We start from the raw sequence: 144,179 nt of genomic DNA, 5'->3' as shown, positions 1-144,179 counted from the left end.
TAATCATTCTCAGGATGAAAGCATCACTGGCGAGGCTAACGTTTATTTCCTATGCCTGGCAGCTCTAAGAATATGATGTTAGACTTTCCTTTTCAACCACTGTTACTTCTTTGTGGTGGTTTGATACAGCTGACTGGGTTGTTAGACAGCTTCAGAGTGCACTAAAGAGTCACCAATATCGAGAATAGACATTAGGTGTTGGAGGAGGCCATTTGGCTCTTCGAGCCAGCGCAGCCATTCACTGTGATCATGACTGATCATCCACAATCAGTACACCGTTCCTGTCTTCTCCCCAAATCCCTTGACTCCGCTATCTTTCAGAATCAGAATAATCTTTATTGTCATCCAAAAAAACATGTCTTTTGGACGAAATTCCGTTACACACAGTCCAACAATAAGAGCAATAAAAATAAACAATAACACACACAATCACAAACCAACACAAAACAAAAAAAAAGAAACATCCATCACAGCGAGTCTCCTCCAGTCACCTCCTCACGGTGATGGAAGGCCAGAATGTCTTTTCTCTTTCCCTGCCATCTTCTCCCGCGGTCAGGCTGTGGAACTTGCCACCTCGCGGCGGTCGGGACTCCCAACATTAAAGCCCCCACCGGGCGGAGAAATTCCCGTGGCCTGTTCCAGGCCACGTCAGACGGTGAAAGGTTCAGAGCGGGCGGACCCAAGCCCCGCGATTCGGGGCGGGCGAAGACGCTGCCGCTGCCAGAGCCCCAGGTGGTCCCAGCAAGAGACCGCCAGCTCCAGGTGTTTAGCCGATGGTAGGCCGCAGCGGGAACGGAGACACGACCCAGAAAAAAAGGTCGGGTCTCCGTTCAGAAGAGACAATTTTACAGTCCCCCCTGCCCCCCACACATAGTACACAACCACAAAAAACACATCACATCTAAACACTACAATTAAGACCAAAAAAAACACAAAAAACAAACGGACTGCAGGTGAGCCGCAGCTGCTTGTGCAGCACCGCCACTTCCGCCACTACGAGCTCTATCTAACTCTCTCTTGAAAGCATCCAGAGAATCGGTCTCCGCTGCCTTCTGAGGCAGAGAATTCCACAGATTCACAACTCTCTGGGTGAAAATGTTTTTGGAACCATAAATAATTGGAACCATAAATAGGCAGAACAGGCGAATACAGCTGTCTTTTTTTCCCTAAATGGATCAGTTGGGTATGACTGTGCAAACTAGGAACTTTTGGCTGTTTTTAACAGGTGCTTTTTTTAAACTATTTAAACGTGGTTAAAAACTGAATTCAAATTTTACATTGTTGTGAATGTCCCAGATTTTAATTTTGGCCTCTGAATGATTAGTCCAGTAACATTAACATTACATCACAGTATCCTTTTATAATGACATGGAATCTATTTTTGCTGGTAAATGGATATTGTAAGCACCATTCCCAACAAGTGGTGGCGCAGCAGTAGAGTTGCAGTCTTACAGCCCTGGACTCTGGTTCGATCCCGACTAAAAGTGCTGTCTGTACGGAGTTTGTACGTTTTCCACGTGACCTGCGTGGGTTTTCTCCGGGTGCTTTGGTTTCCTCCCACACTGCAAAGGCATAAAGGTTTGTAGGCTAATTGGCATGGTAAAATTGTAAATTGTCCCTAATGTGTAAGATCATGTTAGTGTACGGGGTGATTGCTGGTCGGTGTGGACTCGGTGGGCCGAAGGGCCTGTTTCCACAGTGTATCTCTAAACTAAGCTAAATATAGTGGGTATGTTGATGTTAACCCAATGTTTTTAAGGTAACGTGTGAGAGTTAACAGTGAAACGGAGTAACGGAGATGACCCATGGAATCCAGCTGAGCCTCTGAGGGATTGTTAGCGCAATGAGTTTCAAAGCATGGGGAAGCCATAATAAAGGCAGGGAGTCCTGAAAGAAACAAGCTTGTGCCTTGAAAGAACCCTATTATTAGAAAGTATTGTTTATAATTTGTATGAACAGTTGGTACCCAAAACAGGTTCTGTAAATGCGCCTGTGGTCATTAGCTAGCAACCTTAACATTGCTCCTTCCATCCTACTTTGATCCAGGTGCCTAATTTTACTGTAAATCCATAAGCCATTTAAAAAAACCTCTGATTGCCAATGTCTTTTGAAATCTATGTTAATAACTAACCATCACTGTAGTTACCATGATTAACTTAGAAGTAAGATGATCAATTTGGGATACTAAGAAAATAAATTAATTGCATAAAATCTAGTCATTTTATGATTATGGTTACAAAAGGATTAAAGATTAAAACATTATCAGTTTAACAATATCATATCCATCTGCTGCTTTAAACTATGTTTAAACTATACCACAGTGCATATTATGGTCAAGTTCCAGATCCACTTTCATAAAATGTCACAAGTGTTAAATGTTAACATGTCACCTCATCGAGAAAATTATAAAATTAATAACTGTATTAATTAGCTTGTGTGTGTCATAGCTTTTTGTTGCATTAAAGGTATTTTTACAGACAACATTTGGGACAAATATATGGTATCAGTTTCAATCAATAAAAGCCCGTGTTTCCATGGCAAGAGTCTATCTTTGTGTAATGCATTCTTACACAGGCCCATAAAAAGAGCAGATCCAGGAATGTAGTTTAAACAAGCTTTTATATATCAGTCGTGGATTCAGGAAAACCTACTATTAAGAAAAAAATTGTTATTGCTGATTTCTTTAAAGCAATGGAGCCAGAGAGATTTTTTTCCTAAAGGACTTAGACAAAGTATTACAAAGATTTGCAACAGTAGTAGATACATCAGTTCCATTTCAGCAGAAATATTCTTACTGACATCTGTCATGTACTGAATTCCTACTTGGGTTCACGTTCACTAACAATAACTACACTCCCTATGATTGAAACTAATTGCAGCCATAATATTTTTCTGGGACAGGCTTGTCTTAAAAACCAAGAGTTGACCAGTCTAACAATTGATCATTCTCCGATCTACTTATACCCAGGAGATCACAAGTGCGATCTCCTGGGTAAATGCAGGTTTTAATCCTTCAGAGTCCGAAGTGAGCAACTTGACCTAGAGACAGACCTTGCCACCTATGGTCCCCACATACAGCGACCTACCTGGGGCGGATGCAGAGGATCAATTGAGCTCATGTGTCCAGGGGCTTCAGCGGTGAGTAGCCCTGAGGTGGCAAAATATAGGGCCTCAGGAACTCTTGCAGCTTTTAACAGGAAGCAAGGCTGGGAGTGGAGCATGATCGCAAAGCTTTTTAGGTTTTTAAATGTTTCTGATATTCAAAGCCAATTAAAACCTATAACAATGGCTTTAGGTAATTTAAAATGTTTTATGCTCTTAAATAAAAATGTTAACTCACGTTCTTCCTCTACGGTTGCTGCCTGGCCTATTGAGTATGTCCAGCATTTTCTGTTATGAGTTCAAATTTCCAGTGTCTGATATATTTTTCTATTTTATTTCTGATATCAGACATTAAGCAAGCTAGTTCTTAAGACATCTATTAGGCAAAAATGCACAGGTGAACTTTGTCACACATTCATATTCGTCTCTCCGGTAAAGTTCTGTGTTTACCATTCTCTCGATTATCACAATTAATGTCAAGATGCGTGTGATCCAAAGGACTAAAATATGCTAAATGGCATTAAGAGTCAAAAGCTTAATTATCATTTGCACCAGGGTGGGAACAATGAAATTCTTACTTTCTGCAGCTTTACGGGCACATTAACCCAACAACACAATTAAATATACAATAAATAATAATATAATAAATTATCAGTTAACCAGTTCATTACAGTGCAAGCCAAGTATGCTGTGCCATCTTTACAAAGTGCTGAGGTAGGGCTGTGGTTCAGGTTTTGCAATATCGTTCATGAGCTTGATAGATGATAGGAAGAAGATGTCTTGAACCTGGAGGTAATAGTTCTCAAGCTCCTTCATCTCCTTCCTGAGGGTAACAGTGATTTGAGAGCATGGACAGGGTGGTATGGGTCTTTGATAGTATAAGCTGCCTTCTTGAAACAATGCTTCCTCTAGATCCCTTTAGACAATAGACAATAGACAATAGGTGCAGGAGTAGGCCATTCAGCCCTTCGAGCCAGCACCGCCATTCAATGCGATCATGGCTGATCACTCTCAATCAGTACCCCGTTCCTGCCTTCTCCCCTCACTCCGCTATCCTTAACAGCTCTATCCAGCTCTCTCTTGAAAGCATCCAACAAACTGGCCTCCACTGCCTTCTGAGGCAGAGAATTCCACACCTTCACCACTCTCTGACTGAAAAAGTTCTTCCTCATCTCCGTTCTAAATGGCCTACCCCTTATTCTTAAACTGTGGCAGGCAGGTCAATATCCATGATGGACCGGGCATTGTCCACAACTTTCTGCAGCCTTCTTCGCTCTTGGGCAGTTGCGTGACCGAACCAGGCTGTGACGCAACCAGTCAGTATACTCTCCAAAGTACACCTGCGGAGGTTCCGAAGAGTATTCGCCGACTATCTTTCTAGGAAGTAGAAGCGTTGGTGAGTTTTCTTTGTGCTGGGACAAAGATATTAATTAGCCAAATATCTTATATTTTAAAATAATTTTATTAATTTGGCCATTTCAACCTTAAGAAACACTGTTCTATGACTCTATGACTGTTCAATTTAACGAGTTTTATAACACAGCCTCTCTTAAGTTATCCATGTGACGTGGGCATAACAGGGAAAGACAGCTTTTATTATCCATCCCTAATTGCCTGAGGTAGAAGTGAACCACTTGACCCAGTGCAGTCAATGTGGTTAAAGTACTGCACAGTGACCTGGCTGGGAATGTACCTGGCCCCTTAAAATAGACATAAGGAAGCTATTTTTGTCACCCCTTTTAAAGTAGCTTTGCTGGAATTTTTATTATTTCAGCCAAAGTTGTGAAGATGTGCTTCTTATTGCAAAACCTCTATAAAAGATTTTTTTTGAGGCAGAAGTAAAGAATGAACAGGGTGCCTATGGCATCATTTAAGTCCACTATTATTAGAGTGTTGTTGATCGTGGGAGCGTGGGCAACTTCTGTCAATGGTAGTCTTGCAGTGTAACACTGCCTTTTTACTCTAGAGTACAAGATTCAAGACTAACACTAACCTCAAGTTCACATAAAATGACATGCAGCAGTTGTCAGTCACCTAGCAACAAGTTTCCTATCCCCTGCCGCGCTCTTTAATTTAACAATTCTGTTCAGGACATGGGGTTATTCTCCTGACAAAACACATTATGTAGTGGGCCAAAGGATACCAAACTTCACTGTTTACACCACTCTGGTCCGCATTGACCACTGGTCTTTTCTAGCAATGAACAAAAGGTTGTAATACAATGCTCTGAAAGAAGGGTAGACTGAACAGAGAAAACATTTGCTTCTAATTGTGATTGACTAAATAATGAAAATTATGTTCTTTTAAAATTTTTTGCTTGTTAAGTCCATACTTTTTGTCACCTGGTAATCAGAAAGAATTCCTGCTGGGATAAGGGCAAACATTGAATGCACTTAAACCTTTGTTTCTCCTTGTTCCGATAACTAAATTGACAGCTCTGAATACAGAAGTCTTCAGGAGAAGGGACTCATAGTAATCTTCAGTTGTTTCATTTGTCCAGACTATCCGTAAAGAATGTATTTGCTATCTTTGTGGCTCTTCATTGATTTCAGTTGTAATTCTGAGGAGGGGGGAAGAAGAGGAGGGGGGGGAGAAGAGGAAGGGGGAGGAGGAAGGGGAAGGAGGAGGGGGGAGGGAGGGAGGGAAGGAGGAGGGGGAGGGGGAGGGGGGAGAAGGAGGGGGAGAAGGAAGAGGGGGAGAAGGAGGAGGGGAAGGAGGAGGAGGGGAAGGAGGAGTGGAAGGAGGAGGAGAGGAAGGAGGAGGAGGGGAAGGAGGAGGGGGAGGGGGAGGAGGAGGGGGGAGGGGGAGGGGTAGGAGGAGGAGGAGGGGGGAGGGGGAGGGGGAGGAGGGGAAGGAGGAGGGGGGAGGGGGAGGAGTGGAAGGAGGAGGAGGGAGGGGGAGGGGGAGGAGGGGAAGGAGGAGGAGGGGAGGGGGAGGAGGAGGAGGAGGAGGGGGAGGAGGGGTAGAAGGAGGAGGGGGAGGAGTAGGAGGGGAGGGGGAGGAGGAGGAGGGGGAGAAGGGGGGGAGGGTGGGAGGGGGAGAGGGGGGAGGGAGGAGGAGGCAGAGACAGAGCACCTACAATTGCTTCTCCAGTTTCCCCACAGTGTCCTCTGATATATCTGATCAGGCTTGGGAGATTTATCTACCTTCATACTCCTTAGGAAGTCCAGCACCTCCTTAACCGCAATACAGACTTATCTTCGAATTATCTCCATTATCTGTCCCAAGTTCTCTAGCCTTCATGTTTTTCTCCACATTAAAAACTGAGGAACAATACTCTTTGAGGACCTTGCCCATCTCCTGGAGCCCACACATAGATGATCCATTTGGCATCTGAGGGGCCCTATTTTCTCTCCACTTACTATCTTTCACTTAAGGTACACAAAATGTCTTTGGATTCTCCTTAATTTTATCTGCCAGTGCTATTTCCTGCCCCCTTTTTGCCCCCCTGATTTACCTTCTTAAGTAAGCTTCTTAGTCCCAAAGCTCTTCCAGGGATCCACCTGAACAGGTGCCTCAGGAGCATAATTTGTTCTGTAATGTATGTTGAGCAAGGCACAAATAAGGTGGGAAAGAGAGAGCAAGTTGTAAGGAAACATTGGGCAATAGCTCCTCCCGCATTACCAGGCTGTCCCCTGCCTGAGATGGCTGGCACATTTTCTTCTTCAGCAGCAGGTAAGTGCTATGTTATTTAATCCTTTCACACATGCAGAGATACTCATTAGATAGTTTGTACGTAAGAACACACCAAAAAACAAGTCCAGAATGCATCATGGGTTCCTGCTGGATATCATCGGCCTACCCAAGATATTTCATTTCGATATCCTAAACATTTTTCAAGATTTGTAATGACCCTCCAATTATCCACAAAATTTGACAAGGCCCAGATCATAGGTTAGTCCAGAAGGTCAAGACACAAGGAATCCAAGGCATATTGGTGAACTGGGTCCAGAATTGGCTTGGTGACAGGAGGATGAGGATAGTGACAGATAAATGTTTCCCTGACAGGAAATCTGCAAGGATTGGTCCAGGGAGCTATAGCGGGAAATGGGCCTGAAGCAGGCAAATGGTAGTGTAGATTGGCATCATTGCAATATGGCTAAGGTGGGCTGTGGGGGCCCATTTCTCAGCTGTACATTTCTATGATCCTATGATACAAGCTCTGGCCTCTCATATCTAATTTTAATAACTTAACCCTTCCCTTCAGTTGCCTTTGCCCTAGGCTCTGCAAACATCTTCACAAACATCACTGACTCTTTCCTCCTTAAAGATGGTTCTTAAAGCCCATCTATTTTACCAAGGTTTCAGTTATTTGCACTAATATTTCCTTGCCTGGCTCTGTGTAAAACTTTACTTGATTGAGCTCCATGGTGTGTTTTACTGCACCAGGAGTGCCACTGTTACTATGTGAAATAAATGTCAGAATCGATAATTACCCACAATAAGCCTTCTCCCTTTGGCCAAGTCAGAGGGATTTACTGATTAGTGTTTTGCATCATCTGACCAAATGGAGATGATTAATAGTATTATATAGAACATAACATGTGAAAACATGCCATTCGACCTAACTAATTAGCATCAGTTTAACATCTTTAGACTTCAGACTTTAGAGATACAGCACAGAAACAGGCTCTTTGACCCATTGAGTCCATGCCGACCAGTGATCACCCCGTACAAAAAAAGCAAACTGGAAAACCCGGAGAACACACACATGGTCATCTAAACTCCATATAGACAGCATGCATAGTCAGGATCAAATCCAGGTCTTTGGCGCTGTAAGGCAGCAAGTCTACTGCTGTGCCATTGTGCCACCCCATATCTTTCTGTTCCATTCACTTTGAGCATGCTTATTAGGGGTGCTGCTGGAAGTGGAATGATATTTCTTTAGGCAGGTTACTAAGATGGCAGGTCAACGACATTTTGTAAGACGGGGATTGAGGGGAAAGTCAGTGTGTAGTGCAGCTGATAAAATCCAGTTGCAGAGGGGGAGAAGGGTTAGGCATCATTAACTGCACATTTACTCTGGCCAACCTACCCAGAAGTTTAAAGGCCTCCATCAAGCTATGAATAGCAGCCTTTTTAAAGGAAAAACAGATGTGCGGCTTTCATAACAGGACACTTAATGTGCTTTAAAGCCAATTAAGAACAGTCAGAAAAGAAATGGACAGCCAATTTACACACGGCATGTACCACAAAATATTAATGTCCTAATACTTTGCCTCAATCGTGACAAATATCATCATGTCATAATCGTGTCTTTTAGTGCAGTTGGTTGTGAGATAATTATCAGATGGGATAACTGGGAAAACTCCATCGGGTATTTATGAGAATTCAGAAGAGCCCACGCTTGAATGGATATACTGTAGGATTACCAACTCACTACTGAAACAGAGTGCCAACCTTGATTTTTGTGCCAAGTTGCTGAAATGGGATTTGAACCTAACTCCTAACTTAGATCCACCGATACCAACTGAATTACTGTTGCCACTAAGACAAATAAAAAATTACTCTGTGAAAATGTTGGATTTGTCATGAGTATAACTAAAAGATGTTTGGAAATGATCATAAATATTTTTACAATGTAAAAATAATGGAATGTTGGATTCAATTTCAGCCAAAGTGTACATTTCCAAAGCCGAATTGCTAGTTCAGTATAAAATAGACATATCAACATCACTTTTCGGTGCTCATTTGTCCAACATTTAATATTCAACAGTTCTCTCAAAGCCTTGAGGTTCACAGGCCACGGTTTCAGTGCAAACAGGTTTGCTAATCCCCAATACTCATGCTTTCAACTGCAAGTGCTTTGTGCTGACAGCCCAGGAGTTGCAAGGAGGCTCTGGCACATTGTTAAAGCCTGCATCGTTGTTGCAAGAGTGGAGGGAGTGAAATTGCTGTCTATAGGTGTTTTTTTCCCAGTACTCTTTCAGAAGTAGATCTCCTAACTGACATCAATTAAAGAGATTATGTCATCAACTGAAAAGAAGGCTATTGCTACATATGTAAAATTTCCAATTGTTTGTGACAAGGTCAATAGACTCTTTACAGCACAGCGTGACCCCACTAAAATTAACTTCTCTCCTCAAACACTAATTAGAATAATGTTTTGTTGCTTTTAAAAAAAGACACACACACACACATTGAACTCCCAATTAACCAGTATTTGAAAGAATTTGTTATTTCAGATTTAATATCATTCAAGATCTAATTAATTGCGGTCAATGTATCATCAGAACTTATTTTCACAGAAAGTATCCGTTTTATTGTGTTTAACAAAGCAATATTTATAAAAGTATAGCAAGCATTTTAAACACTATTCAGTTTACAAATATTAAATTGTTGCATGTCATAATTAAAACACCAAACATATCTTTTCATATTTTAACACACACTACATGACCATTAGAACTATCCTACAAGAAATTTGAAATTCTACTTTCAGTGTGTGTAACAGGCTAAGGATTGACTGGAAACAGTCTTTTGACCAATCTCCTGTCCTTAATATTTGTTTATTAATTTAAAAAAAAATCAGCTTACAGATGCTTCAGCTGAAAATAGATTAACTGAATTATTTTTATGAAATGTAACTATTGTGTATTTCTGTAATTATAATTGGACTTAACTTGAATTATGAAGGAGGATGTATTTAATGAAAGATATGGGGAAAACTTAAAGTCTGAGTAATCTTGCACATTAATCGGAAAAAGTGAAGAATATTTCATGTTTTACAATATTTAATAGGCAGTGCAAACAATGCCTATATATATATATATATATATATATATATATATATATATATATATATATATATATATATATATATATATATATATATATATAAACTATTGTTGTAAACATTTAACGAGGCACAACCACAGGGAGATTAAAAAAAACATACTGTAGTTACTCATAACAACCATAATCATTGCCAACATTTCACGTCTGTTCCAGCCAGATACAGCTTCAGAGGCTCGCAATTTCTCAACAGAGGTCTCTGTGGAAAACAGAAAGGTGCAGGAATGGGAAGGTGTGACAGGTGGTGGGATCATGTTGAAGGTGTTGGAAATATAGGAGAATGATGTGTTGGATGTGGAAGCTGGTGGGGTGACAGGTGAGAACCAGGGAACACTATTCTTGTTCCGTCTGAGAGGGGGTACAAGAGCGGAAGCCCCGCACCAGCCTCTGCATCCAACATATCATTCTCCTACATTTTCTCCACCATCAAAGTGATCCCTCTACCAGTCACCTTCCCATCCTGTTCCGCAGAGATCGCTCACCCTCGCATCTCCTTGGTTCTCTCATCCCTTCCAAAGTATCCCCTCTCAAGGTACCTTCCCCCACAACTACGAGATGTAACACCCATCCCTACACCTCCTACCTCGCCTCCATCCGGGGAGCCCAACAACCCTTTCACAGATGCTGCCTGACCAGCTGTTATTCCAGTATGTGCATTTTACTTTTTTATTCATTGACTACAAGACAGACAATGTAGAAAGCAATTTAACAGTAACTGTAGAGACGTATTTATTTATTGCTAAAGCATAACAAAGTCATTAAACAAGTCTTATGCTGTACAATTCTTCAGGAAATGACCATAAGACAGAGGAACAGAGTTAGACCATTCAGCCCATCAAGTCTACTCAGCCATTCAATTTATTTTTCTCTCCCAACACCATTCTCCTGCCTTCTCCCTGTAACTTTTAACAACCTTCCTAATCAAGAACGTATGAATCTCCTCCTTAAAATAACCAATGTCTTGGCCTCCATAGCTGTCTGTGGCAATGAATTCCACAGATTCACCACCCTCTGACTAAAGTAATTCCTCCTCATCTCCATTTTGAAGGTATGCCTTTAGGCTGAGGCTGTGCCCTCTGGTTGTAGAGTCCCCCATTGCTGAAAACATCCTTTCCACTTTATCTCGGCCTATCATTATCTGATCAATGAGATTTCACCTTATCCTTTTAAACTCTAGCAAGTACAAGCTTAGAGCCTTCAAAAGCTCTTCATACATTAACCCAATTATCCTCGGGATCATCGTGGTAAACCTCCTCTGCACCCTCACCAATGCCAACACATCCTTCCTCAGATATGGACCCCCAAACTGCTCACAATATTCCAAATGTGGCCTCACCAGTGCCTGAAAACGTTGTAGAATTGCATCCTTGCTTTTATATTCTAATCCTCTCAAAAGTTACAGAGAAGATTTACGAGGCTGTGGTCAGAACTGGTGCAGAGAGGATTTACGAGGGTGTTGTCAGGACTAGAGGGCCTGAGCTATAAGGAGAGGTTGAGCAGGTTGGGACTCTATTCCCCGGAGCTCAGTAGGATGAGGGGTAATCTTATGGAGGTGCATAAAATCATGAGAGGAATAGATAGGGTAGACATGCAGAGTCTCTTGCCCAGAGTAGGAGAATCGAGAACCAGAGGACAGGGGTTTAAGGTGAGGAGGGAAAGATTTAAAATAGGAATCTGAGGGGTAACTTTTTCACACAAAGGGTGGTAGGTGTATGAAATGAGCTGCCACAGGAGGTGGTGCAGGCAGGTACAATTGGAACGTTTAAGAAACATTTAGACAGGTACATGGAAAGGACAGGTTTAGAGGGATATGGGCCAAATGCAGGCAGGTGGGACTAGTATAGATGGGGTGTTGGCAGGATGTGGGCAAATTGGGTCAAAGGGCCTGTTTCCATGCTGTAAGACTCTATGACTCTAAATAAATCCTAGAATTACATTTGCCTTCCTTCCCACCAACACATCTTGCAAACTGAAAAAAAAATAGACACAAAAAGCTGGAGGAACTCAGCAGGTCAGACAGCATCTCTGGAGAAAAGGAATAGGTGATGTTTCGGGTCGAGACCCTTCTTCAGACCTTGGGAATCCTCCACCGGTACTCCCAAGTCCCTTTGCACCTCCAACTTCTGTATCCTCTCCGCATTTAGAAAGTAGTCTACACCTTTATTCCTTCTACCAAATGATTTATTCCATTTGCCACTTCTTTGCCCACATTCTCAACCTATCCAAGTCCTTCTGCAGCCTCCCTGCTTCCTCAACACTACCAGCCCCTCTACCTATTTTTGCCTCATCTGCAAAGCCATCAATTCTCTCACCCAGATAATTAACATATAATGTGAAAAGTAGCGGACCCAACTCAACCCCGTGGAACACCACTTGCCACCAGCAGCTAACCAGAAAAGGTTCCCTTTATTCCCACTCTTTGCCTTCTCCAGTCAGCCCATCGTCTATCCATGCTAGTACCTTGCCTCTAATACCATGGGCTGCTATCTTGTTTAGCAGCCTCACGTGTGGCACTTAGTCAAAGGCTTTCTGAAAATCCATGTAAACATCAACTGGTTCTCCTTTGTCTATCTTGCTTGTTACCTCCTCAAAAAATCTCCTACAGATTTGTCAGGCAAGGTCTCTTCTCAACAAAACCATGCTGATTTAATCATGTGCTTCCAAGTACCCCCAAAACCTCATCCTTAATGGCTTAAATTTTACCAACCATTGAATTCAGACAAACTGGCCTATCAGTTCCCTTTTTTGCCTTGCTCCCTCGTTAAACAGTGGAGTTACATTTGCAATTTTCCAGCCCGCTGGAACCATTCTTGATTCTAGTTATCCTTGAAAGATCGCAATTAATGCCTCCACAATCTCCACTGCTGCCTTTTTCAGAACCCTGGGGTGTAGTCCATCTGGTGCAGGGTGACCTAACCACCTTCAGACCTTTCGGTGTCTCTAGCACCTCCTAATAGGACTGAATAGTTTTAACATTCTGCATATTGCATACAATTGCAAGAATTCCGAAACTATAAAATGAACAAATAATAAATAAAAGTTAAATCCAATTAAAATCAGCAAATAAAAAACTGAAAAAGTAAATCACACAATTTAGATAAACTACAGACTGAGGAATCCTCAGTTATTATTGACTTTAAGAAGCTTAGAAATATTAATTAGACCTGAAATAAAAAATAAAAATGCGGGAAATATTCGGATGGTTGGACCACAACTGTGGAGTTGTAAATAAAGTTAACATTTCAGGTGAAATTTGAAACATAAAGTGTTCTTATCTCTGTTGATGCTGATTGTCCATTTTCAGATTTGATTTCTGTCTTTCAGCATTGGCAGCTTTTTACCCTTGCTGATTGAATTTTACTCAAAATCTATATTCTGGAATGCAATAAATTGTGTTCTAACATAGTATAAGAACCAACAATGTTTTTAAACATCTGTAAGCACTTGTAAAGAATGCTTAATATTTTACCAAGAATGTGCAGAATAATTAAACAATAAAAACACTTTTCGTCATTAAAATTAGAAAATATACTTTAAATAAATTTTAAAAGCATTTATATTGCTTATAACCTTCAAACAATATAAAATTCCTGAACTTAAGCTAACAGCCAGTTAACCTGGTAACCCCACTCAATTCCATTCTTTGTTGGTTAGTAATGTTACTGAAAGCTCTTTTCATTATATGTTAAAAGCTTGCAGACTGTCATCCCAAACTTGCACTTAGCTTGTAGCCTCCTTTAGAGTCGACAGCACATGCTGTGTTTTATGTTGCAGATTTTTTGCCCCGAAAGAAAATGACTACCAGTCTACTACTATCAGTAAATGCATCGTATTATTTAGCATAGACAGTAATACAGAGTGCCACCTGCTGGTACAGAAACTCAATTTGAAAAAAGAAATTGAATCTTGTTCTGAAAGAATGCTATTATTGTCCATAGCACATTCATGGATTATTCAAGAATACAAAATATTTCTTGCATCAGAGAAGGAAAAGCAATGAGAAATTCTGCTCTATTCTGCATATTTCTACAATTTTAATTTAAAACATGGAAAGTTCAATTGCAGAAAAGAAAGACTCCCTCACGAAAGAGAGTGAACAAGTAAGTCAATTTTCATAATATGAAATAATAATTTAGTTGAACGTTTTGTGATTAATGTTAGATAGGTGTAGATAGATTTGATGGCAAAGAAGCAGGTCATTAAGCCAACATTTTTTTAACTTGAGTGTTCCTCCACTTCCGCCTTGCCTGTCTCTCAATTAAATTAACTTTTAGGTAACAGTCTAATTCTCTTTAAATGCACGTGAGCAGCTTCTACCCCTCCATGCGGTAATATTTCAGATTCTTGCGTTTGGAAAAAAAATCTCCTAAATTCATTACTTGAGAGGATTTACTTGACATAAATTTGATTCCATATTGTAAAAGAACACTTAAAAAAACAATTAATCTTACTTTTTTTAAAAAACTTAGATCTTGGGATTTGCAAGTGCCTAGGTAAGTTTTTTTGGTAAATGTTTAATCATTAGTATTCAATGTGAAGAACAAATGTTTTGAACAGCTTTCCTCCCCAAACTGCTTAATTTGTGTCAAAAACACCTTATTCTAGTTTGTTAATTCTATAGATATTAAGCAATAGAAAGTCATAACAGAATGTTAAATACTGAGTTTAGAAGATTTCACATGTATGTAGATTTTTAGTTTAAATTAAAATACCAATTCTTTTTCTCATCTTTTATCTTTTAAATAAAAACAAACATTGCTGTTGGTTTAGATTGATCAGATGCAGCCTGTAATTTGGATTTTAAGTTCAGCAAAGAATCTTCACCTAAAACCTCATTATTCTGGTCTTGTTATAGTATACTAAGATTTACTGCATCAAAGTTTGTTTTAAAAATGATTTTCACAACTATTTTTAATTTGGTGATTTAGCAGTTTTCCAAAGTTATACAATTCAATTGTGAAAGCAGAAAATTATGATCTATTTACCAACCAGATATGTTCAATGATTTCTTTAGTGCCTCCTCAGTCTAAAAGCCGTACGTTTGGACCACCCAAGTAACTCTTTGTCTCTTCCAGTTGCTGCTTGAAAACATTTCTGAAAAGAAACTCCATCCTGCCTTTGTCTTTTGCAATGGTGAGTTTGCATTTGCAGCAATCAAGTTTTGTCAAATTACAGTAGACCGTAGAAAATAACTTAAAATCACTATGTGGAATTTGATTTGCACCATATTACACATATTAACCTGCAAATGTTATCAAAATAAGAACCTTTCTTATTCCTTATCCTGAGGTGGAATATTTGAAGTTTGTTTGTTTATATTTTATTTCAAACATGTAAAACAAAAAGAGATAAAAATAAAACAAAATAACAATAGAATGAAATGAATGATAAACCTATAAACAACTCAATTAATAAATTCTCATAAACAACTCAATTAATAAATTCTCATAAACAACACAAAATAAATCTTACATGTTCGTAAAGGAGTAGGAGGAAGTATACACTTATTTATTCCTACCCCTTCTCTGCTACTCTTCAATTAATTTTACAAACATAATCTCATATACATGTACACACATACACAAACAGACAAACATGCATATATCCATATATATGCCACAAACATATATGTACAAATATGCACACATGCAAACATGAGATCCCACACTCCAAAGACATGCAAGTTTGTTGGTTAATTGGCTTGTATTTGTATACTTGGTATAAGTGTAAATTGTCCCTAGTATGTATAGGATAGTGTTAATGTGTGGGGATCGCTGGTCAATAGACAATAGACAATAGGTGCAGGATTAGGCCATTCAGCCCTTGGACCAGCACCACCATTCACTGTGATCATGGCTGATTATCCACAATCAGTACCCCATTCCTGCCTTCTCCCCATATCCCTTGACTCCACTTTCTTTAAGAGCTCTATCTAACTCTCTCGTGAAAGCATCCAGAGAATTAGGGAGGGGGGAGGGGGGGAGGCAGAGGAGGCGGGGGAGGAGAAGGTGCTGCTCCAATGCAGGAGAGGTTTGGGCTCAACGGGTCCACTTGGTCTAGTACTTTCTATTCCTCTAAATCAGGATAACTTATCATCTCAATATCCCACCATTGGCAGCTGCGAAATGGAATCCCCTATTAAGATCTTGCCATTGAAAAAAAACCACTACATTTTGTAACACTTTTGATGACCCCAGAATACAAAGAGTGGCCTAGGCCTAAAACGTCATCTGAAAGATGCCAACTCTGAAAATGTAACACGTCCTCAGTATTTTAATGGAGCACCATCCTGGAATGTGCTCACATACCACATGTTGGAATGGCTTTCAAAATGAAGTTAGTTTGATGACTAACTGGAAACTCGAGCAAAAGAAAGAATTACAGTCATACAGCATTTTTTGTACCACACTCAGCTGAGCAAGAAGGGTGTAGATGCACTGTGAACAACATGGATGCATTGAACAGTCTGAACAAACATAAGAGGGAAAACATATCAAGTTATATTGGTAGATATGGAAGAGAAAAAGATGAGTGGAGCGTAACAGCAGCATGGACTGGTTGGGTCAAATGGTCTAGAACTCTGCTGTTAATGCGTTGGATATAGAACACTTGACTGCAATTTTAAGGGAACACTCTATTGATTGAAATGTAATTTTCGTTTGATAGTATACTGAGCTCCCAGTCTTAAGACCATAAGACATAGGAGCAGGAGCAGGTCATCGAGCCCTTTGAGTCTGCTGTCATTCAATCATGGGTGATCTATTTTTCCCTCTCAACCCTTTTTTCCTGCCTTCTCCCCATGACGTTTGACACCCTTACGAACCAAGAACCTATCAATCTCTGCTTTTAAAATACCCAATGACTTGGCCCCCACAGCCGTCTGTGGTAATTAATTCCACAGATTCACCACCTATCATGTGAAAACATAATGTTATAGCTCCCAATACCCAGCCAGCATTTACACATCAACTACACCACTATTTTGTTACACAACAAAACACAGTATATTTTCCACCTTGATACCTGTGATATTCTAAATTTGCAGTTGTTTATAAACTCTGTCAATTGGGAATGTTTTACAACTACATTTTAATCTGTGAGGCACGCGATGCTGTAAGCCATCGCCTGCATGTAAAATATAGAACAGTACAGCACAGGAACAGGTGATTTGGCCCACAATGTCTGTACTGAACATGATGCCAAGACCAACTATTATTGCCTGCACATAATCCATGTTGCTCCACTGCCTATCGAAAAGTATCTTAAATGCCATTGTCATATCTGCCTCCACCACCATCCTTGGCAATGCATTTCATGCAATTGCTACCCTCCGGGTAAAAAACTTGTCCAGCACAAATCCTTTAAACGTTGGCCTCTCATTTAAAGCTATGCCTTGTAGCATTGTTACTTCCATCCTGGAAAAAAGGTTCTAGCTGTAAGCCCCTATCTATGCCTCTCTTAACTTTATATACTTCAATCAGGTCTCCCCTCAACCTCCAGTGTTCCACAGAAAACAGTCCAGTCCATGTCTGTTCAACCTCTCCCCGTATCTAATACTCCATGCATTATTCTGGTAAACCACCGGAATGAAAAGCCACCACATCCATTCTGCAATGGGACAACTAGAACTGTACGCAATACTCCAAATGCTTACTCCTAAAACTGCATCATGACTTACTGACTGTTATACTGAATGCCACAGCAAGCATTTCATATTCCTTCTTTACCACACTATCAACTTGTGTTGCCAATTTCAGGGATTTATGAACTTGAACCCCAAGATTCCTCTTTATTTCAATGCTGTTAAGGATCTTGCCATTAATTGTATATTTTCCCCTTACATTCGACCTCCCAAAGTGTGACACCTTTGGGTGGTTGAATGCAAGGGAAAAATGTACTAATAATGTATATCTGTATATTTAAACCTCACACTTCCTCTGATTAAACTCCATCTGCCAATTTGCCATCCAATTTTGTAGCTAATCTGTATCCCGCTGAATACTTTGACAGCCTTCCTCCCAGTCTGCAACCCCAGCAATCTTGGTATCATCTGCAAACTTACCAACCAATCCATGTACATTTAAGTCTGTCATTTATATATATCACAAACTGCAGAGATCCCAGCATAGATCCCTGCAGTACTGCATTAGTCACAGTCATCCCAACTGAATATTCTTCTTCTATCATAACCCTTTGTCTTCTATCAGTAAGCCCATTCTGAACCCATATGACTAAGTCACTGTTCGCCCTGTGCATCTTAATCTTCTGGATCACTGTACCATGGGGCACTTTATTAAATGCCTTACAAAGATCCATGTAGACAACATTCACTGGCCCACCCTCATTAATCCCTTTGTCACCTCCTCAGAAAACTTGTTCAAGAGTTTGAAATAAGATTGAAATCATACACAGAAGGCTGTTACTTTCGCTAGTTACCATTTCTCTTTGAATAGTTCAATGGGATCCTTCGTGTTCATCGGAGATGATAGCAGTGGTCCTATTTGAAGTCTTTCACTCCTTTAATGTGAGCTTTTTTAAGGTACTCAAACATATGATTTTTCTTGATTCAGATTTGTTTATTGTAATAAACATAGCACAAAAAGTAAGGAAATTTGTGTTTGGTAGATTATTTCTTTGTTGTAACAATGCTTCTTGGCAATAAATCTTATACAGTTGGAAAGCCTGTTTATTTCCCTTTTAAATGGTGCCACATTTGTAAGGAACATGCATTTGTGGGATGAGCAGCAGAGCTGAGTATATGGGTTGCGCCCATGAAAAATTTGCCAAATCTTCTCTGCCAATGCCAAACAGCTTATTCTGCTGTTGCTATTGACTCTTGTTTTGAGCTTCTGGTACCTCCAGGTGCTGACAATCAGGTGCCTGATTGGCACCTGATTGGCAGCATCTGTGAGCATGGGCCCTGCTACAGTGGTCAGTAGGTGTCTGCTCCAAGAATCGGCATGCCACGTTTGACTGATCTGGATAGGGCCCGTGCGATAGGGCAACTTCAAGCTGGTGTTCCGCAAAACCAAGTTGCGGCATTATTTGGAGTGAGCCCTAGTACTATCTCCAAAGTTAAGGCCAAGTTCCATATAACGGGGGATGTCAGAGACAGGTCGCGAAGTGGGCGTCCCAAGAAGACGACACCCGAAGAAGACCGTTTCCTCACCCTGTCAGCACTTAGGAACCGTAGGCTGTCTTCTACAGATTTGCAGTCAAGGTTTGCAGGACGATATGGCCGACGGCTCTCTGCCCAGACAATTCGGAACAGACTGCACGCAGCCGATCTCCGGTCTCATAGGGCTGCCAGGAGGCCTGCCATGACTGCCCTTCACCGTCAGGCCCGTTTGCGCTGGTGTCGGCAACACGTGCACTGGAACCTGAACATGTGGAGGAACGTTATGTTCAGCGATGAGTCCAGATTCTGCCTACGGCAGTTGGATCATAGGGTCAAAGTGTGGAGAAGACGCGGGGAACGCTATGCTGATTGCTGCACCGATAGAGTAACATCTTTTGGTGGAGGCAGTGTGATGGTGTGGGGCGGCATCTCCCTCACTGGAAAAACGAAGCTTGTCATCATTGGAGGCAATCTCAATGCAGAGAGATATCGAGATGAGATTCTGCAACCAGTGGCAATCCCATATCTCCACAGTCTGGGACCGAACTCTATCCTCCAAGATGACAATGCTCGCCTCCACAGAGCAGGGTTTCTCAGAGACTACCTCCAGAATTTGGGAGTAGAGAGGATGGAATGGCCTGCCAGCAGTCCTGACCTCAACCCCATTGAACACTTGTGGGATCAGCTTGGGCGTGCTGTTCGTGCCAGAGTGACCAACACAACCACGTTGGCTGACTTGCGACAAATGCTGGTTGAAGCATGGGATGCCATCCCACAACAGTGTGTGACCAGGCTGGTGACCAGCATGAGGAGGAGGTGCCAGGCTGTTGTGGCTGTGTATGGTTCTTCCACACGCTACTGAGGCTCCTGTTTATTAAATGAATAAATTGTTAAATTGCCAATATGTCTTGTTTCTTCAGACTTCAATCATCCAATCCACCAAACAACACCGAACAAGAGTCAATGGCAGAATAAGCTGTTTGGCATTGGCAGAGAAGATTTGGCAGATTTTTCATGGGCGCAACCCACATACTCAGCTCTGCTGCTCATCCCACAAATGCATGTTCCTTACAAATGTGGCACCATTTAAAAGGGAAATAAACAGGCTTTCCAACGGTATAAGATTTATTGCCAAGAAGCATTGTTACAACAAAGAAATAATCTACCAAACACAAATTTCCTTACTTTTTGTGCTATGTTTATATACGAGAGTGCAATGAAATTCCCAGTTCACATGAAGCAGACAGAGTAAATAGCATGCAGACAGACGTGATAAATATAATACAGTGATAGTGTAAAACAGAAGAATGGTGAAAGATTGTAGTGCAATCTGAAGTAGTGCAAAAAAAAATCAAAGTACTATTGAAATAACCTAATTAGATAGTGTAATGGTAAGAGTGTGTGGAAGCTCCTCTGGGAATGAGGAGGATTGGTTCGGGGATATGATAGCAGTGGGGAAGAAGTTGTTTTTAAGTCTGGATGTCTGAGCTTTAAAGCTCATGTACCTTCTCTCAGAAGGCAGAAGAGAGAAAAAGGAATGGCCAGGTTGGTTCAATGGTGCTTTTATTGTCACATGTGCGAAGAGCAAACACCTTTCCTTTCTTACAAACTGTCCAATAGTTTGCCATACCCAAGCACATCCCTGATTAGCAAGTGTACAGAAATAGTCCACTGGTCCTGCATGCAAGAGCCGCCATATTTTGGCGTCATTTTCCCCAGTCTGCGCTCTAGTTGTTATGAGCGTTGCCCGTTCCAGAAAGCCCGAGGCTGCTGTAGGGCTCCTGCCATCACCTCCCTTGGACACCTGGATCCAACCAGCGAACCAACGTCCCTCTCCTCGCCCGTCCACCTTTGTTCCCCAGGAGATCCTCCCGCAGCCAACCTCAAGGGGGCAGTAGGCAAGATCCCAGTTCCCTATCTTTTCCTACCGGCCATGCTCCATGCCTGCCGCATCTGTCATCATCGCTAGCTCCATCCTCCCTGCTCTCTGCACTTCAGAGAACGAGCAGCAGCCGGCTCAGTGCGCTCCCCCTTCAAGGCCGCGGTCTCACGAGCAGGGGCGGCTTGGCGGGCTCTTCTCATCAGGCCATGGTTCGCTGGGTCCTATGTGCAGAGGACCTCCTCGGCCGCTACCCCCTGCAGACCACAGTCCGCAGCATCTAGCATTCCGCCGTGGGGGTCCTTGACGATACTTCCTGCTTTCCCAATGCAACATAGCATGAAGATGGACTGAGAAGGGGTGAAGAAGAAACTGACAAGCCTGTGATGGATTGGGCTGTGTTCATCACTCCCTGCAGGTTCAGGTGGTCAAGAGCAGAGCAGGTGCCCCATCTACCTGAATCCTTACCGTAGCACAGGTAGAGAAGTCTGCAAGAATTGTTGTGAACATGCTGAATCTTCTCAGATGCCAAAGAAAGTAAATACGTATCAGTGTGAAAGGACCAGGTTAGGTTGCTGGTGATATGATGCTGAGAACCATGAAGCCAATGAGCATCTCTACAGCAGCTCTGTTGATGAAGGTAGAGTTGTGTTCATGCCCTTGCTGTTCTTAGGTCAACAATCAACTCTTTTATCTTGTTGACATTAAGGGTTAGGTTAAACAAAGCTACAAAGTGCTGGAGTAACTCAGCAGGTCAGGCAGCATCTGTGGAGAACATGGATAGGTGGCCTTTCGGGTCAAGACCCTTCTTCAGAGCCTTATACCCACATTAAGGGTTCAGTTGTAATCCTGATATCATGACACATAGTTCTCGATTTGTTTCCTGTACTTTGTCGTATCATTGTTGTTGATCAGGCTGACAACAGTGGTGTCACTTGCAAACCTAAAGATCAAGTAAAACATTGAAACAGAAAATAGGTGCAAGAGGAGGCCATTTGGCCCTTCGAGCCAGCACCGCCATTCATTGTGATCATGGCTGATCATCTACAATCAGTAACCTGTGCCTGCCTTCTCCCCATATCCCTTGATTCCACTAGCCCCTGGAGCTCTATCTAACTCTCTTTTAAATTCATCCAGTGAATTGGCCCCCACTGCCTACTGTGGCAGAGAATTCCACAAATTCACAACTCTCTGGCTGAAAAAGTTTCTTCTCACCAGTTTTAAATGGCCTCCCCTTTATTCTTAGACTGTGCCCCCTGGTACTGGACTCCCCAAACATTGGAAACATTTTTCCTGCATCTAGCTTTAGTCCTTTTATGATTGTATACATCTCTATAAGAGCCCCTCTCATCCTTCTAAACTCCAGTGAATATCAGCCTAGTCTTTCCAATCTTTCCTCATATGACAGTCCCTCCACCCCAGGGATTAACCTCGTGAACCTACACTGCACTGCCTCAATAGCAAGGACGTCCTTCCTCAAATTAGGATACCAAAACTGCACACAATACTCCAGATGTGGTCTCACCAAGGCCCTATACAACTGCAGAAGGACTTCTTTGCTCCTGAACTCAAATCCTCTCGTTATGAAGGCCAATATGCCATTAGTTTTCTTCACTGTCTGCTGTACCTGCACGCTTACTTTCAGTGACTGGTGTACAAGGACACCAAGGTCTCATTGTCCTTCCCCTTTACCTAATCAGAAACCATTGAGATAATAATCTGCCTCCTTATTTTTGCCGCCAAAGTGGATAATCTCACATTTATCTACATTACACTGCATCTGCCCACTCACTCAACGTGTCCAAGTCACCCTGCAACCTCCTAACATCCTCTTCGCAGTTCACACTGCCACCCAGCTTTGTGTCATCTGCAAACTTGCTAGTGTTCCTGCTAATTCCATCATCCAAATCATTAATATATATTGTAAATAGTTACGGCCCCAGCACCGAGCCTTGCGGCACTCCACTCTCCACTGCCTGCCATTCTGAAAAGGATCCGTTTATTCCTACACTTTGCTACCTGTCTGCAAATCAATCCTCTAACCATGTCAATACCTTACCCCCAATACCATGTGCTCTAATTTTGCTCACCAACCTCCCGTGTGGTACCTTATCAAAGGCTTTCTGAAAGTCTAGATATACTACATCCACTGGCTCTCCTTCATCCATTTTACTTGTCACGTCCTCAAAAAATTCCAGATTAGTAAAGCAGGATTTCTCCTTCATAAATCCATGCTGACTTGGACCAATCCTTTTACCGCTATCCAAATGCGCCGTTATTACCTCTTTAATAATTGACTCCAGCATCTTCCCCACCACCGATGTCAGGCTAACCGGTCTATAATTCCCCATTTTCTCTCGTTCCTTTCTTGAAAAGTGGGATAACATTAGCTACCCTCCAATGCACAGGAACTGATCCTGAATCTATTGAACATTGGAAAATGATCACCAGTGCGTCCACGATTTCTTGAGCCACCTCCTTGAATACCCTGGGATACTGACCATCAGGCCCTGGGGATTTATCAGCCTTCAGTTCCATCAGTCTACCCAATACTCCCTTGATCCTCTGTCCACAAGTACATCTGGGAGATTGGTTGTGTCTTTCTTAGTGAAGACAGATCCGAAGTACCTGTTCAACTCTTCTGCCATTTCCTTGTTACCCATAATAATTTCACCTGTTTTTGCCTTCAAGGCACCCACATTTGTCTTTACTAATCTTTTTCTCTTAACATACCTAAAGAAGCTTTTACTGTCCTTCTTTATATTCTTGGCCAGCTTCGTTTCGTATCTCATCTTTTCAGCCCGTATTCCCTTTTTTGCTATCTTCTGTTGTCCTTTGAAAGTTTCCCACTCCTCTGGCTTCCCGCTACTCTTTGCTATCTTATACATCTTTTCTTTTAGTTTTATTCCATCTCTACCTTCCCTTGTCAGCCACGGTTGCCTCTTACTTCCCTTAGAATCTTTCTTCCTCTTTGAAATTAAATGATCCTGCATCTTCTGGATTATGACCAGAAATTCTTGCCATTGCTGTTCCACTGTCATTCCTGCTAGGATCCTTTTCCATTCGACCTTGGCCAGCTCCATGCCTTCATAGTCCCCTTTGTTCAACTGCAACACTGACATTCCTGGTTTAACCTTCTCCCTCTCAAATTGCAGATTAAAACTAATCATTTTATGGTTACTACCTCCAAGCGGTTCCTTTACCTCGAGTTCCCTTATTAAATCTGGTTCATTGGACATTAAATCCAGAATTGCCTTCTCTCTGGTAGGCTCTAGAACAAGCTGCTCTAAGAATCCATCTCGGAGGCACTCTACAAACTCCCTTTCTTGGGGTCCAGAACCAACCTGATTTTTCTCAGTCTATCTGCATATTGAAATCCCCATAACCCCATAACCGTGGCATTACAAAGACGTACAGGTATGTAGGTTAATTGACTGGGTGAATGTAAAAATTGTAACAAAAACAATGTAAAAATTGTCCCTAGTGGGTGTGGGATAGTGTTAATGTGCGGGGATCGCTGGGCGGCGCGGACTTGGTGGGCCGAAAAGGCCTGTTTCCGCGCTGTATATATATGATATGATTACCTTTGTTACATGCCAATATTAACTCCTGCTGCAACTTACACCCTATATCCAGGCTACTCTTTGGGGGTCTGTACATAACTCCCATTAGTGTCTTCTTACCTTTACAATTCCTTAACTCTATCCACAGTGACTCTACATCGTCAGTCCCAATGTCACCCCTCGCGAGGGATTGAATTCCAGCCCTCACCAACAAAGCCACCCCACCTCCTCTGCCCACCTGCCTGTCCTTTCTGTAGGAAATATAACCCTGAATATTCAGTTCCAAGTCCTGATCCTTCTGTAGCCACATCTCTGTAATCCCCACGTCATACCTACCAATCTCTAACTGAGCCTCAAGCTCATCCACTTTACTTCTTATACTTCGTGCATTCATATATAGTACTTTTAATCCTTTGCTCATCTCAGCTTCCACATCGATTCCTATTACACTTGGCCATTCTTTCCTATTGTGTCGTGAGCTCTGTCCCATTAATTCTGGAGTGTTTCCTAATTATTCCTATACTCTCTTTCCCTTTAACTCCATCCTTGCCTACCCCATTTGAACCCCATCTCCTGCCTATTTCGTTTGAAAACCTCCAATGTAGCAGGGTGTAGTAGGCAATGTACAGTTATGGGTGGACAGGGGGCAGAGCAAGGTAATGAGCATTTAACACTCTGGGGCACCAATGTTGAGGGTGGAAATGTTATAGGTAATTCTAACTGAATGAGGTCTGCCAGTCAGGAAATCCAGAACCTAGTGCAGATTGAGGCCCCAAGGCAAAAGTCCAGATATTTAGGGCCAAATTATTCAGTATTACAGTGTTGAAGGCGAAGCTGAGCTGGATCAAAAACCTTCCAACTGAAAAGACAAAAAGTTGTCAATAAAATAAATGCCATAGACACAATAGTGTCCACTTGGCCAAGAGATTGGATATCATCTGAATCAATTCGCTCTTAATTCATATCCGGGACTCAAGCGTAAGACTGGACTGACATTTCAGGGGGGTATGCACAAGTGTCAAAGATGCCATGCTTCAGTTGAAACATCAACTGGAGTTCCACCAGCCATTTTGTGAACCATCCCTGGCAAGCATCATCTCTTGGCCATCAACACCAATTAACTGTTCATTTATCTCACTGTTGCATGTGATGTACTATGCTGTGCACAAACGTGCTTCCACATTTGACCATACAGATATAATCTTATTTTACCTGCAGGTTGTGGACATAGTTAGCAAGATGAGGGTTTAATATCCATCCCTTAAGTACTCCTGAATTGCGCAGCTTGCAGGGCCGCTTAATGAGTAGCTCAGAACAATGCATTCTAATATTCAATTTTAATTTGCTGTAACCTTGTACCTTAGTCATGAACTGCAATATCCCAGTCTTCCACCTCTTCAAAGTACATATGACAGCAACTTTTAATGATGCACATATTGGGTCTGCCTGATACACGTTTATCAAATCTATCTGCAATAAATGCTATTCCCTATCCACTAGACTTGATTGCAATCTATTGTCTCATTAAGATCCTAACGCCGTTCTCCCAAGACGAGACACTGACACTCGAGCAAGGATTTTGTGATGGAGCAGGTTAAGTTTAATAATGTCCGATGTTCCACAACAGTCACAGGAGAAAAACGGTAGAGATGTGATTTATGATGTCATTGCTTTAAGGAAATACATACATCATGATTGGATTTCTAATATTGCTTTTTTTTTTGTTGGGAATGGGTGAGCAAAGGTACTGAAAGAAAGGAGAATGTTTTTGTGAGCAACCAGCATTTATTCCCATCCCTTGTTTTAAGAGTCAACTGAAGTCACAAAAGATCCATATATACTTAGGATAGTCAATTTGAAGGGCAGTAATGAACCAGATACATTTTACAACAATGCAGTTGTGAATTATTTGTTTGTTGATTCCAACAAATAACTGAATTTAAGTTCTACCAAGATCTACCCAAATTCAAACCAGATCTCTGGATGGTAAATCGTGCCTGTGGCTCACTAGTCGTGTAACTGAGGCACTGAATCAATGGCACACTTAAATTAACATGAGGCAGAATACTCAAACCAAATATTACAATGCTTAGCACATGGACACACTAGTGTCCACATGCACACATTAGTGTCCGCTTGCATACATTAGTGTCCGCATGCATACATTAGTGTCTACATGCACACACTAGTGTTGACATAGATACGAAAAGAGGATGGCAGAAAGTGGCAAGAATTTACAAGTCTGCAAGAAAAATCAAATATAATTGAAAATTTTCATCTGGAATCAGAATCTAAATAAATTATAAAAATGTAAAGCTATTGTTTGAATTGCCAGTTTATTGATTTTTATATGTTGCAAATGGAATTGAGAACTCAAAAGTTAAATTGTTAATCAGAATATCAATTAAAACAGCAAGTAATCATGTCTACTTAATATGATCATCAGAATATACACAGACAGACATTTTTGCCGTTGTCATATATGATGTGATATACATGTACATTTTCTGACAACAATTTACCTTCAGGTTTAATACCAAATTAAAATTACAATTTAACTAATCCAAGTAGCAAAATAAAGGAAAATATGCCATTCAGGTTGAGAGATGGGGAGGTGTTTCATCTGTGATAATGGGTACTGGAAACAGAACAATGCCTACAGCAACTGGACAACTATTTTAGCCATTAACATCGCCTCAGTGCAGGATAAAAATAATTTTACACACACAACAGTCTGATGGTAACTCCAGCTTGATCTTGTTTGGTTAAATCATTTCATTACACAACTGCAAACCAGTGATAAATTCTGATGGTCTCCGTGACATGACATAACACCAGCTAATACACACAAAAAAACATTCATGCTTAATTTTTTTTAAGGTCATATTTCGATACAGATCAATTTTAAGTTAAAAAAAAATCAGTCGTTTGACCTTGGAGGTTCAGCAATTTATTTTGTATCAATGAGCACATGAAATTGCTTTTATGAGCTAAAATGCTTTCAGAGCATTTGATGGCAGATGATCGGCCTTGCCTGATACGACCTGCAGTAAAAAGATTTAATGTATCCAGCTCAGAGTGAATTGGATCGTAGCCCACTGACATTATATCCTCAGCCCCAGGGAAGTAAGGGCTAACTGCTGTACGGCTGCATTAGTCGGATTAAATGGCTTTACTAAAGGAAACAGACCATGACATGGCTAAACAAAATTGGCAGAAAGATTGCACTAATCGAACCGATCTCAAACTCATCAGCAGCAGATTGTGTCCCTTTTGCAAACAATTAGTCTGCCATTTGGTGTTCCATGCCACATATACCTTTTCTTTCCGGCCTATAATTATTTACACCAGGTGCATTTCTTTCGCACTTTCTTCTGACTTTTAGCATTGACAGAAACTGGAGGAGTAATTTGCCAACCTCTTTGTATGCATTTTGCCCTCAGGTATAAAGTTACATCAATAAGCACTGGAATACAATGGAAGGAAATAGAATTTACCCAGTTAACAAAATGTATTAGCACCCCTCGAGCACTGCCTCAGGTGAGTGAAAAGCATTGATTTCATGGTCTCAAGTGTCTAAGGTTTCGTCATACTGAAAGATGAAAGGTCTATCAACTGCAGAAGATAAAAATAATTCCAATAATGATAGGGTTAGCTGAAATCAGAAAAGACTGAATCATCAGTTATCAAAATGGAAAAATAATCATATTTCTGGATTTACAATTTTCAACCAAAAGCAATACTCCAGAACATATTACTTACAGTCAAACCTCTGGAGCACTACAGCACCATCTGGTGTCAATAGCTATATGCTGTTTCAATTAAGAATGTCACACTGGGTGGCAGTGTGAGCTGCGAGGAGGATGCTATGAGGCTGCAGGGTGACTTGGATAGGTTGGGTGAGTGGGCAGATGCAGTATAATGTGGATAAATGTGAAGTTATCCACTTTGGTGGGAAGAACAAGGCGGCAGATTATTATCTGAATAGTGTCAGGTTAGGAAAATGGGAGGTGCAATGAGACCTGGGTGTCCTTGAAGTAGAGTTTCAAAGTCTAGAGAGACTTGGGCCTTTTGGAAGGGTGGGCTGAAAGATGGCAGATGGAGTTTAATGCTGATAAGTGTGAGGTGCTGCATTTTGGTAGGACAAATCAAAATAGGACGTACAGGGTAAATGGTAGGGAATTGAGGAATGCAGTGGGACAGAGGGATCTGGGAATAACTGTGCATTGTTCCCTGAAGGTGGAATCTCATGTGGATAGGGTGGTGAAGAAGGCGTTTGGTATGCTTGCCTTTATAAATCAGAGCATCGAGTATAGAAGTTGGGATGTAATGTTAAAATTGTACAGGGCATTGGTGAGGCCGAATCTGGAGTATGGTGTGCAGTTCTGGTCGCCAAATTATAGGAAGGATGTCGACAAAATGGAGAGGGTACAGAGGAGATTTACTAGAATGTTGCCTGGGTTTCAGCACTTAAGCTACAGAGAGAGGTTGAACAGGTTGGGTCTTTATTCTTTGGAGCGTAGAAGGTTGAGGGGGGACTTGATAGAGGTTTTTTAAATTTTGAGAGGGACAGAGTTGACGTGGGTAGGCTTTTCCCTTTGAGAGTGGGGAAGATTCCAACAAGGGGACATAGCTTCAGAATTGAGGGACAAAAGTTTAGGGGTAACATGAGGGGTAACTTCTTTACTCAGAGGGTGGTGGCTGTATGGAATGGGCTTCCGGTGGAAGTGGTGGAGGCTGGCTCGATTTTATTATTTAAGAGTAAATTGGATAGGTATATGGATAAGAGGGGATTAGAGGGTTATGGTCTGAGTGCAGGTAGATGAGACTAGGTCAGGGAGAGTGGTCGGCGTGGACTGGTAGGGCCGGACAGGCCTGTTTCCATGCTGTAGTTGTTATATGTTATATAAGTAAGCATGCAGATACAGCAGGCAGTGAAGAAAGCAACTGGCATGTTGGCCTTCATAGCGAGAGGATTTGAATATACTGTAGGAGCAAGGAGGTCCTACTGCAGTTGTACAGGGCCCTGGTGTGATCACACCTGGAGCATTGTGTGCAGTTTTGGCCTCCTAATTTCAGGACATTCTTGCAATTGAAGGAGTGCAGCGTAGTAGGTTCACCAGGTTAATTCCCGGGATGGCGATGACATATGATGAAAAAATGGATCGACTGGGATATTTACTGGAATTTAGAAGGATGAGAGAAGATCTTATAGAAACAGAAAATTCTTAAGGGATTGGACAGGCTAGATGCAGGAAAATTGTCCCAATGTTGGAGGAGTCCAGAAAAAGTGGTCACAGTTTAAGAATAAGGGGTAGGCCATTTAGGACTGAGATGAGAAAAAACCGTTTCACCCAGAGTTGTGAATCTGTGGAATTCTCTCCCACAGAAGGCAGTGGAGCCAATTCACTGGATGCTTTCAAGAGTTAGATATACTGTAGCTCTTAGGGCTAACGGGATATGGGGAGAAAGCAGGAACGGGGTATTGATCTTGGATGATCAGCCATGATGATATTGAATGGCGGTGCTGGCTCGAAGGGCTGAATGACCTACTCCTGCACCTATTTGCTATGTTTCTACTAATGTGCATCTGCTAAATCATTGGATGATTCAGTAGATGTGCATTATCTACATTGATGTGGCTGACCTCAGCTATGTCATCGTTTGTCCCCAGAATTTGTTGAAGTATCATTGGATTCAGAGTTTGGCAAGACAAAGTAAGCACATTTTCAGCATTCTATTAGCTACTTATTCATCTTGAAAATACATGCACATTGGAATGGGTTCATCTGCAAACATCAAGCGTCCTCTCCAATCGGAACAGTCCAATAAATAGCAAATTGACAGTCATTCAAAGAAGAACATAGTAAGTAGGAACAGATTACGCCATGTGGTCCTTTATCCTGTCCAACCTTTCATCTTGGATCTAGCTCGACATTTTATCTCAATTTTAATGTAGCATCAGAAACCCAGATTTCAATCAGGATTCTTTCTACAGTGCATATTCCTGAATGGAATCTGGTTTTGCAGATGTACCATAGAAAGTATCCTGAGTGGTTGCATCATGGTACATCCCAATACATATGAATGCAAGAAGCTGTAGACTGGTGGACTCAGGTCAGTCCATTTAGAACGGAGATGAGGAAAAACTTTTTCAGTCAGAGAGTTGTGAATCTGTGGAATTCTCTGCCTCAGAAGGCAGTGGACGCCAATTCTCTGAATGCATTCAAGAGAGAGCTAGATAGAGCTCTTAAGGATAGCAGAGTCAGGGGGTATGGGGAGAGAGCAGCCACCGGGTACTGATTGAGAATGATCAGCCATGATCACATTGAATGGCGGTGCTGGCTCGAAGGGCCGAATGGCCTACTCCTGCACCTATTGTCTATCACTGTCCACTCCTCCAGCAAAACCATCTACATGAGGTGCTGCCACAAGGAGGAGGCATCTACTATCATCAAGGATCCCCACTATTTGGGTCATGCTACCATCAGGCAGGAGATACAGAATCCTGATATCTTACACCACCAGGTTCAGGAATATTTTCATACAACTATCAGATTCCTAATCCAACAGAACCTTAATTTTACCTTGCCAACAGAAATCTACGGTCCACCTCTTGTATTACCCTAGACCATTTTTTCCCTATGTGTTTTGCACCAATGTCGGTTTTTTTAGCAGTCTTCTATCATTTAGAAAGTTTGTCATTTATATACAATTGCTGCATAATTTATTTTTGTGTGTTTGTCTGTGTCCATGTGCTATGATCCTGTGATGTTGCTGCAAACAAGATCTGCATTGCACTTATACTTCACTACGTATGCATATTGCCATAAACTCGACTTGATGGTTCACTTAAATGCAAAAATGAGATCATATTAGCTTTGAAGAAAACTCAATGACCGAGTGTCCATCGCTTTTAGGTAGAAAATTCACAAGGTTCATCATCCTTTAAGGTCAATTTTCACACTTCAGTCCCAAATGAGCAAATACTCGCCATACAATTATAAATCATAAGTCTTTACTTCCCAAATTTCCAGTCAGAGTTAACGGTCTCACTGATTACCTATTATTCTTAAACTCCAGAATGAACAACACATTCAGCCCAGCAATCTGCTCACTGATGTGCTCAAATATAATAAACTATCCAAAGCCAATCTGGACTGGCTGAGAACTTCTATTATTTTTAATATTAGGCATGTATATAAATGCTATTGCCTGGAGAATTCTATTGTGGAAACACAACATACACTCTACCCAGCACTATAAGCAGACATCAATTTCTTCCCTATCCAAGTACCTTTTAAATGCTGTATTCCGCTTCCGTAATGTCCTCTGGCAGCTTGTTCCAGTTATTCACCACCCTGCGTGAAAAGCTTCTCTCAGATTTTCTTTAAAATTCTCCGACTTTGGGAATCTGACTCTATTTTATCTATGCCCCTATCTATGACTCTTGTGCACTGCCTCGGTAATCTACTATTCTTACACTTTGTACTTAAGTATGCTTACTACATTACTATACTACACTATACATAATGCAAAAAAATGTCACTGTACCTTGGTACATATAACAAAACAGAACCACTGAATATTGAACCATTGGTCACCTCTTATATTCCTGTTCTAGAAAGAATAAATCCAGCCTTTCCAATCTCTTTATATAACTACAGCTGTCCATTCTCAACAACATCCTGATGAATCTCCTTTGCATTCTCCATGGGTACCACATCTTTCCTGTAGTGTGATGACCAGAACTTTGCACAATAACCTTAAGTGCAGTATAACCAATGTTTGGTACAACTGTATAAGAAAATAACTGCAGATGGTACAACTGTACCATGTTTGGTACAACTGTAACATGACATTCCAACTCTTATATTCAATGCCTTAGTCTATGAAGGCAAGCATACCAAATATTTTTTTCATAATTCTGGATGCCATATGGCCTTAAGGATTTATCCAGCTTAATGTGTTCCAATATTTCTAGCACCTCCTTCCTGATACAGATGTACTCCAGAACAGCATTCCACTCCCTTATCTCGCCAGTCCCCACATTTTTCTGAAGGGTCTCGATCCAAAACGTCACCAATTCCTTCTCTCCAGAGAGGCTGCCCTTCCCGCAGAGTTACTCCAGCAGTTTGTATCTATCTTCGAGAACTATAAACTACCTAGCTGAAAGATGAAATTATAGTTTTCACGCTCCCATTAGGGTTCATTAGATCAGGATGAGGCTCGAGGAGGGGAAAATCACCTCTTGGATCCTGCATCAGGTTAGGAGTTGTAGGATTGCAGATTAGGAGAACCAAGGTCCTATTTCATTTCAAAGATACACACAAAATGTTGGAGCAACTCAGCGGGTCAGGCAGCTTCTCTGGAGAAAATGGATAACTATTTTTGCTTTAACAAAATATATAGCAAAATATATATTGCTGGGCAAACAATTCTATTTTTTAAACAGTAAATGCCAAGAAAAATATAACATTTAAGTCTACTGCTTCCTTAGTAGTATCCTTTTAGGTTCTGGATTAGTTTACACAACCATTGCTCATATAGTTTCAAGTCAGTAAATTGTGGTTTGTCATCCTCTTCAAACACTTACCATGTAGTGTTTATGTAGTGCTACTTACCATGTAAGTCGTACTTCATTGTCAAATATTCAGTCTTTAGTAATACATTAAATCATCTGCCAGCCTCCTTAGAGAGATTTAATAGTCCTTTTAGTACCATATTCAACATATATTCCACAAGAAATTATGTTTGTGCATAAACTGGCTGTCAAATTCTTCATAATTGTGACTACTGTTGAAAACTCATTAATTGGCTGTGAAACTTCGGATATTAAAAGACGCCATATAAACATAATTTATCGCCTTTCCGGACTGGAAATACCAGGCTACGCATGTGCAGAGAGAAGCAGAGTAACATTTCAGATCAATGATCAGAACTAGAAGTTAGAAAGTTAGAAAACAAGCATGTTTTAATATGATGAAAAAGAAAAAGAGTGGAGCAAGCAAAGAAAGTGATGTGGTGATGATGCGGCCTGAGAGGGAGCGACAAAGATTTATTAATTGCACACAATGCGTCTGGAGAAAATGTAAATAGTAAGATATAGGGCAGAAGAAAAACGAAAAACAATGCTGCAGCTGTGAGATGCGGAAGGCTGCATTGCTGAAAACATCCGATGGGTTTATTAGTTGTGCAGAGAATAAATGAGCTGACATTACTGTTCAATGAATTTTCATTGGAACTATCCAACCTAAAGAGGCAAAGGTCAAGAGTGGGAGTGCGATGCAAAGGTGAAGATCAAGAACCTATTGCGGACAGAATAGGTGTTTTGCAAAGTGGTCATCCCAACCACATTCAATTTTTCCAATGTAGAGATGATCATATTGTAAGCAAGGAATGCAATACAACGAGTTGGAGGTAACATAACCAAATTACTGCTTCAGCTTGAAAATAAAAATTGGGGAAAAGATGCAAAAAAGGTATTGTGAGAAGGGGAGTTGGTGCTGGTGGAGACATAAGCATTTATCATGGCAATACAGCAGGTATAGTATCTTCAAAATACTGAATGGAGAAGGGAGGGTATGTATCTTCTGGTGATATAATTGAAAATTGCAGAAATTGGGAAAGGAGATCTGTTGCATGGAAGGGGTCAGTTGTGCGAGTTATAGCTACACAGCATGGAAACAGGCCCTTAGCCCAATTTGTCCTTGTTGATTAAGTTCTTCAAGTGTTAATTCAATGTGCCTGCATTTGGCCCTGACCCTTCTAACCGTTCTTTACCATATCTGTCCAAATGTGGCTTTTGAAAGACATAATTGTATCTGGCAGCTCATTCCAGACCTGAACAACCTTCTGAATGAAAAAGTTGCCCAAGATTCCTCTCAAATCTCTTCCCTCTCACCTGAAACATATGCCCTCTAGTTTTAGATTCCTCCACTCTGGGAAATAATGGGAGCATTCACTTTATGTATGCCTCTCATGATTTTGTATACTTCAATAAGGTCACCTCTCAGGCTCCTATTCTCCAAATAAAAAAGTCCCAGCCTATCCCTTTAACTCAAGCCCACAAGTCCAGTGGGAATGATGAATCTCTTCTGAACACTTTCCAACTTAATGACATTCTTCCAAAAACTGGGTGACACAGTGCTCTATGTGTGATCTAACCAATAAGTTGTCTAGTTGTATCATAATATTTCAACTTTTGAACTATTCTCTTCCCAATGACGGACCTGATCTTGTGCTGTACTGTTCTATGTTCTATGAGATGGACCATGTTAAAGCGGGAGTGAAGTGAAGTTATCATAAATGTGACAAAGCATTGATTTTCACACGACCAGGAAGCAGACACAATATAGTAACACAATATAGTCCTCAATTTACAGGAAAATGTGATGAGTACATCTTTTAAGTTCAAATTATTCTCGAGGAACAACATATCTTTCGTCTATATACCATACACCTTCAGGGTTCAATACTGCATTCAACAATTTTGATAACCAGCACGTTCATTGTGTATGAACGGTAGGCAGTCTGTAACAAGTCTACTTCTCTTTTTCTGCAGACGCAGCCTAATCTGCATTTGTTTCAGATTTCCAGCAATTGCAGAGCGCAGAAAGTAAATTTTTGAATATTATTTTAAATATCTACATTCATCTCCTTGCGTTTACACACCACTGTTTTCTGCAATAATAATATTTTATCGCCTTCACTCAGTTAGCACCATCAGCATTTGCATAATTCAGTCTCTTTAAGCCTCCACCATATCGCAGACAATTCCATTAAGGTCTTAATTTCTGAACATTCAATTTCAATAGACAATAGGTGCAGGAGTAGGCCATTCAGCCCTTCGAGCCAGCACCGCCATTCAATGCGATCATGGCTGATCACTCTCAATCAGTACCCCGTTCCTGCCTTCTCCCCATACCCCCTCACTCCGCTATCCTTAAGAGCTCTATCCAGCTCTCTCTTGAAAGCATCCAACGAACTGGCCTCCACTGCCTTCTGAGGCAGAGAATTCCACACCCTCACCACTCTCTGACTGAAAAAGTTCTTCCTCATCTCCGTTCTAAATGGCCTGCCCCTTATTCTTAAACTGTGGCCCCTTGTTCTGGACTCCCCCAACATTGGGAACATGTTTCCTGCCTCTAATGTGTCCAATCCCCTAATTATCTTATATGTTTCAATAAGATCCCCCCTCATCCTTCTAAATTCCAGTGTATATAAGCCTAATTGCTCCAGCCTTTCAACATACGACAGTCCCGCCATTCCGGGAATCAACCTAGTGAACCTACGCTGCACGCCCTCAATAGCAAGAATATCCTTCCTCAAATTTGGAGACCAAAACTGCACACAGTACTCCAGGTGCGGTCTCACCAGGGCCCGGTACAACTGTAGAAGGACCTCTTTGCTCCTATACTCAACTCCTCTTGTTACGAAGGCCAACATTCCATTGGCTTTCTTCACTGCCTGCTGTACCTGCATGCTTCCTTTCAGTGACTGATGCACTAGGACACCCAGATCTCGTTGAACATCCCCTCTTCCTAACTTGACACCATTCAGATAATAATCTGCCTTTCGGCACGGTAGCGCAGCGGTAGAGTTGCTGCTTTACAGCGAATGCAGCGTCGAAGACTCAGGTTCGATCCTGACTACGGGTGCTGCACTATCATATATATATACAGCCGGAAACAGGCCTTTTCGGCCCTCCAAGTCCGTGCCGCCCAGCGATCCCCGTACATTAACACTATCCTACACCCACTAGGGACAATTTTTACATTTACCCACTGTAAGGAGTTTGTACGTTCTCCCCGTGACTTGCGTGGGTTTTCTCCGAGATCTTCGGTTTCCTCCCACACTCCAAAGACGTACAGGTATGTAGGTTAATTGGCTGGGTAAATGTAAAAATTGTCCCTAGTGGGTGTAGGATAGTGTTAATGTACGGGGATCGCTGGGCGGCACGGACTTGGAGGGCCGAAAAGGCCTGTTTCCGGCTGTATATATATGATATGATATGATATAATATTCTTACTTCCAAAGTGAATAACCTCACACTTATCTACATTAAACTGCATCTGCCATGTATCCGCCCACTCACACAACCTGTCCAAGTCACCCTGCAGCCTTATTGCATCTTCCTCACAATTCACACTACCCCCCAGCTTAGTATCATCTGCAAATTTGCTAATGTATCATCTGCAAATTTCCTCAGAAGGCCAAAGACTTTGCTGGTGCCATGGAGGCAGGGTCAAATCTTATCATTGACTTCCCTCAACTGACAATTGTTTTTCAAATGTGGAAAGAGGTCCACATTGCCCAGTGTCTTATCAAGAACTTGTATTAACAGTGGACAGTAGAGCAGCAGAGGAAGGATAGTAGTAGCCCCTTGCTTTTCAGATCCCAAATCCTTATCTGTTCCAAGGTGACCATTGACTTTGGATCTTCTGTACAGAATTTTGATTGACAAAAGTGTCAACAAAATAACTTCAGATTGTTGTTGTGTTTGCATTCTTTTTATAGTTCACCAGTAGTATCCCCATGGTGTTACACTCCTGATAAATTACAAACAACAAAATCCATTCCTGTTTTTTGTTCAATTATTAGACGATATTAAATTGTGATCCATAATTACAATTTTGCTTTCTCTTGGATACTTTCAAATGATACATTCAAAAACAAGAGTTAAGAATAGGGGAGAAAAAACCCAAACTATTATCCTAAGGTGCAGCATATTGGGAAATCAAGAAATTGTAATCAGCACCACACCAGAAGAAAACTATTAATGCCTTTCCATTGTTTTGTATGTTCAATAAAAATACAAATTGTTCATAATAATCAAGACATAAGAGATTGCAGATGCTGAAATCTCGAGCAAAAACAAAGTGCTGGAGGAACTTAGCGGGTTGGGCATCATCTCTGGAAGGAAGTAATGGACTGGCCATGTTTGGATTTGAACTCTTCTTCAGATGAAGCAGTGTGAAAAAGGGTCCTGACCCCTAAAAGGTTTTTGTCCATTCTCTCCACAGATGCTGCCTGACACGCTGAGTTCCACCAGCATTTTATTTTTTGCTAATAATATTGTTTTGTGGGGAGAAATGAAGTTAACATGCAAGACCAATTACCCTTCATCAGAACCAATGATTAAAGACCATGGACCCAAAATGCTTCTGCTTTTCTCTCCATAGATGCTGACTGCCGAGTGCTTTTCACAATTTTCAATTTTTAAATCTCATATTGATACCATCCACTAATTTTGGTTTTTGACTATTGTGTATCAGATTCAGATAAAGAGCATACAAGTTTCTGATAACCTAATACAAGTATCGGAGGTGTGGAAACTGAACGATAAATATTTCATGTGATAATGTTCACCAATCCATTCATGCAAGCTCCATAATTTAAAGAGACAAAAATCTGATATAGTTGCCTGACACTTTAATTAATTAATGACACTATTATTCAGCCACAATTGTATTCCAATCTTTCACAATCTACAAACAAACATAGGCAATTTGTTCAATTGACTCCAGCACATAGTACAACCTCACAATTAAAAATTAAATTCACACGATATTTGCTTTGGAGTTGGGATCAGTATATTATACAAAATATACAATTAACAAGCACATTGTAAACACAAAATGATTCCTCAGGTTAATAGCTGTGAACAATATCTAGTTACACATTCTACATACCAACATGTTCAATTGAATAAAAATTAAATTACATCTTACTGAAATTATAATAGTTTTCTTTGCTAAAGTACAAATTTTCCATTGTAGCTATTTTATGATTTTTAAAAATGAATGTGCATGTGAAGAAATGTCCAGCTGTATATAGATATTACCCGATAACTAATATTAGTCAAGTCAAATCATTATAAACATAACATATATTTACTGGTGTTCTTGGGGATGAAATTGTTGGAAATAAGCACAAATTTCAGTTTTAAATGAACAGATTATAGCATAATCCTTTCTTTTGCAATGTGCCAGGACAGTGTTTTCCAAGAGCGTAGTAAGGCAAACTGGTGTGATTACAGTTATATTATCTGACATCACAATATAAGGAACAGTAAGAGAAGAAAGTTAGATATTTATTGCATAAGACAGCAAAAACAATTTGCAGAAAATACGGCAAGCGGTCAGCAAATCAAGCAGAATAAGTGAAGCAATCCATGTTTCACACCAAGGACAAACTATCAGAACTGGAAAAATTCGAGATTATTTAATTTGTAGAGCGCAGGAGATGTATAATTTGGTGCTTACGATGTGGCCTCCTGATTACTTTGCAAAAAACCTTTGAGGTTGCTTCTAATCGCTTAAAAAAAATTCTGCCCCACTCATTCACATTGCCCCAACTATGTGCAGTATAAACTTAAGGAACAACAACTAATCTCCTAACTCGGGATGTTACAACCCTTAAGATCTAATATTTAGTTTAACAATTTCAGGCATACACAAAGTTTTCCCTCTCAATTTCATTTCTTTTCCAATTGTCAGTTTTCAAAGTAACTGCTATCTGGCAGCTTTGGTCTGCTGTACCTGACTATCTCTGCAACTTAAACATACATATTTTCCCACAACCTTGGCATTAACCTTGTTTTGTTCCCACAGATACTTCCCGATCTGCTGAGAGCTTCCAGTATTTTCATTTATATTTCCAGCATCTGCAGCTTTTTGTTTCAAAAGCTATACACACTTGGTTTTGTACTAATGACGTCTCAGATCAAAACTTCAGTTATTTTGAAACTTTGAAGCAAAGCTGAGCAAAGATTAGAAATGGTTTGCCTTCCTAAATCAACAACCTTCAATTTTTAAAGTTCTTCCAAATATTCACAACAATTTCGGTCCTAGTTGAACACAGTTGAAACAATGGGAACAGTTACATTTAAATGAAAATAGTGATTCTAATCAATTTATCAAAATAAATTTAAAGTATTTTAACTAAAGCATAGCAGCAATACGAGTAAAACAGGCTAAAACAGTCAAATGATCTACTGAACAGCTGTAATAGTGAAGGGCCAGAATATCCAGGATTTATCACAATAAAGCTCACTTGGAGAAATTCTCCCAGCTCACTTGGAGAAATTTATTCAAAGATATTGTCTTCCAATTTAAAATTTTAGCTGTAAAAATGTAAATTCATAAAAACTGTAACCAGGGCTGGATTTTTTTTTAGTTTAAACACTGAAAACAAACATCAGCCAAAGCCCCACTGTGAGTATTCCCCCAAATGGCAGACTCCACTCCGGCAAAGGTAACCTCTCAAGAGGACTGTGCTTGGCTTTCAATACACACACACGTAGCCTATTCAATATGTCCTTGGGACATGATGGTCAGAAGTCTTGCAATGGAAAATAGAGTAAAAATATACTTAAATGGGGTAAAAAAAAGATTGATCTTAATTATGTCAAAGAAAAATGCCAAAATGTTGAGTGATTTCTCTCCAGAAGTTATATTACCTTGTACAAACTTCATGAATGGTCTGCAGTATTTAAATCAAACAGCAAAAACCTTTTGCACAAAACAAAATGCACCGAGACATTGTTAAAGATAGCATAACTTTCCATACTAATCTAATTTCCTGGCATGTTAATAAGTAGCACTTTAGTTTCCTGAACATTTGAATAAAATACCAAGATTGACAAAATCCACTTCTTATAAAAGAATAAAGACAGTCTTCATCACTATGTCCTGCAAGTGCATTCCTTTAAACTTAGTGCAATCAACTTTCAAATCATGGTACATTGCACTTTCAGTTTACAGATATATGTCAGCCATGACTATTTAAAAAAAACTGAATTCTATCGGTTTTGTTAAGCATGGCAACAAAAGCAAAAGGCAATGTTTTACTGAATCAATACTAAACAAAAAATTCCAGCCCTAGTTATAACCAATTTTCTAAGATACATATATCACCAAGTCATTCAAATTAATAGATCTGTTTACGCAATATTATTGAGTTCATTTGAAAAGTTTTCTATCACTGCTATTAATGTCAAAATCTTCCTTGCCTTAAAAATTATGCTCCACCTAAGGGAGCGTTTCACTTAGGGGTTATTAATGCTTTTTTTAAAAGTAAAAATAATTTAGGTATTACTTTAAGAGCTGTGTTTATTATGCCATTTAATGCGTACAACTACGAATTCCACAAATCTCAGAATTCAATAATGTCCCCTCTTAAACCATAATATTGTAAAAGGGCATTTTGTTTGTTAAATAGTGCAGTTACTCTAACTAGATAGTGATGGACTCAATTTAATCAGAGTTCAATACCCTGTAAAAATTTACCTCAGTAAGAGAAAGAAAGAGTCAGGTCCACACTACACATGATATTACTGGGTTTCAATGAATATTTAATAGGTTACAATATTTTGCAATATCTTAGAAGAAATGTGCACTTACAATACAAGGAAAAATGAGAGAGGAATTAAAAAGTCGCTTCTAAAGCAATTTCAGATTTTTAATTTGACTGTCTACAAGGGATTGGACACGCTTGATGCAGGAAACATGTTCCTAATGTTGGGGGAGTCCATAACCAGGGGCCACAGTTTAAGAATAACGGGTAGGCCATTTAGAACTGAGATGAGGAAAAACCTTTTCACACAGAGTTGTGAATTTGTGGAATTCTCTGCCTCAGAAGGCAGTTGAGGCCGATTCACTGGATGCATTCAAGAGTTAGATAGAGCTCTTAGGGCTACCGGAATCGAGGGATATGGGGTAGAAGGAAGGAACGGGGTACTGATTGTGGATGATTAGCCATGATCACATTGAATAGCAGTGCTGGCTCAAAGGGCCGAATGGCCTACTCCTGCACCTATTGTCTATGTATCTATGTAACTCTGAAACAGCAATATTTAATTGAAAATATTGATGCTTCTTTATTTATATGGAAAAATTAGGCATTTTAGTACATTTTCCTTTGCAATTATTTAGGGAATTATAGTCACCATGATAAAAATGTTATGATGAACATCCTCAAGAACTGACTACTGAATCTTTCAATAACATGATATTTCGACTCCAAAGCCACAAAAAATAAACGCTCTATTTTGTCATCAGGGGAATTCCATTCTCAAATTCTATTCAATGCAAATTTTTAAAACTGTTAAAATAAATTTACTTTGATAAGATCAACAAAACCCAATTCACAATCTGCAATTTTAGTTCATAAAATTGGAAGCTCATTTGATTGTCATTAAATTGTCTATTTAATTGTTTGGAATCCAACTGAATATAATGAATCCCTTTTCATGTACTCAAATTCATTGAAGATAGATTTACACATGGCCCCAGGATAACACATTTAAATAAAACCTTCCCCCTTCAATTAAAAAATCTTTGTTTAATTCTCTACTTTTGGAAAATATTTCAAGAATGGTTTAGTACAATGAGAAAGTAATTCTGCATTCAATTTTGTTATAATAAAACATTAAATACAAATAAGCATGCGCAGCGATATTGAAAAATCTGCTATTCTGAATTACTTGGAAGGTAAAGGTTAATCCTGAAATGTTATTTGCCCTTTGTGGATATATTTAAAGACTAATATACTATGCCATGGATTGTTAACTATCATTAAAGAAGTTATTTAATAGTGTGGAGAATGAATCTATTTCTCATTCCTGCTGATTTTATAAAGGCACTTCATTGTATATTCAATGGGAAATGTAAGATAATAGATTTGGAAATCAGACCAAAGCCTACTCAGTACTTTGAATTTCTAAAATAAACCATTTCATTTCATGTGTTTATAAAGTGAAAATTCAAGCTATTGGGCAATAACAGTGTAAGAATTATCATTCTTGATAAATGGGTCAAGAAGTTATATTATCAAAGATCATTACTTATTGAAAGGAAGAAAAGTTTACCAAACAACTTCTATTACTACAACCAGCATATCTCATTGGCCAGTACAGTGATACTAGCTTGGTAACTTGGCTGATACACAGATGATTAAACCTATGAAGAAACGTTAACCATTTAATAATTTATGGAGATGGCAAGGTGTTAAAGGAGCACTAAAATATAAAATAACACAACTAAACGTTGGTACAATCTTGTGTAAGTTTTGCATGTAATAGATTTCCCACAGGTCACTCTGCCACTTAAAAACATTCACACCTTTGCTAAATGCTACAAAATTAGAAACATGGCATTGTATGTGCCAATAAATCACTTTGCACAACAGTGTAAAAGTCAGCTTTTATAAAGTCCACAGTAATGTTATGATACAAGTGTGATCTATAAGATAATCAATAAGTGAGCATTTATTTTACATGTTCAGTCTGCCAAACCTGAAATTTAAATTTTAGACCATTCAAATACTCTGGCATTGGGAAATAAATTGAAAAGTTAGATGCGAGATTCTTGTTTTGATAATCTGGATGCTCAACTGTTACATCTGTACCAGCTATGGACATCAAGTTTCAATACGCTTTGAAAGGTCATATTCCATTAAATAGACGCTTTTTAAAAAAGACAAAATTGCACTTTCAAGTTAACAGGATTAAATCAAAAATGCCCAATTTGTAGTAAAAATAATTCAATCGTGTATTTCCAGCCACTAAACAAATCACATCCCTACTGAATCATTGCTGATTGCAGAATTTCGATATTGTATTCGCATCCTCTGAAATCTTTTCGTAAAATTAAACAATCTTGTGAAGACTTGTGTGATTCATGGATACTTGATGGCCTTGTTTGTGGATGTATGCAATCATCCTGGTTGGCAGCTACCATGTGTCATCTGTGAATGATGGTTCCTTGATAAAGAGAAGAAGTATAACTCTTCAAAGTCTGGAGTGCCCACACATGCAGAAATCTCTAGACAACCCAGACTTCAAAGAGTTAGCAACCATAATAATTTGGACTGAATTGATAGCTTATAGTAAATACAAACAATATTTTAATTCAGCAGTTGCACATATTGAGTAAAAATTCCCAGTGGTTGTCAAAACTCTGTCAGTGGCTTTGGGACTTTAACAACCTTAACCCAAGTGAACCCATAGGTTCTATTTCTGCTGTTATAATAATTTATTTCGTGATACTGTTTTGAAGTTAAGACCATGAGAATTGGAAGTAGCAATTCAAAATTTTGATATAATAGGAGTTATTAGTATTCCTTGATATCTTTAAATTTACATACAATTTCTCAGACAAGAAAACTGAACATTGCAAAATCATTTGAAATTCATGAGATATTATCTACTCTAATTAATGTGCCAGTTAAGAGGATTAATTACACAACAGCATAACATTTTCTGGAAATGGTAGACAAAGTTTGTGTATCAAGCAAAGGAAGTACAAAAGGATTAAAAATTAACATTGAAAGAGATTTGGGAGTTGTAACAGCCATTTCAAACTAACCCCTTCACCTTGAAAAGAGCACCAGAAAAAACCAAAGTTTAAAAAAAACCAAAGTTAATTATTCAATAGCTAATTCAAAAATTATTTGGTTAACAACATCTATTTAAACCTTTTCCAATGCTTGCGAAAACAGCAAATGAACATAACCAACTTCCCCATCCCATGAAAGAATAAGTACACAACACCCAGAGCCAATATTGTTTTCTGCAAGCCTTCCCTGCAAAGTACATGATACAAAGGATTACTTCATATAATTCAATCCTTTATTTTGTGCAGTTTAGACATGATTTGAAATTGGCTTGCTCGGAGAAAGCCAGCATAAACCTGTTAAAGCCAAATTACAATTAACAAAGTTTTTGATGAAGTAAAGGACCTGTCCCACTTAGGCGATTTTAAGGCAAATGCCGGCGACTAGGCTGTCGCCGAACATTCGCCAGGGTGTCGCGCGCATGATCATGAGGAGTCTTCAATGAATCGTAGCGGATCTCGGCGCGTCGCGGAAAAAAATTCCAGATAGAAATTTCTTGGTGACAGCTGGCTTGTCGCCAGGTATCGTAGCTTATTGCGGGCGCTGTCGCATGCTGTCCCCAGGTTTGCTAGGTTGTCGCAGATGCATTTAGAAGCAATTAATATTAAATTAAGAAAAGGCATTTGAAGATACCAGAAGATAGTTTTGTTTAACCAATTTATTTACCGTCAGGACATTTGACACGTAGATTGGAGGCGACAGTTTGACGGTCAGGTAAGCGTGGGAATTTCGCGATGTTTCCGAAGACAGTGTAATCTCTTAGCCAGGTGATAGTTTCACAAAAAAAGTAGCTTGTAGCGACCTGACTCGGCATTGTCTTGGTCATTGTCATTGGGTAAAAGAAAATGTTGGCAATCTGCTACGACTTTGACAGTCGCCGGCAGTCGCCTTAAAAATCACGTAACTGGGATAGGCCCTTAACAGAGAAGATTGAAACGGGAAACATGCTTCAAAAGGCGCCACACAGTAAATTGACATCATGGAATTAAATGGACAATAATTGCAGGTGCAAAAAATTGATTAATTAGCAAAACAAAACACAGGAGTGAAAGGCTGTTTTTGCAACTGTGGGCCAGTGTAGGGTAAGAGACATTCAGGGTCAGTATTAAAACCATTCCTTTTCTGATCTATATATATTATTTAGGATTTATGAGTAAAGGGCATAAATTCCAAATTTACAGATTAAACAAAATTTGGAGGCATTGTCTGCCGTGAGAAGGATAATAAAGAAAGATAGTGGACATGGGCAGACAGGTGGCAGATGAAATTTAAAGCTGAGAAGTATGAATGTTTACATTTTGTTACTAAGAATGGCAAGAGGTAAGAAAGTAGAAGACTCAATTTTAAGGGTACAAGAAGAGAGAGATCTGGAGTTATATGTGCAGAGATTGCTGAAAGAGGCAGGACAGGTTGAGGAGCTAGTTGGTAAAGAAACAAGTGTCTGAAAGGAAGGAAACTGCAAGGTTTTGGATTGCTCTTGCTCAAAGTTGGCATGGAAACAAGCCAATGGCAATTGCAATAATTTTGATATTGTGATATCATTCCATTTAATTTGGTTAGCATGACACTTCTGATGCAGTATTTGAAATGTTCCAGCACAGAAAAATATGCTTAACAAATGTTCAAAGTTTTTAATAGCTAATGATAATTGTTATTATAATGCAAGGTTCTTTGAAGTTTTTTGTCAGGATGCTTAAAACCTGTGAAGACCAAGCTCAATCTGATCAGTGGTATCACAGTATAGATATTCACGTTTCAAGGGTCATTTTTATTTGAAGAAATCGTGCAGAAATTGATATTTGCTTTTATATTTTAAAGAAAATGGTGCAATCTAAGGGGATATTTACTTTAATATAGAATGGGTGAATCTATGTAATTTGACTTTTCTCTTTATTTAGTAAGATCGCTTTAAATTAATTTGCATAAATTTGACAATTTTAAGTCCACCTTACTCACCGTCGTCCCTTTGGTGCTAATGGAAGGTTTAATTGAAATTGGTGTTATATTTTAAAAGTTATTCACATTTTAAAGTTTAAATCTGTCTCCTAGGGAGGGAGGGAGGGGGGGGGGAGATAAGGGGGGGGGGTTGAGGGGGATGGTGGGGGGAGGGAAAGGGGGGAGAGATGGGGAGAGAGGTGAGGGGGGAGGAGGTGAGGAGGAGGTGAGGGGGGAGGAGGTGAGGAGGAGGTGGCGGGGGAGGAGGTGACGGGGAGGGGGTGAGGGGGGAGAGGCGAGGAGGGAGGAGGCGAGGGGGGAGGAGGCGAGAAGGGGAGGAGATGAGGGGGAGGAAGTGAGGGTGAGGAGGTGAGGGGGGAGGGGGAGAAGAGAGGGTGCTGCACCAATGCAGGAGAGGTTTGGGCCCAACAGATCCACTTGGTCTAGTCTCCTTTAAATTTTGTCCCTCTCACATTGAGCCTATGCCCTCGAATACTTGCTTTTTCCATCCTGGGAAAAAAGTTCAGACGGTCTTGTGTACCTCTCACAATTTTATATAATTCTATCAGGTCACATTGCAACCTCCAGCGTTCCAGTGAAAATAATCCAAATCTGTCCAACCACTCCCTGTAGCTAATACACCCTAATCCAAGTACACTGCTGGTAAACCTCCTCTGCACCCTTTCCAAAGCCTCCTTCATTCTTCTGGTAATGGGGCAACCAGAACTGCATGCAATACTCCAAATGCAGCTATCCAAAATCCTTTAAAGCTGCAACATGACTTCTTGACTCTTATATTCAATGCCCCAACCTATGAAAGCAATCATACACGTGGTACTTCTGTACCCCGCCATCTACTTATTGCCACCTTCAGGGAGTTATGGACCTAAACCCCAAGATCCCTCTGTACATCAATGTTGTTAAGGGTCATGCCAATAATTGAATATTTTCCCTACATTTGACCCCCCAAAGTGCAAAAGTGAACCAATATCCTAGCAGGCACGTTCACTCCTGCTACACTAATGGATTTAAACTAGATTGGCAGGGGGGGTGGTATCCAATGTAGGCGAGAGGCTGGTAGTCATTATAGAAGGTGATGAAAGCGCGTTTAGTGGACAGAATAGGCAGGAGCACTACAGGGAATGCAGAAGGACTGTTGGATTAAATTGAACCTATTTTATGCAAGATGGGTAAGGTGGGTGAACTTAGGAAATGGCTAGGTTCATGCGACTGGATGTTGTAGTTGTTACAGTAACCTGGAAGTGTTGTAACCATTATGGCAACCCAAGAGCGAGAAAGAACTGGCAGTTTAATGTTCCAAGGTACAGGTGCTGTACGAGAGATAGAGGTCAGGGTAAAAGAGGAGAGGATTTTGCTTTAGTGGTTAAAGAGAATGTCACAACAGTAGTCCGAGATTACATAACTGATATCTCCAGTGAGACTACATGGGTGGAGAAAAGAAATAAAAAGGGAATAATCACCTTGTTGGGAGTGTACTCTTGTCCGCCAAATAGTCAACTTGAATTAGAAGAATAAACATGCCAGGAGAATGGAGGCAGCTGCAAGACTAATAGTGTTGTCATAGATGGGGATTTTAACTTTCCTAATTGGAGTAGGACTGTCATAGCTCAAAAGACTTAGACAATGTGGAATTTGTTAAATATGTCCAGGAAAGTTTCCTCAGGCAATATATAGAGGGACTTACAGGGGAGAGGGCAGGCAAGTGTCTGAATTGTTCATGGAAGAGCCTTTTTGTACCAGTGATCACTGGTCTATTAACTTTAAAACAGCTATTGATAAAGACAGAGCAGGCCCATGAGTTAAATTTCTGAACTGGGGAAAGGCCAAATTTGAGGCCATAACCAGGAACTTGGTTAAGTTGATTGGAGAAGGTTTTTGCGGGCAAAGGAACAACCGGAAAGTGGGATGCTTTTAAAAGTGTGATGACGAGTTCAGGGCATTGCATCCTACTGTTAGATGAAGGTTAAGGCAAGTGGGAGTAAGGAAGCTTGGATGACGAGAGAAATTGAGGCTCTGGTCAGAAAAATGGAGGCATGGGACAGGTATAGACAACAGGGATCAAGTGCATTCCTGAAGGAGTTTTACTAACTGAGGAGCATACTTAAAAAGGAAATAAGAAGGGGGGAAAAAAGGGTCTTTGATGTTGGATGACCGGAAACATACTTATGATGAAAATATTCTTGTACATGCTTCAAAAACTAATAAATTCCTTTGATTACTACAGTAGTCTATAGTAGGATAGTCAAATTAATCAATATTTCACACTATAAATAAAAAAGGAAAAAGTTGTCACTGCATTAAAAGAATGAGAACAACGAGGCATAACTAGTTTGAATTGAGTTGCTGAAAAGACTATCATCATTCTTGCTGCAATTTGGCATAGGCAGCTTCACTTTCTGTGGAATGGTGAATTGAACTTAACATTGTGAATTCAACATGAATGAATATCCACACTCAAATTTACGATCAGAAGGAAAGTAATTGAACCATCAGCTGAAGATGGTTGGGTCCACGATAGCATCCTCAATAGTGTCTGCAATGATGTCATGGAGTTTGGGTGACTTTTTTCTCCCTTTGATTCCTACTGAAATCAGTTTTACACAGGCTAATGGATCACATTTGGTCAAAGGCTTTCTTGAAGTCAACGGTATGCACTATCATTCCCATTCAGCTCTTTTGTCACAGGCGGCCAAAATAAACAACAAATATCCTCACATCACAAACATCCTCACATCCCTCACTGCGACACAGAGTTTTAGTAATATATCGATTTATATAAAACCATGATTTTTGGCATTCTAGAATTGCTACTAATGGTGGACCTTTAGTACACAAACTGCACAATTATAACAAATGTTCAGAATTTTTGGCCTGGCATGTTACCAGCTTCTACCGATTCTGCAAACATAATAATGGAGTTCACACTATAATTAATTAATTACTTTAAACTATTTATGTTAAAAGTACAGATACTCACACCATCAGCTCTACATGGATTCAGTCTGTGGTAAACTGCTTCAATAACACTCCGCCTAAAGTAAATAAAAACAGGTATTAAAACATAAATATTTCATGCATGCATTTGGGTTAATGGCACCAAAATAGTTATCAGTAAAATGAAATGTGTTTGCTATTAAATGATTGGCAATTTATTTCTTAAAATTAATTAAGCATTAAAGAATCATTAGAACTTCCTAAACATTAGAACTTTTAATCTGACCATTCAAATAGTAAATTTTAAAATGCTATTAAGTTAAAGAATGGAAGAATTCCATGTAATGATATGCTCAACTCAAAATTAAATACTCCCATCAAAATGTGTTTTCAATTCCATAACTTTAAAATGATCCCATTCCAGAAGTGTTCAAAATGACAAATTGTATATCATCTTTATTAGAATAAACTGTGTCATGGCATCTACAAATATTGGGGCTATAGGTAAGGTAGATAGCCACTGTCAGTTTCCCATGCTAGGGGTGTCTAAAACTATAGGGCATTGGTTTAAGATGAGAGGGATGGGGTTTAAAGATTTAAAGGGTAAATGTTTCACAAAGAATAGTTGATATCTGGTATGAGATGCCAGAGGTAGTGGAGGCAGGAACATTGATAACATTTAAAATGCATCTTGACAGGTACTCCAATAAGCTGGGCATAGAGGGATGATGGAATTAATGCAGGCAAGTGGGTTTAATATAGATCGGCATGATGGACGTTTAGATGCGATAGGCTATATGGCCTATTTCTATGCTGTATAACTCTAGGACTTATTGGCTCTATAATCATAAAATATTTATGTTATTTACCAAAATACAGAAGAGAACTGGGGAACTACCAAATGTTTACATAAAAGTTAAAATTGCAATAGTAACTAAAAACACTACTTACTTTTGATCATCTCAGGGGAACCTGTAAGTACAGCTTCATTTTTTTTGTTGTCTTGGTATGACAAACCATTTCGATTTCACCATTTTATTCCGTTTTTTTAAGCCTTCATGAATTGCAACAATAATTTATTTATTATTGTTGTGACTCATGAATAATGTTCCATATAAATTGACATAAAATGTCACTAGCAACTACTGTTGTTGATGGTCACATCCAGAATTTTACTTTATTATGATGGAGAAGGAGCTCATTCAGTTCGAGTCTTTGCTGATTCAAGAGCAATCAAGAGAATGTGGTTAATTTTCACCACATTCCTATTCACTCCTCCTGGATTCTATGACCCATTTGTACCACACACAATTTACAGTGGCCAATTATCATATCTAACTATATGTCTTTTGGATTAGGAGGAAGCTGGAGCAGTCAAAGAAAATTTATGCGTGTTGCACCACCCTGTTGCTATATGGATACAATATAGGCATGTTTCTTTTCCAGTTTACAAACACACCCAAATTTAAGCTACAGTTTAAGTAAACATTAGTCATACTGAGTTTATCCATCTGAGCAAGACAACATTCTTCTATCTAATCATCATTGCCAGAGTACACCTGAAATGTTTTTTTTCTCTTCATATTCCCACTGGAATTTCCCAACAATGAATCATTTTACTCTCCCCTGTATCGTCCCCTCCTCTTTCCTGTCCATATCTGGCATCATCATTCTTGCAGCATCACTCAAATCGTTAGATTTAGCATGCATGCTCAGGAGACCCAGTTTTCTCACCAATATCCTTTTGAACTTTTATATTGCCACCAAGTTATCAAAGCCTCTGGTTCAACATCCTGCTCTGGATTTACCAAATTATTTTCAAAATGTGCCAATATCATGGTTTTGGAATAACAAAAAAATTCAAACTTCCTTTTGGAAATTGTCTAAAGCTGAACCAATCTATTTACAACCTTAATGTTCTACCAATCCCAGGGTAAGCTACTCCTTACATAATCAATACATCAACTAGTCTGCCTACTTTCATTCCTGCGGTGCTGCTAAAGCTCTTGCTCATGATTTTGATACCTGATACTTGCATGATCTTTTGCAATCATGTGTTCAGAAACCCAGATTCTCTGCATCTTTCTGCTCTGCAATCTCTCACCATTTAGGCAATATGCTTCTTTCTCTTATTTTTCCAATCAAACAGACAATTTTATATTTTCCACTATTTGCTCATTTACCTGACCTTTCTATATCACTTTGTAGCTTCCTTATGTCCTCTTCACATACTATGCTACCAATCTCATCTGCAGTAAATTTATTAACCATACCTTGAGTGTCTGCATCTAAATCAATTATCTACAATCTTTTTTTAAAGTAGGGGCCCCAGCATTGATGTTAGTGGTACACTACTTATTACATCTTGCCAAACTGAAAAGGATGCATTTAAGCTAACTGTTTCCTTTTAGCCAGCCATCTTCTATCTATACTCATATTACTTCTTACACCATAAAAGTTTATTTTTTTGTAAGAATCTTTGTGCATCCATGTTTTTTCCTTATCCACAGCATGTTACTTCTTCAAAAGAAATTTAATGTATTTCTTTCTTTCCAATGACTGTGCTAAGTTTTCCTGAAGCACAAAATGTTTCTAATTTTCCTACAAAAACTTTTTAATAATAGCTTTTAAAAATGTTTAATGACAGATGTTAAATTAGTTGGCCTGTTGATTCCTGCTTTTTGTCTTGCATCGTTTTTGAAGAAGTGAATTACATTTACTATTTTTCAATCTAATGGAGTCTTCTCCGAACTAGGGAATTTTAGAAAATTACAATCATTGCATCAACTATTTCACTCCCCCTTCCATTAAAATATTGTGATGAATCTGTCAGGACCTGGAGACTGGTCAGCTGACATTTCCAATAATTTATCAGGACACTTTCCTGGTGACTTAAATTTTCTCTGAGTTCCCACTCCTATCTAATTCCCTCTTTACAATTATTTTTACACTGTCCATGAAAAGGCTGATGCATGATACTCATTTAATTCATGTTCCTTTCCCTTGTTTTCCATTTTTAGTTATTTCCCCCTCTCCCCTCCCTAGCAAACCCCCATCAATTCCAAATTCCAAAACCAATGATTAACTGCTGCTGCATCCTTCAAGGCAGTCAAAATTACCTCAATGTTCATTTGTAACATTTCAACAAAACTGTAACAAGATCGAGAGCTGTGAGATTCTGATAGAATCCAAATGGAATCTGATTTTTTTTTTGCCAATTTGCTGATGATTGAGAGCCAGATACTGGCTTTGGAAAGATGTTTTTGTCCTCCTCTCTGCAGCCACAATATACTTGGGCAACTTTCAGTTTTGTTGGGTTTATGCCCACATTGCAACTGGCTCGGGGTGCTGCTAACTCTGGTCAACGTTTCCAGAACTACTGCCAGGATCTTGCTGGGACCTTGCTGCAATATTTGCTCAACCGTGCTGACGTTGGCCTAATTTATCATGTACTTTCCAGTGCCATCAGACATTTCCTTTCATCAGATGCAGTATTTCAAATTGCCATGATTAATAAGTCAGGTGAAGATTAAGATGGAGAATCAACTATTGAAGATGATCACAATGCTTCAGCCTTGTCTTTGTACTTATGTGCCAAGTGCCATCTTCATTTGGGGAGATTTTAGGGAGCCTCCTCCTCTCTTTAGTTGTTTAACTAAAATCACTATTCACAAATGGATGTGGCAGAATGAATTAGGCCATTCAGCCCATTGAGTCTACTCCACCATTCAATCATGGCTGTTCCCTCTGGTTCCAGTGTCCCCCATTACTGAAAACATCCTTTCCACTTCCACTCTATTTAGGACTTTCATCATCCAATAGGTCCCAATGAGACCCCCCCCCCCCCCCCATATCTTTCTAAACTCCAACGAGTACAGTCTCAGGGCCTTCAAATGCTCATTTTACGTTGATGCAATCATCCCTGGGATCATTCTCATAAACCTCCTCTAGACCCCCTCCAATGCCAGTACATCGTTCCTCAGATATGGGGCCCAAAATTGTTCACAATACTCCAAATGTGGCTGCACCAGTGCTTTATAAAGCCTCAGCATTCCATCCTTGTTTTTATATTCTCGTCCCCTCAAAATGAATGCTCGCATTGCATTTGCCTTCCTTACCGCCAACTGAACCAACAAATTTAGGAATCCTGCACCAGCACCCAATTCTCTGATTTCTGAAGCCTCTCCCCATTTGGGAAAGTAGTCCATGCCTTTATTCCTTCTATCAAAGTGCATGACACTTTGCTACACTGCATTCCATTTGCCAATTTTGTATGACTCTATTCCTACCAAATGCCTTAATCTATTTGCCACTGCTTTGCTAACTCTCCCAACCTGTCCAAGTCCTTCTGCAGACTCCCTGCTTCTTCAACACTACTTGGCCCTCCACCAATCTTCACATCATCCGCAAATCTGACTACAAACCATCAATTCCATCAGCCAGTATCCAAAAGTAGCAGACCATACACCAACCCCTGTGGATCACTAGTAACCGGCAGGCAACCAGGATAGGCTCCCTTTATTCCCACTCATTGCCTTCTGCCAGTCAGCTAATCTATCCATGCTAATACCTTGCCTCCAATACCATGGGCTCCTATCTTGTTTAGCAGCCTCATGTGAGGCACCTTATCTGACTTTCTGAAAATCCAAGTAAACAACATCCACTGTCACTCCTTTGTCGATCCTGCTTGTTACCTCCTCAAAAAACTCCAACAGATTTGTCAGGCAAGATCGCCCCTTAACAAAACCATGCTGACGTTGGCCAAATGTATCATGTGCTCCCAGGTTTGCCAAAACCTCACCTTTAATAATCGACTATAAAATTTTACCAACCACAGAAGTCAGACAAACCCCTGGGCTTGATAGTATTAAATGACTCCTAGTCAACACAAATTAAAAAATGTGAATCCTCATTTATAAATCTATTCATGGCCCCTGCAACCTCCACCATTCTGGATCCCATGGATTCTTGATCTGTTTCCCATACATCCCCTTTACTAATTATTCCATCATTAGATTCAGCTCTATAGGAAATAGATTTTATCTTATTCTATGACATTCCACATTTCTGTTTTCCTTTATGTTTCTCCTTTCTCAGCAATCACGATCCTACTGTATGTTTCATTTTTTCCCCCTTCGTACCTAATCAGATGTACAGCACTTTGGTCAACGTGGGTTGTTTTTAAATGTGCTATACAAATAAAATTGACTTGACTTGACTTACCGATCATAAAGGTTCATACAGTTTGATTTCAAATTTTTTTGTTAATTTTCCTGTGACGCATTTTGGAATATTTCACAACAGGTACAATGAAAATGTAATTTATTTTTGTATCTTAATTCTCAACCCCATTCTCCTGCCTTCATCCTTTACTAATCAAGAACCTATCAATCCCCACTTAAAAAATAACCAATGACTAGGCCTCCACAGCTGTCTGTGGCAATGAATTCCACAGATTCACCATCCTCTGGCTAAAGAACCTCCTCCTCATACAAAGAAAGCTTAAAGTTTGCCGAACCATTTCATTTCCTGCAAATGGACACAAGGAGGAATTTTGGTATTCAGTTGTAAGAATAGTGTATTAACATCCACAAGAACATAAATATTATTTATGAGTAATTTAGTGCTTTCCATATATAGATTAATCTGGAATAATAATTGGAAATATTACTACATAAAGATTTTTGATAAAGGGAAGAAATTAAAAAGCTATTTCTTAAGTCGTGATTCACAGTGCTGTTTGATGAAATATTAATTTCCAGCTGCTCCCCCACACATTCACTCCCGTTCCTCATAACACTATTGTGTGAACTAGACCATTAGTATCTATAACATTAATTTGGGTGCACCCAATTTGGGCAAATTTGAAAATAAAACCTACATTCTCATCCCCCAAACATTATTAGACTAGAATTCATAAATTTATACAGCACAGAAATAGGCCCATCGGCCCAACTTGCCCGTGCCCAACCCATATATATTATCCTATTTTCGAGACTGCACTGAGTACCAATTTAAATTATTCACGTGAGATATATCCATCAAGTTTCTGATTGTAATAAAAGCATTAAGTTTTCAGAAAATGTTTTAAATATATATATTCAACATACTGATGTAACTATATGCATTATTATTTAGAATAAACAAAAAAGCTTAGCACACCTTACTGTATGTTGGCAAATGAATGCACTGGAGTCAACATGTAGATGTTCTTCATTTACCCATATTAAAGTTATGCTGTTTCAATGCTACATTTGCAAAAGCCATTCATTTTCCAAATAAAGATGCAATAATGGCAGTGGCGTCCTAACTATATTTGAAATAAATATTTGAAATTATACTCCACTGAAATATATGCAAGTTAGAATAAATACATGAATGGTCCAACACTGACTTAGCTCAATTAGCTTTAAAATGTATTTGTAGAATTCTACGAATGAAATGTGGCAATTTCAAGCATACTTTAATCAAATGAGCATGCAAATTTTTCAAATTCAAATTCCCTTGCAGAATCCTTTTCATTGGACTTTACATTGCATTTACACAGTCGTGCTATTGACAAGGATGTGCATAGAAGTTCAGTTCAAAAAAGTCATGAGCTTGTGAATTAAAGTCTTTAAATGTTGCTTTTAAACAACGCAAGAAGCCTAACGTAAAAAGGATACCGCAGTTTTAATTTATAATAATCACAAAAATAAAAAAAGTTGTAAGTCTAATAAGTCACTCATTTGGCCATAAATTATCGATGAGAATTGTACATATTTAAGTGGATGCAAGATTCTCTCCCATAATGGATATTACATCTAGAAATCACTTAATTAGTATATCTGTAATTTACAGTTTTTAATGTCAAGATTAAATAAGCATAAATTGATTTTGCACTGCAAAGGGGTTAAATTTGGACTGTTAATCACTGTAAAGAAACAATCCAATACACACACACACAATGTTTTTAGATAATCCATTCATTACCACTATTATCAAAAATGCAGATATAATAATAATAATAATAATGCATTACATTTATATAGCGCTTTTCAAACACTCAAAGACGCTTTACAGGGATTTCTAGAACATAGAGAATTGAATAAATAGATAAATAAGTAAACGTACAGAAAAAGGAGACAGAAGGTGAGGTGACCTTCAGTGGTTGAAGGCAGTGCTGAACAGGTGAGACTTCAGTGATGATCATAATTCCCTCTCTATACTCAATAGGATTCACTCTTACCGTTATGAAATGCCAAAAGTGGTAGTGAGTTTGTACTCGTACATTATACAAGTGATTAGCAGCCCCCTTTAAGTTCCTTTCAACAGTGCATATTGATCTTTAAATATAGATTATGAATCCACACATTGTACACTCACTTGCTGGCCAGTTCACCTCCCGGTGGGAGGTTTGGGATGCTCTCCGACGACAAAGCATGCATCATGTGGACTACATCTGGCACCCCCTCAGCACCCTGCTTCTCAAAGATTTCTGGGGAATCAGAAGGACTTGTGGGTCAGTGGAATATGCATTTAAAAACTATTTGAATATCAGAAAATCAAAACTGGAAATACTACGACACAAACAACACAGCAGAAACTATGAAAGATCAGTGAACCTTCCAGAAAGAATCTGATGTAGTAGCCAAGGTATATTGTATTGGCAATATTCATCTTATACAATTACCCGATTAAAATTTTGAGTACTCAATTAAAGTGCAAAAGTAGAACATTAACAATGGGAGAAAAAAGAATGAAATCTGACCGGATAATGTTCTGAGCACATGCAGCATTTCACTTAATGTAATGAGTGAATCGAAGCTGCTGGGTTCTGGATTGGAAGGCATAATTTACCACAAGTATTAGTTCTACTTTTAATTAACAAAAATCAATCATGACTCGGAGAAATCTTACTAGCAGGGACTGAGACGGATGTTAAATTCATTTCATTAAATATTCTATAAATGCTTTCTAAAACTTGGTCAAATAAAAAAAATCCAAAGATCTCAGAATTGATTCAGTAAAATTCTTTATTAGAGTAACTTTTTAACATAACTATAACTATGACTAACATTATTAGCATACTGTATTTAATCCTAAGTGTATAATTTACTATACAAAAATAAAAGATTTATAGCTACTTAATAGCCATATATTTTAAACCACTAAACTGCTTGATTTGTGTATATATGATAATTATGCTGTTTTTGTGTGCAAACATTAAGCAAGTGACTACATTACATTAATCACTTTTTTGTCACAGTATACGTTTGTAAATACTTTCTTAAATTCTTAGAAGTCTTATTTGACTGAAGATGTTGAGACAAAATGAGAGCAATGACAGTTCAACATCTCATCTTTTTTTCTACAAAAAGTCAAATAAACTGCTCGTTACCAGACACAGAGGCTAGGCAAACTGATGCTGCCACAGAACAAAACTCAAATACACATGTATTAATTTTAGCAAAATTGTATAATGTTATTTCTTCATCTGTATATGCCTATTGTATTCTATCTATCCGCAGGATGCCAACATATTATATATTTCAATGTTACCTGAAGTGTCACTTCGGAAAATATACCATTAAATGTCCTGTTGTTCAGCACATTATACAATGCCTTTTTTATTTTGGTTAAAAATCAATCTAATTATTAAAATAGATTATGTCTCCATGCACACACAATCTTTTTTTCCTATAAAGACCCCAGGAAAAGGAAAACAGAATATAAAACATATATAAAACTAAGAGAGAATTTTAAATTATCGCCTGCAGGCACCAAAAACATGAACCTCTATCATCAATTGTACACGTGTCAGTATGATTCTAGTTGGCTTAAACACACAACAATTACACTGTGTTCATGAAAGTAAAAGCTTTTGGTGGAAACTCTCAAAATATCAAACTTCCAATCTTAGCTGTATCCAAGATAAAGTGAAGGAACTAATTAATCAAACATAGTTGACTGATCAAATGGCTCCATAATTTTGTTGTTCTTTTTAAAAAAAGGATCTCACATGAAATTCAGTCAAGTTAAAATTTTTAGTTAATGTCAAGGCATTATATAATAGCAATAATCAATTCAGAGATATGCATTACTGATGCACAATGCAATTACTGCCACGTAATGTAACTTTTGTTAGCAAACATTTCACATCAATTTATATCATGCAACTGCATTTTGCATCATTCTAAAATTGCACACCTCCACTCATCATTTGCTGATAATGTTCACATTGTACACGACAATTCTCAGCAATTCCCATACCATCTTCATGCAGTTAAACTGGTTTTATATTCTGTTCCATTGATACATTTAAGTAAATTAAATATAAAAGAAAGAAAAGGATAACTAACAAATGGATCCTGTACTAAAAAAAATTCTTGCTGAAGCTAAGAAATACATCACCAGCAACAGTTCCATAATTTTACCAAACTAAAATCACTAATAAAACTATTTATGTTTAAAGCCAACGTATTTAAAAATTAGAATATAGCTTGTATGTATGTACATGGTTCACTGACCTCTCACTAAACTAGAACAAATAGAAACATATTCACATATACACAGTTATTTAATTTTTCTGTTCACAGAAAGACAAGACTATACAGGACTTTCTAATCAAGTTAGAAGGTACATTTCAAAGTTGGACCCAAATGGTTAACATGATCTTTGAACACTTTGTTTAATTCATGCATTAGAATTTATGCCAATTTAGTCCTAATTCTTATCAGGCAGTTGCTTCATAGAAGCAACAACTATAAACCACCTCCATGTCCAATGCTGCATCAAATCATAGTGTTCCTCACTCAAATTTGATTAATATACCAAAACCCAATAATCAACATATTTTAGATTTTGGTGGCACGAGACCAGCAGATTTTCCAGACTATGAGATGTTATTCCTATCAATACCTTAAAACACTTTTAACTTCCATTTTTAGATGTTACATAACTGTATAATACATTTTCCAGTGAGCTAGGTGAGATTTAAGGCAGCACAGGAACCGGGGCCCCAGTGAGATTTAAGAGAGCATGGAAATCGGAGTCCCAGCAAGTCAAGGGAGCATGGCAAACAGAACCATGTAAGCCAGGTGACAAAACAAGCATTTCAAAAAATCTGATAGTCAGAGTTCAGTTTCCCTCTATAAATCTGCTGTATTTACAATAATGGACAGCTCCACAACATAACCAGTGCTTATTGAATATTTAACCATATAAATGTTATAGGTCTACTGCAAAACATTTTATGAACTGCAGATCTGCTTTTTTCATAAAAAAATTGCATTTCTTTTCCATTACTCCAGGCATTATAAAATAAGCTACATTATTAACTTGATTTATTTTGAAGGGATTTTCTAGCAGAAGACAAAAATTGTGCTGTTAATTCCAATGAAAGAATGATTTTAAAAAACATTTGCACCAATGTACATTTAACTTTATTTTAAATTCAGTAATTTTGGCTAATTATGTTTGTTTTTTCATTTTCCAGGTCTGCAGTCAAATGACTAACAGAAAATATGTATGCATAAAAATCAATCTCAAAAACACATAACATTCAGTAACTAAACTGCTTAATCTTAATTCATTTCTCATTTCGTTAAATGTAAATTGAACATTACATGTCACAATCACTACTTGTATTTTATTCTATAATACATAAAATTACTTTAAAATGTAATAAAAAATAATAGAAACTATTAAATCCAGTTAATAAGAAGGGATTATATGCATAAAAAAGCTTTAGAGTGGAGCCTTTCCCCCACATAAGCGCATGTAATGGCTCAATGATATGCTTGTACAAACTTAATCTGAATGTGAGTATTGCCTGTGTTTGTTTTAAACACTGCATTTTCACACTGCAGTGACTGACAATCTTACAAATAGGTTCATCTAACCAAGGTAAGGCAACATTGTATATCTAATACTGGAATGGTCAAGAAGTTCACTTAAATTTTGATGAGCGCACATTATTTGCTGTTCCAATATATGCATATCAGTCATATTTGGTTCCTATTTATAAACAAGCTGTTACCTCTATAATATCAGATGTTATCCTTGAATGGAATTTACCTTTTCCTGGAATGGTGGTAATTTTATCTTTCCCTCAACAGTATATTGTTCAAGCTGATATATTTAGAGCTGTAGCAAACACAGACGTTTACTATTTTAAATGTTAACTGCCATCTTCATTTTCAACTTGTAATGCAAAGTGAAATGACAAATTATTCACAACAAATATATTAAAAGGAAATAGGCCAAAACAATGATCCTGTTACCAATTTTCCCATTCAATGGAACAAAAGTCAGAAATTATCAAAAATCTGAAAGTCTTGAAAATTTGGAACAAGGGTCTTAATTTTTTTCAAAAATCCAGATATTTGCCCAGGGTCCCTAACTTAGTGTTTAACATTCTATGACAAACAGAACGGTCTGTTGTGACCTTGTGCAACATTTTGATAAAGCATTATACAATTAAATACACAAACAGTGATAGTCTAATTTTTCGAGTCGGCAGAACCAAAGCAGCAACACTTCCAGTGCACAGCTACATTGTAATAATGACAGCCTCGTCACCTGAGCAAACTACAGTAAATAATCACTCTAGCAGCTTTCATTATTTAGATGAACAAAAATTATAACAACCAGAGATCCTTAGAAAATACAAGAACTAATGAAATTAGTTAAGGGAAATGGTCTCCACAACAAAACTAGTTGTGCTAGTATAAGGTAATAACTACATGATATGTAACTGAAAATTTCAACTTGTGTATTAAATGAAAGTTATCCCTCTAAGCTCAAGTGTGTATTTATGATAACACAAAGTTATATAAAATTATTATTTTTTAATATATACACTATTTTAATAAAATGTTTCAGGTATTAATAAGCATTGTATCCAGTATTATACTGAAGTAAAATATCAGTTAAGGTCATCGAGGAGCAACAGAAAGTCAAAGATATATAAAATTTAGCTGCTGGTTCTTATGAACGAACTTAGAGGGTTAACACATTTAAATTCCTTTTTAAGTTATTTTACTTAGCAACAAGTGTTTTTTTAGATGCTCCACCTTCCACTTTGCTCTCCAGATGTTTATCCAACTCAGCTTCTCTTTTCACTGCTTCTGGCGACACCTTTGGTGCATTTGGAAAGCAAATCAATACGACACTCATGTTGTCCCGACTCCCCTGTTTTGAAGGGGGAAGAAAATAATCTCATTTAAATAAGCAAAACAGTTATTAAATCCATTCGTAAATATAATTTTAGAAGTGAAATCAGTAAATATATACCATTATTAATTTTTCCAGTATTTTTTAAAGTAAATACACTAAATGTACAACTGCAAAATAGTGATGTTATCAAGAATTGCAGTGGGATCTTGATCAGCTGGGTAATGGCCGAGGAATGGTAAACAAATTTGATTCAGATAGGTGCGAGGTGGGAAAAATGTTCCTGATGTTGGGGGAGTCCAGAACCAGGGGTCACAGTTTAAGAATAAGGGATAGGCCATTTAGGACTGAGATGAGGAAAAACTTTTTCACCCAGAGTTGTGAATCTGTGGAATTCTCTGCCACAGAATGTAGTGGAGGCCAATTCACTGGACGTTTTCAAGATAGAGTTAGATTTAGCTCTTAGGGCTAAAGGAATCAAGAGATATGGGGAAAAAGCAGGATCAAGCTACTGATTTTAGATGATCAGCCATGATCATATTGAATGGCTGTGCTGGCTCAAAGGGTCGAATGGCCTACTCCTGCACCTAACTTTCTATGTTTTCTATGTTTCTATGTAGGATTTTTGGGATGCATTTTGGGATGTCAAACCAATGTAGGACTTTCACAGTGAACATTGGAAGTGTTGTAGAACAGAGGGATCTAGGAGTGGACAGAGTGGTGAAGGCAGCTTTTTTCATGCTGGCTTTCATTTGTAAGGACACCGAGTATGGACGTTGGGATGGTATGTTATACAAGACGTTGGTGAACATGATATGCAGTTTTAGTCACCCTCCTGTAGGAAAGATGCCAGAAAAAGTGTAGAAACGATTTATGGCAATATTGTCAAGACTCGAGAGTGAGTTATAGGAAGAGGTTGGGAAGGTTAGGATCTTATTTCTTGGAACAAAGGAGACTGAGGAGTGATCGTATAGAGGTATACAAAGTTATGAGGGTATAGATAGGGTGAATGTACAGTTTTTTTTTCAGAGTTGGGGGAAATTAAGAATTAGAGGGCATAGGTTTAATCTGAGATGGGAAAGATTTAACAGAAACCTAAGGGGCAATTTTTTCACACAGAGGGTAATGAGTAAATGGAACAAGTTGCCAAAGGCAGTAGTTGAAGTGGGTACGACAACAACATTTAAAAGACATTTAGATAGGTAAATGGATAGAAAAGGTCTAGAGGGATCATGGATACGGGATAAAGGCAAACAAGACTAGCGCAGAAAGGCATCTTGAGCAGCATTGGCAAGTTGGACCGAAGGGCCCGTTTCCATGCTAAATGAATCTATGAAGTGATAACATGGAGGGTATTTGCCTCTCAGCTCTTGACCAAGCAAAATTTAGAAATTCATTTTGAGAACCAGTTTGGAAACTCAACCAAGGAGAGCCCTGCTGAAAAGGTTTTTTTCCACATTTAAAAAACTATATCTGTTTAATTTAAGCATTTTAAACTAGAATCTGGGAATTTATAACAGCAAATGTCATTAAGAAATGTGCCCATAGTATAGGAATAGATGGCTGCCAATTTGCTGAGAACCTTTTGATTATTTTTAGTAAGAAAAACAAGTTTAAAATAATTATTTGATATCAACATAAATTACAGTCCCATTGCATAAAAAGCTTGAAATATACTGGGTCAGTACTTCCTCTGACCTCTAAAAATATTTCTGGCTGTGTGCCACTGGTTCTATAGTACTTGTTCCAGTAAGGTCCCAGATGCAGACTTCCACTGGGAGCTCATTTATAACACATTGTGTGACTGAGTCCAGTATTGGGATTACCTTAAAGCAGACACCTTGACATTCACAAGCATTCATTGACATTTGTGTGTTCAAGCTGTGCTTTTAGTGGCTTTTGGATGCGGCCGCTGCTTAGAACAGAGCCTCTATGACCCGAGTTGAATTCTGGGATTATTTTTTTGGCATGATCTCAGAAGATCTGCGCCATTGTAATCAAGGAAGCAACCAGTATTTGCCAAGAAAAACAAACTTATTTTTTCCCACATATCAGCAAATCTAAATATTTGACAGCTGGCTGAACTTGAATCAATATTTTAAGCTATGGGTAGAAACAAGGAATTACAGATGCTGTTTACTACACAAAAGGACTCAAAGTGCTGGAGTAACTCAGCAGATCAGGCAGCAACTCTGGAGAACATGGATAGGTTACCAATCCATGTTCTCCAGAGATGCTACCTGACCTGCTGAGTTACTCCAGCACTTTGTGTCCTTCTGAGCTATGGGAACGGGATCGAGAATTGATGTGGTTTTGGAAAGACCACTTCACCAAATGGTTGCACTCTCTCCAACAGAGCCAGCTAGAGCTAGTGGTTGCCAGCCACCAATCCCCTTCTGACCTGTCTGTCTTAGGCCTCCTTCATTGCAAGACTGCAATGAAGTCTAGCAGTCAAGCACACGGCTACAAGCAAACTGGGAGAACAGCAGCTCATATTCCACTTGGGTAGCCTTCAGAACCACAAAATACTGAATGTTCTCACCACCCTCTCATCCATGTAGGTCCTCCCACGCACATCTTTCTTTCCATTCCCCAAGCCTTCCATCACCCAGTTCCTTTCCCTCCTCCATCTCCATTTTCTGTGCATCATCCACTTCCGACTCTCTCCATGTTCCCTATACCCTGCATACCTCTGTCTCATTCTACATTTCACTCCTCACATTCCTTTATCAGATTCCGCTATCTGCAGCTCATTATCTGTTCCACTTACCACATCAGCCTTTGTGACTACCTCCACCCTTCTCACCCCCACCTTGCTCACCTGCCAATCTTACCAGAATCGACACATCATATGCCAGCTCTTGCACTACCCCTATGCCTGCCCCTCGCCACTTTCTACTAGGTACCTCCCCTTTACTCCAGTCCTGAAAACAGGTCACAACTCAAAATGACATCTGTCCATTTCCCTCTATAGTTATTGCCCAACCTGCTAAGATTCCAGTATTGCAGTCTCTTGTGTCACCATCACCTGTTACTTGGTCAAATGCTTAAGAGCTGTAGAGTATTTGTGACCTCGGTCAAGTCTTCAAAATACCTCAAGAGTTTTGTGGCCTATTCCACTTCATAATTAAAGCTGTCGCTGAAATGTTTGTTAAAAAATCAAGAATCTGTTCACAATCTTTAAAATGCAGCATTACTTTCCACTTGTAAAAAGCCAATTTAAACTAATTTCAAGAATACAAATTATCAGATATTTGCTTTTCAGCATGATCAAAGCACAGCAGAGAACAACCTTCTCAAAGTCCAGCATGTAGCCTGTGAAATAGCCTTGGCAAATATTCTAAAGTCAATGCACACGTTTGTCTTTACTTCATAAATTTGTTCTATTAGACAACCTCCACAAATTCAAAATTTGGTTTCTGATCAGTGATTACACAGAATGTCATATTCCAATTTGCCTTCCTTTTTACACCTATAATCAAGTATCATGAATTTGCTGCATTACAAGAACATTCCATAAGCATAGGTAGCCTTGGCTGATTCAGCCAAAGTTTCTATACCTTGTGCGAGGATCTTTTATGGAATAGCTCCCTTTTAAGAGTTGATTCAGAATCCTAATTTTCCAATTGAAAAGTATAACATTTTCCCATAATTAATGTCACTTAGTTGTCCAAAACTCTTTATGCCACCAGAAAAGTAGGTCCATGTGACCAATGTACTGCAACTTCAGGATTTTAATTATAAACTTCAAACCATCACTTTTGTGCATTTGCTGATGTTAGGAAGAAACATGGCATTTCAATGTTATTGCAAAAGAAACAAAAAGGTTCTTCAAATGTTACTGGCCCATAAATAATTTTAACCGCCTCATCTTGATGCTACTCAAACAGCACATGAAGGAAACTGCAATTATGTACAATTATCACCAGAATGCTGACAACTTTGACAGCAAGAACACAATAATTCCTGCAGTGTAAGTAAGCAATTGTTGGGCATTCTCATCGCAAGATAGAATTCAGTACTAAAAGTTAATAATTGTGTGCTTTACTTTGAAGATAATATAAAATGATTTAAATACAATAAAAATGGGAAGGATATTCACTATACCTTGTACAAGCATGCGTCAACAATCTGGTTACAAACTTTCTCAAGGTCATCGCTAACTTCCAGCCTGGACTTAACAAATTCACAGATTTCTTCATTCCCCATGACGTCCCAAATGCCATCACATGCTAGGATAATAAACTGGTCATTGTCCCTTCTCTCAATTTCATAAACCTCAGGTTCTGGTGAAACAAGCTGTTCTGTTGGTCCCTTCCCATGCACACACTTGTAATCAAAGTCTCCAAGTGCTCTTGAAACAGCAAGGGAACCATTCACACGCTGAATCATCACAGAGCCACCAGCATTCTGGATGCGCTCTTTCTCCAGTGGGTTACTTGGTTTGTGGTCTTGTGTAAAGAAATGGACCTGTCCATTCCTACAGAGCAATCCTCGTGAGTCTCCACAGTTGATGAAGTAAATATGCTTGGGTGAAAGCATGACGCCCACTGCAGTTGACCCACTCCTGTCTGAACCATGCCTCTTCTCAGAGATTGTTCGCATGTGCTCATCTATCTGCAAAAAACCTGTACGAATTCCACTCTTCACTTTTTCCACAGTAAGGTCTGTCAGATCATCACTAACTTTGAAATCATGAGTGCTGGTGATGTGACCCAACAAATGTTCACAGCAATATCTGGCAACTTGGGAACCAGCATGCCCATCATAGACTGCAAAGAATGACCATGCCTCAAGTCCATGTGGCAAGCCAATGACTGCTGTGTGTGCATCTTCCATCTCAATTCGCCAGCCTTGCATACTGCTCAGTCCATAATGCAGATCGTTCCCCTCACCACGGGCATTGTGCTTTTCCATCTTTGGTTTATCCAGAAAAGCTCCCATTTTTCCACAATATGTTCAGTACTGAAGAAAAAGTAAAAAAACATATTTCAATTTTCTACACATTTGATTAATGCACTGAAAGAAAAAGATGTAATCTCCATTACAGTTGCACGTCATGTAAAATGAATACAAATGACTCTGATGCCATGTTAAATTAGTTAATAGGTAGGAAGGAACTGCAGACACTGGTTTACACACAAAATGCTGGAGTAACTCAGTGGGACAGGCAGCATCTCTGGGGAGAAGAAATGGGTGACGTTTCGGGTCGAGACCCTTCTTCAGACTGAGAGTCAGGGGAGAGGGAGACACAGAGATAGGGGATTACACTTCATGGATAGGAAAAGTTTAGATATAGACCAAATGCAGGCAAATGGGCCTAGCTTAGATGGGGCATCTTTGTCGGCATGGGTAAGTTGGGCCAAGCCTGTTTCCGTGCTGTATGATTTTACAATTATTACTCAGTAATAACTCAATAAATAATCCATTGATATCAAACTGATAAAAGTACACCACTTATGGTTAATGTAGTTATGTAATTAATTGCACAACCAGATATTCTGACCAAGAATGCTTTCACTGACTCAATTTTGGTGATGTTAGCTTTATTTTCATGGCAAATTTACTGGTGTCCAGAGAACCAATGAAGATGATTTCGATAAAAGACTAAAGCATATCAAGGAAGCGATGCCCAATTTAGTATTGGTAGCAATATTGCTAAAATTACTAAAATCACAAAAAGGTAGCAAATACAGCTGCAGACAGTTGGTCCAATATTGAGAATGCACCAGAATCTATTATTCAGAAATTGACAACAGGTCAACTAGAAAATAATAATAACAATACATTAAGCAGAGTTAAAATTAATTTAAGAAAGGGAAATCACCTTTCACAAATCTATCAGATCTTTTTCAGGTTCCCACTAGCATAATAGATTAGGGGGACCAAACCTTGAAAGGATATGAGCTTAGAAGAGTGACACAGCACTGAGGTATAGTGAAAATCAACCATTTTTTTTATTGCATGAAGTAAATTTGCCTCAGATATTATGCCTCACAAGAGATTATTAAAACAAATAGGAGCATATGAAACTGAAGGGAAAATACTTAATTGGATTGAGGATTAGTTTATGGACAGAAGATAGTAGGAATAAATGAATTATTTTCCAAATGCGAGGCTGTGATTTGTGGGATGCGACAGGAATCAGTACTGCGGTCCCAACTGTTCGCAACCTATATCAATGATTTTAATACGGTGATCAAGTGTAATATTTACAAAAAGCTAGAAGGTAAAATGGTTGCAGTGGGTGCATAGAAGTTTCAGGAAGAAATAAAAGGTTCAATGAATGGGATGAGAACGTAATGTGTCAAAAATGTGACTCACCTACTTCGATAGAAAAAATGGGAAAGCTGAGCACCTCATAAATGATGGGAGATTGAAAGGGTATTGGGTATTCAGATGGACTCAAGTGAACCTGTGCAATGACATTGAAAATTAACATAGAAATACATTAAGCAATCAGGAGAAAAACAAAATGGCATTTTGGGCTTTAAAGATAGAAACATAGAAATAGGTGCAGGAGGAGGCCATTCGGCCCTTCGAGCCAGCACCGCCATTCATTGTGATCATGGCTGATCATCCACAATCAATAACCCATGCCTGCCTTCTCCCCATATCCCTTGATTCCACTAGCCCCTCGGGCTCTATCTAACCCTCTCTTAAATCCATCCAGTGATTTGGCCTCCACTGCCCTCTGTGGCAGAGAATTCCACAATTTCACAACTGTCTGGGTGAAAAAGTGCCTTCTCACCTCAGTTTTAAATGGCTTCCCCTTTATTCCAAGACTGTGTGTGGCCCCTAGTTCTGGACTCACCCAACATTGGGAACATTTTTCCTGTATCTAGTTTTTCCAGTCCTTTTATAATTTTATATGTCTCTTTAATATCCCCTCTCATCCTTCTAAACTCCAGTGAATACAAGCCTAGTCTTTTCAATCTTTCCTCATATGACAGTCCCGCCTTCCCAGGGATCAATCTCGTGAAGCTACGCTGCACTGCCTCAATTACAAGGATGTCCTTCCTCAAATTAGGAGACCAAAACTGTACACTGTACCTAATTCAAGAGGATTCGGATTCAAAGTAATGGTGCCTTATTGAATTATAACGGTCTGCAAGATTGCAAATGGGTCTGATCACCCCATGTGTGGAGCAATAAATTTGTGACATAGATTCACTAGATTGTTGCAATGGGAGAGGTATTGTTTTAAGAAGATAAGTTAACAAGTCTGGATCCAGATTTTCTTCAGTTTAGAAGTTTCACAACGATTCCAACTTGCGCAAACTCTGTCTTAGGCAAGGGTTTACGGTGATAGTGATAGTCATTCCACTAACTTCCACTCCTTGACTTTCCGGCACTTTGCTGGTGCCTTTTACTGTGAAAACTGATGCAAAAAAAGTATTCAATTCTTCTGCCTTTTCTTTATTCCCCTTTATCACTCCTCCAGCATCATTTTCCAGCGGTCCAATGTTCACTCTTGCCTCTTTCTTACTCTTTGACGGAAATTTGATTGTTTTCCGGATCCAAATGTGATTGTTTTCCGCTCTGCGGCCCAACAACATGGAGCCGAAGGCCTTGCTCGGGACTGACTTTGAGCCTCACCGTGGAGCATGGACTTACCATCGGTGGCGATTCCTTGCCTGGGATCGACGCTCCAACTGCGGCCTGCAGACTTTAACATCGAGGAGCTCGCAGTCTCGGGTTGAGACCGAGGTCGGGAAGCCCCATTTGTATGACTGTATGGCAAATGAAATTCCTCATATGTTGCAAAACATACTTGGCTAATAAAGTATGGTTATTATTTATATATCTGAAGAAACTTTTGTTATCCTCTTTTGTATTATTATTGGCTAGCTTACTTTCGTATTTCGTCTTTTCTCCCTGTACTGCCCTTTTAGCTACAATCTGTTTTTTTAAAAAGCTTCCCAATCTTTGCAATGGGTTACAATTTGTGATTTCTGTAAGGGTAAATTTCCGTTACCTGAACAACTGTAACCGGGGGGGGGGGGGGGGGGGCATGAGTCACATTTAGTGTAAAGGAATGAATCAAATCTATGAAGGTCTCCAAGAAGATTATGTGTGTGATGAGGTAGGAAACTGTGCAAGATGTTTTAATAACTTCTTATCACCATATGTACACATCTTTTCACAATCACAGGACTTCCAAAGAACTTTACAACCACTTTTGATGTAGTCCCTTTTATAATGCAAGGAAATACAACAGCCAATTTGTTAACTTCTAGCTTCTACAAGCAGCAAATGTTTTCCTCATGTATTTGTTGGATAAATATTAATCAAGTTCCAGGTGCTTGCTCTTGGTAAGGTGCCATGGTATTCTTCACAGATATGAATCATCCCTTTACACCATAAGGAAAGCATTTTATTTATTTACTTTATGCTATTGTCATAAAATTATCAAGGAGTAAATAGGATTGCAGACCTAATGATATATTTATAAAACATTATTAACACAAAGAATTCCAAGACACTTTATCAGTGCGTATTCAAATGTAAATAACAATAATCCATATAAGAAAATTAAAAAAAACACTAGGGTATAACTAATACCTTTTAAGCAAAATCTTAAAGGATGAAAAATGGGGAGGAACAGAGTTTAGTGACAGCTGATGCCATGATTACCGATGGGGAAGAAACTACACAGGAAAAAATGCAGATACTCTAGACATTTGTTCAGTTGATAGAAAGTATAGAAAAGTATTGGTTAGGAAGCGTTGGGGGGCAAAAGAGGTCTAAGAAAGGCTTAGGAAACATTGATGATGTGTACGAGTCACGACACAGGCAACATAGTTTTGGGTGACGTCAAATTATGGAGAGCATAAAGAAGGAAGATGGCAAAAGACTGAACAAGTAATTAATTCTCAAGGTAGCAAACTTGAAGAAAAGGTTATCTACAGCCTATATTCTGAAGAAGTGGCAAAAATCAGACGAGAACTATGGAAGTGGAAAGAGTCTTCATAACAATTTGCGGATGGATAGACTAAAGTTCACCTCAAAGTCAAAAACAATGCTGAGGATATGGACAGTTTGGAGAATCAAAAATAGATATATTTAGATTTCTTATAAATCCATCGGGTGGTGCCAGCAATGGCTGCCTCGCCAACAGTCTGTCTCTCCTTTCCTTCTTTTGTTGTTTATTTGTATGTGTTAAATGTATGTTTTTATTGTTCTTTAGCTTGTTTTTTGTAGGGGGTGGGGGCGGGGAGTTGGGGGAAACTTTTTCTAATCTCTTACCTCGACGGAGATGCAATTTTTTTTTGTATTGTATCTCCATCTGCACTGCGGCCTAACACCGAGGGGTTGGCGGCCTTTGCTGGAGAGAGCTCCACCGTGGGTGCCTGTAGAATTTAACATCACGGAGCTAGGGATCCATCTCTGAGCTCTACCTGGGGAGTCTGCGGGACTTTAACATCACGGAGCCCGCGTTCTCTGGTCAGAGACCGACTTCGGGGACTCCAAGCTGCAGGAGTTTTGATCGCCCTGACACAAAGGCTTCAAGCGCCGGCTGCGGGAGCTTCGATCACTCCGACTGCGGATGGTACGACTGCCCCGACCGCGGGAGAATAAAAAGAGGAAGTAGATTGGACTTTATTGCCTTCCATCACAGTAAGGAATGTGGGGAATCCGCTGTGGTGGATGTTCATGTTAACTTTTATGTAGTTGTGTGTCTTGTTGCTTTTTTATTAGTATGGCTGTATGGTAATTTGAATTTCACTGTACCTTAATTGATACATGTGACAATAAACTGACCTTGACCTTGAAACCTAATACTTGGTGCCTGGTTTAGGTTTAAATTCTATACTTCATTTCATAAACCAAAAATCACATTGAAAGACTAAAGATGGTAGCAACCGCATTAAAAAAATCTTATTCTTTCCGTACCTGGAAAATTCTTCCACAATTCCAATGACCCAAAACATTAGTTTAATGAATAAGACCGATCTTGAATTAGAGTTTTGAACAGTGATGGAGTCTCAAATACAACAAAGCTGAAGCAGGCCTTGTGATGCACTGTAAAGGTTTATTAAGTTACCGCATTCAGGGTCTTAATTATTTTATTTTGTTGGTGAGATTTTCAAATATATTACAACTTTCAGCAGCTCACTTAAGTCAAGGTAAGATACGTTTATCTGTCAGTACACCAAATGGTTAAGAGATAAGTGCAACAAATATAGTACTCTAAGTTTTGTGTATTCTGATAAAATTACAGAATAAAATAATATGTACTGTGCTTGCATTTGAGCACTGGGTAAAAGGGCAAGCAAATTTTGAGAAGCTGAAGTGTCAATCATGCGGTTAAAAAATTAAACAAAATATAAAATCTAGGACAAAGTCTGATGAAGCTCTTCTAATTTTCAATACGAATCAAAATTTTCTTGATAAACTAGAGTAAAAATGGAAATAATGAATCTAAATACTACCCCTGGTTTTCTCATATTAACAGTACACACCATTCCAAATATAACTAAAAACAAACTCCATCTTCCAATTCACAATATGCAAAAAAATGATGCTGCCAAATTGAAAAATAAACTGCTATAATTAAACTTATTCCCTTTATTAAATTACATTCAATGTTTTATTGTAATATTTAATTAGGTCAGGCAGCATCTTCAGAAAGAGAAACAGAGTTAACATTCCAAATTCTAGACCCTTAATCAGAAGCGTTGATCTGAAAACATGAATTAGTTATTTTTCCACAGATGCTGCTTGACCTGTTTAGTGCTGCCAGCAATGTTTATGTTTTATTTAAGATTTCCAACATTTGCAGTTTCTCAATATGGCCATTTCTCAACAATTTTGAGCAAGAAATTGTCAATTATAATGCAAGGGACTTACAGTACTCTTCCTAAAAGTACTCCATCCCATTTTTCCAGATTCTGTCTTTCTTGTATTTTTCCTGATAATGCTAGCTGTTGCTGCAATGCTATTGAAACGGCTCCCCTTTTCCTCAGCCATGAATGAATTCAGCTCTGCTGTAGTTAAGAGCTGTCCACTCAGTGTATCCCATTTACCACATTTTGTCTCACCCATTACATTTCACCCAGAATTACAACTGAATTCCCTTTACCCTCATCACTCATGTCATCAATATTCCAATAAACTTTTCCATTCATGGAACCTGAATCCAGTCCTCAGATAACTCAAACGATCTTCTCACGATCCAGTGCCTAGTATTCCAATTCAACAGCAATTCACTTCTACTTCTTGCTGTTTACACAAGGTATGCCTTTGTCACAAAATGATTTGCTTTACATTAGGGAGATCAAAATGTGGATTACATACCTGATTTCTGGAATGCCTCTGCCAAGGCCTCAAACATGAACACAGGTTTCAGATCAACATTTTCATTTGCTACCCCAGAACCACTCAATATTTTTGTTCCCAACCTCATTTGTCAATCCAAAGACGCAGAGAATGCGTGAGACACAGCACCCCTGATCATGCATCTTGCAGCCTTCCAGAATTAGCATTGAAGCAGAAAGTGGTAGTGGAAGGTTATATTTCAGACTGGAGGCCTGTGACTAGAGGTGTACCTCGGGAATCAGTGCTTGGCCCATTGCCATTTGTGATTTAGTCATAGATTCATATAACATGAAAATAGGTCCTTCGGCCCAACTTGCCCATGCTGACCAAGATACCCCATCTACACTGGTCCCACTGCCCTCGTTTGGCCAATACCCCTCTAAACATTTCCCATTCATGTACCTATCCAAAAGTCTTTTCAGTGATTTTCAACGGTGTCTTTTGAACGATTTAGATGAAAACGTGAAAGGCACAATTACAAAGTTTGCAGATGGCATTAAGGAGGTTTTATCACAGACAGTGAAGAAAGTTATTAAAAATCACAACAGGACCTTGATCAGCCAGCAGGTGGGCCAAAGAATGGTTAATGAAGTTTAATGAAGATAATGTGAGTTGTTGCCTTTTGAGAAATCAAAAACCAGGGCAGGACCTTCACAGTGAATGGTAGGGACATGGACAGTGTTATCAGGCAGATTAATCCAGGAGTGCAGTGCACAGGGACCTGAAAGTGGCATCACAGGTAGATACGGTAATGAAGGCGGCTTTTAGTACACTGGCCCTCATCAGTCAGGGTACAGAGTATAGAAGCTGGGATTGGTGAGGCTGCATTTGGAGTATTGTGTTCAGTTTTGGTCATCCTGCTACAGGAAAGATATAATTAAGCTTACACGAGTACAGAGAAGATTTACAAGAATGTTGCCAGGACTTGAGGGCCTGAGCTAGAGGGGGAGACATTGGGCCAGATAGGACTATTTCTTGGAGAGCAGGAGGCTGAAGGATGATCTTGCAGAGGTGTACACAATCTTGTGGAGAAATGAATGCACAGATTCCTTTACACAGAATAGGGGAATCAAGAACCAGAGGACATAGGTTTAAGATGAGAGGGGAAAGAATTAATAGGTTACTCAGAGGGTGGTGGGTAGATGGAATGAGCCGCCAGAGAAGGTAGTTACTTTGATAGAAAAAGTTTAGATGGATATGGCCAAACGCGGGCACATAGCAGAAGCTTAAATAGGGCAACTACAACTAGAGAGCAGTCCTGAACTACAATCTATCTCGTTGGTGACCCTCACACTATCCTTGATTGGATTTTGCTGGCTTTATCTTACACGAAACGCTATTCCTTTATCATGTATCTATATACGGTAAATGGTTTGATTGTAATCATGTATTGTCTTTCCGCTGACTGGATAGTACACAACAAAAACTTTTCACTGTACCTCAGTACACGTGACAATAAACTAAACTGAACTCCCCTGGAATTACATCAAAAGAACACATCGGCTCATTCACCTCCACATCTGAATTTACTTTACAACAATAACTAATATTACTGTTAATTTCCAAAGTCCCTGCTAAGTAGTTTTAACAACCTGAATAACATTTTAAATAAGTTCAGAAAATAACAGCTTCTTCTTGGCAATTCCTCCAGGTCAAATATGACTTGCTTACACTCCAGTTCAAGAGGTGGTTGATTGAGGCCAACGTGCATACAGTGTGTTAGATAACCTGAATTTGGATATCTGATTTTTTTTTGTGAAACAAGTATACGAAACTAATAAAACATTAAGAAAATCTGAAATAGAATCAGCAAATGTTAGAAACATTCAGTAGAACTAGCAGCAACTGTGTTTTTTTTTAAAGTTAATATTTCAGTTTGATTCTCATTCCACAATGCTGCTTGACCTGCTGAGTTTTTCCAGCATTTTCGGATATGTTCCTTATATACTCTCGGTTGCAGTTCAAGGGTAATCGTTTTCACTTGGGTAATTCCATTAAAGGTGCAGTTAAATTACATAAATCTAGCCAAGTACACACCCATGAAACGCCCTTCTGATCTGATTTTAACGTTCAAGGCTAATGGGAAGGAAGGGCAATGTCAAAAGAATAAAACTGACTCAGCGCGGATGCAAAGATCCAGAGTACTTCGGATCAGAATGCGGAAAGAGAAACCTGGGGCGGGGAAGGGAAGGGAAGGGGGGGGAGAGTGATTATCTCTGCCTAGAATTTCAACGTTGAGGCCTATACTTTGACATGGCGCCCTCTGCCTCGCCGCGGCTCCGAGGTGACTGGTGGCCTCGACTTATGGCGCACACACAGAGTCGGAGACCAACACCCACCTCCACTCCCCCAGGCAGACGGCGAAACGTCCTTCAGAACGAGAGCATTCACCGGGCGGCGATTACTACGATCCGTGAGAGCGAGAAGGGCCCAAGACATGCCGGAGAAGCGGCTGAGTTTCGGCGGCGGCGGCGGTTCCCCCTCGTCTGGCGACAACGGCGGCTGCGCCGAGCGACCAGCCACCGGCCCGGGCCGCAGCACCCGGATGTGAGCGGCACAGCAGGTTGTGCGACCGAGTGCAAGGCAGCCTGTCACAACACGCTTCCTCTCCTCCCAGCAGAAAGGCTGCACAGTGCAATTCTCTGAACATTAATTTGCCAAAAAAACCCAGTAAAAAAGGAACTGTAGATGCTGGTTTACACCAAAGATAGGTACAAAAATGCTGGAGTAACTCAGCAGGACAGGCAGCATCTCTGGAGAGAAGGAATGGGCGACGTTTCGGGTCGAGACCCTTCTTCAGACTGTGAATATAAACCATGTTCGTCACCAAACTATAAGTATTTAAAAATTCAGAAAGGAAATTTGGACACGGTAGATTGCTCGGTGGACTTTTTCCACAAGATGAAGTGTGCAGAACGAACAATCGTTATCTCAAGGCTGAGATTAAACATTTCAACTGCAATGATAAATTTATTTAGGCAGAGGTTGTAAGTCTTTGCAATTCTCTTCCTCGGAGACATAAGAAACTGCAGATCCTGGAATCTTGATTAAAATTAAAATGCCGGGGGACAGCGGGTCAGGACCCTTCAGATTTCCATCTTGGAGGGCTGAGGGATCAGTTGTTTAATATTTTCAAGATTGAGATCGATAGATTTGGGGCACTGAGTGACAGATGGGAAAATAGTCGAGCCTACATAATCACCAGATCTCTTTCAAAGATAGAACAGACATGACGTCCTATTCATTTAACCCTTAGGACTGTGGTTACTTTAGATGATCATATACCTTGTGGACCATAAATAAACCTGTTTCTCCAATGAGAGATTGTGGAGAACAAAAAAAGGATAGTGAGAGTTGGGAGATTAGCCTGAGAGTATGCACTTCAGAGTGGAAGTTTATACATCGACGAGAATAACGCAAATTATGTTTACATTGATTCTCAGAAGGGTCTGAAGACGGGTCTTGATCAGAAAGGTCACCCATTCCTTATCTCCAGAGATGCTGCCTGTCCACCTGAGTTACTTCAGCTTTTTGTGTCTATGTTCGATTCTCAGAAGACTTGATGAGATTCACCTGACAAAATGATTATAAAAGTAAAAGCCCATGAGATTTAAGAGGAATAGAGTAGATCCCAAATTAAGGAAGTGGAAGGGTGCAGGGGACATTTTAAAAGGCATTTAATGGGTAAAATTAGTATTTTAGCGACGGGAAGGTTGTCTGTATTGCAGTTCCTTGGAACTCGGTGTACAATCTCCTGCATTTACTATAAATTGAATGGAATTTAAATACAAGGACCGTTATTTACAAGTTTGTATGGTCGCAACTGTTCTGGTCGTATATCGACATCAACTTGCAGGAGTTTGAGGAAAACATCTGGAGCAAACATTAATTTTAGACCCAACAATAAAGTGTCTACTTACTGACCTTTCAAGAAATACTGGAACATTCCAAACTGGATTCAAACCGGGCACAGTGCTGCAAGTACTTATCATGGTAAGTCATGTTGTTTTGAAATGTATCGCATATTACACTAAGCCAGAAAGGTCAGGTGGCACATTTTGGCGGGAAAATAGGTGACATTTTGGGCCAAGACCTTTCTGACAGTCAGGTGAAAGCTGAAATGAGAAAATGCAGACGATGTAGGGAGGTGTAGAACATCTGTAGAATGAAAGATATGCAAAAAAAGTAACAATGATAAAGGAAACAGTCAATTGTTTAGCTGCGTGCAAGGTGAAAACGAGTACAGCCAACGAGACTCAACAAGACAACTTTGAAGCTGGTACGACTTGGAGGGATGGAGAGAGGGGATGAAAGGGTTACTTGAAATTAAAGAAATCAATATTCATACTCAATCAATATTGATTTTTCTAACCAAGTTTAAACCAGCATCTGCTATTCCTTCCCAAGCATATATACAGTTAGCGCTTCACTGATATTTAACAACAGAAAATTTAACTCCAAATCGCTTCCCACAAACACTAATCGAGCTCCAAAATAAAGGATTCACAGCTGTCTGAGCTGTGAGGGCTCATTGAGCCGTGGAGTGTGCTGGATACATGTCACGGTGCAGATCGATGGGCAACGGGACAAGGTTCAGCAACTGCAGCAGGTTGCAATCCGGAGGTGATGTCACCCGCGCTCACGCATGCGTTCACCGGATCCCCACCCCAATGCAGGTAAATTGAATGAGTGGGGATTGGGTTAATTATTCTACAAGAAAATAACGATTATTTATTCATAAACTAAGTCTAGCTCTTCCTCTACACCCCTCCTCCTTCCTTTTTATCCTAGTCCGTAAATTAAACCGATTGACACCTGGGCTGTTTTACTCTTTTACGCTTCTTCCTCCTTCAACCTTTCTCTCTCATTAAGTGTGTTGTGCCAGCCCTAACAGCACTTCACGTGGCTCCGTGCCAGATTATGTTCAATAACACACCTGTCAAGATTGTTGTGTAGGAAGGAAGGATTGTTGTGCAGTTTATTATCAGCAGTTGGTGTGATTCCATGGGTATATTTTTTACTGAACTTCAATGTCATAAGAATCTTCTAAAGTCAACTGAGCGTCAAATGACGGGCCCTAATCACTGTTTTCTTTTTTTTGTCAGATGTTAAAACAATGGATCTCCTGTCAGTGATGGTTTACTGTTTAATGATTTATGTGATTATGCAATTTGTTCGGTTCATCAGGGCTGATGCAGATTTTACCCTATTATGGGCTGAATATCTGGGAAATAAACCAGGTAACAAACTCAATCTATTTCTCTGTTAATTAGATTAATTATTTTTACACAGTGTTGTAAAAATGTGTCCAACACATCAGGAGAAATTTTATTTCCGATTTGAATTCTGCATTTTTAAAATTTATTATAATTTTGATTTGCCTGCTGAGGAGACTCAGGTCCTTTGGAGTGCAGGGGGCACTCCTAAGGACCTTCTACAACACTGTAGTGGCATCAGCCATTTTCTATGGAGTGGTCTGCTGGAGCAGAAGCATCTCAGCAGTGGAGCGGAAGAGACTTGACAAGCTGATCAGGAAGGCCAGCTCTGTCCTGGGTTGCCCCCTCGACTCAGTACAGGCGGTGGGAGAGAGGAGGATGATGGCAAAGATAACATCGCTGCTGGACAACGACTCCCACCCCATGCAGGACACTGTCACTGCACTGAGTAGCTCCTTCAGTGACAGACTCCTTCACCCCAAGTGTGTGAAGGGGAGATATCGGAGGTCCTTCCTTCCTGCTGCTGTGAGACTGCACAACCAGCACTGCTCCCAGCAGACCAGTCAACTGACCAGTCAACAGTAACTAAAGAAAAAACACAATAAATGATGACAATTATCCTTATCTTTATTTTTATTTACAATGAATGTCTCTTGCTATCCATTTTGCTGCCGTAACACTGCATATTTCCCCGGTGTGGGACAAATAAAGGAATATATATCTTCATCGATATATGTTGGTCTGCTGCAGCCATTAATTATGCTGAGCCATAAAGATCATGAATGTACAAGTTTGAACCCATGTTGATGTTAAACAAGGTGAAACAAGGATTATTATCTGAATGGTGTCAAGTTAGGAGGAGGGGGAGTTCAACGAGATCTGGGTGTCCTAGTGCATCAGTCAATGAAAGGAAGCATGCAGGTTCAGCAGGCAGTGAAGAAAGCCAATAGAATGTTGGCCTTCGTAACAAGAGGAGTTGAGTATAGGAGCAAAGAGGTCCTTCTACAGTTGTACCGGGCCCTGGTGAGACCGCACCTGGAGTACTGTGTGCAGTTTTGGTCTCCAAATTTGAGGAAGGATATTCTTGCTATGGAGGGCGTGCAGCGTAGGTTCACTAGGTTAATTCCCGGAATGGCGGGACTGTCGTATGTTGAAAGGCTGGAGCGATTGGGCTTGTATACACTGGAATTTAGAAGGATGAGGGGGGATCTTATTGAAACATATAAGATAATTAGGGGATTGGACACATTAGAGGCAGATAACATGTTCCCAATGTTGGGGGAGTCCAGAACAAGGGGCCACAGTTTGAGAATAAGGGGTAGGCCATTTAGAACGGAGATGAGGAAGAACTTTTTCAGTCAGAGGGTGGTGAAGGTGTGGAATTCTCTGCCTCAGAAGGCAGTGGAGGCCAGTTCGTTGGATGCTTTCAAGAGAGAGCTGGATAGAGCTCTTAAGGATAGCGGAGTGAGGGGGTATGGGGAGAAGGCAGGAACGGGGTACTGATTGAGAGTGATCAGCCATGATCGCATTGAATGGCGGTGCTGGCTCGAAGGGCTGAATGGCCTACTCCTGCACCTATTGTCTATTGTCTATTGTCTATTGACTTTAACATGAAGACTCAATGCCACTTGAATAAGATTGTAAAACATTTTGGCAAATATGTAGGCTAAGGGCGCATCCAGCAATCTAGTAATGAATCTTCACGGTTAATTTCCAGCTTTGTAGTTTTTGTTTAGAGTCTTTTTTGAGGTGTATAAAAGAAGGAGGGACCTAGATAAAGTGAATAGAAAATAAATATACAGTATCCCCCAGCAGAAGGGGCAAAAACCAAATGCAAAGATTTAAACCTAACTTCAAATAGCCCTATTTTTCCCTCTCTCTCCATCCCCTCCCCTTCCTAGTGCTCCCACCAGTCTTACTGTCTCCGACTACATTCTAACTCTGTCCCGCCCACTCCCCTGACATCAGTCTGAAGAAGGATCTCAACCCGAAACGTCACATTCCTTCTCTCCAGTGATGCTGCCTGTCCCGCTGAGTTACTCCAGCATTTTGTATCTACCTTGCATAGGTTTAGAGTTGTTGATAAAGCGATTAAAGGGGGGTGATAAATATTATTTTTGCCCAGATGGTGTTAGGGATCCCAAACACTGCCTGATTGGGTGGTTAAGGGAGAGATTCTCCACTGTGATATATGCATGAAGAGCCATGACCCAAAGAGTCATGGACATCCTGATTGAAGGTGGGAGATTGCACAGCTATTTTGTTTTAAACACTGGGGTGATGGGTCAATTGACCTTCTCTTTTGTGATGGATTTTTTCTAATTTATTTGATCACACAATGTAAGAAATTACTTAAACCAGCAGAGTTATTTTCTGCAATAAAGTCCAACAAGCAAATCTGAACAAAAAAAGAGAGTAGAGACCTGATGTGATAGATCTCGACCTCATTTTCCAATTAAAGCCAAGCATTTTATGTGCAAAACGTTATATTTGAAAGAATAAGATCTGGGCTTTGAGGCATATAATTTATTTTAATGAATGAAAATTATTATTAATTCATGAACTGAGTTTTGAAATGTTATAGGATAAATTGTATATTTAATAACTGACAGAAACCAAACTCGTTAAGAAGGTTGTATGGATAACAGGAGCCTCTACAGGAATTGGAGAGGAGTTAGCATATCAACTCGCAAAATTAGGAGCTTCACTGGTACTCTCTTCTAGGAGAGAGGTTGCACTACAGCGAGTTAAACAACATTGCCTTGGTAAGTAAAAATGTTTTGAATTACCATTGATGTAAAATATTGGAAGAATACTTTTGAAAAAGTAAACTGGAAAATAATTTACTAATGTGTTTTCGCAATTGGGTCATTTGGCCTGACATCACAGGGAGGGAAAATGCTGGAATCTATTATTAAGGAAGTGGTCCCAGACCAAGTTGGAGGACTTTGTATGTTTGATCTGTACTGGTATACTGTGATGCTGGTAAACCTCTTGTGCACCCTCTCCAAAGCCTCAACAACCTTCATGTAAAGAGGTGACCAAAACTGCACATAATATTCCAAATATGGCCAAACCTATTTTATAAGACTGCAACATGTCTTTCTGACTCTTGTACTCAATGCCTCGACCGATGAAGGCAAGCATACCATACACCTTCTTTACCATTCTATCTAATTGCAGTGTTACTCTCGGGGATCTATGGACTTGGAACCCAAGATCAATGCTGCTAACAATCCTGCCATTAACTACATACTTTTAACTTAAATTTGACCTCCCAGTATGCAACTCTTCACACGTCAAAATTAAATTCCATCTGTCATTTCTCTGCTCATATCTGTAATTTATCAGTAGCCTATGGTAGCCTATGTTACCTTTGATAGCCTTCATCACTGTCTGCAACTCCACCAATTTTTCTGTTGCCTGCTAACCTACCAACCAACCCATCCACACCTTTATCCTAGTCATTTATATATACCACAAACAACAGAGGTCCCAGCACAGATCACTGTGGAACACCCAGACAGAGTCTCCAGGCAGAATGACATCATTCCACCACCACTCTCTGGCTTCTATGAGTAAACTAGTTCTGAATTAAGTCTACTAAACCACCATGGATTCCTGGCATCTTAATCTTTTAGAATCAGCAAAACATAAAGGACCTTATCAAATGCCTAACAAAACTCCTTGCAGGCAATCCACTGCTTACCTGCATCAATTATTCCTTCATCACCTCAAAAAAGATTTGTATTAAATCACGCTGACTGTCCCTGATTTGCCATTTCTCTTTCAAATATCAGTAAATCCTCCCTCTTAGAATCCTCTTCAACAGTTTCCCTACCACTGATGTGAGCCTATAATTTTCTAGATTATCCCTATTTCCTTTCTTAAACAAAGGAATACCTTTGGCTATTCCGTCCTCCAGGACCTTTTGCTGGTGGCTAAAGAGGATATAAAGATCTTTGTTAAGGCTCCAGCTATCTCCCCTCTTGCCTCTTCCAATAACCTGGGATATTCCTCTTGCTTCCAAAATGGCGCCCAACACAGGCGATTATTTGCGTGCTAGCCACAGAAGCAGATCTACAAACTCATCTTACAATCGCTCCACACGCTTAAATCTGTTTTCCTACAGCAACATTTCTTATCTATACACTGTAAATGGATTGATTGTAATCATGTATTGTCTTTCTGCTGATTGGTTAGCACGCAACAAAAAGCTTTTCACTGTACCTCGGTACACGTGACAATAAACTAAACTAAACTCAAGAGACCTAACATCACCTCCTTCTTAATCTCAAAATGCCCCAACGTATTAGTACCCAACACTGATCTCACTATCCCCCATGTCCTTCTCCTTGGTGAATACCACTGCAAAGTACTCCTTTAGTACCTCACCTACATCTTCTGACTCCAAGCATAAATTCCATTGTTTATCCTTGAGTGGTCCTACGCTTTCATTAGTTATCTTCTTGCATTTATTGTAAGTATAAAATGCCTTGGGATTCTCTTTCATTTTACTTGCCAAGGAGCTCCTTTTGGCCATCATAACCCCCTGCTTGAGTTATTTCCTGCTTTCTTTGGATTCTCAAAATCCATGCCTGATTTCATTTTCCTAACTAGTGAGGTGCCTCAGATTTCATTGGAGCTCTAGCTGTTCACAATGTATATCAATGATTTAAATGAGACCCAGGTCTCATATTTCTTTCATGATGCAAAGTAGGTCTCACTGTAGATTGTGAGGAGAATGGAAAAAGGCTTCAAGACATATGGATATGCTAGGTAAATGGACAAGGACATGCCAGGTGAAGTTCCAAAAAATATGAAGCCATCCATTTTCATAGAAAAAATAGAAAAGGTTAAATGTTGTTTTGAATGTTGAGAGATTGAAAGCTGCTGGTATTTAGGGGGAACCAGGGTGCCTTTGTAGAGGAAGAACTGAAATTTATTCTGGAGGTTCAACAAGCATTCTGGTCGGCAAATGGCTGGTCTTTGTTGTTAGGATTTGAGTACAAGTGTAGAGATATTGTGTACCATTAAAAAGTGCCCTGGTGAGACTGAGTCTGGAATCTTATGTGTCGGTATAGTCTCGCTACTGAGGTAGAATGCACTAGCAACAGGGGAGATGTAGCAAAGATTCACAAGATTGATCCCTGGTATAGCGGATTGTTTAAGGACGAGAGTTAGCCAGACTAGCCATTGCTCTTGTATGTTAGAAAAGTGAGAGATGACAGAAATTAATAAATGTTTTGAGATATTAAGGGGATCAAGAATTATGAGACAGTGAAGGAAAGCAGCACTGAAGTTAAAGTACAGCTTAGAACTTATGGAAAAGCAGAGTATGGATGAGCAGCCAACTCCTCTTCAGCTCTAACATCAATAAGAAGTATTTAGCTGTTCTCACCACCTTTCACCCACACCATCCTTGCTACTTAAAGTACATTCTTTTTTTTACTTTGTATGAAAATAACTGCAGATGCTGGTTCAAATCGAAGATCGACACAAAATGCTGGAGTAGCTCAGCGGGTCAGGCAGCATCTCAGGAGAGAAGGAATGGGTGACGTTTCGGGTCGAGACCCTTCTTCAGTCTGAAGTGAGAGATGAAGAAGGGTCTGAAGAAGGTCTCGACCCGAAATGTCACCCATTCCTTCACTCCTGAGATGCTGCCTGAGCCGCTGAGTTACTCCAGCATTTTGTGTCTACCTTTTTCTTACTTTATTCATTTCTGATGAAAAGTCATCAATCTGAAACATAGACTCTGTTTCTGGCTACATTGATGCTACATAATCTTTTACGTTCCTGCGGTTTATTGGTTTTCAACTGTTTTCTTTGAATATTCCATCCAGTGACCATGTCTGTTTCATGTTGTAGATCATAGCGAGTTACAAGAAGAGGATATTCTTGTTTTGACACTTGACCTGAATGAAACCAGTTCCCACGAGACTGCAACAAAAAGTGTTATCAAGCACTTTGGAAAAGTATGTTCCCAAATGATTATCCATTATTAAATTTTACATGGTAGACACAAAATCCTGGAGTAACTCAACGGGTCAGGCAGCATCTCTGGAGAGAAGGAATGGGTGAAGTTTCGGGTCGAGACCCTTCTTCAAACTGATGTCGGGAGGAGGACGAACAAAGATAGAATGTAGTTGGAGACAGCAAGAATAGGGGAAACTGGGAAGGGGGAGGGGATGGAGAGGGAAAGCAAGGGCTATCTGAAGTTAGAGAAGTCAACATTGATACCGCTGTAAACTACCCAAGCAAAATATGAGATGCTGTTCCTCCAATTTGCGCTGGGCCTCACTCTGACCATGGAGGAGGCCCAGGACAGAAAGGTCAGATTGAGAATGAGAGGGGGAGTTGAAGTGCTGAGCCATCGGGAGATCAGGTAGGTTACGACTGATTGAGCGGACGTGTTCAGCGACACGATCGCTGAGCCTGTGCTTGGTCTCGCCATTGTAGAGAAGTTGACACCTGGAACAGTGGATACAGTAGATGAGGTTAGGGAAGGTGCAAGTGAACCTCTGCCTCACCTGGAAAGACTGTTTGGGTCCTTGGATGGAGTCGAGGGCAGAGGTAAAATGACAGGTGTTGCATCTCCTGCGGTTGCAGGGGAAAATACCTGGGGAGGGGGTGGTTTGAGTTGACCAGGGAGTTACGGAGGGAATGGTCTCTGCGGAAAGCAGAAAGGGGTGGAGATGGGAAGATGTGGGCAGTAGTGCGGTCCCGTTGGAGGCGGCAAAAATGTTGGAGGATTATATGCTGTATGCGACGGCTGATGGGGTGGAAGGTGAGGACAAGGGGGACTCTGTTCTTGATATGAATGGGGGGATGGGGAGGAAGAGTGGCGCTGCGGAATATCGAGGAGACCCTAGTGAGAGCCTCATCTATAATGGAAGAGGGGAACCCCTGTTTCCTAAAGAATGAGGACATCTCCGATGCCCTGGCATGGAACACCTCATCCTGGGCGTAGATGCGGCGTAGACAGAGGAATTGGGAGTAGGGGATAGAGTCTTTACAGAAAGCAGGGTGGGAAGAAGTGTTGTCAAGATAGCTATGGGAGTCAGTAGGTTTAGTAGATTACATTTTAGAGCTGTGTACCCTATTAAATAATTAAAGAAGAACAGAATTAGAAATAAATGTTACTTTTCAGTGATAAAATAGGTTGTTTTGGCCTGAGTATTTAATAAAATCTGAGAGAATAGTAAATTACTTTATGAGCCAAAAAAGACACAACGTGCTGGAGCAACTCAGAGGATCAGGCATGTTTAGGTGACATTTGGTTTCGGGACCCTTCTTCAGACCGGGGTAAAAGGGGGAGAAAGCTGGAAGAAAGTTGGGGGCGGTACAAAACCAGGCAAGTTATAGGTGAATACAGGTGAGGGGGGTTGATGGGGAGATGGATGGACAAAGACCAGAGATGAAAAGAAGACAAAATGATGTGTGATAAGGAGAGAAGAGGCCTGAATTGTGGAATCAGAGGAAGCAATGTAGGTGGAAGGGAATCGGTGGGGGAAGGGGGGGGGGGGGGGTTGGAAGAGGGGAAGAGGGGAGAAGGAGGAGGAGGAAGGTGGGGTGGCACAGTGGGAGAAATGGATGCTCATCCAAGTGGGGCATAGGGTAGGGAGGGGATAATAGGGTGTTGTTGGCTAGTTATCTAAAATTGGACAAATTCAGTGTTCATACCATTGGAGTTGTAAGCTATCCAAACAGAATATTGGGTGCTGTTCTTACCACCAAAGTGGATAATCTCACAATCATCCACATTAAACTGCATCTGCCATGCATCCGCCCACTCACACAGACTGTCCAAGACACCCTGCAACCTCATAGCATCTTCCTCACAGTTCACACTGCCACCCAGCTTTGTGTCATCTGCAAATTTGCTAATGTTACTTTTAATCCCTTCATCCAAGTCATTAATGTATATTGTAAATAGCTGCGGTCCCAGCACCGAGCCTTGCGGTACCCCACTAGTCACTGCCTGCCATTCTGAAAGGGACCCATTTATCCCCACTCTTTCCTTTCTGTCTGCCAACCAATTTTCTATCCATGTCAGTACCCTACCTCCAATACCATGTGCTCTAATTTTGCACACTAATCTCCTACGTGGAACCTTGTCGAAGGCTTTCTGAAAGTCAAGGTACACTACATCCACCGGCTCTCCCCTGTCCATTTTCCTAGTTACATCCTCAAAAAATTCCAGAAGATTAGTCAAGCATGATTTCCCCATCGTAAATCCATGCTGACTCGGAACGATCCTGTTACTGCTATCCAAATGCACCACAATTTTGTCTTTTATAATTGACTCCAGCATCTTCCCCACCATTGATGTCAGACTAACTGGTCTATAATTTCCTGTTTTCTCTCTCCCTCCTTTCTTAAAAAGTGGGATAACATTAGCTACCCTCCAATCCACAGGAACTGATCCTGAATCTATAGAACATTGGAAAATGATCACCAATGCGTCCATGATTTCTAGAGCCACCTCCTTAAGTACCCTGGGATGCTGACCAGCAGGCCGTGGGGATTTATCAGCCTTCAGTCCCATCAGTTTACCCTACACCATTTCCTGCCTAATGTGAATTTCCTTCAGTTCCTCCGTCATCCTAGGATCTCTGGCCACTAGAACATCTGGGAGATTGTTTGTATCTTCCTTAGTGAAGACAGATCCAAAGTACCGGTTCAACTCGTCTGCCATTTCCTTGTTCCCCATAATAAATTCCCCTGCTTCTGTCTTCAAGGGACCCACATTTGCCTTAACTATTTTTTTCCTCTTCACATATCTAAAGAAGCTTTTACTATCCTCCTTTATATTATTGGCCAGCTTACCTTCGTACCTCATCTTTTCTCCCTGTATTGCCTTTTTAGGATTGGGGGGATAAGGGGGATTGAGTGGGGGGTTGAGGGTGCTACAATACAGGAGAGGCTTTGGGTCCAGGGCTCACTCACTCACACCCTCTCCCCTTCCCTGTCCCCCCTCTACGAGGAATGGGCCCAACGGGTCCACTAAGTCCAGTCCATTACTAAAACTCTCATCTTGTTGGTTTGTCAGTTTGCTTGATCCTGAAATACAGCCAAAACGGTACACGATAGCGCAACAATTTTAGGCCCACCTTCCCCACCATTGTCCTGCAGTGGGCTGGAAAAAGTTTCATTCAAATTGGTGTTAAGGGGGGAGGGACGGGAAGGGAAGGGAGGGGAGGTGCCAGAGAGCCCCTAAGAGTGGAGGGGGGGGGGGGTTGATGGAAGGATGGGGGATAAGGGGGGTGGAGTGGGTGAGTAGGGGGGAGTAGGGGGAGATAAGGGTGGTTGAGGGGGGATGGAGTGGGTGAGTGGGGGGGAGGAGGAGAAGGGGGAAGTGGGGAAATGAGGGCGCTAGACCAATGCAGGAGAGGTTTGGGGGTTGAGGGGAGATGGAGTGGGTGAGTGGGGGGGGGAGGGGGAGATAAGTGTGGTTGAGGGGGAATGCAGTTGAGAGGAGGGAGTGGGGGAGGGTAGGGTGCAGGAGAAGTTTGGGGGATTGTGGGCTCGGTGCCTGAGGGGGGAGGGGGGTTGAGGAGGGATCGAGTGGGGGGAGGAGGGGGGATAAGGGGGGTTGAGGAGGGATTGAGTTGGGGGAGGGGATGAGGGGGGATGGAGTCAGTGGGAGGGGGAGTGGGAGTGGGAGGGTGAGAGGGGGGGGAGAGGGTGCTGGACCAATGCAGGAGTGGTTTGGGACCAATGAGGGGGAGGGGGCTGCTGAGCCCACGAGCTGCCGCTAAATTTAATAAATGCGCTCTCCTCTCCCCCGTCGGGAGCACCAGAGCTTGTCCCGGCGTGCCCAGCGCCTGACCTTCCTCCTGTGGTGCAGCGCGGCGGCAGAGGGTCCAACACGATGCCTGTCACTGCCGTTCGTCGGCTTTCCCCGATGATCGTCACCGTGCTGGAGGAGTGGCTTCGGGTCCACGGCTCGCTCTGGCTGCAGTGATTCCCTCTCCCCTTCCCTGTTCCCCCTCCCCTGCCCACGGCCCCGGGGGACACTCCCCGCCCAGAAACGGGCTTCGTCAGTTGGAGAGGGTTGCCGGGCCTGCAGGATCATCAGTTGGGGGAGGTTTGCCCCAGGAGAGGCCCGCAGGGGAGATTTGGACCCAACGAGTCCACCTCAGTCTAGTTTTATCTAAAAATCAGAAATAAATTATTTCGCAATGATGGTAACTTATCACATTTGTAGCAATCCAGTAACTTACCTACATTGTGCTGTTACTTACATTAAAGGCCTTTTTGAGGGATACAATTAGCAGTTTGTAGAGTCTTATTTGGACCATTTTTGCACTTTGTATTCCAATAATAATTGTTTTGTGTAGAAGAGTCAACCACTTATGCTCAAGGTTTCTGTTTTTCTTTCAAAAAGTCAATTTGACCAGAAAACTACTGAAATGCAATGAAGCACTTCCAATTTATCATAGGAAACTATTTTTTTGAAATAATGAAAGGTGACCTTACTTTTCTCTGTTGAAATTCAAGACATCTTTCCAATTTATTTTGCTTGCTGTAAAATATACAACAATACCACTTGTATGTTGTCAAAAAATTGGAAGTCAATGGCCCTGATTTTTCCATTCATTTCTAATGGGCTGTTAAGATTAAATATTTCTAAGGTAGATATTGTTACTTTTGATTCTTGTTTGTCTGATTTAGGATGAGCCAAGTTAGTCTGAAAGGGTTTTCTGTGGCTTTGAGTTTTAGGTGGAAGATTCTACTTTGATTGAGCATTTCAACTGTATCTACATGTGCACTGGAGACACAAAGGACTGTAATAAAACATAAACTGCTGAAGAAACTCAGAGTATCAGGCAGCATCTGTAGAGACAAAGGGATAATGAGTACTTGAGGTCACTCTCAGTCCCGGTGGCAAAGAATTTCACAGGTTCACCACCCTCTGACTAAAGAAATTCCTCCTCATCTCCTTCCTAAAGGGACATCTATTAATTCTGAAACATACTCTCCACATCCACTCTATCCAGGCCTTTCACTGTTTGGTAAGTTTCAATTAGGTCCCCCCATATCCTAAATTCCAGCGAGTAGAGGCCCAGTGCAGTCAAACGTTCATCATATGTTAATCCACTCATTCCTTACTATCGATTCGACTTGCAAATTAACTTTTTGGAAATCCTGCACCAGAAGTCCCAAGTCTATTTGCACCTCCGATTTCTGAATTCCGTTCCCATTTAGAAAATATGGCTTTATTCTTACTACCAAAATGCATGACTCTGACTCCACTTTGGTACACTGTATTCCATCTGCCACCTCTCAGCCCGCTCTCGCAACCTGTCCAAGCCCTTCTGCAGAATCTCTGCATTCTCTACATTACTGGCACCTCCATCTATCTTCGTATCATCTACAAACTTAGCCACAAAGCCTTGAATCCCCTCATTCAAATCAAGGAGGAGTAGCATACAATGTGTGGAGTAGCGGCCGCAGCACCGACCCCTGCAGAACTTCGCTAGTCACTCGCAGCCAATGAGAAAAAGCCCCTTTATTGCCACTCTTTGCCTTCTGCCATCCAGCCAACCTGCTATCCATCTTAGTATCTTCCCTTTTATACCATGGGCTCTCATCTTCTTTAGCAGCCTCATGTGCGGCACTTTCCTCAAAGAATTCCAACAGATTTGGCTTCACAACATCATGCTGACTTTGGCCTATTTTATCATGAACTTCTAACTACTCAGCAACCTCATCCTTGATAATGGACTCTAAAATCTTACCAACCACTGAAGTCAGGCTAGCCATCTCCAATCTTCTGTTTTGCTCCCTTGTGACAGAGTTGAGAGTTGATTCGTGGAGGCTTCAAAGGGCTGCAGATTTTGGGAACTGATAAGAAAGAAAAGTAATGAGTGAAGCCAGATAAGGGAAGCATGCAGGGCAGATGGGAAGGCGAGGTGAGGCGAGGCATTAACAGACCAAGTATGTAGAGTATGTTGGTAAGAGGAAGATGGAGCCAGGTGGGGGAGGGGAAAGAAACTGGGAAACACGAGGCTGGAAAGAAAGGAGTGCACAAGAGAACACCATTAATGTACACTAAATGAAAAACAATTTGTTACTTTGTGTTACTTAGAATGTTTTTTACACAGAGTTATCTGCTATTCAAATTGAGTTACCACTCGAAGTCTGATTCTCCATAAAGGATAAAATAAATAGTGTGACCAATTATCTGAAAATCTAAACAAACCAGTCCATCAGCAATTTTGGAGGAACCAGAAAGTTGATATTTTATGTGTAATCTTCATTAGAATTGTAAAAGGAGAAGCAAACAAGCACCTGAGTCATAGAGCACGGAAATAGGCTCTTCAGTCCGACTCGACTATGCTGACCAAGATGCCCCATCTAAACTAGTCCCATTTGCATGCTAAAATCTTCCTCTAAATCTTTTCCTATCCATGTACTATCCAAAATGTTTTTCAAACGTTGTTATTGTACCTGCCTCAATTACTACTTTGGGCTGTTCATTTGGCCTACCCAACACCCACTTGTGAAAAGTTGCTGCTCACATTCCTACTAAACTTTGCTCTCTCACTTTAGATCTATGCCTCCCGTTCTTGATTCCTCCATTTAAAAAAAAGTCTGTGCATTCACCCTATCTATCCCCCCCCCCCCTTGATTTTATACACAGAGATAAGATTTCCCCTCAGCCTCCTACACTGTAAGGAATAAAGTCCTAGCTTACCCAACCTCTCCCTATAGCTCAGGCAACATTGGCAACGTCTTCATAAATCTTTGCACTCGTTCTATCTTAATGGCATCTTTCCTACAGTGCGATAACCAAAACTGAATACATTATTCCAATTGTAGGTATACACAAAATCATGAGAATCATTGACAAAGTGAGTAGTTACAGTCTTTTACCAAGATAGAGGATTCCAGAACTAGAGGGCATAGGTTTAAGTTGAGAGGGTAAAGATTTTTAAAAAGACCTGTCCGGCAATTTCTCAATGCAGAGGGGTGTTGCATATATGAAATGAGTTGCCCAAGGTTGTAAAGGGTAAGCTGTAGAGGAGGGTGCAATGGTGATGTTTGTATCTACCTTCTGTACTGTTCTCTGTTCTATGCTCTTTATACAGATGTGAAGGCATAAATGAATACCTTTTGAGATTCCTCTCACAAGAAGCATTACTCTACATTTTAATTATCTCTGAAATTTTCCTTCTCTTTAGCCAGTAGAAATAAACACTGCTACTTGTGTTTAGAAAATGAAAGAAAAGTATTTGGTTATCTGAATAATTTGCTGATTTCCATCTGTGTCTTACTTGATTTAGCAGAGTGCTACAGTTTTGATGATAACAGAAGATTCCTGTTATAAGTTTTATGCAGAAACTATTTTGTTAAGCCATGAAATGCTCAAACTTATTGCCTTTGGGCTGATTTTTTTCAGATTGACATTTTGGTCAATAATGCTGGGCGTTCTCAGCGCTCCCTATTTCTGGACACACACCTTGATGTTTACAAAGCTATAATGCAACTAAACTTCCTTGGCACAGTGTCAATGACTAAGTGTGTTTTACCCTACATGGTTAAGCAGGAGAAGGGAATGATAGTCACCGTCAGCAGCTTGGCTGGTCTTGTTGCAGCACCTGCTTCTACAGGATATGCAAGTAGTAAACATGCTCTTCAAGTAAGTGGATTGACTATTTTAGCTCTTACAAGTTTAATTAAGTGACCAATATTCTTCAATAGTTCGTTTTAGAATGGTACAGAGTTAATAATTAGTAATTTTTACATGAATCATCATCTGGGGAATTCTTCATTTCAGATTTGAAAAACAAGCATTTACTATTATCCTCTATTTACTATAGTTCTTATAGCATGAAGACCAGAACTGAACACAATATTCTAAATGTGGCCTTACTAACTTCATGCACAGCTGTAACATAACATCCCAACTCCTGCGCTCCATACGCCAAATGCCTCCTTCACCACCCTATGTACCTGTGATGCCACTTTTATGGAACTATGTACCTGCACCTCTTGGTCTCACCAAAATGTAACACCGTGAATTTAACTGAATTAAACTCTACCTGCCATTCCTTGGTCCATTTGCCCAGTTGATCAGAAGATTCTTTCTCTTCTGCCCTTTATTATTGTCCCTAAAACTTACCCCATCATCAAGGTTAAACTAATTACACTGATGTTGCAGTGTTTATCCCTACACCTTTTTTGAATATGTTTATCTTTCCAGTCCTCGGGCACCACCAGAAACTTTGAGCTATTTAAAAGACTATAATGAGAGCCTCTGCTTGACTAATCTTCTGGAATTTTTTGAGGATGTAACTAGGAAAATGGACAGGGGAGAGTCGGTGGATGTAGTGTACCTTGACTTTCAGAGCCTCTGAAGTTTCTTCCCCTTAATTCTGCAATCCAGGATGCATCCCATCTGACCCAAATAATTTATTGACTTTAAGTACAGCTAGCCTTATTGATACTTTATCAATTATTACCCCATTCGGAATCTCAATTGCTTCTTTCTTTCCTGAGGCTCCAGTAACAGATTCAAGATGTTTATTGATTGCACTCTGATCAGTTTAATCACTGATAGTAATGTATTTTTTATATTATATTTAGAATGCATCAAATTCTGATGGCTTGACCATATTGATGGTTTCAAGTGCACTGTCCCAGTGAAAACAAAAATAACAAATGTTTAAATGATGACTAGGTTACCAATTATATCACTCACAGTACATATTAATTCCATATATATTCTCTTTTCCAGGGATTTTTTAATTCTCTTCGTCCAGAGCTTGCTAATTATCCAGGCATTGTAATCAGCATGGTTTGTCCAGGATTAGTCCACACAAATATTGTGAAAAATGCTTTTACTGAAGAGATTAATAAGGTACAACAGGTTAAACATGTAACAATCACTGTCACTGGTGCACAATATCCAGGATAGTTTTGAGGATCATCATTTATGCCCCATATAACTATGATATGATTTTTGCATTTATTCTTTCAAGTAAAACTAAATTTTTAATATTTTTGTGCTTTTGAAAATATAGACTAAGTATAGGTACAGTTTAAAATACTGGATCAAAAAGTATTACCTTGATGATTCCGTGGAACACATTGAAATGTATACGTTAGAAATGAATTTTAAAATATATATACGCTATAGATGGATAAAGGACAATTGACATATGAATGAGAAAACAGTATCCAAAGTATCTCTTTTGAATCTTCACTTTCCTTTGAGGCAAACTGATAGGTTGTGGGTATATTTAAATATATTTAGATATCCCATAGAGTTACTGCCTTGTTTTTATACTTACCAGTGCTTTTTATTTAGACTGTGACCGAGAGTTGTGTGGAATCTCGCAAAATGCCAACAGCTCGTTGTGCTCGTCTGATGTTAGTTGGGATGGCAAATGGATTGAAAGAGGTGTGGATTTCAGACCAGCCGTTGCTGTTTTATGTTTACCTGTGGCAGTATGCTCCCACCTGGGCCTGGCTAATCGCGGACAAGGTGTCAGTGAAAAGAATTAAAAACTTGAAAAGTGGATTGGTAGGTATAATTTGCTGCTATTAAACAGTGTATTTTGACAGTTCCTGAGTTTTTTTTCAGCTCCTTTAAAATATACAATGTTAAGACTAACAGTAAAAACTAAATAGACGTGATTCCATTTTTGCAATAAAAAACAAGTTAGAATTTGAAAATGAGATATTCTTTGTTCCATTTCTTCCACGTCTGGGTGGTGTTCTATGGCAGCGTAACCATAAGGCTATTTAACAAATCTCAATGGTATCTGTTTCTATCCCTTTCAAAACATTGAAAACCTTACAGTCCCTTCGCCATCAACTCTGGTCTCCCTTTCTTGTATTAGAAAATATGTTTTGGAGAACCATAATTATACGAGGAAGACTAACTGAATCTATTTCTCTGCAAATAAAATTTTATTTGGATAACAGTTATATATTTTCAGCAATATTCATTATCTACATCAAAAATATTGGATAATGTAAAGAATAAAATCTTTCTGAAAAAAAATTGACATCTTACAGGCTCATCTTGAACAGCTGCACTGTAAGGAGTTTGTACGTTCTTCCCGTGACCTGCGTGGGTTTTCTCCGAGATCTTCGGTTTCCTCCCACACTCCAAAGACGTACAGGTATGTAGGTTAATTGGCTGGGTAAATGTAAAAAATAAAAAAAAATTGTCCCTAGTGGGTGTAGGATAGTGTTAATGTACGGGGATCACTGGGCGGCACGGACTTGGTGGGCCGAGAAGGCCTGTTTCCGGCTGTATATATATGATATGATATGATGATAGTGGTATAACTATTGCAGTGTATTGTTGGCGTCTCCAACTTCAGACAATTTCAAACGATTAAAAGAGACAAAAGCAACTACCATAATTATGTTGTAGTGATTTTATAGTTTCTCATGAATATCAGCTGTTTGCTTTGGAACTAAGACAAGAAAGAATCTCCAAAGCGGAACTGAGGTCATTCTGAGCATTCATTTTTGACAGCAAGATTTACAATAATGGATTCTATCATATTTTTAATATAACACTTCAAGATGAATTTGAGAATAATTGTAATTTCCCATTGTTAAATATTAATTCCATATTAAAAGCAGCCACGTTAATCTCTACATTACTCCAAGTTCTTGTAAATCAAAACTTTTTCAATTTTGAAATAAAAACAGAACCAAATTTTGAAATAAAAACTGAAATTGATGGAAACATTCAGCAGCTCAACTGGCAATTGGAAAAATAATTTGTCAATATGAAAGATTAACTGTGTCTCTAGACTCCTTGCAAATTGCATACTGGAAAGAAAGGATTATGGAGAACATCATCTCTTGCATTACATTCACTTGACAATAAGAACAACTATGTTGAAAATGCTGTGCATTGACTACAACTCAGGCTTCAACACCACAAAACTGAACAAGCACTTTCCTTAACATCTGGACGTTGGTCTTGGGCCCCCATTTGCAACTGGCTTCTGGACTTCCTGACTGGTAGACCTCAGTCAGTTAGAATTAGTCATTACATTTCCACCACCCTGACCCTCAACATTATTGCTGCTCAAGATTGTGTGCTCAACTTCCTGTATACCCACAACTGTGAGGCCAAGTATAACGCAAACTCGATCTTTAAGTTCACCGATGATATAACTGGTTGACCGGATCAACAAGAATGATGGAATAAGATACAAGAAAGAGATCGAGACCTTTGTGTCATGGTGGCAGGACAACAATCTAAAAGAGTGGTTGTTGACTAAAGGAAGCAATGGAGTGAACACAACCCTGTCTTCATCAATGGAACTGCCACAGAGATGGTCCACAGCTTCATGTTTCTAGGAATCCCTTTCACTAGCAACCTAACCTGGTCCCTTCACACCGATAGAAACATAGAATCATAGAAAATAGGTGCAGGAGTAGGCCATTTGGCTCTTCGAGCCAGCACCGCCATTCACTATGATCATGGCTGATCATCTAAAAATCAGTTCCCTGTTCCTGGTTTTCCCCCATATCCCTTGATTCCGTTAGCCCTAAAAGCTAAATCTAACTTTCTTTTGAAAACATCCAGTGAATTGGCCTCCACTGCCTTCTGTGGCAGAGAATTCCAGATTCACAACTCTCTGGGTAAAAAGATTTTCCCTCATCTCAGTCCTAAATGGCCTACCCCTTATTCTTAAACTGTGACCCCTAGAAGATCGGGAACATTTTTCCTGCATATAGCCTTTCCAATCCCTAAGAATTTTATATGTTTTTATAAGATCCCTTCTCATCCGTCTAAACTCTAGTGAATATAAGCCCAGTTGATCCATTCTTTCATCACATGTCAGTCCCGCCATCCCGGGAATTAACCTGGTGAACCAACGCTGCACTCCCACAATAGCAAGAATGTCTTTCCTCAAATTAGGAGACCAAAGCTGCACACAATACTCCAGGTGTGGTCTCACCAAGGACTGAACTTGCCGTGAGTGGTGAACATTGCCAAGCCCAGTGGAGGTATCGTTCAGGATGCCTGATACCTTGGCCATTGCCTTTTCTCTAGAGAAGATACAAGAGTTTGAAAGCTCTATTATCCAGACTTAAGAACAGCTTCTTCCCCACTGCATTGGACTCCTGAACCTCTTTTGCGCTACTTCAGATTGCATAACAAATTTGTACCATCCTGCTGTTTTGCTTTCATTGTTGTATTTATTATTTATTCATTGGTGTACATTGAAAATAAACAAATCTGAATCCACGCATGCTAGGTGACCTGCTGAGTATTTTCAGCATTTTTAGTAATTACCCTTAAACTGCCTATTAATACCTACAGACCCTTGGCAGTGTAGGGATTCTGCTCTGCTTAACATACTGGTATTGTTACATTAGCAGGATTGACAAAGAAGTGTCAGTGGAGATGGTTTATCTGGAATTTCAGGCCTTTGATAAGGTGCGGCATGTGAGGCTGCTAAAGAAGTTGAGAGCCTGTGGTATTAGAGGGAAGATACTAGCATGGATAGAAGTTTTGCTGAATGGTAGAAGGTAAAGAGTGTGAATAAAGGAGGCTTTTTCTGGTTGGCTGCCTGTGATTATTGGTGTACGGCAAGGGCCGTGGCTGGGGCTGCTACACTTCATTTATTAATGATTTGAATGCGGGAGTCGATGGCATTGTGGCCAGGTTTGCAGATGATATGAAGATAGTTGGAGGGGCAGGTAGTGTAGAGAAACCAGGGATTGCAGAAGGAGTTGGGCAGGTTGGGAGAAGGGTCAAAGAAGTGGCAGATGGAATACGGTTTAGCAAAGTGTGGAGTCATGCATTTTGGTAGTCGGAATAAAGGCGTAGATTATTTTCTAAATGGGGAGAGGATTCAGAAATCAGAGGTGCAAAGATACTTGGGAGTGCTGGTAGTAAGGAAGGCAAATTCAATTTTAGTATTTATTTCGAGTGGACGTATATAAAAACGGATGGAATTCTGAGGCTTTATAAGGCACTAGTCAGACTGTTTTGGGCCCCGTGTCTAAGGAAGTATGTGCTGGCATTGGAGAGGGTTCAGAGGAGGTTTACGAGAATGATCCCGGGAATGATTGGGTTAACATATGATGAGCGTTTGATGGCACTGGGCCTGTATTCGCTGGAGTTTAGAAGGATGTGGGGGACCTTATTAAACCTTACCAAATAGTGAAAGGCTTGGATAGAGTGGATATGGAGAGAGGTTCCACTAGTGGGAGAGACTAGAACTAGGCCTGGCCTCAGAATGAAAAAATGTACCCTTTAGAAGGATGATAAGCAGGAATTTCTTTAGTCAGAGGGTGGTGAATATGTGGAATTCATTGTCACCGACAGCTGCGAATACCATCATTGGGTATTTTTTAAGGCGTAGATTGACAGATACTTGATTGGTAAGGGTGTCAGGGATTATGGGGAGAAGGCAAGACAAGGGTTGAGAGGAAAAAAATGATCAGCCATGATTGAATGGCTGAGTAGATACGATCAGTCCAAATGGCCTACTTCTGCTCCTATGACTTATAAACCTATGATTATAATGTTCATGAAGTGGTGTATCTGACAAAATAATTTAAGCATGTCAAATGTTCCTGTATAATTTCATCCAAAACTTCCAGTGGGATTTGCATTCATCAGAATAGTATGGACATCCTTGTTCCTTCACTGATTTTCTTTTTATGATTATATTTTTTTATATATTTCAGGATGCTGATGCCACATATTTTGGAAAGATAAAGATGAAAGCAGCTTGAAGCTCTGGTTATTGTGGTTTATTTGAAGATAATGCAAGTTATACATGTTATAGTTTTATTGGCTTTACATTGTTCACTTTGCATCACTGTTGTTTTTCCACATTATTTACATTGGATGTATGTTGTAATGCCTCTTACATCTCTGACTACTTTAGGAAACATACAAGGTAATACATTGTTCCTGTTCCCTAAACTTGAGGCTTTATTCTGGTTTTGCCAAATAAAGCTGACAATTGCTAAATTGTAACCACAAATGCACTTTTTTTTTTGTTTCCCCTATTCAATGGAAATTCCTTCACTTCCTATTCTTGTAATACCAAGCTTTTTTAAGAAACAAGATTAATCTGTGATCTCCCAATTGCCAAACACTTTAACTCCCATTCCCATACTGACCTTTCTGTCCTGGTCTTCTTCCACTATCAGAGTGAGGCCAAACATAAAATTGGAGGAACAACACCTCACATTTCGCTTGGGCAGCTTACAATCCCGTGGTATGATATTGATTTCTCTAACTTCAAGTAATCCTTGCATTCCCTCTCCCTTCGTCCCTCCCCCAGCCTAGTCATCCATCTAGTTTCACTGCACCGTCATCCTGCTTTGTTTCACTCGGTAGTTTCACTCGTTATCACCTTCTCCACAGCCAACAATGGACCATTGTGGGCTTAACCTTTCCTGGATCATCGTTTCTAGCTTTGATTTGTCCTTTTGCATACTTTTCATTCATTTATTCTTTGTATCTCTTTGCATTTCTAGTTTCCTTCTCCCCTGACTCTCAGTCTGAAGAAGGGTTTCGACCCTTGAGAGCCTATCAGGGAAAAGGCAATTCTGAATTTAGAGTTATGTAATGAACCAGATTTGATAAGGGAACTCAAGGTAAAGGAACTATTAGGAGGTAGTGACCACAACATGACAAGTTTTAATATGCAATTTGAGAGGGAGAAGGTGAAATCGGATGTTTCGGTCTTGCAGCTGAGCAAAGGGAGTTAAGAGGCATGAGCTGGCCAAAGTTTACTGGAAAGGGACCCATGATGGTGGAGCAGCAATGGCAGGAATTTCTGGGAATAATCTGGAAAATGCAGGATCTTTTATCCTTTCATTCCAAAGAGGAAGAAAGATTCTAGGGAGAGAAAGAGGGCACCGTGGCTGACAAGGGAAGTCAAGGGCAGTATAAAACTGAAAGAGAAGGCGTACAACATAGCAAAGATTAGTGGGAAGCCGCAGGATTGGGAAGCTTTTAAAGACCAACAAAAGGTAACTAAAAAGGCAATACGGGGAGAAAAGATGAAATACGAATATAAGAGAGTTTATTCAGTTATATAAAGAGTAAGAATGGAAGTTGGGAAGAGGCAATAATGGAAGTTGGGCTGCTGGAGAGTGATGCAGAAGTGATAATGGGAATAAAGAAATGGCAGAGGTGTTGAATAACTTTTTTGCGTCAGTCTTGACAGTGGAAGACACCAGCAACGTGCCTGAAATTCAAGAGAGTCAGGGGGTGGAGGTTCGTGGAGTGGCTATGACTTGGGAGAAGGTGTTTGAGAAGCTTAAAGGGCTGAAAGTGGATGTCATCTGGACCAGATGAACTGCACCCTAGGGTTCTGAGAGAGGTGGCTTTAGAGATTATGGAGACAATGAGATTTCAAGAATTACTAGAGACAGGAGAGGTCCCAGATGATTGGAAAATGGCCAATATTACCCCACTGCACAAGAAGGGAGCAAAGCAGATAATCAGAACTATAGGACGGTTAGTCTGACTTTGGTGGTGGTAAGATTTTAAAGTCCATTATGAAGGATGAGGTTACGGAGTACTTAGAAGTTCATGATAAAATAATCCAAAGTCAGCATGGCTTTGTGTAGGGGAGGTCTTGCTTGACAAATTTGCTGGAATTCTTTGAAGAAGTAAATAGCAGGACAGACAAAGGAGAGTCAGTAGATGTTGTTTACTTAGATTTTCAGAAAGCCTTTGATAAGGTGCCACACATGAAGCTGCTGAGGAAAATGAGAGCCCACAGTATCAAAGGGCAGATACTAGCATGGATAGCAAGTTGGCTGGATGGCAGACAAAGAGTAGCAATGAAGGGGGCTTTATCTGGTTGGCTGCCAGTGACTTGCGGAGTTCAGCAGGGGTCGGTGCTGGGGCTGCTATTCTTCACGTTGTATATTGAAGGCTTTGTGGCCATGTTTGCAGATGATACGAAAATAGGTGGAATGGCAGGTAGTGTAGAAAAAGCAGGGATCTGCAGAAGGATTTGGACAGGTTGGAAGCTTTAGCAGAGGAGTGACAGATGGAATATATAGTATAGCAAAATGTGGTCTGAAGAAGGGTCTCGACCCGAAATGTCACCCATTCCTTCTCTCCCGAGATGCTGCCTGACCTGCTGAGTTACTCCAGCATTTTGTGAATAAATACCTTCGATTTGTACCAGCATCTGCAGTTATTTTCTTATAGCAAAATGTGGAGTCATGCATTTTGATAGCAGGAATAAAGGCATAAACTATTGCCTAAATGGGTTGAGAATCCAGAAATAGGAAGTGCAAAGGGACTTGGGAGTGCTGGTACAGGATTCCCATAAAGTTAATCTGCAAGTCAAATCAGCAGTAAAGAAAGCAAACTCAATGCTAGAATTTATTTCAAGAGGGCTTGTATACAAAAACAGGGAAGTAATGCTGAGGCTCTATAAGGCGCTGGTAAAGCTGCATTTGGAATATTGTGAGCAATTCTATGCACCATATCTGAGGAAAGATGTGCTGGCTCTGGAGAGGATCCAGAGGAGGTTTACAAGAATCTCAGGAATGAGTAGGTTAACCTATGATGAGTGTTTGTCGGCACCGGGCCTGTACTCGCTGGAGTTTAGAAGAATGAGGGGGGAACTCATTGAAACATACATAGTGAAAGGCTTGGATAGAGTGGATGTGGAGAGGATGTTTCCGCTAGTGGGAGAGTATGGGACTAGAGGTCATAGTCTTAGAATTAAAGGACGTTCTTTTAGGAAGGAGATGAGGAGACATTTCTTTAGTCAGAGGGTGGTGAATCTGGAATACTTTGCCACAGAAGGCTGTGGAGGCCAAGTCAGTGGATATTTTTAAGGCATAGATTCTTAATTAGTACAGGTGTCAGAGGTTATGGGGAGAAGGCAGGAGAATGGGGTTAGGAGGGAGAAATAGATCAGCCATTATTGAATGGTGGAGTAGACTTGATGGGCCAAATGGCCTAATTCTACTCCTATCACTTATGACCTGAAAGACACTTATGACCAGAGACATTTCTCCAGAGATGCCGCTTGACTCGCTGAGTTACTGCAGCATTTTTTGTCTATCTTGAGTGTAAACTAGCATCTGCAGTTCCTTCCTACACAGATAAATCTGTTTGTTTCTTTCTGACCTTGGGGCCATTCAAAATCTGTTGACTTTGAAAACACTGATGACCCACGCAATATATAAATAAGCAAATGTGTTTGCTGATGCTGAAGGGAACCAACAAGAGCAGTCACAGGTTTAAAGCAGCCTTGGTAAGGAACAAGTCTCTTTGAGTAAAGGAATTATGCTTTACACCATTTACTATTGATGTGAATCCATCATACTGAGACTCAAACTCCTTGCACAGGTACTTGTGTTACCATCTTAACAAGGTTTAGCTAAGGACTAAACGTCTATTACTTTATGCACTTTTCTCTGCTGATATCATTGAAACATGTTGAAATGCTGATAGTCCACCAGAATACTTAGTAGGGTTGTAAATGTGGACAATCTGCTAAATATAATTTTGTTTTATTTCTATAAACTTTTCTTTAAGAAAATAAGCACAAAGCCTTGCTGTCTTAACATAGATCAACTGCATTATTTTCCCTTCTCAAACGAGCATACTGCCGAGACCTTCCCAGACTGCCCTCTCCTCCCTTCCCCAACACACTGCCATGACCTCCCCAGACTGCCCTCTCCTCCCTTCCCCAACATACTGCCATGACCTCCCCAGACTGCCCTCTCCTCCCTCCCCCAGCACACTGCCGAGACCTCCCCAGACTGCCCTCCTCCCTCCCCCAGCACAATGTGATTACTTGTCACAAAGTTTGCTTTAGACATATTTCAACCATGTGGGAAGGTTCAGAATCCACGTTGAATGCTTAACTTATAAATCTCCTACAAGAATTCTGATGGTGAACCGATTACTTTATTTAACTGCTGGACGTATAAACACTGAAGCAGGAATAGGCCCTTTGGTCATTGTGTCTGCTCTGTTATTCTGTAAGATTATGCCTGATCTTTTACCTCAACACATTGCTGAACAAACCCTGATTTCCTTAATATCTAAAATCCAATGAACCACTGTCTGACATATACTCAGAACACAGTACCAAATATTCATTCCTCACAGTGAAAAACAATCTTCATCAATCTTCCAAATGACCGACCCCATACATCTTGTTCCATATACCCACGAGAGAAAACTATTAAAGGATGTTTCAACACTTATCATTCTTCTTAGTTCTACACAGTCTGATTCCACTCAAAACAATTTCTCTTCAAGGATAAACCTGTCATCATTGGAAGTAAGCTAGTGATCCTTTGCTGCACTCTTTCATATGTATATCCGTTCTCAGGCAGTAAGACCAGACCTGTGCACGATATTTCAGAAGCAGGTCTACCAGGGACCTGTTCAATTAGCCAAGACATCTTTACCATTGTCCTAAATTCTCTGACAATAAAGGCCAAAATAACATCTGCTGTGGATTTTTTTAATTAATCTCATGTATAGCAGCCAGTGAGATGTCAATTATCCCATCAGGCTCAAGAAGGATATTCTGCTAGCTGGAAAGAGATGTTGGAAACCACAAACCAAGAAGCACAGTGAAGGGATGCCATGTAATTGACACATGGTAAGCATCTGAGAACATAGCTGAGGGCATTACAGCCTTGTGATCTATCCCATTGTGAAACATCTCACTGAGTTTTCCAGAGGACACAGCAAGCAATGTTGGGGATGTTTTGGGAGAGGAAATCTTAAATCTTGATCAATCTGATAAATTGCAAAGCAAAAACACCCTGATGATTACAAAACCAAATGGTTGAAGTAATTGTGGAATGGTGCCAGCAGAAATTTGAAGAAGTTACTGAAATATGTACTTGTATGGATAAAGATTGGAATAACAGCTGTGTAAATGGTAGCAAAGAACTAAGCAACTAAGTAAAGAACTGTTCGGAAAGTGTGCGAAGAAATCTATAAAAAGGTGCCTTATAAAACAATCAGCAGCAGTGACTCGGAAGACCAACACTGAAGAAGATCATCCCGAACCTAAGATCAAACCCCAGCCAGGTTCATGAAGAATGGGTAATAACTAAATACAAAATAGTGAATTTTAAAAGCTGTGAAATCAAAGATTTGTGTGACTCAAGGTGTTGTGAAATTGGAAACCTGTGGAAAACACCCAAGAGCATAATATTCCCTCTACTGTTTCTCATCTTTAACCATAGGTGAAGATTTCCCTCATTGAGTGGGAAATATTCTTACGTCATCTCTTTCTGAACTGGTTCCCAGTTGGTAATAGTTCTGCTATTCAATAGATTATGTTAAACGTGTTCATCTGTCCTTGCATCAGTTTTTTTTTACTGCAGCTTTGATCTGTGAAAATTGATTAAATGCTCCAATCTATCTGCCATCATGAATTAACACACCACTGTCAATACCATTGTTATTTGTAGCCTTTTACCTTGGGTTCTTTCTCACTGTGGTAAAGTATTTTATATCTAATTTTTGGTCACTGTTAACTTTCTAGTGCTGACATTGATTTCCATTTTAATTTTGGTGAACAAGTATTATTTCTCATGAGCAGTGAAAACAAATAAATAAATGATGATTTAAGATACAAATTGAGAAAACAAGCATTTCACAGTAAGATTGACTAACTCAGTATTACTCACAAGAATATCAAATTGTGCTGGGAAAATAACATGTCACTGTTGTGGAAATAAAGTATAGATTCAAGGACACTTTATCTAAAATATTGTCGTGCATCTTACATTTAGCTTGGATTGCTCTCCCTCCTTTGGTTATAGCCAAGAAAGACTTCATTGTGATTAGTAACTCAGTTTCCTTGTACATTTTAATTTGATAATCTAGGGTATAGATCCTAATCCCTCAAAATGTTGAAGAGATCTTGCCTTTTTTCCAATTGTCCTTTAGTCATTGAACTGGAGTCCGCCAGACAACTGTTGCCACTGTAAGTTAATTTAAAAGTTTTACATCATATTTTATAACTGCTCATTTAAAAAATTCAGAGTTCCAGTACCTCAATAGCTGAAGAGTAATTATTGTGCAAAAGTGGTTATAGAAACCTGGGTTGGATTTTGAAGTAAATAGTGCAGTGTTGTGATTTTGACCTCAAAAAAGCAGATCTTTACTAATGTTTGTCGATGCCATCACCAGCCTTAGAAGACACCTGACATCCAGAAACTGATCTCACTAAACAGGTAGATGAGCTGATGACATTGAATACTTGTCAGCAAAACAGGGATATTAAAAAGTGCAATGCACTATTATAAAGGTTTAGTTTTTTTTAAAGTTATTGATTGAAAGATACAGCATGGGATCAGGCCCTTCAGCCAGCTGATCACCCATGCACATAAATTGTATGTTATCCCACTTTATCCAGATTAGGGGTAATTTTACAGAGGCCAATTAGGGGTAATTTTACAGAGGCCAATTAACCTGTCAATTAACTGGTCTTTGGGATGCAGAGGACCTGGAAAGGACCATGTGATCACAGGGGGAACAGGAAAACTCCACACACAGCACCTGAAATCAGGATGGAATCTGGGTCTCTGGCGCTGTGAGGGGGAAGCTCTACCAGCTGTGCCCCGTAATAAAATGTAATTGCATAAGATAGCTGAAATATCAACTTTATTAAAATAATAACACACAAAATTTGAAATAGGATGGTATTACAGTAAAGGATTTGCAATTACCGTAACATGTGTGGCTGAGGAGCTGGTGCAGGGGGCGGGGATTTCGATTCTTAGACCACTGGGACTTGTTCTGGGGTAAGGGTGAATTGTACAAAAGGGACAGGTTGCACCTCAACAGGCAGGTTTGTCAATGCTACACGGGTAAACTAAATAGTGGAGGGGGGGTTGTCAAATGGGATAGACAAGGATGAAGTTAAAGGGAAAGAGAGTATAGGAAAAGTTAAGAAAGACCCCAGAATTAACGTGACAGAAAGCTCACGAAGGGATAGGAGTAAATGGCCGTGTAATAGGAATCGATGTGAAAGGTGAGGTAAGTAATGGATTAAAAGTATATATGAATGGCGCAGTATAAGAAGTAAAGTGGATGAGCTTGAGGCTCAGTTAGAGATTGGTAGATATAACATCATGGGGTTTACAGAGACGTGGCTGCAGGAAGATCGGGACTGGGAATTGAACATTCAGGGTTATACGTCCTACAGAAAGGACAGGCAGGTGGGCACATGAGGTGGGGTAGTTTTGTTGGTGAGGGATGAAATTCAGTCCCTTGTGAGGGGTGACATAGGGACTGATGATGTAGAGTCACTGTGGATAGAGTTGAGGAATTGTAAAGGTAAGAAGACACTAATGGGAGTTTTCTACAGGCCCCCAAACAGTAGCCCCGATATAAGATGTAAGTTACAGCACGAGTTAAAACTGGCATGTAACAAAGGTAATACCACTAGTTATGGAGGATTTCAACATGCAGGTAGACTGGGAAAATCAGGTTGGTTCTGGACCTCAAGAAAGGGAGTTTGTAGAGTGCCTACAAGATGGATTCTTAGAGCAGCTTACTGGAGCCTACCAGAGTGAAGGCAATTCTGGATTTAGTGTTGGCCAATGAACCAGATTTAATAAGGAAATTCAAGGTAAAGGAACCACTTTTAATCTGCAATTTTAGAGGGGGATATGTTAAATCAGAAGTGTCAGTGTTGCAGTTGAACAAAGGGGTCTATGAAAGCTTTGGAGAGGAGCTGGCCAAGGTCAACTGGAAAAGGAACGTAGCAGGAATGATGGTGGAACAGCAATGGCAGGAATTTCTGAACATAATCCAGAAGATGCAGGGTCATTTCATTCCAAAGAGGAAGAAAGATTCTAAGGGGCGTAAGAGGCAACCATGGCTGACAAGGGAAGTTAGGGATGGAATAAAACTAAAAGAAAAGATGTGTAGCATAGCAAAGAGTAGTGGGAAGCAGAGGATTCGGTAACTTTCAAAGGACAACAGAAGGTAACAAAAAGGGTAATACGGGCTGAAAAGATGAAGTACAAGGGGAAGCTGGCCAAGAATATAAAGGACAGTAAAAGCTTCTTTAGGTATGTTAAGAGAAAAAGATTAGTAAAGACAAATGTGGATCCCTTGAAGACAGAAAAGGGTGAAATTATTATGGCTAACAAGGAAATGGCAGAAGAGTCGAACAGGTACTTTGGATCTGTCTTCACTAAGGAAGACACAAACAATCTCCCAGATGGACTCGAGGACAGAGGATCTAGGGAGATAGAGGAACTGAAAGAAATTTGCACTAGGCGAGAAATAGTATTGGGTAGACTGATGGGACTGAAGGCTGATAAATCCCCAGATGTTTCTACAACTTGATTGGACATGATTTGGAAAGGCACACACCTGTCTAAGGTCCCACAATTGACAGTGAATGTCAGAGCAAAAACCAAGCCATGAAGACAAAGGAATTGTCCAAAGACCTCCGAGACGGGATTGTGTCGAGACACATATCTGGGGAAGGGTATAAAACAATTTCCGCAGCATTGCAGGTCCCGAAGAGCACAGTGGCCTCCATCATTCTTAAATGGAAGAACTTTGGAACAACCAGGATTCTTCATAGAGCTGGCCACCCGGCCAAACTGAGCAATCGGGGGAGAAGGGCCTTGGTCAGGGAGGTGACCAAGAACCCGATGGTCACTCTGACAGAGCTCCAGAGTTCCTCTGTGAAGATGGGAGAACCTTCCAGAAGGACAACTATATCTGCAGCACTCCACCAATCAGGCCTTTATGGTAGAGTGGCCAGACGGAAGCCACTCCTCATTAAAAGGAACATGACAGCCCACTTGGAGTTTACCAAAAGGCACCTAAAGGACTCTCAGACCATGAGAAACAAGATTATCTGGTCTGATGAAACCAAGATTGAACTCTTTGCCCTGAATGCCAAGCGGCACCACTCATCACCTGGCCAATACCATACCTACTGTGAAGCATGGCGGTGGCAGCATCATGCAGTGGAGATGTTTTTCAGCGGCAGTAACTGGGAGACTAGTCAGGATTGAGGGAAAGCTGAACGGAGCAAAGTACAGAGAGATCCTTGATGAAAACCTGTTTCAGAGTGACCTCAGACTGGGGCAGAGGTTCACCTTACACCAGGACAATGGCCCTAAGCACACAGCCAAGACAACGCAGGACTGGCTTCGTGACAAGTCTGTGAATGTCCTTGAGTGGCCCAGCCAGAGCCTTGAACCCGATCGAACATCTCTGGAGGTACCTGAAAATAGCTGTGCATCGACGCTCCCCATCCAACCTGACAGCTTGAGAGGATCTGCAAAGAATGGGAGAAATTACCCAACTACAGGTGTGCCAAGTTTGTTGCGTCATACCCAAGAAGACTTGATGGTGTAATCGCTGCCAAAAGGTGCCTCAAAGTACTGAGTAAAGGGTCGGAATACTTATGTAAAGGTGATATTTCAGTTATTTATTTTTAATTACTTTGCAAAAATTTCTAAACACCTGGTTTCGCTTTTTTTATTATGGGGTATTGTGTGTAGATTGATGATAAAACAAAGAATTTAATCCATTTTAAAATAAGGCTGTAACGTAACAAAATGTGGAAAAATTGAAGGGGTCTGAATACTTTCTGAATGCACTGTATATTGTTAGCATTTGCAAAGGAGTAACGGATTTTTACACCATTAAAATCTTCTCATTGAGCAAAGCATATTTCCAAGACATTTCATTACAATGGGTTGTAAGTATATGAAATTTATGTCAGTTCACTGATTACTGGAGCTTGTATTGAAGGCAGCACCCTACAGATGAGCAAGCAAAGTAATCACTGATAGCACCTTCTGGATTTCTGCATTTAATGACAGTTTCTGATGATTCCAAATTGAAAAGACCTTGTGGCATTTTTGGCATCATTATTACTACAACATTCAGACCAGCATTAGAAATTGTAGGAAATATGCAGATTTAAAAAATAGTGTTCTGCATATATTGTAAAACAGTTAAATTGGTTTATTCGTTCCTTGTGTTCTACTTGTTTTTAAAAGTCAAAGCTAGGGATGGTTTTTTGATGTATTTTGTTAAAGGCAATATGCAGGTGCTTGTTTTAAATGACGAAAAACTAATGCTGAGTTAAACTATTTTTATTTTCTCTGCAAGATCACTTTCCTAAATGCTTACATTGGTAAACTATGTTATACCTTTTATACCTTCCCCTCTGTGTAAAATTGCTATAGATTGTGTAGAACTGAATCTCGAGCCCCACCTCTGCAGAACCCCACCAGTGAAAATCTTTAGAAGTATCTATTTACTCCCGCTCTGTGCTTCTGCTCCAATAACTAATGCCAGTACATTGATTAGCTCCATGTGCACTGATTTTGTTGAATAAACCAGTGTAGGATCTTATCAAAAGTCTGCAGAAAATTCAGAAAAATAATCAGTGAGCTAATAGCCTCCTGCCACCACAGGTTCATTCCATAATCTACAAGGCATAAATCAGAAGCCTGATAGGATAATCTCCAATTATCTGGCTGCATGCAGCATTAACAATTCTCAATAAGTTCAACACATCCAGTACAAAGCACCATGTTTGATTGATATCTTAATAACTACTCTTAACATTCATCCCCTCTGCCACTGGTGCACAATAGCTTGAATACCGTCCACAAAACACTCCAGTTACTTCAAGAGCAACTACCAAAACCCTTGACCTTTATCAACAAGAACAACAAGGGCAGCAGGCACACAGCCGGTCCTTCATCATCCTAAATCCTGGAGAAACCTGCTCAATAGCACTGTGAAAGTCCTTTCATCAGAAGCACTGCATAGGTTCCAAAGAGCCACTCATTGCCCTTCACTGAAAATGGCAATAAATGCTGACCTTGCCAGCGTTGTCCAGATCCAGAAAATGAAAAACATCTGCAGATTTCACACCAACTCTCGGAATTGCATCCTCAAAAGTACTCTAGAGGGTTAGTCAAACAGGATTTTCCTTTTACAACCCCATGCAGATCCTGCTCAATCCTATTACCCTTTTCTAAAGTAATGTTATTACATCTTTTAACTATTCTTTGCATTCCTCTTAATGGTGAGCATCTGCTGAATAAGAACTTATGTGACTATTGCAATTGTATGCGTACAGTTACTACCAGTAATTTCAGATATGGGCTTGCTCTTTGTAGGAGGTCTGCAAGACTCCATGGTGTACATTTAAGTGATCCAGAAAGATAAAAACACAAGTACTATGTAAAAATTTAATTTCAGGTTCAAGAAACAAGTTTTCCAAAATGTATATACTTAACCCAGAAACAGTTAAAGTTGAGAAATACTTGTACATATCTTCATTTAAATTTTAATATACACGCATCTGTAATTCTAACAAATTTTTTGAAAATTTATTGCTCATTTCTGAAAAATGGAACTTGTAAACAAAAACAAATTGCAATAAAATTCGGAATCAACTGGTACTGAAATAAAAGATTTATTAAACAATTCATATTGTGCAACACTAAAATAGGCACTCTTCATAACAATGAATATTACTTCTTGCGAACTTCTGGTTCAACCTATTAAAATATTCTGAATTGTTTGTGTCTTGCACATATTCTGGCACTCTATTAACCCTGCTTTATAATTTGAGTTTTTAGGTAATTTTTTGGTACATTATTTCCTTTCTCATGCATTACTTTGACTCCCCTATTTCAAATTCAATTCACTATTTTCTGTTGGCATGTGACAGTAACAGGTGGTGTGGTAGTTATCCAAGAATCCTCTGACTTACCCTTTTAGATGAATACCACAGCACAACTCACATCAAAGGGTTCAAAGGGTATTTTATTGTCACGTGTACCAATTAAGGTACAGTGACACTCGATCAGTAATTGGCTCCAACATTTAGTGCCAATTTAATCACACCACCATCAAACCAGGATTTGAAATAAATTTATAGAACTAGTAAACTACTTAATTTACATTATTTTTCAAAATAAGTTTTTAATAAAATAAACGCATACATGATTAGTTTCAATTTCAGTGTGCCAGAGAATATTATTAGATTTTAAGCTCAGTGAAATCTCCAGAGTCTGTTAAATTTGTGACATCTTCCATTTAAAATACTACTACTAAAACTCAGGTAAGATGCATTTCATCCAAAATGGAATGATAGAAGCAAATTTTCAGTATTTGTAATTCATGGCAAAAAGTTTGCTCCATTTTGAAAGAAAAGCACAAATAAATATATATTTTTTTACAATTCTGCTATTTGGTATAATGTAACGTCTTTAGAATAAGACTAAAACAATTCATTCTCATCCCTTAAATAAACTTTGTTTTAGAATTTAGTATCAAAATATTTGTAGAAAATGCATTGAACTGTATATTTTACAAAGACAGTGGCACATGCTGAAATACATGTTCACAATTCTTATTCTTCATTTTTCTAACCCAAATAAGAACAGAGGGATTACAGTTGATCACATGTTTACAGTTCACATGTACTTTCCAGAAGTAGCAGGATTGCAATCCTGTTTGATTTCTCAACGGCACTCTCCCCTCAACTTCTCTTTCCAAGAATACAAAAATCCATTATTTTAAAAACATGGATGTTACAACTTTTAATTTATCCTAGCCATAAAGATAATTTTTTGCATAGTTGATGTATGGTCTCAAACAGTGCACCTGAAATCTGCACCAATATTTTATGTTCAAAGTTTTAGTAATAATAACTCAGTTCTGTTTGATTAGTACTTTGTTACATTTCGAATAAAGACACATGGATAGATGGAGATGAATAGATAGGATAGCCAAGTGGAGGATTAGCTGATTGCACTGTTAAGTTTCTTAGTAACACAGGATGTGCTTGTATACTGTATCGTTCTTCATCATCATTTGTCGCATACAGTAGTTCCCAAGATAAGTTGGCCCACTGACCTCTTATTGCTTCTGCATTTAACTGTCCAACATGTAATAACATTTCCTGAAGTGACAGCACACGTCCTGTATACAAGCTCTGTAAACAGACAAAATGGTTTTGGACGCGCAAGAATTAAAGATGATTTCAATTTGGTTTCAATAACAAAAATCACTTAAGCAAAAGAAAGGGCAAATGGTATCCACCACAAGTTCAAGTATTCCCATATTTGAAGATTTATATTGCAAAAGTGCAGCAATGGAAAAAATACATTGATAATTCAGTTTAATTAGTCATACACACTCCAAGTCAGAGTTATGCATTCAAGCTTTATTTAAACAGTTCTGCATTATTGGAAATACCAGCATGTCCATCCTCTAGATCTGGGAAACAGTGCAATATGGCCAATTGCCTTCTAAAAGTCTTCATCTCACTTGTGTGCCAATTTTGCACATTGTTTGCCTTTTTAGGCATAAATACCTCTGGTGTCCTTCGGACTATCCTTGATCAGACGTTGCTGGTTTTACCTTGCATTTATCGTTATTCCCCTATCATGTATTTAAACACTGTAAATGGATCGATTGTAATCATGTATTGTCTTTCTACTGACTGGTTAGCGAGCAACAAAAGCTTTTCACTATACCTCAGTAGACGTGACAATAAACTATACTGAAAATGCACTAAATTAGTGCAATCCAAGAGCTAGGTTGCTTTACATACTGCAATTGCAAGAATGTGTGGATATCAATGCTGCAGTTAACACAGAGGTAAACCAATATAATTGATGACCTGGTTTAATTAAATGTTGGATTTGAAAGGTCAAGGGTAAAGACAAATATACCAGAAGTGGAAATAAGAGTCTACACTGGAAGAAAGATCCCGCCCTATCAGATGAAGGTATGCCATAAAACTTTAAAACTGATTACTTTAAAATGTCTTTTGACAAATATTTTTTTTAGATTTTAGATTTAGAGATACAGCGCAGAAACAGGCCCTTCGGCCCACCGGGTTCGCACCGCCCAGCGATCCCCGCACACTAACACTATCCTACACCTACAAGGGACAATTTTTTTTACATTTACCAAGCCAATTAATCCACACACCTGTATGTCTTTGGAGTGTCGGAGGAAACCGAAGATCACGGAGAAAACCCACGCAGGTCACGGGGAGAATGTACAAACTCCGTACAGACGGCGCCCGTAGTCAGGATCGAACCTGAGTCTCCGGCGCTGCATTCGCTGTAAGGCAGCAACTCTACCGCTGCGCCACCATGCCGCCCTCATTGCACTAATTTGCAGTGATATTGGCAATATCTCTGTTTCCGTGCAGTGGATTGAATGGGCACAGCAGCTTCCTTCTATGCTGGTTCATGGAGCAATCCCATTTCCACTAATTTTCCTTGCAACTTATTCTCCTCCCATCACATTCATTCCCCCAAGCCCCCTTATGTTTCTACCACTCACCTACACACTTTAAGTAAATTACAATGTCCAATTAAACTACCAACCTACACACCTTTGGGATGTGGAAGGAAACTGTGGTCACAGGAACAATGTGTGAACTCCACACAAACGATACTGGAGGGTAGGATTGAAGCCGGGTTGCTGGAGCTGTTTTCAGCAGCTCAACAAGCAGCACCACCGTTTCACCCGACATGTTATTGGTAATCTCAGCTAAACCATAAAAATGTCATTTAAAACAAGACGTGCTGATATTTAATACAGAAAACTCTAAACAATAAAAGATTGAGTCTTTTATAGAAATTGAAGCATCAAAATGTACTTTCTAAGTAAAAGTATTCATTGATTTGTCAACAGGTGTCACTAGTCGGTATAAGTAAAGAACATTTATGGGTTCGGAAGCTCTAATTACAGGGGTGCTGCAGAGATCACTGTAAACACCATAGGTCCCCATAATCTACCCATGGGTTTGGATGAGGGATTTATACCAAGCATAATTTGGAAAAATATGTAATCATAAACTTTGGTAGAAAAGACACAGAATAGCATAGCATTTTTAAATGTGAGCGATTGTAAGTTGTTAGTTAATAGTCAAAGAAACTTGTATGTTAATTACCAAATGTTAGTAAGCAGATACACCAAGCAATTAAGTTGAACTGGCCTTTATTGCAAGTGGATTTGAGAACAAGAGTAAGGGTGCCTTACTGCAATTAAATAAAACCCAAAAGAATCCAACAGAGATCACACTGGGAAAATTGCACAAGTCTGATCTCCCTACCTAAGACTGAACATGCTTGCAATAGAGAGAACTTAATAAAGATTCATCAGATTAATTCATGCGCCAGAAGTTGGAAGAAATGTCCTTTGAGAGATTGGACCAATACTCTCGTGAACTTCTGAGAAGAGATGTCATTAAAACAATCAAATGGGGATTAACAAATGGATATAGAGATGTTTTTTTATTAGCTGGGTGTAAAGCGCAGAGATTCGGTACTCAAAATAAGGGGCTGTTAACTCAGGGCTGAGATGCGTAGAAATGTTTTCACAAGAGTGTTGTAGAGACCTGATTATTGAGCAGTTAAAGACTGTATTACAGATTTTTGGATACAAAGGGAATCAAAGAATGCAAGGTAAATTACAACTTATGGAATTGAATAACCGAGTTCTGGGTAAATTGGATGATCTATGTCAAACGGAAAAAGGGCACGGAAGCAAAAAAGGATTGGATGAAGATGTCAGTTACAATGGGAATGAGATCCAGGGTTTAAGTTGTTAATGCTACTAAAGTTAAAACCACTAGCCTTGGCAATATACACATATTTGAAGCTTAGGATTAAGATTGAACAGGTCCCCAAATCCATCACATTGCCTATAACCATATAACAATTACAGCACGGAAACAGGCCCGTTCGACCCTACCAATCCACGCCGACCACTTTCTCTGACCTAGTCTCATCTACCTGCTCTCAGACCATAACCCTCCAATCCCCTCCCATCCATATACCTATCCAATTTACTCTTAAATAATAAAATCGAGCCTGCCTCCACTGCTTCCACCGGAAGCTCATTCCATATAGCCACCACCCTCTGAGTAAAGAAGTTACCCCTCATGTTACCCCTAAACTTTTGTCCCTTAATTCTGAAGTTATGTCCCCTTGTTGGAATCTTCCCCACTCTCAAAGGGAAAAGCCTATCCACGTCAACTCTGTCCGTCCCTCTTAAAATGTAAAAAACCTCTATCAAGTCCCCCCTCAACCTTCTACGCTCCAAAGAATAAAGACCCAACCTGTTCAACCTCTCTCTGTAACTTAAGTGCTGAAACCCAGGCAACATTCTAGTAAATCTCCTCTGTACCCTCTCCATTTTGTCGACATCCTTCCTATAATTTGGCGACCAGAACTGCACACCATACTCCAGATTCGGCCTCACCAATGCTCTGTACAATTTTAACATTACATCCCAACTTCTATATTCGATGCTCTGATTTATAAAGGCAAGCATACCAAACGCCTTCTTCACCACCTTCTGAAGAAGGGTCTCGACCCGAAACGTCACCTATTCCTTCTCTCCTGAGATGCTGCCTGACCTGCTGAGATACTCCAGCATTTTGTGAAATAAATACCTTCGATTTGTACCAGCATCTGCAGTTATTTTCTTACACTCCCTAATCCAACCATCATTCTGGTAAACCTCCTCTACACCCTTTCCAAAGACCCCACATCCTTCCTGTAATGGGGCAACCAAAACAGCATGTAATACTCTGAATGCAGCCTAAAGTTCCATAAAGCTGCATCATGACATCCTGATTCTTATATTGCATGCCCTGACCAACGTAGGCAAACATACCTATTATGCCTCCTTTACCACTATCCACGACTTTGTTCTGAATTTTGCAACCAGCAAACATACCATTCACCTAATACTCAATTTATAGATGCCTATTTTGCAGAGCAATTTAAAGCCCATTTCAGTATTTGCAGGGGAATCTCAGATTCAATGATCAGATTGAACAATCCCTATTGAAATATACATACAAATGAGTCAAGATTAGGAACCATGCGAACTGTTCTATCCTCAAAGCTCTATCTCATGTGGGCAGATGGCACTTCGTTTAGTTATACAGCGCAGAAACAGGCCCTTTGGTCAACCGAGTCCATACCAACCAGAATCTTTTTCACTTTTGATGAAAACCAGTTGAAATGAATAAAATCAGCAGAAATTAATTTCATTTTTTAAGGTTGAAGACAACAGGGACGTTAATGTACTGGACTACCTTTTAATACATTGTTTTAAAATAACAAAAACATTACTTCGCAAATAAACAGGTAATAAAAATATGGTTTAAAAAGAGAAGTCTTCCATTTTGCAGTTCTTACCAGACTGGGGTCATATCCCAAGGAAAAGAGATAAGGTTTCTCCTGGAGCACAGCCTGCTGCCACTGGGGCTCTGACACCATTCCAATGTACCAGTTTCTATCATATTCTTCCAAGTAACTCACTAATTCAGCAAAATTCTCAACTGGACCTAGACAGGCTTTGTCGAACATCAGCTTGAAGGTGTATCTATCAGACAAAAGATTTCGCCGTGAGCACACTATACATTTAAGAAACTACATGTATCAACCTGCAAATTTACCAATAAACCTAGTTTGAATGGTAAAACACTTCTCATAAGGTCATAATAGGAGCAGAATTATGCCATTCAGCCCATCAAGTCTACACTGTCATTGAATCATGGCTGATATATCTCCCTCCTAACCCCATTCCCCTGCCTTCTCCCCATAACCCCTATTAACCTATTAGAGTCAGAGGCATACAGCATGGAACTAGGCCCCAAATATGCATGCCCTGAACTCTTGTCAGAACACTTTTAAAAGCATTCCTCTTTCTGGACATCCTGGCAAACAACCTACTCCAGTCACTTGAGCAAGGTCCTGTCTAATACCATAAATGTTGGCAGTGCCCCAATTCAGCTTTAACCTGTGGGCATGCCTGCTCTTTATCAATCACTACTTAAAAACTAATAGAACAGTGGTCGCTGATCCCGAAAGGCTTTCCATTGTCACTTCAGCCACTTGCCCCTCCCAATTTCCTGTGTAGAGTAAAGTTTGCCCTCTTCCTTGTAGAACTCTCAACATATTGCCTGCACACATATGATAAATTCCTCTCCAAGCCCTTGGCACTGACAGTCCGAGTCTATATTGGGAAAGTTAAAATTGCCTGCTACGATAACCCTATTTATCTTGCAGCTGCATGCAATCTTCTGGCATATTTGTTCTTCCAATTCCCGTTGACTGTTTCGGGGGCCTGTAATACACTCCCAACAAGGCATCATCCCCTATTTAGTTCTCAGCTCCTCCCATATAGCCTCACTGGGTGAACCATCAGTAATATCATCTCTTGACTACTGTAGTGACATTCTCCTTCCTCTTTTACACCCCACCCCTATCTGCCTGTAGCACCTGTACCCTGCCAGTCCTGTCCTCTTCACCAGGTTTCTGTAACGGCCCTAACATCCCAATCGTATGTACCTATCCATGTCCAGAGTTCATCAGCCTTGCCCGTCAGGCTTCTCGCTTTAAAATAAATTCAATTAAATCTAACAGTCCTTCCTCGCTCCCCACCGTGCTCCTTCCTATCCTGGCTACTGAACATTCTTTCATCACATTCTGTGCCAATCCCAGCCTCTCACCTGCCTCAGTCCTGCATTGGATCTCATCCCCCTGCCAATCTAGTTTAAACCCACCTATGTAGCACAGGCAAACCTGTCTGCCAATATATTGGTTCTTCTCCAATTCAGGTGCAAGCCGTCTCTCTACAGATCACCTCTACCCAAGAAGAGATCCCAATGGTCCAAACATCTGAATCACTGCACCAACCCCTCAGCCACACATTAATTTGTCCTAACTTCCTGTTCCTACGCTCACTAGAACATGGCACCGGGGGTAATCTGGAGATCACTACCCTGGAATTCCTGCTTTTTAATCTTTTGCCCAACTCCCAATATTAATTTTACAGGATCTCATCCCTTTTCCTACCTATGTAATTTGTGTTAACGTGCACAATGACTGCAACCCCTCAAGAATATCAGCTCATGTAAGGCATCCTGGACCCTGGCACCAGGGAGGCAACACACACCACCCTGGAGTCTTGTTTATTGCCACCGAATCTCCTGTATGTGCTCTAAATAACGAGCCTCCTATCACTACTCTGCCCAACTTCATCCTTTCCTGCTGTGCCTCCAGGCCAGGCTCGATGCAACCAACATGACTAATGTCGTCCTCCCCGATCAGACATCCCACTAAAACAACATCCAAAGAGGCATATTAGAGCATTTAATTACCTGAATGCTTTTAGTGCAAGTCCAAGTAGCTCTGGTTTTTGAGTCAGCCAATCTAAACCCAGAGACCATGGCATATCACCAGAATACACTTTGAAGACCTGATTGGGGCTTGGGACTATGGAGTCAGTTCCTAACATTATTCCGTAACAACTCATTACCACATGGGAATACATATCCTTCAAAGTTGTGTCTCCTATCACTTCAAAGATAATGGATTTTTTTTCATCAGAGTGGAAAATATCCAAAAGATTAAGAACAAATGAATACCAATCCTCAGGGAAAGATTTCAAGAATTCTTGAAGCAGTAGAGAAGGGAAAGGCCCTGATCGCCAATTCTCTGGCACTTTTAGCTTATGCGAGTAAGGAGAACTGAAGACAACCGCTGGGACCATCTCTTGGGTACTTGTTTCCATTAATCCATGTTTTCCTTTATCAGTAGCAGGAAGTCCATACATGGGTGTTCTGTTTGGTAATTCTTCATCATTTATGTCAGAGGATAAGCTTTGTGTTTCAAGACTCCCAGGAATGGATGTTATAATAGGTTCGGTTGTCATTTGTTGCATACGTGTAGTGTTTTTAATTGGATGTATTCCCGTCTTTTTTCCAACAGACTCTAATTCAAATATATCTTCATCTGACCAATCCGGAAATATTTCTGAATTTATACTAAAAGAATTTTTACGACCTTTATATGATCCTGTTCGCATTGATGTAACTATATTCTCTTCTAACCAGGTTGTATTTTGGTGTAGTGGCTGATTGTCTTGAACTTGTTCAGAATTTGATTTATTTTTTATGTACTGTAAAAGTACCCATATAAAGACTTTAGCATAATCTTCCTTTAGATGTTTTAGGTTTTCCAGTGAGTCAATGATTCCGGTTAATACGTTCCGTGCATCAGAGTAAACCAGCACTGGTAGTACAGTGGACGGCGTCAAGATATTGCTAAAATGATGATTTAAAGAGCAGGTTCTTGCTTGGTTATTTTGCTCAAAGCTCATTTCAAACACTTCATCCACTCGTCGAGCTTCTGCAGTGTGGCACGAAGTTTCTTGGAGCTCCAAACCCTGGTAAATAGCCAAACAGTAACTTATTAAATATAAAAATTGTCCTGAACATGACAATACATATCATTTTATATCTAGAAACAAAGAACTACAGATTATGGTTAATATACAAAAGGAGACAAAGTGCTGGAGTAACTGAAGGGTCTTGACCCGAAAAGTCCACGTTCTCCATTGATGCTGCCTGACCTGGTGAGTTACTCCAGCACTTTGTGTACCTTCCACCTAATGTCTAACTTTGGGCAAACAAAATCAGTATGAACATTGCCAGGGCCAAATATTTAACATTGGTCAAACAAACATTCAATAATAGCCTATCATCTATGTTTGGCACCATACGAATAGAATGTCATCACATGTCAGAAGCCAGATTCAGATTCAGATTCAGGCAAAAATATATGCATTTATTTATGTAATCTGAACCATATAATAAAAAATATCATCATTTGGTTTAAGAAACGATTACAATATTTTCTACTGTGTTATATGATACCTGAGAATAAATTTGGCATGAACATATTTGCAATTTTGTTCAACAATGGAGAAGAGAGTGTGACAACAAGTAAAGCATTTCAATTGCGGCGTGATCAGATTATTGGTGTTTATCAAAATAAACTCTTATTGCTGTGGTGATATGAACACTTCAGGAATCTAGTGTGACCTGTGACCACTTCCGAGAGAAGAAATGTACAATCATGTCAAATTCCCAGTATTCTATTCAGTCTGAAGAAGGGTCTCGACCCGAAACGTCACCCATTCCTTCTCTCCTGAGATTTTGCCAGACCTGCTGAGTTACTCCAGCATTTTGTGAATAAGTATTCTATTCAATGTGTACTTTGATATTTCGGCGTATTCCATAGAATATTAAAGGGCACCAGCCGGACGTGGACCCGTTGGGCCCAAATCTCTCCTGCGGGCTCTGGCGGCCATCTTATGTGAGTATTAGATCAACGGGCCCCAACTGCGCAGACGCGGACCCATTTGCTCTGCGCACGCGTGGAACCGGCGGCCATCTTACGTATCAGATCAACGGGCCCCAACTGCGCAGGTACAGATGCCATTGTGGCGTCAAACACGCGGACCCTTTGGGTTCCCATTGTGACGTTGAACACGGATGACGGGCAGGGCAGATAGAAAAGGGATTTTTAAAGTTTAAAAGGGTGATTTTTAAAGTTTAAAAAGGTGATTTTTAAAGTTTAAAAAGGTGATTTTTAAAGTTTAAAAAGGTGATTTTTAAAGTTTAAAAAGGTGATTTTTAAAGTTTAAAAGGTGATTTTTAGAGTTTAAAAAGGTGATTTTAAAAGTTTAAAAAGTGAAAAATGTTTAAAATATAACAACCATTTGAATCGCAGGACAAAGATTAAGGTGGTGCTAAAATTGTCGCGCTATCGTGCGCCGTTTTGGCAGTATTTCGGGAACGTACCAAAATGCAATATATATATATACGCATATATATACTAATATATATGTAGCATATACAATATGGGTTTAGTAATCTATATACTAGACAGGTGTGCACCCGTTAGTTGCAAATTTCTGCTGCGGGCCCAGTAAGCCATGATCCATGGACCCGTTGGCAGGTGGGTAGCATCCCCCGGGGCCATCGGCAGGACCCGGTGGCGGGCAGGGAGTGTCCCCCGGGACCGTGCTGGGTCCCGCAACCCTACTGATCCGCGGACCTGTTAGCAGACGTGGAGCATCCCCGGGGGCCATGGCCGGGCGAGGGGGGACAGGGAAGGGTAGCGGGAGCCACTCACGACAGTCCCGGGCGTCCATTGCGTTGGGCAGAGTTAGCCGTGAACCCGAAACGTCTCCTGCAGCGGTCGGCAGCGAGTGGCCATCTTGTTGGACCCTCTGCAGCCACGCTGCATCAGGGGAGGAAGGTCAGGCCACGACGTGCGCCAGCCCTCCCGGGGGGGGGAGCGCATTTAATAAAGTTTATTAGATAAATTGTTTTTGAAAAGTAACAAAAGTCGATTTATTCAGACCACGGGGGAATGGTGAATAGGGTGGGCCTAAAATTGTCACGCTATCGTGTACCTTTTTTTTCCAAATGAAAACCACACAAAGAAACATACCTGACAAGGACAAACAAACAAACAAACAAACGGGGATATCACAAAATGCTGGAGTAACTCAGCAGGACAGGCAGCATCTTGGAGAGAAGGAATGGGTGATGTTTCGGGTCGAGACCCTTCTTCAGTCTGAAGAAGGGTCTCGACCCGAAACGTCACCCATTCCTTCTCTCCAAGATGCTGCCTGACCTGCTGAGTTAATCCAGCATTTTGTGATACCTTCGAATTGTACCAGCATCTGCAGTTATTTTTCCACACAACAAACGGGGATTATATATATAAATAAAAATAGATAGATTAACCAAACTCACTCCATGTACGGTCTCAAGTGACAGAATAGAGGCTTGGAATGACCATTTTATGATGCAAAACTTTTTTTAAATTGGATATTGTAAACATACCTTAATGTTAATGCAGCAGTAACCAAAACCTCTTTCCAAAATTAAGATCCATACTAAACGATCCTGAAAGCGGCACAGGTAATGACAGCCGGGTGTAGGATTCCCTGGAGATAAAATGGCAAATAATTGATATATGAACGTGGAATTTTAAAAGCAAGATGTATACAAAGAGTTTGTACACAGACAAAGTGGATATGGAATAAAAATAATTTAGTGCATTGTTGATAATTAGTCGTTTATATAAAATCTGGATATTAGACAGTTTGGAATGGTGTGGTTCAATAAAGCAGGGCAATTAGTAATGGGAAAAATAAATGCTGGCCTTGCCAGCAATATGCTGATCCTGTAAATGAACTGAACAAAATTATGCAGTCAAACATGTCCAATATTAGTATTTTTTAACTGTCTGAAGTTGAACTCCGACTCATAACGAGCTTACACAAAGCAGTGTTATTTCAGTAAATGCAACTTTTGGTGAATCTTCAAATTGCACCATTTGCTATTGAGAATAAATTAAATAAATTTGCAAATATTTAAAATTAAAGATATGAAAAATTTCCAGATATTTCACTATGAAATGACCCAAAGTAAATGGAATCATGAAAACACTTAAGCAATTTTAATATTCAAATAATGTTTCTAGCCTAGGCAGCAATCATTGATTTCACTCACTGCATCTAATGCGATACTTTATTTTATGCTCATCAATATGCAATTAAATTGATCAGTAGGAATATGGACCACTAAACATTTTAAATTATTAATGTGAACATAAGTACAAATTATGAAACACACCCATGTTGAAAACAACATTCATGTCTATAACTGAAATAAATGAAGTTTTACATGTTTTAAAAAGCATTCAAATAATTAGAAAATAGAAATACATAAATTGTATAACTTATATGGAATTGTTTGGATTTAAGAGGCTAGTTTGGTGTATTAACAAAGTTCAGGAGATTCTGAAACATTTAGCAAAGCTGAACACTAAAATTCTTATGGACTATCAAGAGCAGTAATGTAATTATTCTTTACCTACCCAAGCTACCAGCAGAAAATGCTGTACACAATGCTGCAGCCAGATTGTGCCTCATATGCTGGTAATATACTGAATCAGGACATATGCACGCAGCATCACCCACAGATCCAGGCCAGCTTTTATTCGGTCGAGGAAATCCCACCAAAAACACTGGTAGTGTAAATAATGGAAGTAAAGGGGCTGACAGTGCTGAGGCCAGAGCGATGATCATTAGCACAACTGGGAACAAAATAATATTCAAAATGATTATGGCACTCGAAGATTTGCGACGTTGTTTCTTCTCTGTCCAAGAGGAGACAAGTACAGTCAAAGCAAACTTGAGCTTGGTAACTGCTTGAAAGATGCGATCTCGTATAATACCAACCTAAAAAATATGATAATAAGTAGTTTATACGACTCGGCAAATTTTGATACAAATGTCAACAAGTTTTATCTTTTAACATCAAGTCATGATTAAAAAATATATATATAAAACATGATTTATATTTTCTACAAATCATTTATATTATTTAGGTAACAGAAATGAAATTGGAAGGTGCTTTGCAGCATCTGAAAACAGCAGAAAAGCCAAAAGTTAAGGGAAAACTATGATTGAAAACAAATTTTTTAATGATTATTGTGCTGGAAGACTTAGTGTTCCTAACCAAAGATATACACAAAAAGCTGGAGTAACTCAGCGGGACAAGCAGCATCTCTGGAGAGAAGCAATGGGTGACGTTTCGGGTCGAGACCCTTCTTCAGTCTGAAGAAAATGCTCCAGCTTTTTAGCTGAAGAGTTACTCCAGCTTTTTGTGTCTATCTTCAGTTTAAACCAGCATCTGCAGTTCCTTCCTACACATTTAGTGTTGCTACTTCTTTATCCAGTAGTCAATACAGTTGAGGCTATTTATGAACGTTATGCATCCAATTAACTGCATTAAGATATTAAACAAAATATCAACTTTATATGCAGTGCGCAAAAAAAGCTAAATAACAACTTTGTTAAAATGTTGTCAAAACAGTCGTATTACTCTTAAAAATTCACTCTCTACTCAACAGGAAGAAATCACTTCCAAAATGAACAGTACTGCTCACGAACTTCTCCAAACTTATAGTTCCCCACCCCCGCACGGCCCGATTCTACCTCCTACCTAAAATCCATAAACAGAACTGTCCCGGCAGACCCATTGTCTCTGCCTGCTCATGTCCCACCGAACTTATTTCCACCTACCTCGACTCCATCCTATCCCACCTGGTCAAATCCCTCCCCACCTACGTCCAAGACACCTCACCAGCTCTCCATCTCCTCGATAACTTCCGGTTCCCAGGCCCCCACTCCCTCATCTTTACCATGGATGTCCAGTCACTCTACACTTCCATCCCCCACAAGGATGGTCTCGAAGCCCTCCGTTTCTTCCTCCCAGCCAATCCCCATCTACTAACACTCTCCTCCGCCTCGCAGAGCTGGTTCTTACCCTTAACAACTTCTCCTTTGACTCCTCCCACTTCCTCCAAACCAGAGGCTTAGCTATGGGCACTCGCATGGGCCCTAGCTATGCCTGCCTCTTTGTCGGGTACGTCGAACAATCCCTGTTCTGGGCGTCCACCGGCCCCATCCCCGAACTCTACCTCCGCTACATCGACGACTGCATTGGCGCTACCTCTTGTACTCATGCAGAACTCACTGACTTCATACACTTCACTTCCAATTTCCATCCTGCCCTTAAATATACCTGGACTAATTCCGACATCTCCCTCCTGTTTCTGGACCTCACCATCTCCATCACAAGAGACAGACTAGTGACTGACATCTACTATAAACCCACTGATTCGCACAGCTATCTGGACTACACTTCTTCCCACCCGGTCTCCTGCAAAAAGTCTATCCCCTACTCCCAATTCCTCCGTCTACGCTGCATCTGCGCCCGGGATGAGGTGTTTCACACTAGGGCATCAGAGATGTCCTCATTCTTCAGGAAACGGGGCTTCCCCTCTTCCATTATAGATGAGGCTCTCACTAAGGTCTCTTCTACATCCCGCAGCTCCGCTCTTGCTCCCCCTCCCCCCACTCGTAACAAGGACAGAATCCCCCTCGTTCTCACCTTCCACCCCACCAGCCACGGATCCAACAAATCATCCGCCAACATTTCCGTCACCTACAACGGGACCCCACCACTGGCCATATCTTCCCATCCCCTCCCCTTTCTGCGTTCCGCAGAGACCGTTCCCTCCGTAACTCCCTGGTCCACTCATCCCTTCCCACCCAAACCACCCCCTCCCCAGGTACCTTCTCCTGCAACCGTAGAAGATGCAACACCAGACCCCATACCTCCTCCTCGACTCTGTCCAGGAACCCCAACAGTCCTTTCAGATTAGGCAGAGGTTCACTTGCACCTCCTCCAATCTCATCTACTGTATCAGTTATTCAAGATGTGGACTCTTATACATCGGCAAGAAAAAACAAAGACTGGGCGATCGTTTCGCTGGACACCTTCGCTCAGCCCGCCTGAACCTACCTGATCTCCCGGTTGCTAAACACTTGATTTCTCCTTCCCATTCCCAGACCTTTCAGTCTTAGGTCTCCTCCATTGTCAGAGTGAGGCTAAATGCAAATTGGAGGAACAGCATCTCATATTTCGCTTGGGCAGCTTACAGACCAGTGGTATGAATATTAATTTCTCTAACTTCAGGTAGCCCTGCATGCCCTCTCTCTCTCTCTCTCTATCACTCCCCCACCCAAATTGCACTAGCTTCTCGTTTTCACCCAACAAACAGCTAAAAAGGACCAGTTTCCTTTATCATCATTACTTTTTTGCATATCTTTTATTCATTGTTCTTTATCTCTCTACATGATCGTCAAAATCTCTTGTTTCCCTTATCCCAGCCTGAAGAAGGGTCTCGACCCGAAACGTCACCCATTCTTTCTCTCCAGAGATGCTGCCTGTCCCACTGAGTTACTCCAGCTTTTAGTGTCTACCAAGGGTGAAAGAATAATCTTCCAGCTCTGCATTCACCAAATACATTAATCTAATTTCACTATTTTATTTTCTAAAACAGACCCGAGATTGAAACAAACATGGAAATGCAGACACTGGTTTACAATTTTTTTTTAAAACCCAAAATACTGGAGTAACTCAGACCTACTGAATAGATCTGAATTCATCCGAATTCAGACTGAAGGGTCCTGGCCCGAAAGGTCGCCTATCCATGTTCTCCAAAAATGCATCCTGACCAGCCAATTTACTCCAATACTTGTCTCTTTTAGTGTTTGAAGCAACTATTTTCAAACTAATAAAAATTTAATAAACCCTTCTTTTAAAACTTATTTAAGAAATAATAATTTGGCTGTATTATAACACTGCAGTAACAAATGCTCCTCTATTCAAATGTCTTACAGCAAAAGGTAGGAAAGGGACAAAAACCAAAAAAAGAAAAGATAAAATTAGCAAGTATGTGTTACCAGTATAATTGTTAGAGCTTCAATTTAGTTCATTTTTAAAATCAAGTCGGAGTTCACAAATAGGTAAAGTCATAACCCAACACTGGATTCAGAAATAAGTACTAATTTACTAGAGCATTTGTGCTTATTTAAAGTGCATGTTGTTATAATATCAAATTCAATATTTTTAAATGTACATTGAAGATCTCTTCACCGTGTCTGCAAAAAGACAAATTTCAAACTGTCTGAATTACAGTGAATTAAAAAAGTAATATCTTGTTATTAAGATATCTTTTGAGAGGTAAATAACAAACCAAAAAAATAAAATAAGCAGTTACCATTAAAAGTTGAATTCCTGTGCCCAAACTGTTCCACCATACTAAAGTTGAATGCAATGTGGCAAGTCGCACGATTGCTATTACTACCACTTCCAATAGTGCATTCTCTGTATATTGCCACACCTAAATAGTTAAATAGACAATTTAAAAAATAATAATAATGATGTCAAAATCAGTAATAATTGCTCTCAAGTATGAAAACTTATCCCAGGTAATTTAAAAATTAGGATTTTAAAGACGTTGACGTGAGGCAATGCAGCATAGGGTCACGAGATTGATCCCTGGGATGGCGGGACTGTCATGTGAGGAAAGATTGAAAAGACTAGGCTTGTATTCACTGGAGTTTAGAAGGATGAGAGGGGATCTTATAGAGACATATAATATTATAAAGGGACTGGACAAGCTAGATGCAGGAAAAATGTTCCCAATGTTGGGGGAGTCCAGAACCAGGGTCACAGTCTTAGAATAAAGGGGAGGCCATTTAAAACTGAGGTGAGAAGGAACCTTTTCACCCAGAGAGTTGTGAATTTGTAGAATTCTCTGCCAGAGGGCATTGGAGGCCAAATCACTGGATGGATTTAGGAGAGAGTTGGATAGAGCTCTGGGGGCTAGTGGACCCAAGGGATATGGGGAGAAGTTGGGCACAGGTTACTGATTGTGGATGATCAGCCATGATCACAATGAATGGCGGTGCTGGCTCGAAGGGCCGAATGACCTCCTCCTGCACCTATTTTCTATGTTTCGATGAAGTCTCTTAGCATAGATACCGTGGCCTGAATATTGCACATTGGCAGCAAAGCAGCAACAAGTGAGAAGCTATAAGCATGATGAAGAACAATGAATTGGCCTTCATCATGCTCATAGCTGCCCGTATGTTATTTGTGAGATTTTAAGCAAACATTAGGGTTATTGGGAAGCTACTGCAGGACTCTAGGGTTGAGTAAACAGGCTAAGCAACAATATGCTTCTTCAACCAATCATGATGAAGAATAATTTTTGAGGCACATAGTTTGAATCACAAGGAGTAAATTAAAATATTAAATTTTAACATGCACCAAGTTAAAAAATGGGACAGAGATAAGAAACAAAATGACAATATCTATAATAGCTAATGGAAACAATATCACAAGTGTTAAAGTAAACTTCAGTGTCAGAAAGTCATTCAATAATAATTATGATTTTTCACTGTATAAAAAATCCACTTACATTTGCATAGCCTCGCTATATTTTTCAAATGTTTTAGTAGGTAAGCTTTATAATGTATCATCCAGATTTAAAGATTCATTTTTTTCTCCAAGCTATAAATTAAATAGAATGTGCTCCTAATTTCTGCCACAATCTAATCAGATGGACAGAAATCGTAAATATTAAGATCAGAAAGAATAGGAAAGATCAACTGTGGGTTCCAAAATGCGATGCGATTTGATGGAGAAATGCCTTTGATATTTTCAAAATTAAATGGACAAATAAAATTTAAACAATAAGGTTGAGACTAATTGGCATCCAAGAATAATACCATAAGATAACTTTTGGTTTACTAGCAAATATTAGTTCTCAATGTGATGGTCATGTGACCCCTAAATAGTAGGAATTGTATAAATTTAAAACGTCATTGCACCAAAACAGTACATAACTTACCATGCGAAAAGCTCGTGTAAATCCAATACAAAGGGATGCTGTATGGATATACTGTAGTGAAGAATCCACTGAAAGAAAGGCTAACATGGCAAATGGAGAGACTGCAACAACAAATTGTTATTAGAATAGATTAATCCCGTTGTCATCACCAAAATACTGACTACTTCATCAAAATCTTTGTGATAATCATCAAGAGTTACCATATCCCTGATTTTATGTCTTAGTGTCCACCTTGCATTCTCCTCATACCACCAATACAAATAAAAGCTTCACAGATACATTTTCAACATGTTTAAATGCTATTAAGTTCCAATTACATTATTGGGAAATACAGCCACAGGCCAAGTGGGAGTCGTTGGAAAAAGAAAATTCTTTCACTACTTGTTACTTTGCAGCACTTCCAGCTTTAGAATTAAACAGATTTTGGTGTACCCAAAGTGGGGACGATCACTGATGTGAATTCTATTACCTAGTACAGCTGATATCTATTGCATTATTTTATATTTATTGTATTGTTGCATTAATATGCCTGTAAAAGTTCCAGCAAGTAAAAATGTCATTGTTCTGTTTCCGGTGCATGTGACAATTAAACAATGGACTCTTGAATACCCTGTTGTGCTACTTCAATCCTCATATCATCCTGACTTTGAAACAAATCACTGATTTTCCACTGACTGGGTTGAAATTTGGGACATTTCCAATGACACAATGGAAGCACCTTCACAAGCAGTTCTGCAACAGTTGAAAAAAGGTGGCTGATTACAACCTTCATGGGCAATTAGGAATGTACAATACATGTGTACCTTGCCTGTAATGGCCTCATCAAGAAAATGGGTTCACTTTCCATTTAGTTTTTAATGACTAAAAAGATGCTGAAGAATATGCCGGTCTTACCACAAATATTCCTAATTATTAGCATACAAATCCAGAAGGCCCGTGTCAGAAATATGCTGTTTCTTAGCACTGGTGTTCTGGATCTAAATACCTTTGTAACTAGGCATAAAATTGTACCGTGTGTAAGTGAGGCCACACTTAGAGTATAGCACATAGTTTTGGTTCCCTTATTTAGGGAAGGAAAAAAAGGAGAATTGGAGACAGTCCAAAATAGATTCACAAAGCCAATGGAGACATGCTGGGAGACAGATGCTACTTGGCCTGCTGACTTACTCCAACACTTTTGGTTCACCAAATTCTTTAGGATAAGAATGATCATTAGAGGCCAAACAGATTGGTTTAGAGATACAGTGCGGAAACAGGCCCTTCAGCCCACCGAGTCCACACAGTCCTGCGATTCCCATACATTAGCACTATCCTGCACACTAGAGATAATTTACAATTTTTACTGAAGCTAATTAACCTACAAACCTGAACATCTTTGGAATGTGGGAGGAAACCAAAGCACCTGGAGAAAGCTCACACGGTCATAGTAAGGCGGCGACTCTGCCGCTGCGTCACCGTGCCGCTCTGAACTGCAGCCAGTTCTGTATTCTTTGGAGCTTAGATAAAAGTGTGATGACCTTGTTGAGACATAAGATCCTGAGGGGCATAACATGAAAACTAGTGTTCTTGTGCAGAGTGAGGAAGATTGTCTGAGGCTACAACAAGATATAGATCTTGACAAATGTGAGGTGATGAATTTAGAGTAAAAGAATGGTAGGACATATATGAGTGCAGAGGAGATTCGCCAGGACATGTCTGGATTGGTGGACTTCGTTGTCAGGGGAGAATGGACAGCCTGTTTCTTTTCTTTGAAGCGAAGGAGGCAGAAGAACGACTTGATAGAAATACACAAAATTATAAGAGCCACAGATAGGGTAGTCAGTTTTTTCTTAAGTTATATTCAATGTGGGATAATTATTAAACAGTGGAGACGGAAAGGGAAATTTAAAAAAGAGAAAGGCACAGATATAAACACAAATTATATGTAATAATAGCCACCAAATTTATTACACTCTTAGAAAACTTACTGTAATTGAAAAGAATCCTTTGAATCAAGGCGACCCTCATCAATATTGTTCGTTTCTGCTCAAAGACTTGAACAGTTCGTATGCCTTTTGGAAAGAAAGGATTCCGAAATAATCCAAATAAAATAAATGCACCTTGAATCTCTTGGCAAATCTTCCATCCTACTAATGTCACTATTAATATATAGCTTAATATGGTCTGTGGACTTATTCCAGATGTAGTTGAATTTCTTGCAAAGCAATGTAATAATCCAGCTTCAGTAAGCATCAGTATAAAAATACTAATATAAATCACGATCTCTTTCCAGCCAAACTGCCATCCAATTCGATGACTAGAATTTTGGGGATATTGTAAAGAGCCGTCAGCTGTCCTGCAGCAGAATCTGAATGAAGTCTCTAACTGACTGAGATCAAGACTAAGAATAAATCCCATTCCAGTTGTGAAGAGAACTACACCAAGAGTGCTGGGAATAAAGAATGTTGCGATCACTACTCCAGCTGACACAGTAAACATGACGAATAGCCTGCAGAAATACAAAGTGAAAATGGAAAATTTAAAGTAGTTTAAGAGAGGGGTAAAATTTATCTGCTTACCAGGAAGCCTTTATAAATTAGTCAATCAATCATGTATATCCGTTTCATGTTTGCATAGACATGAATCTGGTTGTTAGCTTTGTGTTGTAGAAAATCACAATATGATCACTCTCCCCCCTAAAGCAGGGGTTGCTTGTACAGATAAATACAAGAGATTAGAAGCATTGGCAAGTGTGCAACAAATTTAATATTGGTTCAGTAAAAGCACACTCATCTTAAATTATGGTTAAATTGTTTCTTTCACTACACTGTGCCTTGATGCCCTTCCACAGATGTTGCTTGACCGACTAAGTATTTCCAGCATTTTCTGTTTTTATTTCAAATGCCTAACATCTTTTTTTTCCTATTTTCAATCATAACTGAGCTTGATAAATCGTAATGACTAGCAACGTTTTGAAAATAGTATAATAACAATTCTCCAACCTACTCATGACTTTATCCAATATTATCACATATGGTTGCGATGCTACCTGAATAAATAGTCCACTAACATTCCCAGCAAATTTCAATGCATAAATGCCTGACCAAAGCACCATGGTGACATTATTTTAGCAATCTAATCCGCCCAGTAATGAGAGGGTGAGAGAGAACATTAGAAAGAAAAATAATACCTAAGTGGTTAGACTCAAGAAAATCAACATAGCACAGGTCATTATTATAAAGCATGGCATGTTTGTTACGCGGTAACTTAACAACAATGCAAATAAAGCAGTATCACATGGACATCATAAGACATACAAATAAAGGATTTTCACTTCAGGATGAGGCTGTATGGGAAAATGTCTTTGTCACAAAGACATCTCATTTCTTTCACTTGAAGACATTAAATCTTACCTTACATTGGTTGCCATGGGTGAACCTCCAAACACAAATTCCAAGACTTGTTCAAGAACCCATAAGACAAGTGCATCCACAGGAGGCAAAATACCAATTGCCCAAAGCATAGGCAGAAACACAAAAATAATGTGCAAAATCTGAGCTGTTTGAAGCAGGACTGGGTTTATAGTAAACCTAAAGAGGAAAAAATTGTATTAATTTCCAAAGTATCACACTACAGCTATAGGAATCCTTTAATCTAAATCAGTCTTTTGAATTTAGCCTTAGTTTTTACTTGGGAATCTTAAAATTTTAATTCATATACTGGAGTCACTGGGAAATATCTCTTTTATAACTACAAAAGAAAAACAAATCTCAGAATAGTAATCTATCAGCATTCCTCAAACTAGAGATTTTGTGAACAGAAGATAAAGATATTTAGCTAAAGGTTTTACTTTTCAATGTTTCAAACTAGTCTACTTCTAAAACACACAATCTATTAATATTCCCAAATGCAGTTCTAAAAACTCAAAGGCACACATAACCTTTTCAAAAATTGCTCAGTTTGGCAAATATTTCTAAGTTAGCATATTTTGACCTGGCTGGTATATTCAGTCATGATGTACAGTGGTTAAGTCTCACACAGTGCTATTTTTAAGACATTAATATCTGGATGGATCTTCACCATCCTTATTCTTGAATTAACCTCTCAACAAATTAGTATATTAGACTTAAGAACTATACCTGTAAGCAAGATCCACTGCAATGAAGGCAAAAATATAAAGGGGTCTGGTAAGTGCATTGACTTCATATGTATCTTGTGGTTGGAATGTAGCAGTCTCTACCGCTGTATTTATTATTAATGAATATTCTCCGATGCACACTGTTACCCAACCAAAAACAAAAAGCACAGCAGTTGCTCCTGTGTTGACATATAGTATCATTAACCTGTTGGGCAATAAATACCATGTTCCAAGGCCACATAGTGCTCCAGCTAGAATGGAATGAAAAACTGTATTGATCAAATATTTTTTTCCAGGTATGATGAATTTTATTGTTTCAGACCCAGCACAACTGGTAAAATCAAATTCATCTTCATCTGCCAAAGTATTTTCTGAAGTAAATGTTTCGACAGCCACACTCTTCCGCCTTGCCCACAGATTCAAGCCTTGAATAATGAAAGCTGCCAGTAGCATCAAACCTGCAGCAAGGATCGATGCCCAGTAATCTTCCAATATATTTAACTGGTAAAGAACAGTTCCAACACCACCAAAAACCCATGGTATCAAGAACAAGATGATCTGGTTAACATAGATGTAGGGTGGAGCACAGTATCCAAGTTTGAATCGTGGTCCTCCAAGTACAGTCTGTGGAAACCGCTTCCAAAAAAAATCTTGTTTGTAGTCGTTCAGCAGAGGGACATCTGGACCCATCCTGCTTTTGTATAATTGTTACATCATCAATATTTCCATTACGTTTCTTTGCCTAGAAATGTCAGAATTGAATAGTAAATCATCTAAATAACCGATTATATTTATATCTAGTATGCAACTACTGAAAAATAAATGTTTTACAAAATGCATATATTTTGGATATACCATAAAATTTTCATTCACAATAGGGATGCAGTTCCATTGACAATATAGATTGATATGACTCTGGTGAGGGAGGGGATCAGAAGTTTGGACTTGGTAGTGTAATTGTAGGAGTCACCAAATTTGATTACTATCTACTCAACTTACAAAATGTCAACATAAGCAGCAAGATATCCCATGTCATGGTAGCTTAAGACCCGCAAATCAGGTTTTGTTTACTCTAGTTCATTTATAATCAAAATCTATTCAGCCATTTGTAACACAGCAAATTTCAAGTCAGATCACATTTGACAAAGCAAATTGCACAGATGCCCCCCCACCCGCCAAAATAAAAAGTTTAGTTATTAGTTTGTTTGTTGTTTCCGTTTTATAATCCAAAGGTTTTGCCCCAGCTACATATATTTATTTCACAAATTCCACATAAAATGCACAAAATTAATTGTTTAATATTCCTTTTTCCCCCCCCTCCATAATGATAACATTTCTGTTATTTACAAAATTATAAAAACTTTTTTTACTTCAGCTTCTCAAAGTCATGTAATTTTTGGTGAATAGTATGGAGACAGTTTTCTTACAATTTTCTCCATCATCGAGGAACAAGAGAATAAAAGGATATAGTCCCGATTTAAAGAATGGGTGACATTTCAGGTCAAGACCCTTCTTAGTCCTGATTTAAGGCAGATACCGATTTCTGGGAAAAATTGGACACATCTGACCTATAATTTATAATCAGAAATCTTTACACTTTGCCCTGAGGTTTAACAGCATTACTAATCTGTACCTCAAACACTTATCTGCTTTGCTCTATTATGGCTTCATAGCCTTGCCCAACAAAATTCCATTGATTTCAGTCTCAAAATTTTCTATTTACCCAGTTTCCATAGCATCTGCAGATTGGATTTCTATTAACCTGCAAAAATGTGTTCTATGGTTTCACACCTCGAGGGTCTCTCCCTCCCTCTCTTTCATTTCATCATTCCGTCTTGTTTTCTGTTGCCTATATTATCAGATTCTGTGTTTTATGGGAATATTCAGCACCAAGAGGACGACATAAAAAAAATTAAAGTCACTGCAATGTGGGTGTCGGTCATGGCTTATTACTCTTGCCCTTGTCCAAACCAAAAGGCCAAGATTCAAATCTCATGGTATAAGTGTGAACACAAGATCTAAACCTGCACTCTTGTGCTGAATTGAGAGACTGCCACATTACTAAAATGAACAACATTAAACAGAGTTGTCCTCAGATGATCCCACATTACCACTTTGAAGATCAGAGCTGTAAACTTCCATTCAGAAAAACAATCACTAAAATAGAATATTTCACTGCCATTTCTGTAAACTTTGCATGTTAATTAGGTACCACACTTTCTACATTTACAACATCAATTACTTTTATTTAAGTAAATACACCAGGCTTTTGGAATTCTTGAGATCATGAAATATACAATATCTATACAATCAGCTGACTCATAATTCTTTAAAAGCTGACTCATAATGCATCGAAATACCTCAGAGATCTGTTTTATATCCAAAGCAAATATCAATCACTTTGAGAGTAAGGAAATATCAGATTTTAAACACTATTTGTTTTATATTAAATAAAATGTTAACATCACTGCCTGTGATTCTTCAGACATTTTCAGCAAATTTGAATACTGTAACTCCATGTAAGGGAGAAGGCTGTCACGATGGGTCTCCTGCAATTATAAAATTTCACCATTTGAGGCTAGTTTATGAAATAAACATTCAGAAAGCAGAATCTCGAGTGACTCCTCAATTGCAGCTTCTTACTTGTATCTTGGTTGAGATCAAATCATTCAATAAAAACCATGGCATCTTATCAGTCTATAAATCTCATCTCAACATCTACTAAAAAGCCTGCTGGGAGACAATTGAAAATATTTACATGCCAGCTGAAAAACAACCATTGATTTGAATGTTTACTTGAAAACAATACTTAGTTATTGAAATTATGTTTCTAAATCCAATGAGCTATTGATTTATTGAAATTAAATTCTATTTCCCTGATGATTGCCTGACTTGTAAGGTGCTGGCTCGAAGGACCGAATGGCCTCCTCCTGCACCTATTTTCTATGTTTCTATGAGCCCTGCTTATCCAAGTCTCATACACAAGGTAATTGCTTCCTTTCGTGAGAAATGTTCATATTCAGAAATGAACAAAAACAATAGCTGTGACGGGATAGCGATCTGCAAATAGTCTGCTCGGCTCAACCAAGCCCCCCGACTCCTGTGGTTCACTGGAAGTGGGGGGGGGGGGGGGAGGTTTCAGAAAGTTCATCAGATCAAACAGAAAATATTCAGTGAAACTAGGAAGCATGCAATTGTGAGGAATTAGCTGTTTGACAACTTGGTCATTCTCATAGAACTAGTCCTAGTGCTTTCTAGTACAGAAGTCAAAAGTCTCTTCACATGTGGCAATTATGGTACAATTCCGGGCAATCCAAAAACTGTGCACTCTCTCTGGCTTCTGTTAGTTGGGAGTTGCCTCATTGATTTTGTTGTAGCATTGTTTCTTGGTCAGACTGATGAAGATAATGGAGCAGATTAGGTGGTGATCAGTCCAATAATCATTGACATCAATCTTGCCACAGGTGGTGCGGACATCATAGAATATAGAACAGTACAGCACAGGAACAGGCCGTTTGGCCCACAATGTCTATGCCAAACATGATGCCAAGACCAACTCTTATATGGCTGCACATAATCCATATGCTATTCAAAATCTCTTAAATGCCACTATCGTATCTGTCTCCACCTCCGGGTACTGGACACTCATCACCCTCGGTGAAAAAAACTTACTTTGCACATCTTTCAATGTTGCCACTCTCACCTTAAAGCGACGCCCTCTAGTATTTGATTTTTTTCCATCCTGGGAAAAGATTCTGACTGTCTACCCTTTAGATTACTCTTTATCCTTGTGCGGTCCTACCTTCTCCCTGGTTACCTCTTGTTCATATAAAGCCTTTGGATGTTCTTTAATCCAAGTTGCCCTATTGTGGCTCCTTTTATCGCACACTTGAGTTCTTTTCTTCTTTCTTTATATTCCTCAAAGGCCATGTCTACATTCCATCTGCTTAAGCCTTGCGTGCACTTCCTTTTTGATCTCTTTGGTCATCTAAGGTTCTCTTACTTTGCTATCTTATCCCCCCTCCCCTTCTTACTGGAACATGCCACCACCGGCCTTTAAATGACTCCCATGTCAGATGTGGGCTTATACAATAATAACTGCTCTCCGTGTACTCTCCTGAGCTCCTGATTAATGATGTTGTGGTTTACCTTACTCCAATTTAGCACACTCCCACAAGTCCAGCCTTCTCCCTATTTAAAACAATCTTAAAGCTTATATATTTGGGATCACTATTCCCAAAATGCTCTTTCATTGTAACACCAGTCATCAGATAAGGCTCATTTCCCAACACAGGTCCAGTACTTCTTGGGTTGGATTACCCCATACAATTTCAAAAACCTTTCTTGGATATATCTCACAAATTCTGCTCCATCTAAGCCTTTGGTACTGAGCAAGTCCCAGTCAATATTGGAAAAGTTAAAGTAACCCACCAAGACAAACTCAGTTATCTTGGCATATTTCAGTAATTTGTCTACATATATGTTCCTCTCGCTATATATCTCCCGCTCACTATTTGGCTGGGGGGGGGGGGGGGGGGGGGGGGGGCTAGAATACAGACCCATTAGAGTGCTTGCACCTTTCTCTTATTTTGAAGCTCTACCCATATTTCCTCAGCAGATAAACCCTCCAGTCTGTCCTCTCTGAGTGCAACCATGGCAGTCTGCTCTGATTGGTAGTGCAACTCGTCCACGTCTTTTACCTCCATCTCAATCACACCTGAAATATCGAAACCCCAAACATTGAGCTGCCTGTTGTGTTCCTCTCACATCCATGTTTCCACAAAGGTCATGTCATCAAAGTCCCAAGCACCGATCCAGGCTCCAAGTTCATCTGTTTTCTCCACAATATTTCTTGGATTGAAATAAACTTACTTCAGTCCTTCGGTGTCACCATATTCCTTCACCACTCCCTGTCAGTCCTTCCTTCGAGTCTGAAGGGTCTCGATCTGAAACGTCACCCATTCCTTCTCTCCAGAGATGCTGCTTGTCCTGCTGAGTTTCTCCAGGTTTTCGTGTCTAACTTCCTTTGAAACTTGCATGTCCCAACCTCTACCTTCCATGGCTCCTTCCAATTACTAGCCTTCCAAGTGATCCTGAGTAGAACTTGCAAACTTCCCTGCAGGCATATTGGTCTCCTTCCCCAGATGCAAACCACCCCTCTTGTACAGATCACCTCTGCCCCAGAGGAGATCCCAATAGTCTAAACATCTGAATTGTTGGCTCTGCCACACATTCATCTATCCTATTTTCCTATTCCAACCCTCACTAACAGAGGCACAGGAGGAACCCAGAAATTATTACCCTTTGGGTCATGCTTTTTAATCTTTTGCCTAACTCCCTATATTCAGTCAGCAAGACCTCAGCCATTTTCCTACTTATGTTATTTGTGCCAACATGCACAACAACTTCCAGCTCCTCTCCCTCACGCTTGAGAATGTTCTGCAATGGCTTGGAGACATCCTGGACCATGACATCAGGGAGGCAACACACCATCCTGGAGCGACGTCTTCCATAGATTCCGTCGATGATGGGGAGGTCAGTATCTGCGATGGAGCAGGTAGAGTCCACCATTTGTTGTAATCTCTTTCACTCCAGGGCGTTTGAGTTGCCAAACCAGGCCTTGATACAACCAGTCGATATGCCCTTTATTGTACACCTATAGAAGTTCAAAAGAGTATTTGTCGACATACCAAATCTCCTCAATCTTCTAAGGAAATAGAGGTGTTGATGGGTTTTCTTTATGATTGCATCAATGTACTGGGTCCAGGAGAGATCTTCAGAGATGTGCATGCCCAGGATTTGGAAAAGTTGATTCTCTCCACCAACAACACATTGATGAAGGAAGGTTCATGGATCCTCAGCCTTGCTCTTCTGAAATCAACATCTTAATGACGTTGAGTGTAATATTGTTCTGGCATTATTCCATCAGACAAAAAATATTCCTTCAATACTCTGAGTCATCATTATCCATAAGTTGTTCAACAATAGTGGTGTTACTAACTAATTGAAAGATAGAGTTGTAATTGTATCCATACACACATTCATAGGCATGGAGTGATTAGAACAGGGGACTGAACACAAAACCACGAGGTGCCCCAGTGCTCATTGTTATCAAGAAGGTATAAGAAAATAACTGGAGATGCTGGTACAAATCGAAGGTATTTATTCACAAAATACTGGAGTAACTCAGCAGGTCAGGCAACATCTCAGGAGAGAAGAAATGGGTGATGTTTCGGGTCGAGACCCTTCTTCAGACTGAAGAATGCTGAGTTACGCCAGCATTTTGTGAATAGTTATCAAGAAGGTAGTTGCCAATTTGTACCGGCTGTGGTCTGTTGATACACAGCTACCAGACTTGGAGGGCATCTACAACACACGATGCCTCAGAAAAGCCACCAGCATCCACAAAGACTCTTCACACCCCTGCAACAGTCTGTTCGAACTCCTTCCATCGGGCAGACGATACAAGGCCTTCTACGCCCGCACCTCCAGACTCAGGAACAGCTTCATCCCCAGGGCCATAGCTGCTGTGAACCGGTGCTGCTGAGCCGGATGGTCACAACGCATAGATTAACTTGCACTTTACCCTGTCTAAAACTGTTACAATTGTTTTGTTGGGTTGCTGTTGTCTAAATTACTTAAATTATTGCATCGTATGGGAGGCGCATTCCCAATGTCGTTGTACCCCTGTATTGTATATTGTATTGTATTGTATTGTATGACCTCCTCTCCCACCTTTGACAGAGTTTGTGGGTCCTACATTTGTTACACTGCCTGAGATCTATTTCCCAAATCACACAACTCAAAATCAATGGCAAACGCAACACTGAGAGAATGACTGTACTGGATGATATCAAAGACAAAACTAAAAAGATTTCTTAAAGTACCTGCACCTTACAACTTACTGGTATTGGTATTTTTTTGCAACACGTGGACACTTCGTACGACAACTTCCGAAGTGGGATTCAGTCATGGCATTTGGAGCACAAATCGGCCCAGCGCCTGTAAAACTTGGCCAGTTTCACAAACATATTAAGATGTTGTTTCGAGGTTGCAAGCGGTTTTCGTTTCAAGCGGGTGGCAAACTTCACTGTACTAATCACACGGGCGCCAGAGTTGAATTTCGGCAACAGCTTGGCTGTCCGTGGCAACTGGCAAGCACTTGCAGTGAAATCCACGCCCTCGCAGGCATGACACCTGCCTGAGGCTCGGCGGCCGCTTACCCGCCCACCTACCCGGTCGGCCGCGCCTCTCCACACGCACACACCGACACCCGTTTCCACGGCAGCAGCTGCAAACTGCCGCCTTCCCCGCAAACACAAGCAACGTCCTCCGCAAACATAAGCAACATCCCCCTCCCCACTCCCGCCGCTGCTGCTTTAGTTTGACCCAGCCCGCGTCCTCGGACCCACCGACGCTTCTCAGATGCGATGCGATGCCAATGTGCATCGTGCAGCCGCCCAGCGTTCCGTCCCCACGATGGCCATCACGCAGGGCGCCCCCTACCGCGCCACGCATGCGCCTGACCTCTCACCCCGGTCACCGTGGTGACGTCCATGGAGGGGGAGGGGGAGGGGAAGGGGGTGGGGAAGGGGGTGGGGAGGGTCACGTCACGCAAGGGCCTGGGTAATGCTCAGCCTTGGCGACTGCCCACCAGAGTCAAGAGAGTTTTATTGTCAAAATGTCCCAGGCAGAACAATCAAATTCTTACTTGCAGCATCACCAGTGTGAGTAGCTCGGTCATTGCCGGCTAGCTTTTCTTCTGCAGTCTTTTACACAAATGCAACTTGTAAAGATAGCTTTATTTAACAAGTAGTTTCAGTTGATGCACTTTGCAGCTATATGTGTTCTCTTCAAATGGTGGCATCCAACTAACATTTTCACACCAACATAACACGGTATTCTTCATGCATCCAACGCAGACTGATTGCAACTTTTCACCGCGTTCATTGATATTTACATGAGCTGTTCTAGGAAGAATATTTTTAGTGATTATTTCCTTCGTGATTTAGAATATAATGGGAACTGTTACTATTTAGCCAACATGAAACTCACCCATTCCTTTCTCTCCAGAGATGGCGCCTCTCCAGCCGAACTACTCCAGCATTTTGTGTCTTATCTTCGATGTAAACCAGCATCTGCAGGTCCTTCCTACATATTTTATATCATTTAATACCACTGTATACAATAAAAAGCAGAATCAATAAGGCTAGGGTGGTGTTTAACATGCTCAGGAAGATCTGGAGCTCAAAATACACCTCAACCAACACCAAAATACGCATCTTTAACTCAAATGTGAAGCAGGTAATACTGTATGGATCAGAGACGTGGAAAACAACAAAACACACAACAAACAGGCTGCAAACATTCATTAACACCTGCCTCAGGAGAATACTAAACATCTGGTAGAGAGACAAAGTAAGCAATGTGGACCTGTGGAAAAGAACAATCCAGGATCCCATTGACTTACAAATTCGAAGGAGAAAATGGAGTTGGATTGGACGCACCCTCAGAAAACCTGCCACAAACATCACCTGGCAAGCCCTGAAATGGAAACCCCCAAGGAAAAAGAAAAAGAGGTCGCCCCAGGAACAGCTGGAGAAGAGGTGTCCAGGCAGAAATGTCTGGGAGTGGGCTCAACTGGGGAGATCTCGAAGGAACCGCCAACAACCGAGTGAGGTGGAGGACATTTGTCGATGGCCTATGCTCCCTAGAAGAAGAAGAAGAGAAGTACGCAATAAGACTACTCAACACATTTATAGTGTAGTTCCTCAAATCAATGATTAAATATCCTTTTGTAGGAAGGAACTGCTGATGCGGTTTTAAACCGAAGATAGACGCAAAATTAGCAGAGAAAGTCACAGTGCTGGAGTAGTTCAGTGGGTCAGGCAACAGCTCAGGAGAACATGGATAGGCAATAATGTGTAGGAAAGAACTACAGATGCTGGTTTAAATCGAAGGTAGACACAAAATACTGGAGTAACTCAGCTGGGCAGGCAGCATCATATGGATAGGCGATAGATATGGGTCGGCACCCTTCTTTAGACAGATCTCTTCAAGCTATGTCTAATTTCTTCTCCTGAGATGCTGCTTGAGCTGTCCTGCTACTCCAGCACTCTGCTTTTGTCAACCAGCATCTGCAATTCCTTGTTTCTACAAATTATTTTAGCAGTTTGATAGCTTGCTTCTTTACTCCTTCAACTGAGAACCACAGAAAATATTGGGCAATTTATGACTGCTTAGTTATGTGCTTCCTACCTGTTCTTTATTGTCAGCTGTAACTTTTTAATTTGTAAATGTGTTTTGGCGAATGGACAATGCCAATATTGGTCATTTTTTGCTATAAAGGAGGAGGAGTTTCAAGACTAATTATAAAATGTGTCCCTCAACAGTCACAGGCTGGAGATAATTTTATGTATCGTTCAGAACATTATTCCACCAGCTAAACCCAGATCTCAAGATAACAGTAGGTTTATTTAATCTTTGATTCTTTTATTTATTAAACATGACACCATTGTTACCATTTCATTTTTGTCACTATTATCATTATTGTCTTTTGAAACATTTAATTTCTCAATGCACAATTTTAAACACATTGACGACGTGTTACAATTTAGTATATTTCATTTGGGGGAAAGTACCATCAAAATAAAATATAATCTAAATGGGGAGGAGCTGCGTGGTAATACAACGCAAAGGGACCTGGGGGTACTAGTACAGGAATCACAAAAAGTTAGTATGCAGGTGCAGCAAGTGATTAGGAAGGCCAATGGAGTCTTAGCCTTTATTGCCAGGGGGATAGAGTATAAAAATAGGGAGGTTTTGCTGCAGCTGTATACAGTATTGGTAAGACCGCATTTGGAATACTGTGTGCAGTTTTGGTGTCCATATTTAAGAAAGGATGTACTTGCTCTGGAGGCAGTGACGAGAAGGTTTACACGGTTAATTCCAGGGATGAGGGGGTTGACATATGAGGAAAGGTTAAGTAGGTTGGGACTTTTCTCATTGGAGTTCAGAAGAATGAGAGGCGGTCTTATTGAAACGTATAAGATCGTGAGGGGCCTTGATCGGGTGGATGCGCTAAAGATGTTTCCGATGATCGGGGAGACCAGAACTAGGGGGCATAGTCTTAGAATAAGAGGGGGCACTTTTAAAACTGAGATGAGGAGAAACTTCTTCACTCAGAGGGTGGTTAGTCTGTGGAATTCGCTGCCTCAGGGAGCTGTGGAAGCAGGAACGTTAAATAAATTTAAAACGGAAATAGATTGTTTTTTAATAGACAAGGGAATTAGGGGTTACGGGGAGCGGGCAGGGAAGTGGACATGAGCTATTGTTAGTATAGTAAGACCTGAGTAATCTCCTGGACAAGTTTCGATCGCCTAGCTTGGGGTCGGAGAGGAATTTCCTGGATTTTTTCCCCAAATTGGCCTGGGTTTTTATCCGTTTTTCCGCCTCTCCCAGGAGACCACACGGTTATTTTGGGTGGGAAGAAGGGCGATAGTGGGAAGGGGGTTGGGGTAGGATCAGCCATGATCGTATTGAATGGCGGAGCGGGCTCGAGAGGCCGGTTGGCCTACTCCTGCTCCTATTTTCTTGTGTTCAAAAATGTCTGTTACTGTTTCTGTTTTGGTGTTTTCAGAAATCACCATTAACAAATAAAACATCTGCACACTATCATTTTGTCCAGTTTAACCTACAAATGGAAAAACTTGTATGAAGAGATGACGGGGGACCCTGGAGGGTGCTTGACCACGACACTTGCTCAATTCCATTGAGAAGATAAGTGCTTCAGAATCAAAATAGTATTTTACAAATCATTGCTACCGACAAAAACATAATGAATTATTCTCTTGGGCGTCACAATTGCAATCAACTTAAATTACTCCTGTTAAGGAACTCTCTTAGTCAGTAATGACAACTCAATGACATCAATCAAATAAAATAGGATTTCAATCTTGTAATGTGATGACTTCCTTTGGATGGTAGTTTGGATTAGTGATGGCTTTGTTTTGCTGCATCCCTTGATTAATATTGGACGACTCGGAGAGGCTCAGACCTGTCTGGGTACATTTGGAGACATGGAAGTAGCTATGGAATACAAGTAGCAATCAGACAGAATTAAGGTGACACAGATAAGTGCCTCATTTATCAATAGAAAGCTTCAGAAAATGTGTTGATTTGTCTGCCCTTCCAAACTGAATCATCAGTATCCTGGATATTTTCAAGATTTTTCATTCAGCATCAGAATTTTGAATTGTCACTATTCTACTTAACCAACTATGTTATGCAGCAGTTTCCAAACCATATTAGTGTAAAAGCAGCAATATTGTTCAGATGTTACTGGTTTGGCCCCTGAAACTGAGCAGAGTGAGATCATGCATCATGCTGCCCAACAAATGTGCTGCTTGTGAATGTACATATTTCCATGTACTTTGTGTTAATATTAAACAAATCAATAAACTAATTCGATTCTGGTGTCTAAGATTACATAATTTGGATTGTTATTTCCAAATAGCCTGAGAGAATGGATTTGCCCGACGAACATGGAACAGTACAGCACAATAACAGGTCCTTTAGCTCACAATGTCTATGCTGCCATTATGCCAACTTAAACTAACCCTACCTGCCTGCACATGGTCCATATCCCTTCACCCCTATGTGTACATGTGCCTGTCCAAATGGCTCTTGAATGTTGCTATTGCAAGTCTCCTCAACGCAAGTCTCCTTTAAATGTCCCCCCTCTCACCTTATATCCATGCCCTGTGATTATTTTACATTTCCACTCTGGCAAAAAACCCCACTGATTATCTATCATAGCTATGTCTCAAATAAATTTGTATACTTCTATCAGGTCACCCTCAGCCTCCGATCATTCAAAGAAAGCAATCCACCTTCTCCTTTTAGATTATGCTCTTTAATCCAGGAAAGATCCAGGTGAACCTCTTCTGCACCCTCTCCATATACTTCCCATAATGTGGTGACTAATACTGCCCACACAATGCTCCAAATGTGGTCTAACCAAAGTTTGATACAGCTTCAACATGACTTTCCAACTTTATACTAAAAAAAGAATAAAATGCTGGAGTAACTCAGCGGGTTAGGCAGCATCTCCGGAGTAAAGAATTGGTGATGTTTCGGGTCGAGACCCTTCATCAGACTGAGAGTCAGGGGAGAGGGAAACTAGAGGTATGAATAGGTTCAGAACAAATCAGAGCCGGCACCGATGACAAAGGAAAGGTGGAGCCCACATGGTCCATTGTTGGATGGAGAAAAGGTGATAATCCTTTACCAATAAAGGCAACCATACCATACATCCTTTTTACTATCCTGTCTACTTGTGTTGCCACTTTCAGGGAGTTATAGACTTGTAGTCCAATATGCCTCTGTACATTAATGCTCCTTAGGGTCTTGCCAATCCTTCACCACCCTTCACCCGTATTTCCAATTGATCTACAAGAGTCCCTGTAAACTTAAAACAATGAAAGCTGGGCCAGCGTGAAGGAAAAGTTTGGCATGAGTAGACAACACTGGAAGACACTAATTGAAGATGTTAATACCCTAGCTTATTTGCACAGTAAACTGAGACAGTAGTGGGTTCTCTTATATTGGCCAATAAAGCTCATTCTATATTGCCTCCAGGCAAGTTGTAAATAGTGCATTCAGAAAGTATTCAGACCCCTTCACTTTTTCCACATTTTGTTACGTTACAGCCCTATTTTTAAAATAGATTAAATTGTTTTTCTTATCATCAATCTACACACAATACTTCAGAATGATGAAGTGAAAACACGTGTTTAGAAATTGATGCAAAGTAATTAAAAAGAAATAACTGAAATATCACTTCCCATAAGTATTCAGACCCTTTGCTATGACACTCAAAATTGAGCTTAGGTTCATCCTGTTTCCATTGATTATCCTTGAGATGTTTCTACAACTTGATTGGTGTCCACCAGTGGTAAATTAAATTGATTGGACATGATTTGGAAAGGCCTGTCTAAAAAAGGTCTCACAGTTGACAGTGCATGTCAGAGCAAACACCAAGCCATGAAGACAAAGGAATTGCCCGTAGACCACCGAGACAGGATTGTGTCGAGACACAGATCTGGGGAAGGTGGAGGATCACCTTCTAACAGGACAACGACCCTAAGCACACAGCCAAGACAACGCAGGAGTGGCTTCTTGACAAGTCTGTGAATGTCCTTGAGTGGCCCAGCCAGAGCCCGGACTTGAACCCGATCGAACATCTCTGGAGGGACTGAAAACAGCTGTGCATCAAAGCTCCCCATCCAACCTGACAGAGCTTGAGAGGATCTGCAGAGAGGAATGGGAGAAATTACCCAAATACAGGTGTGCCAAGCTTGTAGCGTTATACCCAAGAAGACGAGGCTGTAATCGCTGCCAAAGGTGCCTCAGCAAAGTACTGAGTAAAGGGTCTGAATACTTATATAAATGTGATATTTCAGATATTTCTTTTTAATTACTTTGT

The 144,179-nt window shown here is 40.0% G+C and overlaps 3 protein-coding genes and 1 long non-coding RNA gene across 9 annotated transcripts; 2 read left to right on the top strand and 2 right to left on the bottom strand.

Moving 5' to 3' along the window:
* Window positions 1-37,886: 37,886 nt before the first annotated feature.
* ppm1aa (protein phosphatase, Mg2+/Mn2+ dependent, 1Aa) lies at window positions 37,887-74,816 on the bottom strand. 4 transcript variants are annotated; one of them, XM_078406754.1, is made up of 7 exons: window positions 74,563-74,816; window positions 67,226-67,316; window positions 65,009-65,866; window positions 60,802-60,919; window positions 56,111-56,222; window positions 48,789-48,843; window positions 37,887-43,223 (listed from the first exon to the last, which is right to left on the bottom strand). In XM_078406754.1, exons 3-7 carry the CDS (start codon window positions 65,843-65,845, stop codon window positions 43,194-43,196), a joined length of 1,152 nt encoding a protein of 383 aa, XP_078262880.1. In that variant the 5' UTR covers window positions 65,846-65,866; window positions 67,226-67,316; window positions 74,563-74,816; the 3' UTR covers window positions 37,887-43,193. The 4 variants fall into 4 exon arrangements, 3 of the variants coding, with proteins under 3 accessions (XP_078262880.1, XP_078262881.1, XP_078262879.1); XM_078406755.1 differs by lacking the exon at window positions 74,563-74,816 and adding an exon at window positions 68,519-68,550; XM_078406753.1 differs by lacking the exon at window positions 67,226-67,316 and having other exon boundaries at window positions 74,563-74,813.
* Window positions 74,817-76,774: 1,958 nt separating this feature from the next.
* Window positions 76,775-102,985, top strand: dhrs7 (dehydrogenase/reductase (SDR family) member 7). Of its 2 annotated transcripts, XM_078406757.1 has the most exons (9): window positions 76,869-76,899; window positions 77,329-77,463; window positions 80,052-80,204; window positions 83,308-83,414; window positions 90,848-91,087; window positions 92,186-92,308; window positions 92,759-92,974; window positions 93,472-93,578; window positions 97,126-102,985. In XM_078406757.1, exons 1-9 carry the CDS (start codon window positions 76,869-76,871, stop codon window positions 97,154-97,156), a joined length of 1,143 nt encoding a protein of 380 aa, XP_078262883.1. In that variant the 3' UTR covers window positions 97,157-102,985. The 2 variants fall into 2 exon arrangements, with proteins under 2 accessions (XP_078262884.1, XP_078262883.1); XM_078406758.1 differs by lacking the exon at window positions 77,329-77,463 and having other exon boundaries at window positions 76,775-76,899.
* A 5,780-nt stretch (window positions 102,986-108,765) lies between these two features.
* Window positions 108,766-138,198, bottom strand: pcnx4 (pecanex 4). 2 transcript variants are annotated; one of them, XM_078406751.1, is made up of 11 exons: window positions 138,106-138,198; window positions 130,695-131,435; window positions 129,969-130,145; window positions 128,544-129,064; window positions 126,577-126,677; window positions 124,939-125,061; window positions 121,183-121,546; window positions 120,144-120,247; window positions 116,604-117,670; window positions 114,637-114,823; window positions 108,766-110,399 (listed from the first exon to the last, which is right to left on the bottom strand). In XM_078406751.1, the coding sequence occupies exons 2-11, from the start codon at window positions 131,381-131,383 to the stop codon at window positions 110,142-110,144; spliced, it is 3,591 nt and encodes a 1,196-aa protein (XP_078262877.1). In that variant the 5' UTR covers window positions 131,384-131,435; window positions 138,106-138,198; the 3' UTR covers window positions 108,766-110,141. The 2 variants fall into 2 exon arrangements, with proteins under 2 accessions (XP_078262877.1, XP_078262878.1); XM_078406752.1 differs by lacking the exon at window positions 138,106-138,198 and adding an exon at window positions 137,599-137,848.
* Window positions 138,199-138,339: 141 nt separating this feature from the next.
* Window positions 138,340-142,052, top strand: LOC144597670 (uncharacterized). Its single transcript, XR_013547783.1, has 3 exons — window positions 138,340-138,420; window positions 140,086-140,159; window positions 141,381-142,052. It is a non-coding gene; the product is annotated as an uncharacterized LOC144597670 (long non-coding RNA).
* Window positions 142,053-144,179: the final 2,127 nt, after the last annotated feature.

Source organism: Rhinoraja longicauda, chromosome 10, assembly GCF_053455715.1.
Source record: "Rhinoraja longicauda isolate Sanriku21f chromosome 10, sRhiLon1.1, whole genome shotgun sequence".
Lineage (NCBI taxonomy): Eukaryota > Metazoa > Chordata > Chondrichthyes > Rajiformes > Arhynchobatidae > Rhinoraja > Rhinoraja longicauda.
The sequence above is the reverse complement of the archived record's forward strand: the minus strand, read 5'-3'. Positions and strand labels throughout refer to the sequence as shown.

Excerpts from the sequence above, each read along its gene's own strand:
- dhrs7 (XM_078406757.1), top strand. The coding sequence starts at position 76,869 with ATGCGTTCACCGGATCCCCACCCCAATGCAG. Across the intron at positions 76,900-77,328 it reads GGATCCCCACCCCAATGCAG|ATGTTAAAACAATGGATCTC; the intron begins GTAAATTGAATG and ends TTTTTTTGTCAG. Across the intron at positions 77,464-80,051 it reads ATATCTGGGAAATAAACCAG|AAACCAAACTCGTTAAGAAG; the intron begins GTAACAAACTCA and ends AATAACTGACAG.
- pcnx4 (XM_078406751.1), bottom strand. The coding sequence starts at position 131,383 with ATGGGTCCAGATGTCCCTCTGCTGAACGACTACAAACAAGATTTTTTT. Across the intron at positions 129,065-129,968 it reads CCCATGGCAACCAATGTAAG|GCTATTCGTCATGTTTACTG; the intron begins GTAAGATTTAAT and ends GTATTTCTGCAG. Across the intron at positions 110,400-114,636 it reads TGGGATATGACCCCAGTCTG|AGCTTGTATACAGGACGTGT; the intron begins GTAAGAACTGCA and ends GTCTGTTTACAG.
- ppm1aa (XM_078406754.1), bottom strand. The coding sequence starts at position 65,845 with ATGGGAGCTTTTCTGGATAAACCAAAGATGGAAAAGCACAATGCCCGT. Across the intron at positions 48,844-56,110 it reads GGAGGTGAACTGGCCAGCAA|GCGGAGTGTTATTGAAGCAG; the intron begins GTGAGTGTACAA and ends TATTTACTTTAG. Across the intron at positions 43,224-48,788 it reads ATCCATGTAGAGCTGATGGT|GAACCATCATTCACAGATGA; the intron begins GTGAGTATCTGT and ends CTCTTTATCAAG.